Below are 143,790 nucleotides of genomic sequence, written 5' to 3'. Positions count from 1 at the left end.
TTCCTAAGATCATACACAGAACACAAGACTTTCTGGCATTTCATTCACTGTAGATAGTTGCAGGGATGTGCCAGGTGTTCAGATAATAACTTGTTTTGTTAGTGCAAAAATACTATTTTATGACTGTGAAACTGTATTATCTTTGGTATTTTTGCAGATTCAGCTGGAGAAATTATGCATGATGTACTTTTGTTTTCTGTTATGTACACATGGGGCGATCGTGGCTGAAGAGTTGGGAGTTCGCCTTGTAATCGGAAGGTTGCCGGTTCGAGCCCCGGCTTGGACAGTCTCGTCGTTGTGTCCTTGGGCAAGACACTTCACCTGTTGCCTACTGGTGGTGGTCAGAGGGCTCGGTGGCGCCAGTGTCCGGCAGCCTCGCCTCTGTCAGTGCGCCCCAGGGTGGCTGTGGCTACAATGTAGCTGCAATCACCAGTGTGTGAATGGGTGGATGACTGGATATGTAAAGCGCTTTGGGGTCCTTAGGGACTAGTAAGGCGCTATATAAATAAATGCAGGCCACACACAACACTGGTTCATCACTTGAGTTTGGTGCCTTTTTAATGCCTATATGATTTGTCTGTCAATGCAAGCTGACAAAACTACGTCTCAAAGCTATTCGAGTCTGTTTTGTAGCAGTGTTGTTGTACAAAAACCTTTTGTAATTTAAAAAAATTGGTGTAAAACTGGTATTAGTTACGGAGTAATCCAGCATCCACCCAAAATTTTAAATTGTCAAGTCAATTAAATTTGTATAAATTTGGATCAAGGTAAATAGCAAACAACAAAAACAATCCCTCATATTTGATGGAGTAGAAATGCAAAGAAACCTCTGGAAAAGCAACACGGGGAGGGTCCTGTCCTAGCACACGCAATGCAACAGATGGTTTCAAATTTATAATAAAAAAAATACTTCTGACTATATCCATGCGATATGCTCATACCTTTGACTGTAAAACCAAATGATAACACCTAATTTTTTCCAACATTTCCTACTTCTGGATCTCTCGTATCCTGAAATAACTCCCAGCCTACGTTGCATAATCTCTAATGCCTTCCTGTTCTCTGTGTCCTCGCTGGCTGTTTTCTGCCCCACGAAACTCCAACACCGTGATCTTTCTTTCAGCCTCTTTGCTTCCTCCATAATTATTCTTTTCCTTCTCCATGTCCCAGTTCCTTCTCCATTGCTCTGCTTTCCTTTCCCTCCATCGCTCTCCCTCCCTCTCTCTCTACCCCCCTCTCTGTCGCCTCAGGAAGAATTCAGCACCAACTGACAGTCTGATTTAGTTCCAATACCAACCTCCCATCTCTCTTTCTCTCTCTGTCTCCCCCTCTCTATTTCTCTCTAGAGAGAGGGTGCTGCACATAAATCTCTGCTGTATCCATCTATTACCTTCTACAGTCGAGCCCTGACCTAATTCCTCCCCATCTCCAATGTGTCAGTAGGTCCACAATATAGTGGCCGTACGATAGTCTCTCGCTCTCCCTGCCTAATCCAGGCTAGGTCTCTTTCTGTGTTTTATGGTTAATAATTCTACTAACACTATCTCATATTACCTCATACCACTAATGTAATAAGACAAATTGCCCATATATATTTCACTTTACTCCCTAATCACCATTTCTTTCTCTGGTGGTATGTGTGTGTGTGTGTCTAAGATGATGGCTCTTTCAAGAATCTATCTCTGTCATCCTTACCGAAAATTATTGCATCAGTGCTATAGTCTAGCAGCATGATAAAAGGGACAACTTCAGCCATTTTTAAAAGGCTATTATCATTCCTAGCAAGATCGAGATTTATTAAACTTGCCTGCCGTCCTTCGGGTCTAAAGCCAAATTTACCTCCAGCGTTAGCCACTGGTACAAATCTATTTCCACCACAGAATCACCAGCACAGTCATATATTATTATATCGAGACAGGGGGCATTGTTGGAACCTTGAGTCCCCCCAAAACAGCTCACTCTCTGCCCCAGCATAGTAAATATTGTCTGCCCTGGAGGTCCAGTGCTGGAGTCAGGCCTTTTACTTGCCCATTTTACCCTTCTGTATAAAGGTGCTGATGAAGTGCAACTGATGATAGCTGTGCTCTCTTGTGAGGACTTTTATTGTACTTTTGAGACCTGCAGATTCATGTCTAGTTAATTGGACTACTTAGTTAATTAACAAATAGCCAACAATTAATGAAAGGAGCCTGGTGGCTTGGATGTTAGCAATGTTTCAATAACAGGATAAACACAGGTGAAGATTGCTCAGTTGTCTGCAGGATATCACTGACAAAAGGGCTGAAAGGGCAACACTTACAAGGCCATGCAACCTTAAAATCACAGCTTCCTATTTTTATGCACAGACGATCTAACATGTTCATTATTGCTGCTGTTATTTGTGTACAGAGTTGTTTCGTGTCTCGTGTTACAATTCATGCTAAGCTAACTGGCTACTGCATCTAATGGACAGATATGACACTGGATACAATATGCTCAGCTCGCACAGCAAGACTATGAAGAAATTTGTTTCTCTGAATTTTGACTGTTTTTTCATTTTGATTCCTAGAAAACTGTCTGCATGCTGCATGTCATCAAAAAAAGGAAACGAAAAAGCTACTCCACACTGAGATACAATTTGACAGCTAAAATGTCAGACTTACATTTACACACTTTTGTCTTCAGGCTTTTGTGTGTGCTTCTAGGTGGAGAAAATGGAAGCGGAGGCAAGCTCAGCCTCATGCTTTAATTCAATTCAATTCAATTCAATTTTATTTATATAGCGCCAAATCACAACAAAAGTCGCCTCAAGGCGCTTCATAGATACAGAGAAAAACCCAACAATCATATGACCCCCTATGAGCAGCACTTTGGCGACAGTGGGAAGGAAAAACTCCCTTTTAACAGGAAGAAACCTCTGGCAGAACCAGGCTCAGGGAGGGGCGGGGCCATCTGCTGTGATTGGTTGGGGTGAGAGAAGGAAGACAGGATAAATGCTGTGGAAGAGAGGCAGAGGTTAATAACAGATATGATTCAATGCAGAGAGGTCTGTTAATACATAGTGAGTGAGAAAGGTGACTGGAAAGGAAAAACTCAATGCATCATGGGAATCCCCCGGCAGCCTACGTCTATTGCAGCATAACTAAGGGAGGATTCAGGGTCACCTGGTCCAGCCCTAACTATATGCTTTAGCAAAAAGGAAAGTTTGAAGCCTAATCTTAAAAGTAGAGATAGTGTCTGTCTCCTGAATCCAAACTGGAAGCTGGTTCCACAGAAGAGGGGCCTGAAAACTGAAGGCTCTGCCTCCCATTCTACTTTTAAATACTCTAGGAACAACAAGTAGGCCTGCAGAGCGAGAGCGAAGTGCTCTAATAGGGTGATATGGTACTACAAGGTCATTAAGATAAAATGGGGCCTGATTATTTAAGACCTTGTATGTGAGGAGCAGGATTTTGAATTCTGGATTTAACAGGAAGCCAAAACAGGAGAAATATGCTCTCTCTTTCTAGTCCCTGTCAGGACTCTTGCTGCAGCATTTTGGATTAACTGAAGGCTTTTCAGTGAGTTTTTAGCATATGACAGCAATCTCTTATATTTTATAATGCTAATATATAGTCATGGTTATAGATGTTGACAAAGCAAAGACAAATGGAGGAAGAAGATCTAAAGTATCTAACTGTCTTGGTTTGCAGATACAGTCTGTAACATTCAGTCCAGTGTGTCCATCGTCTGTATATAAAGTTTGGTTAAACCCACGTTTATCCAGCCAGTCTGATCTTCAGAGGTGGGCAGGACTCCATTTATCGTCTCCTTTCAGATGGGTTCATACTTCCAAAGTGCCCCTTAAAAAATACTCAATCAGAAGCAAAAGCCAGAAGGGAATAGAAAGAAATGAAACGATCTGTCTCGAGCTGGAGTCACACTATGGATGTGGCAAATGGCAGATTGGGCTTTCAGTGCGGTCAGCAATAAAAGGTTGCCCACCAGGTGATTTGAAACATGTAGGCCAATAAAGTTGAGTGAAGAGATCGCGCCACTGCCGTGAAAGGTTTTTCTTGAATTCCAACGACGCCTGAGAATGAAAGTTTAGAAACGCCCGTCTTGAAATTTAAACACAAACCTTTTCTGGTGCTACTCTAAGGTAGGAAGGGGAGTCTCAGCGGTGAGAGGTGATATTTCAGGGTATTTTTGGACTTTGGAGGAAGGTGTAGAGGTGGCTTCAAGGTTGGCTGGATTAGAGGAGAAGGAAAAAGGTTGATGGGGACAGAAAGACAGCTGGATGGGAAAAGAGGAAGGGCAGAAAAATGTAGTTTAGGGTGAGAAACGCAGATGGAACCGTGAGTAGTGGAGGATTTGAGATGAAATGGAGAATCAGCTCAGCATGGAACGTAATGAAGAGAAGGGCAAAAAGCTGATATGTACCTTTTGTCTCCTTATTTTTAAATTCCTGTGTGAGTGCATGTGACCACTCAGCCCTCAGGAAGGATGGTGATGATGACTTTATAACTTCTTTATAAAAAGCCTCTGATTGCTTTTTGTTTAAAAAAAATCATAATTTTATTAATGTGAAGCTTGTTTATCATTCAAACAAACTGTGTAACCTGTCAGTGCACCAGGAGGTGCTGCAGAAAGGCGTTATGGTAATATGGGACTATTTTCAGTTGGAGTTACCTTCAGTGGCCCTTTCTCCACTCCTCTCTTTCCTCTTTGCTTCCCCTCTCCCATTAGTCCTTCCTCCCCCGTTCCCCTTTCTTCTCGCTTTCCTATTTCCACTTGATATTTCCCCGTTTCCTCTCTCCTCTCCTCTCAGCAGGATTATTGATGACCTCGTATTCTCGGTGGCCAGGCGGACACGAAACAGAGACCCCTGCAAAGAGTGAAACAGCATCACAACCCCTCGGGCAGGTGACCAGGTGAGTGACTCGTTGTGTGTGTGTGTGTGTGTGTGTGCATGTTTGTGTGTGAGAGATGGGATTTGTGTTCAGGTTGAAGTTATGGTAGTTGCGCTGACAGAGGCAAAAAGGTAAAGGGGGGGAAAGAGGAAAAAGAGGAAGAGAATTCATTTTCTCCAGAGGGATGAGAGGTTTTTTGTGTGTGTGTGCGTGTGTGTGTGCGCGCGTTGTGCAGTAACAGTGGACTCCTGCTACCTCCAGCCCTGCAGGCCTCTCAGAATAAATGGATTTTCTTTTTCTATTCTAGGACACACTGGACCTTATTTCCTTCTCATTCCCTTCTCTCTTTCAATCTCTGTCTCCATCTCTGTTCTCCCCGAGCAACAAGAACACGCTCACAGATGTTTCAGCCCACACTCCCAGCTCTATTATCTCATAGAGTGCCATTAATAGATTATAATTTAATTTAATAGTACTTTATTACAGTAGACTCCAATAAGGCGCTGAACCAGTAAAAAAAATAAATCTAAGCAAATATCACCACTCGTGTGATCTAAAATAAGAAGAATATGAAGGATAGTCAAAATGATTGTAATGACAGTGATGCACTGTTGCTATGGTTACCGGGCGTTTGATATCATGTGCACTGATTCTGAAGAGTAGTGAAGAGTAAGTGTTAACTGCATATCCTGTAACTTAAGAGGTGTTAGGACATACATAGGAACTAATGAGAAACAAGTTCGCGCTGTGACCTCACAGCAAGGTGGTCTCGGGTTCAAATCCACCAGCTGGTTTAGGTCTTTCTCTTCAGAGAGACTAATGTTCTCCTGGTGCTTGTGTAGGTTCTTTTCCAGGTACTCCAGCTTCCCCACACGTTAGCTTAACTCAGGGGTCCCCAATCCCAGTCCACGAGGGCCGGTGTCCCTTTTAGACCTCACCCTGGGTCAACACACCTGAATCACATGATTAGTTCATTACCAGGCCTCTGGAAATGGTAAATGGACTGGTTCTTATATAGCGCTTTTCTACTCATCTGAGCACTCAAAGCACTTTACACAACTTGTGCATTCACCCATTCACACCCATTCGCACAAGCGCATCTTTCTAATTGCGTCATAGCTAACATTCACACACATTCATACATGGATGCATCGGAGAGTAATTTGGGGTTAGTATCTTGCCCATATTTGGCATGTAGACTAGGGGAAGCCAGGAATCGAACCACCAACCTTCCGATCAGTGGATGACCTGCTCTACCACTTGAGCTATAGCCACCTGGAGAACTTCAAGGCATGTTGAGGAGGTCATTTATCCATTTAAATCAGCTGTGATGGATCAAGGACACATCTAAAACCTGCAGGGACACCAGCCCTCGTGGACTGGGATTGGGGACCCCTGGCTTAACTGGTGTTTCTAAATTGCCCAGAGACGTGAGTGTGAGCATGGATGCTTGTCTCTCTCTCTCTGTAGCCCTGTGGGGCAACCTTTCTAGGGTGCACTCAGCTGGGATAGGCAATAGTCAATAAATATTCTGATCTATAAGCAGAACCAAAACTGGCACTGTTATTAATTAAATTTCATCCATCCATTACCAAATATATAATATTGTGCTGTCGGTGCAGTAAATGCATTCCGATGCTAAGCTTTAGAGCCCAGTCCACAGACTGCACTGTCTACTTTTCTTTCTACTGTACAACAGTAAACAAACATTTTACATTGGTAACACCACCAGACATGGAAATTATACCAGTTTCCTGTTTGAATTAAGGTATTCATATCCATAAAGACCCCAAGTGCCCTTCTGCATGATGATGTGTATTTTTGACTATTATCTTTTAACTGCTTTGAATTTACTGTCATTATCACTTAATGATAATAATATGGAAAAATGTATATAATCTGAACGCACCTAAAAATTAATTAAACTCGTTGTTTTATAGGTTAAATCCCCAGATGTCATGTTTTAAAGACTAACAAAAGGATGCATATCGATGACCAGCCAGGTACCATGTCCATCCTGTCAGCCATTATTACTCATGTGATCCACGACTAGGGATGGGTACCGGTATCGTTCTGACATAAACGGTAGTAACCAGACTGAAAAGCAGCGCACATTTCGGTGCTTTTTTTTCCTGAGCTGTGATACACTTTGGATTCTAGCCAATCATTTTAGTTTCCGAGGATAGTAGGCGGGTCCAGGTACGTACGTTCTTTTAGAGCAGAGATACAGATTAAAAATGCCCAAGGCGAAGCGGTCAAAGTCTGGCTGTACTTCACAGCAAAAGATGCAAACTCAGCAGCTGCAACAAGTGCTTTAAGCTGATACTGTGATACTGTCAAAGGAGGTAACACCTCAAATCTGATGAAACACCTGGCGACGCATAGCGTTTTTTTTAAAAGCCGAGAAATGCGCCGTATTTGATAGCTTGCTGCGAGACCTCACACCGTGCACATCTACTGCGGGTGTGGTGCCTGTTATCGGACCCGGAGTTAGCAACATCCCCCAAAAACCCGAAGAGGAAAGTCCTGACCCCTAGCCCTGCCAGTGTAGCAGAAATGATGAGGATGATGATGCAGCAGCAGCCGTTCTTCTCTGCGTGAGTAGCTTCATGTTGTTCGTGTGTAATTTACGTTGAGTAGGCTAACCACGTTATTACATTAATGCATGTAATGTGAACTAGCAAACATCATCATAGCTACATGCGGCTGTCTTCTTGTTTGATGGCAGATACTCCCTTCACCCTGGCCAAAAAGGCTAAAATGACCAAAGAAAAAGTGGAAAACAGCTAAACATGAGAGGTTTTTGGACAAAGTTTGTGTTTTTTCCATTGATTAAGCTGCTTCCAGCCAAGAGTGATACCATATATGCCCCATAGCTGCAGAAAAGGCTAACATTGTTATCTTTTTACAAAAAAACAGCTGAACATGAGAGGTTTTTGGACCAATTTTGTGTTCTCCATTCTTTAAGCACCGGTTTGAGCACCGTTTAAGCACCGGCACCATTTCAAAAGTACTGGTTTGGCACCGGTATCGGATAAAACCTAAACGATACCCATCCCTATCCACGACAGGCTAGCATAGAGACCACATGGTAAAGAGGGGTTAAGAGTGTTAAGTACAAACTACACTGGTCTCTGTAACGGGGACTCAAATGGCCCTGAAAACTAGGACTGACACAACTGTCTCATGAATTTGTCTTGATACACTGTAGGTTAGAACAACTGAAACAGGATGATGGTAGCTAGCTACATGTCTGACACTTTTTTCAGATATCAACTTGATTTTAATGGTAATTGTTTGTTATTTAATGTTGAAAAAAAGTCTTAAATAGTCTGAATTAACCCACTAAATGGCAGGCCCAGTTTGTCCAAAGACATCGCAAAGGGACTGAAAAGATAAATATGCTGTATCTTGGAAATATCTCTGAAGCACACGGTTTCATCATGTATGCGTTTGTGGCAGTCAAAGTTCAGGGGAACTCGTCACAAAATGTGGGGAACAGTGTAAATTCAACACATTTGATGCCCTGAGAGGCCAAACGGACTGCAACTTCAGAAAACACTTGCAAAAAGAAAAATGCTGCAAAAAGAAAAACACTTAGCTTGTTAGCATGTTTTGGTTCGTGCAACTGGTTCGTCCGGTTATTGTCTCCCCAGAAACATTTCCGTTGTCTTTTTTCCTATTTCCGTTGTGTTGTGTGTGCTTTTGCAGCGTTTTTCTTTTTGCAGCTTTTTTCTTTTTGCAGCGTTTTTCTTTTTGCAGCATTTTTCTTTTTGCAGCATTTTTCTTTTTGCAGCATTTTTCTTTTTGCAAGTGTTTTTCTTTTTGCAGCATTTTTCTTTTTGCAGCATTTTTCTTTTTGCAAGTGTTTTCTGAAGTTGCAGTCCATTTGGCCTCTCAGGGCCACTGTACTTTTGAAATGAAATAAAACACTCGTGTAGTCGCAACACCGGTGTAATATTATAAGGCTAGTGACATTTTTAATCTGTGCAACACAAAGTACCAAACAAAAAACCCTGTTTCAGCTGTGTCAACTGTTGCCATGGGTTTGATAATGCTAGCTGTCCTGCAGGTGCATATTTTATCCTTCTAGAAGCAAGGCTTGCAACTCAGCAGCAATTTTGGCAACACAACACAATGCATCTAACTCCACTGCCTATATTTCATTGAATTTTGAGACAGAGCAGCAGGGACCTCTTCAGCCAGCCCCAGATCTCAGCTTAGCTCAACAATTTGTCATCTCATAAAAGTGCCACTGCTGAATATGACAGCTTAGTATCAAGCAATGCTCCTTTTTATTTAAGTCACCAAAGCAGAATAAAAAGCCGCCCTTGATATTTTGATTTTCTGTTTTAAATTCTAGTGTAGGTGTTTAAGACATGTCCTTGTTTTTTATTCTAAGCACCCCTCAAGCTTCGATTGCACTCCACAGTGAGAGCATCTCAGATTCTTGACATTGTCCAGAGAGGGTCAATCTCTAAGCAGTCTCCATGGTGATAACTGCATTACTTTAAATTTTACAACAGCAAATGGAGGAGGCAGGGCGTAGGAAGGCAGAGGGAGAGATTCAAGTTTCATCACAGTCTGCGCATTAAGAGATGCAACTACTCCCACTGGTGAAAAGCTCTAATAAAACCATTATAGCCACAGTGACAAGTCCATTCTGCAACCTTTAGAGCTGTTTGTGTTTGGCTAGCAGCTGCTGTTAAAGTATCATGCATCTTAAACCGGTTCAGTTCATTTGAAGTGCTGAATAAGTCAGAGATATTCCTCAACAATACCCGATATACATCCATAAAACAGAAGCGCTGCCTACAGTGATACATTATTAATAGATTTGCCAACACTGACTTCTTATTCCCAAAAAAGAAATTTACTTTAACAAAGTAAAGGCAAAAATACCTTTACTTTTTCTCGGGTGATTCTTATCCCCCCACGCCATCAATTATGGTAAAAGTCTATAAGTGCAAAATACCTAAAGTCATTACATCAGCTCTCTGATGGCCTTTAACACAGTGCAATAGGTCATTGACCAAGATCTGAAAAACCAAGCATTACCTTTAATAATCAGCTCATAGTCCATAGTCCATAGCTCTCATGGGGGAGGTTCATGATATTATGTTTGTGTATGTTTGTGCGCAGTCATTCCCCAAAAAGTGTGGCTCATTATGGATGGTGCTATGTGTAGGTCAAATGCTGTGTTGGAAAATTGGGTCTAAACAGCAACAAAAAGTGGCAGGGAAGTTCAGCACCTAGATGGAAAAATGCAAAAAGACATCAAAGACAATATTTTTAAAAAGTATCAGGAAAAAATGGTCTGGTTTTGTTTTTTATATACTTTGTTTCACTTCACCTGTTTGGTTGTTGTAACTTGAGTCTTCTCCACAGCTCCAGCAGAAGCAAGGGGAGCCCACAGGCCTGTTGTTCCACATATTTTTGACAGTATCCCCTACTGACAGTGAACAGCTACAACATGTAGACAAAGGTCTGCAAAGCAGCTCTGCATTGCACCAATGCACCGCTATGTTGGTCCCTAGATGGGCTAAATTTAGCCTGAGGGTACAGCGCTGGTGTTTTTGTGACTTTGTTTGCATTAGACTCATTTATGACTGCTCTATTCCTGCAGATGACTCTACTGACTCCTGAAGTTGACTTAATTTTTTCAGCCCTCAAAATTGCCACTTGGATTTTTATTTAACTAAGATTTTTAAAAATGTAGGGATGTCAGTATATTAGACATTTAAGCACCTAGCCTTGTATCACATTTAGAAATGATGCAAAAAAGTGTTTAGTGGAATGAATATTTTTTCATTTGTTCCCTGTACTCGGGAAAAAAATTGCTGTAAACCAAAATTAAAAATCAGATTAAATATCTAATTGTGCAGGGTTGGTTTTAGGGTTGCTGTCATGACCAATGATGACTCAAATCGTGTTAAACGTGCCATTTGACCTGTTAAATGTAGCATACCATAAGTCAGCGGTCCCCAACCCTTCGGCCGGTCCGTGAGTCGTATGGTGCCGGGCCGCGAGAGTTGAGGATCAGGTGTGAAATTTATGGTTTTCAGGGTTTTTTTATCATTAACTCGGTTTCCCTGGGTCTTTTCACGTGTTGTAGTTATTATTTATTTATGCGTTACCATAGCGACCAGAGAGCATTAAGGGGCAGAGGGGAGGATGTTACTCTCAATGCTGTTGGCGCATTTCAGGAGGACGCTGCTAATAAAGTTGCATAATTACAGAGTGAATTCAGGTTTTTGTTATTATTTTAAAGCCTAATACATATTTTATTATTATATTTACAAAATAACACGGTTTTTGTCTTCGTCGTATCATTTTACTTTGTTGTATTTATCTGCGACACTTTAAAGGCCGGTCCATGAAAATATTGTCTGACATTAAAGCGGTCTGGGGGGCAAAAAAGGTTGGGGACCGTTGCTATAAGTATCATGCTCGTTATATAGAATCCATTGACGTGAGACTGACTGACACTCGTGACAATTTAGGAGCACAAAAACATCAACGTGATATCTTACAATTTTCTAAATATCAAAAATCACTTCAAAAGCATTTTTGTTGACATGTCATCAAAACAACTTTTGCCATTTTAAGGCTTTACAAATGGTCAGCGTTGTAGTTCAGATGCTCATAACAAGAAAAGCAGAAAAGGGCAGCATGTAGCTCTCCATGGCTCAGGATTTCCAAGGATTCACAAACAATCAGTAGATGTTTATTTTAAGCCAGACAGGTGTACCAGAGGAGCGGGGTTTGTTCATAAAGTGATTGAACTTTCATGTAGTCTCGGAAATTATAAGAAAAGCAGTCTAGAAAATGAGCAACTGAATGAAACACTCCAATGCATGACATCATCCTTTTCTAAGAAACAGACACTTGCAGACAATGTCAGAAATGAGACAGACGGAAGCCACATATGCTGGAAGAAAGATCCTGCAGAACACTGACGTTACACTTGCTTTAGGTGATTGATCAGATGTTTTAGTCATGCTTTAGTCAGGGTTAGTGAAAAAGAGCTCGAGTAAGGGCCCATATGTGCACATAGAAACAAGTAGAAACAGTTGAGGTGGTTAAATTTCAAGACAGAAAATCAGCATCGGCCGTAAATACACGGGGGACACGTGAGGCAGGTGAGGTCGACCTTCTGATCAAGTGACTCAGACCAGAGGGAAAGCTGAGTGTATCTGCTGTGTGGATTGGGTGGGGCAGAAGTGAAACAATCGACGCAAAACAGGGCAGGGATAGGTAATGCAACAGTCTCACAATCACGCTGTTTCTGAAATAATGTCATCATTCAGCCACTTACTAACCATGAACCAACTGCAGAGTCGCATTACACTGTGGCACTGAGATCATGAACACTACTTTTCTGTTAGTAGTGTAAGGTCTGTGTGTAGCAGATAATTCCAGGCAGTCAGAATTGAGATACTCAAATACAACGATGAGTGCTAAACACAGTGCACTGTGTATATGTATATATTTGTAGCTCAACCACTTAAAGACTTAAAGAATATATACATTAGCTAAACTACTTGTGATCAGATATACAGGCTTATTTGACTCCTCAAACATGCATGCAGCTGTAACGATACATTAAACCAAAATGGTAACTTATTGTCAGCCTTTCTCTCACAGGAGAACTTACTGAATAAAGTAAAGAGGACAAAGGACATCAACAGTACTAACAGGCTGGGGAGCTCTTTGTTTTTCTGCTTAATTACGCATCTTTCCACAAATCAGTCAAGTGGAAAGTTTTCTAATTGCTGGCAAAAGGAAAGTCAGGTCATCTCTCAGTGTGAACACTAAACCGTTTTTGTATCTGTGAGTGCAGTTATGTATTTGTTGTGTTTAGGCATCCTAGCATTAGCAGAAGCCCAGCCAGCCTTCTGCATAAATATGCTGCAGGTTCCTTCTGTGTCAGCTTTGTCAATATTTCCTGGGCAAATTACAAAGAAAGAAAACATTTTCTTCCCCGGGGAGTGGAAGGGTGATCATCGCCTGCTGCCATGTTTTAGCAACCAACAAACAAGATGGAGCTTATGGTCTTAAAAACTTTAATTCTTATTGAGTTCACTGTATTTCTCTAAGAAAAAATATCTTCTTACTTTTTCAGCACTTGTTGGCATAAACACCTTCTGTATGCTTGTGTGTAGAAAGTCATCATAATGTATTTGTCTGCATTCTGGATGAGTTGTGCGATAAATGCTAATTAAATTAATGCGCAGCAGTTAACTGTATACTGCTAAGTTGTGCCCATCTGAGAGCAGTGTTGCCAACTTAGCGACTTTGTCGCTATATTTAGCGAGTTTTCAGACTCCTTAGCGACTTTTTTTCTAAAAAGCGACTAGCGACAAATCTGGCGACTTCTACTGGTGTTATTGGAGACTTATTTATGACGTCTTTTTGACGTGAAGCGCGTATCGCTCTTACTCTCAACAAGCAGCGGGTGCTGCCGTGGGCACCTCGCCCGTGCCAAAGCGCTCACGGGTGGAGGATAGTCCTCCCCCAGCTGCTATCAGGGCAGGAGACGTTCACACCTGTGCATCCGAACTGCAAATGAATCGCGCATGAGCGAAGCCGCTGCTCCCGCACTGACTGTAACGCAGTCAGTTCTTCTTTTACTCTTATGCTGTTTTGTGGATCAGGTTTAAAACTACTTATAAACACACACACACAAAGTAACTCCACCAGAGTGCCTATTTCGGGTCACTTTTGCCGGTCCAAGCCCGGATAAAGGAGCAGGGTTGGAATTGTGACATTACAAAAAACAATAATTGCTAAAATAAATTTAATTTGTAGTTCTAAATAAATTCTAAATGCATTTAGGACGTTTTATACTCACTTTATGTCTCTTCCACAATGTTATTTCTTTTTCCAGCAATGTAGGTTACAATTATATTAGCATGACCAATTATGCAAATTAGGCGATGACGTCATTTAGCGACTTCTAGCGACTTTTAGGACAACCAATAGCGATTTTCCTTACTGAAGAGTTGGCAACACTCTGTCTGAGAGTGCTTTGTGTTCACTAGCGTGCACACACACAGACACACACACACAGAAATGTCATGTTAACAGAAACATAAGGAACCAAAATATTAACTATAAAAAGTATCATTAAATTGATTTTGAATGTACAATTGAGTATAAATGATTATAAATATGCACATAAGGACAGTATTATTTAAAATCTAAGAGTGGAGAACTAAGTTCATCAGCTAATGCTAGCTGTCTTAGCTGTCCAGCTAGCCAACCTGCTAATTAGCGCTAAGTAGCATACAAGTAAAATAATTTCACATAATTAAAATTTCTCTAAAATGACATTTTCCTCAAGGAACTTACCTTTGGTCAGAGGCGACTATTTCCCATCTTGCTCACCCTGTCAAAATGAGACTTTCTCATACAACTATGAGTCAGCCTTCCTTGCAGAAAATGTAGCGCTATTTGCCACATAATCAGCTAACGCTAGCAAGGTTTGCTGGTGAGTATTTGCTAACATAGAAACAAATGCCCATGCATGCACTTCTTGTATGGTCTGTCAGTGCAATTAACAACTCAACGGCTCATATTATTTCTCAGACAGTACCGTTGACAAAAATTTACAAAAGCAGTTAAAAGATCAACCGCGTAAGCCACAATCGCTAATATGAAGCCTAGCATACTGTAGCTACCTGCGTCAGCATGCCTGCAATTTAAGCTGCCAAACTCATAATAATATCGCTGTGCAAATGTCCTCACTGCTTCTCAGTTACCCGCTGTGGTGACCCCTAGTGAATAAGTGAGCAGCCAAAAAGAGCTACATGAGGGGAAACCAAAATGGTTTCTTCTTTTTTTCTTTGGCTCTAAAGTTAAGCATTTGAAATTGGAGTCTATTGGGACAGGCTTTATTTTGGAGCCCACTTAGACTTACATGAGCTTATGTGACTAATTTGTGTCTATGACAGCTTCTTCTCCCAGAGAAGCAGGAAACATTTGACTATTTTCCCTCCAGACATACATTTAAAATAAAAGTAACAACAACAGGTTTTCTACTTTCTACTAAGGCTTCACCTTACTACAGTAAAGAGTGGACGGCTATAAGAAATGCATATATTACAGTAAGATTAAAGGCAAATGACCTCAGATCATTTCCTTCACTGATTTACAAACCTAATTCATTGGAACCAAGTCGATTCATCCTCTGGCAATTAAGCAAATAGATGACGTGGCGCTGTCTCGATAAAAGCAAAAAATGTTCTTCATTAATACGGGACCTTAACCTTCCTAAGGGTCAGTGACCACAAGATGCGAGTGTGTCTGAATATCTGATTGAGTTGTTAGTTACTCATTAAAATACCATTTAGGTAAGACTTAATTTTGAATGCGCTGAACTGTATCAGTGTGAGGAGGAGCTCAGCCGTATGGTTTTAATTAAATACCATCACCACCACACATACATACACACCTGGACACACGCATAGCTGTAAGCTGAAGGGTCAAGGGTAATGCTGCCACTGCTGTCTGCTGTGTGAGTGTCAGTGGAACCTGCTGTCACCTCATTACAGGACGCCGCCAGCCACAACTCACGCTGACATCCAGGGGCTGAATTCACCAAGTATTTTATTTGACCACCAGGAGTTTTTCTAAATGGCACCAAAAAGTTCTGAGCCAAGACTTTTTACTCTTTAAAAGCCTTTCACAAAGCTGCTGGGAGCAACTTTTACTGAGGAATGGAGAGAACTGTGAGGACAGCGTAATAAAAGAATACCTTTCCTTCTGTAAGTCCTCATCCTGTCAACTCTTGTGCTACCGTACTCTTTCGCACTTTCAAGGTGAACTATATGTTTCTCTCTCTCATGGGGTGGCTGTGGCTCAGGGGGTAGAGCACATCATCTGCCAATCAGAAGCTTGGTGGTTTGATCCCTGGCTGCTAAAGTTCGCAGCCACAACAATGGGTTGCTCCTGGTGGGTTACATCAGAGTGTGAATGTGGGAATATTAGATAGAGAGTTGTTAGATGTGGAAAAGCGTGCTTGGGTGAATGTGCAAGGGCTGAAGCAGAGTAGATAAGCGCTACATAAGAACCAGTCCTTACCATCTGACAGCTTTAGTTGCATTACAGTTACTACAAAGGATGTGTAGCGATTACAAAGTAAAGTAAAGGTATAATCCCAATGCACGATTTCTACTTCCTGAATGTTTAACTTCTGCAATAGTATTTGGACTTAAACAGTTTGAGTTAAAAAAAAATTGGAAAAGACGTCAACTCAAATCCAGAATTGTGGAGAACTTTGTGTTTGTGCCATTGTTTGTCTTTTTGGAAATAAGGTATCTGAATTTCTCATCTATATATGTTCCCCCAGTTCTACAAGCTGTTCGTTCTCTTTACTTTAATTCTTTAACTTCTTCACTTCTGTTTAGTACATGGGGATCTGCCAGGCCCAGGAGCCGCCGCCAGTCCCCTTCGAAGCTTTCCCCAAAACCCTGCTCAATTCATGTCCAAGCCGTTCACCTTCATCTACTAAAACGCTGTCAAACCTCACATGAGGACCCCAACAAGTGAACAAACATACAAAATGGAATGAAACTAAGGCTACGTTCACTCTGCAGGTCTTAATGCTCAATTCCGATTTTTTGATCAAATCTGATTTTTTTGTCTGCTCGTTGACACTACAGATAAAATGTGACAGCAAACGCGCTCTAGTGTGAACGCTCAAAGCGGCCGCATGCGCAAAAGAAGACATCACACACAACGCGCTCTGTTTAGACCCAGAGCAAACAGTATTGTTTGACTGATGGCCGTTAATATAAAGACTTCGGACTTCACGTTTCCCAATTTTTGCTTTAAGTTATTTTGTTATTCACATAATAATGTAGATAACCTAATAATGATCCTTATTGCTGTTTTAGAGGAGCGGTGCTTCAAAGGATAGTTGCAGATTTCTGTCAGAATCTGCAGATACAAATAAAATGTTCACGTTTCTCCAACGTTGTCTTCCCAACAGTTTCACTGACATCTACGCTGGATGGCCAGGAAGCGTTCACGATGTCTTCTCCGGCGCTGATAATTGGCGTCTGTCTTGTGTCAGTGACGTAAAAGACGGATTTAATGCGACATGACCGTTCAAACAGCAGTCGCTTTCTAAAACATCAGATATGTATCGGATTCAGAACCACATACGAAAGTGACCCAGATCGGATTTGAAAATATCGGATTTGTGCCGTTCACACTGTCACACCATGATCGGATATGGGTCGCATAGGGTCCAAAAAAATCGGATTTGATGCGCTTTCGCCTGCAGTGTGAACGTAGCCTATGTTTCTTCCCTTCATACTAAACTCTATTGTAGTCGTTAACCCTTTTCTTTGTTAGACCAAACCTTTTAAGTAATTTCACCAGTGCAGAGCTTGTTGTTTCCCAGAAGTAACAAACTGTTGACTCATAAAGCAACAACATTTCTGCAGATTCCGTTTGGAGTGAATTAACCCTGATCTGTGGTCCTGCATAGACGGACAGCAGTCCATACCAACATCTATGCCACACCATCTATGAACTTTATACGACAGTCACACTAAAGTGGTTGGAGACCGTGGCACAACTGAAATCGTTGTGGTTCTCTGCAATAACTTGTTGCTTTCAAATGGTTACATCAAAGGTAGACACCGTGTCTGCGACCACTGAGTACATCAAGACAGCTAAGGAATGGCAATATAAGGAGTCTGTCTGCTGTCAGGTAGGAATTGAACAGGATCTAACTGACAATGCAATCTGTTTGTGATACTACGTCAATTAACTGAGATAAATCAGCAAAAACTGCAAATCTGTGGGAGTCTACATATGCAGAAATTCAAAATAAGTCCAGTCAGAATCTCAGAGATTTGAAAGATAAATTCAGAAACTCCTAAACAAATAGTGACGTAGTTGCTGCAAGACCATCATTTTTGAGGGATTCCTCCCTCGGGGTGACCTGTGGCCTTGAATCAACGGGCAACAAATGATTTTTTCCTGGTTGCAAGTAGGTTTTCATCTTATTTCACTCTGCTGTGACTGAACCAGTCATGAGATCCACGTCATATTATGCAGTCCTCATCATGTGCATATGTACACCCCACCTTTAGTATGTATATAAGCTGATGCAAGTCTAAAGTTGGGAGAAAGCCATTATCCTATGAACCTGGATGTGGACACTGACTGGTCCAGTAGCTGATGAAAATATCTGTGGCTGCTGAGATGTAACTAGACAAGGACCATGGCATGAAGTCAAAACTATGAAAAAGGCTAAAAAAATATCTCTGCCCTCATCATTGTTAATGACTCCCTTAAATTACAGTCATTTGATGAATTAGTTTTGATTTAAAAAAAAGAAAAAGCTTAATTAGCATAACTTTAAACATTATAATTTATCTCCCAGTCCCCTGGGTTTGTTCGCAGCACAGTGGCTTTGGGTGGCTGATCTGCTCCCTAACATCAGGTTGATTGCTCTTATGACTGCACGTGCACGTTACAACATGCAGACGTGTAGGTTAGCATGTTAATGATGCAGAGGCCTGTGTTACTAGGCAGGATACACCGTCATTCCATTATCACTGATTAGGTGAAAGAGCGTGTGTGCCAAATGTATGTTAGTATGACACACGCTGTAAAAGGATTAAAAATATGGGAGCCAAGAGTCGTGTGTGTGTGTGTGGCTGCAGAACGTTACTCAGTGTGCTTGTCGCATCAGACTGCACTCACCGTGGGGGTCAATGGAACGATGAGTCTGTCTGTGGTCGAGACAGAATAAGTGCCTCGCTGTCATCTTTGCAATTCACAGAGGCATTTACTCACATTAAAGAGCGAGCACTAATATGTCTCACTCGAGTAAGATCTACTGACAGCTGGAACGAGTTAAAACAACACTGACATTTCTCTCTTTTCCACATTTCTCTTTTTTGATAGCGCTCATTACTTAAAGTCATTATTTTAAAAAACATGAGTGTATCATGATGATTTGAGCTGTTGCCAACAGCAAATCAGCCCAAAAAGAAAAATGGATATATTCGCTGAGAGCATGCCAGAGTGTATCAGAGTATTTATGAGCCTTTTTCCTCATGTAGTCAGATTCACTCAACAGTGTTTCGCCTAATGCAGAGTAACGTGTGTAATATCAATAGACATAAAAGATGAGTGTAGCCCCTGGGTCTGAGAAGTGCTTATATCTGCACTGTTTCTAAAGAACAACAGGGGGCGACGTGGATGGTACATAAACCTTAAAGTAGCTATCACCCGGGTAACCGCTGTTCCAATGAGTTAATCTCTCAGTCGTTAGTTTTGTGTCTTCTTCAACGTGGTGTGATATTCATTTTGTAAACTATGGCCCCAGTTTTACGTAAAATAGACGGCAGTGGCGCGATGCTTTCATGTAGTTTATTGAGCTTAGAGTATGGCAGATAAGCACATATACTGGCCGTACAATGGAAAATAGAGCAAGGAAGTGAAAAGCGGGCTGGAAAACCGAAGGCCGGGATGCTTGGCTGAACAGCCAATGACAATCTGGCAAAATGTGGCCTTTGTTGGCCTATTTTTGTTCTCTCTTTCTCCCACATCGTTTCTCTCCTCCTCCCCTTTATCGTTGTACAATGACTTCACTAATGTGTCACTTTGATATTTTCTATTATTCAACAAAAACTTGCATTGCATGATTTCATCAGTTATTACAATAAATAAATGATTGAATGTGTTTTTATTGTTTTATTTACCCACTCCACAAAAATTATGAAATCCTAAAATGTCTGTGCGCACACACACCTACCTACAGATATCCAGTGCTCACTGAGATTCACTGCTATGGTCGGCTCAGCACCTACCCACTGCTAACCAGCTACCTCATGCTGAGAGCAGAGAGAGAGAGCTTGCAGCTCCGGATCTTCAGCTGAAGCCACATTGCCCCCTGCAGGTCGGTCGAGGTTTCATATAAAAGAGAAGGGAAATATTTTTCTTTTGAGATACAGCAATCACTGGAGTGATAAGGCTCAGCATGCTATTGTCAAAATGTATCCAGTAGCATTAAATGGTTATAGGATACAGATGGACGGAAGAGTCGGGAGGGCTGAGTCATATTAGCTCCACAGGCTCCATCTTGACTGGCATTGATTCATTTCTCAGGGACTGTGCATGTGTGGAAGACTGAAACCAAAGAAGGAAGAAAGGAGCCAGAAAGTCTCTTCATAGAGTTTTCTCCCGGCCTAGATGCAGTAACATATTACATGATGACATTAAGCAATGAAAGAGACATTTAATAAAATGTGGTGTTTGTAGCATTTTGTGTCATTTGGTATGAACAGTGAAATTGAACAGATGGCTGCGCTTCCTTGAGCCTGGTTCTGCTGGAGATTTCTTCCTATTAAAAGAGAGTTTTTCCTTCCCACTGTCGCCAAGTACTGCTCATAAGGGGTTGTGTAATTTGGGGGTTTTCTATGTATTATTTTACCTTACCTTACAATCTAGACCACTTTGAGGTGACTGCTGTAATTAGTTAGTGGTTCATAAATATAATTGAATTGAACTGAAAATTGAAAAAAGCTAAAATGCTCATTTCTGTTGGTTTTGAAGGCCTAGTTAACCAATTCCTTGATCAACCAGGTCTTAATTTTGGTAGCTAGGTAAAACTGATTAATAGAGTTAAAGAATGTGCTGAAGTAAGGAATTCTGCAGAGTTGCTGTTGGGTTTGGTCCCTAAACGATCTGATAGACCAAAATCAAACAATCTGGATGGAGACATTTCCAAAACAACCCCCAAAAACAGGCGTTGATAGGTTGGAGATGTGCAACAGATGTCAAAGTATCCCTCAGTTTTGCATTAGCCTTCTTTACATGCAAACATGTGACCAGTAGAGCCTGTAGTTCAGGTGTCCCTTGAGCTTATATTAGCATGCTAACATATTTGGCAGGAACAGCGCTTCACCATTTGCCATTAGCGGAATTAGCAAATGTTAGCATGCTATTGGATAGCAATCCAATAGCATGCTAACATTTGCTAATTCCGCTAATGGGCGTGCGGATGATTTTACTGGTGTTTGGTTACTGACAGCAAAACCATCTAAAGAAGCTAGACGTGAAAAAATATCACATCTATAGTTACCATAATTTATCCTGAAGGGAATGTGAGAGACTTCATGGCAATCGTTTCAACACTTGTTGAGATATTCGGCTCAAAACCAAAAAAGATCAACTTCATGATGGCACGAGAGGAAAAGCTGGCGGGGGCTTCATAAAAATCACTAAACATGTGATCAGTTAGTCATACCTATCTGTGACAGATCTGATAGCATACAGTTTAACTTTGTCTCTCATTTTCCAACAGTGCTTTCCCACCAAGCTCCAGCAAGAGAATCGCAGATGCAAAGCTTAATAAAGATAATTCTGCTCTGTGGCTCATTTATCACTGAGGGGAGATTTATGGGAAAGGGGAGAGCGCGTGCTTCAGTTTTCGACACAGGAAGCAAAACACTTCTGTGAGTCTGACTGTAGAGTGTGTATTGCTGGTCCCAGAGGGTGAAGTAGAAATGGCTTTGTCTTTGACAGAAAAGAGCTGTCGAAGCGCCCGAGGCTCCTTCCTTTTCCTGTCTCCCTCTGCTGCTCTGCTCTCGCTTTCATTCATCTTCTGTCTGTTCAGTGATGTTTCAAGGAAGGAAACAATACTGCTGCAATATGATTATGGAAATTATCAAAACAATAAATGTTTTTTTCCCCCACTCCTCCTTCTTTAAAAGTTTTAATCACAATGAAAAGCCTATTGTGTGTCTTTAACTGCACAAATGGTCGAGTGAAAACTAAGAACAAAGTGCGTTTGTTGTTTAGGGATGTAGTTTTAGTTTTAAGGAGTTTTTCTGTTGAGATATTGCAAACTAAACAATTCAAAGCAATATCAGAAAAATACAACAGTTTCGGTGTGTGTTTATTCTACTTGTTTGACTTCAGGTCTCTGAAGACGTGGGTTTAAGTGGCTTCTTCTTCTTCCTCTGCTCACAATAACTCTTTCCTTTCATCAAACTCCATTTCCTGTCCTTTCTTGGGCTGTGGGCTTTCTCTACGCCAATGGTAGATTAAAGTGAACAGACTGTGTTACACTGAAACTGGTTTACTGATGCAAAGTAGTTCGGAAAAGGGAATAAAAACAACAGGTTGTGATTTGGGACACACAGCCAGCCAAGGGACAGAGTTCAGGTGGGTTTAATGTGGAGGGATGGTACAGATCTGATCAAGAGAATAATTTGACTGTGAATGGTTTGACATACTTGGCAAACAGCAATGGATTTTACTGGGAAGTGTCACTGGTTACGAGGGCTATTTTCCAGCAGGAAGGACCAACTCAACTGGAACAGGTGAGCAAATGTTGAAATGTTGCCTTTCAACTCTGGGAGACAACAGATCCTAAACTTAAGCACAAGGGAGAACACAATAAGCACCCAGCTGGCACACTGAGTATGTTGACTATATGGCAGAGGCCTTAAGAGGATGTTGGGAAGTGGTTGTAGTGGCTGAAGAGCAAGGAAACCAAAGACTCTTGTCTAAAGTGGAGACACGGCCTGCCCAACCCAAGCTGGGCCTAGTCACTGAGTTCAGTAACTATAGGTTAGACACAGTATGCTCTATATAAAGTAGCAACTGTTAGCTCGTCATGAAATTCCAGGCACAGCATAGTCACAAAGTCAATGCACCTGCACAGATTTTGCAAAAAGATTGCAAAAGAACTTAAATGTTAAAGATATTTCATACACTCAAGCAGATAACCCTGACCAACAGTACAGGGACATACTACTCAGTCATGAGGACTGAAGCTGAATAACGTTTTATATGCTATGTTAGTAAATTTGAAGGCAGCAGATAATTTCTGCTGCAATCTCATCTTCAGATGTTCACAGGGGTGCATTGTGGGGGCACTGCATACACCTTGTGATTGAAAAACTCACATAAAGCAACTGCTGAGTGTAATATTTGCAGATGTTTGAGAACAGGTGTGGGCTCCAACATGTTGGAGACGTTGCCATTAAGAAGGTTTATAGTTTCCTTTCCACGCTAGCAAGAAGATGAGGTGGCGTTCTTCTTCTATTACCCTGGAATGCTTATGCGGCATTTTTGGCAATGCTTTTTCATTCACTTGCGTTAGCTTTCAGCTACACGAGCAGTGATTAATGGTATGCAACCTAGACCGACATGGTTGCATGCAGTTTTCTGTAGCCTGTGTGTAAGCCAAGTGCTATCTGGTTGGCCTGAACAGGAAACAGTAACAAAAGGGCTCGCCACAGTGCACAAAAACTGTACCGAAGAAAAAAACATTGCAGATAAAACAGGAAAAAGCTGAAGAAGTGGCTGCTGTGGATGCTTTAATGCATAGTTTAGGATGGCATGGGGATTCAGTGGTTTTCACCATCACCTCATAGCAAGAAAGTCCAGAGTTTGCATGGGCTCTCTCTGAGTACTGCGACCTCCTCCAACAGTCCAAGACGTCCATGTTAGATTAACTCACAACTCTAAATTGACATGAATGTGAGAGAGATTTGTCTTCTGTTTCTCCTATGACGGACATCCAAAGTTCTGATGGAGGTAATGTTCACCCACATAAACACCTCCCTCTCGTTTTTAGATTTGTACTTGAGTCATACAGTGAGTACTTACACATAATCAGGTGAATTTTATTGTATTTTTTCCTGTTGGTTTGGAGGGTTTCTCATTTGGTAACATGAAAACTAAATATTTTCTCCTTACAACAGAACTGCATTAGTCACGTATGTGTAGCCTCTTTTATATCATCTTTTAATGTATTGTTGTTGGTATAATATTCTAGTGCTTTCATTGATTCGTTACACGGGAACACTGGAAGAGGGGGAAAAGTCTTCAAGCCTTTTAAAGATTTGAAGAAAACCTGCTGTATAAAAGAAACATCACCAAAACCCAGCGAGAGCGTCAGAAGAACATTCTGGAAGACAGAATCTGCTCGCCAGGCTTCTTCTTCACACCACAAACTCTCCGTATCTCTCACTAATTACTCCAACCCGTCAGCCTCTCCTGGCTGTCGTCATGGCAACCCCAGCGGTTTGGCTCGCTGGTTGAGGGAAGGGGGCGGGGGGGGAGTGGTGCTGTTATCAGGCAAGAAGGTGAGATAAGAGAGTTTATTTCCATTGAAGCAGATAAAGGAGTGGATGATCTTTGCAAACATTTAAACCACAGGGAAGCTCGGAAGATGTTTAAGGCCTGAGCTGCTCTTTGAACATCTGTGTAGTTGTTGTTCATCATTTATATTTGTGTCAAAGATTTAGCACTAAGATCTTGATTTCTGTCATTTTAAATCAAATTAAAAGCAAAATAGTTCTTAAAATCTGCTTTTAGTTAAACAAAACTTGAGATTTTGAAGTTACAATCAGCAAACTTCTTGGACTCAGAAAATGCTGTAGGATTGATGTTGCCCAGTATTGCAGGCGATGTGTAACAGACCACTTAAGCCATTGTTAAAACTGAAAAACACTAATTTCCTAATTTTATTTCATTAGACTTCAACCAAAAGACAAACAAAAGCTTTCAATAAGAGCAAATAGGTTAAATTCTTTAAAAATTACTGTCTGCAAACATATTTGATTACATATTGAAAAACAATCGTTTTAACAAATTGCAGTAACAACAATTCTAGACTCGCATCGCTGGACAAAGCAGCTGAATGAATCAGAGGATAACATCTGGTGACCGGAGGCCAATCAGGAGCGTCCAGCATCTTCAGCGACACCCGCATTCATCCACCACCATGTCCTGGTAATGCTGAAGCACCACATTGTCGTTTTTGTCGTAGTAGAGCATGGAGATCGAGGAGAGACGGATGGGGACGCAGCAGGGCTGTGGCGTGTTCTCCGGATCCAAGGAATGCACCAGGGTCTGCAGGATGGCATGGTTGGTGCCGTTCAGGCTCTCGCTGAGCGGGAACGGACACTCCCCGTGGCAGTAGTTGGCCATGAAGCCCTGCGGGGCGATGACCCAGTCCTGCCAGCCGACATCTTTAAAACTGATGTAGAGGCGGCGAGCTTTACACACATTGCTGGGTGTCACGGGGATGTGGATGGCGCTTCTCCTCCGTCTGGACCGACACCGATTTGGGTTGAGGGACACAGCCACTAGTGAGGCCTGAACCAACGGGAAGGTGAAGGCTTGTTCCAGCGGGAGGGAGTTACCGGGGTAAAACGGAAAGAACTGTTCCGGGTCTGGTCCGAGAGGGAGCAACTCGAAAATTAAGCCGTAGTTAGACCCCGGTTTGCGCCAGCTCTCTGCCACCGCTGTGAGATCCATGGTGATGGAGGTGGACTCGGGCTGCAGCTGGACCGACTGGGACAGCAGGAGTCTGCGGTTCGCCTTGGGATTAGTTCCCTTCAAAGTCGATCGGATCACTTTATAAAGAGAGGCACTAATGGCCTGGGACCCTTGCAGCAGCTGCACGGTTCTGAGGGGCTTCCAGTGGAGCTTGATTTCCAGCTGAGCCAGAGATAGCATCTCCACAGGCTGCAGGATGGACATGTTGAAGAAAAGATGCTTCTCCAGGCAAGCCTGACAGCTGCTGCTCCAGCCAGACACCATCCTGCCTGCAAAACATCCACCAAGACAGCAAGATTAACAAGGAACTTAGTTTTTCCAGGAGTATAAGTCAGAGCAAAGAATGTGCATTTTGTTTATGCAACAAAGTTCAGTCTTCGCATCAATAAATTACAGCTTCTGTCTCTTACCAGCATGAAATGCTTGTAATTATTTCACCTTTTGTATCTGAATCAGCTTTAATGAATAAATATGTGGCTAGCTTTGCAGAGACATGGAATATAGCTTAGCTATTGGCTATTAAAAGGCCAGATATGCTTTTTTAAGGCTTAAATGGCAAAACTGGAAGGAATGTTAGTAAATTATATCAGAGCTAATCAATATTTCCATCATTTTTCTTTCAAAATGTAAATCTAAATAACGAGTTCGTGCCACCGCTGAGTCTTTGGGGTAAACATCACTATCCCTGACACTCACACAAACACTCACTGCTGTGATCTCAGCCATCAGCAGCACTGCATCCTCCTCTGGCTGCATACTGCACACTGACAGCCATGGACCATGTTCAATATTAAATCTCTTAATAGGCTTTAAATCAATTACACGTGACAGTCAACACAAAGGTTTCAGACATTTTGGCTACATAATAAACTTAAAGGATAGAAACAAAGTATCGATCGACCAATACGAGCGTTCGTATCGATACTATCATCAGCTTCTCCAAGTAGCTACCTTGGTCTTGGACGTATCTGACGATGTTGCCGCGGACTCCATACTCGGACACCGTGCAGGGCTGGCTCTCCAGCGCCTGGAGCTTCTCGGCCCTCCGGAACATCCTCCAGAGAGCGGAGGGGACACGGCGCCGGGGCTGGAGGCTCCCTGCAGGCCTCGGCCTCTCGGAGAGCCCCAGGGACCTCAGGAGGAGCTGCTCCCGCCTGTTTGTGTCCTCCACGGGTGACAGGGCACACGCGCCGAGAAAACACACCGCGAGCAGCAACACAGGAGTCATGCCCGGACTTTCGGTTGATTTTGGACTCGGCAGCTCCGGAGCTTCTTCACCTGTAACTTTTAGTTGAACCTCACAGAGATCCCGGCGCGCAGCTGCGTAATCATGTTAATGAGAAGCGGGCGAAGATAAGCGGGGGAGGAGGGCTGAGCTCGGGACAGGTCCCCTGAAATAACAATGACATTCCTGAATGAAGTCACCAAGCAGTCGCGCTGTTTACACTGTAAAATCAGCTTTTATTATATCCTCCATCCTGTTATAGGCTCAGACTCACTTTCTCTCTGAGTCAAATTCACCAGGTAATTTGACTTACAGGTGATTGGTTTTTTAAACACATGTTGAATGCAGAAGCTTCCAGAAACATGATCATCTCAATCCTCAAGTCCCCTCTTCTGTCATTGTTGGTCTCTTTTAAAAACCTGATGTGTGTGTCTTGTTTTATACGACCTGTGAGTCGAACCTCACTGTAAACGGAGCTCAATATAAGCTCAACAATGGATTCTGGGCCCCCAGGGGACTCTCGGAGGACGACCCGGCCACTCTGTGAGAGGTCTTTACTGCGCTAGTGCGGTGATGTCAAACAGAGGCTTTATCTCAGTGAAAACACTGGTAACACCGGGATGTGTCTGCCAGATAAGACGGCGCAGCAGTAACAGGCCAGTTTATTCAACAGCGTTTAAGGTATAGGTCTATAGCGCCATCTAGCGCCCGTTGAGGGTATGAACCTCTCATGATCTCTCATGATAATGCGACTTTGACTTCTTACAGAACTGAAGTGATAAAATTGTTCATGAGAAGAAAACATTCCCACATATTCTCATTTTAAATCTATTATGTTCCCTCTGTGAACCCTCAGAGTGGTTCTTCTTTTAATCTGCTATGAAAATAGGAAACAGATGCAGTGATTTTATTGAAACGTACACATACATGAATGGAAATACAGAAATGGAGTTTGAACGTCAATATCTGGTGTGATCACCTTTATTCTTAGACTTCCTGAGGTCTCATACGCCAGTGTTTTTTTAAGCATCTTCAGGAATAGCTCTCCAGGCTTCTTGATGTTGGCTGCCTTTTGTCCTGCTCTCTGTCAGGATGATTTCACGCTGCTTCGGTAATGTTGCAGCTCAGGGATCAGTGACATGCTGAAAACTGAAGCCAGTCCCAGTCAGATGGTATTGCATGGTGGATCCAAACCTAATGGTTTGTATTTCTGCATTTGTAATTTCATAAATTTTGACAAGATTTCAACACCACCGGTGGAAATGCAGCCCCAACCACGACTGAGCCGCCACCGTGTTTTACACAGTTGCACCTCTCTCCTGAATTCCTCTGTACCTATTGTCACAGATTTTCACCCCAGTTCTTGTGTAATTTGGGATACCCCAGCTTTTTCTCCCGTTTCCTTTGCTGGATTGTTTCCTAATTCCTAAGGATGTGGCTTTCAGGTCCTATTAATCTGCTGTGGATATTTTTTTTTAGGTCTGCCACTCTTTTTGTCCATGTCCTCATTGACATCAGCTTGTAATAAAAGCAGAAAATCACTTTGGTATTCAAGTGATCAGTGTATTCTCTGTAAACCTTTGGCTCACAATCAGTACTTTTAATATATTTATATTATTAATTGAAACTTTGGTCATGTTTAAAGTATCCGGCTCAGTGTTGCCCTTAAACAAACGGTTCTCAATCTGCAGAGCAGGACTCAGAGGCACGGCTGGTGGGGCCTGGATCATCATCGTACAGCAACTGCTTTTAGAGGTTACACAGCTGATCACCTGTCACTTTAACCCCAGCAACCTCTTCTGTCAAAGAAACCATCTGCATGTCCTCGTTTACCCTCTTCATCAGTGGTCCCCAACCTTTTTTGCGCCTCGGACTGGTTTATTTCCAGCAATATTTTCACAGACCGGCCTTTAAGGTGTTGCGGATAAATTCAGCAAAATAAAACCAGTACCAAAAAAAAAAGAAAATTTATTCATAACATGTGGGAAAAGACTCAGGGAAACAGAGTTAACAGTAAAATGATTTAATAAAAATAAGCCTCAACTCTTGCGGCGCGGTACCAAACCGGTCCGTGGCCCGGGGGTTGGGGACCGCTGGCCTACACCCCCCTGGTAAATCTACTAACCACCTTGTCTTTAAATTTGACTTCAATCACAGTCATCCCCTCTCATATACTCATTCTCAGTCTTTGCCCATTTTGGTCACAAATGACGAAAATCTGAACATCAACTCAGCGACCTCCATCTTCAATCGCTCCACCGTCCCCCTCCACCCGGCCAGGAGTCTCTTCATTGTCCATTGCTTCCGATAGTTGACCTGGGGTCTTTAAACTCATCCACTTTCACTGCCTCTGCTCCTTACAGCTTCACCGTTACACCTCCCTCCATTCTTACTTTACTAAAACTTATTTTGCATCTTTTTGTACTTTCAATAAATTCTTAGTGTCACGGTCCTGGGTCAGTGACCCAGTGTTTTGAGTTTCTTGTGCCTCTGAGTTTTTTGTATTATGTTCTTAGTTCTCTTTGTTGTCCCAGCTTATTCTTTAGTGTAGTATCTTAGTTTGGTTTTCTTGTATTCTGTTTAGTTCTCTGAGTATTTAGTAGCTGCCCTCTGTGTCTCTTTGTTGTTGGTGTTGTCTGTGTTGCTCTGTCTCCCCTAGTCTAGTTTGCGTTTGTGCTACTTCCTATTTTACTTTGAAGGTCTGTGTCTCGTGTGAGTGTATCCTACTTTGCTCCCTTGTCTCGTCATTTCTCCCAGCTGTGCCCTCCTTCTGTGTCTCATTCCCCTCGTTACTTCCCAGTGTATTTAAACCCTGTTTCTCTCATGCTGTGTGGATCTCCCTGTGAGTTTTAGTTCATTGTTTCCCAGTTTAGCTTAGTTTACTTTGTATGCTCGTTTTTCTGTGACCAGCAAATAAAGCTGTGATTTTGAGTTCATCCCCTGAGTCTGTGAGTCCTGCACTTTGAGTCCTCATCTCCTGCCTGCCACACAGCGTTTCATGACACTTAGTAAGAAACCAAAAACTTTTGTCCCTTCCACAAACATCACTTGATTAATAACAACAGTCAACATGGAACATTTGGGAAAAGCATATTTTTGACTTGTAAACTGATACATTGTGAATCATTTCTTACACCGAGGTCAGCAAGTGAGGATTCCCTGTTGTGTTTTTCATGCTGCACAAATATCAACACAAGTCAATCTTTCAACCCATTTTCTTGCTAACATGATATTATAGAAAACAGACATCCACGGAGATCCCAATGCTTTTTTTTTTTAATATAGTTGGCAATCAAAGATGATTTTCCTTTGAATCATTATTTACACAGAAGTATGTACAGTGGTCAAAGAGGAGCAGGAGGCTGTAGCCGCGCTGTGTGCGCATGCACCACAGAGGAGGACAAGGGTGGAGGAGGGCGGGGGTAGAAGTAGCTAGAGTTCATCCTTTCAAACAAATGCATGAATAAATCTAACAGCGGCTTATTTCACTCATCCATTCGACATCACCGGTATGTGTGCATAGCTCGGACATGGATTTGGCACGCACACACACACAATAAATATACACACCCAGTAGATAAACAATGCACTGACAGACAATGTGCACCGGCTGATCCTCGTGTAAAAGTCTCGTCTGATCACGTCCATGGACACAGCGCTACAGCGGAACAGAAATGCAACACACATACACACAAACAAACCACTACAATCGGAGCCTTTCGTGTCATTGCCGGGTTTATATTTGAGAGTTTCATTCTCATGTTTTCGTTTGAGTCAGAAAACATACGGCTTTGTCTTTGCTAAAAATAAATAGAAGTTCTTTAGCACATCTATGTGCGTTTTTGGAGACGTGAACATTTTAAAGATCTTTATACCCAAGAGTAGAAATACTAAAGCCTGTGCAGCACATTTAATCTATACTATGGAAAGAAGAGCAACACGTTCAGACATTTGAACAGGTAACCTGGGTTATTTTTTTACAGATGCACAGATGGTGCATTGGTCATTTTCAATAATAGCTCTACAGTTTCATTTTTGGTGCCTCATGTGTGCTGGACTGACTTTTATCATGCTGAAATCATGTAGTAAACTTGGGAGATTATCATGATTATTTACCTCAGTACTAGGACGAAGGAGTCTGTTGGGATTATAAGATACGTCTCCAAAGACACATCAGAGTTCAATGACTCAAAAACAAGCAGAAATCTCAAATATAAAAAAAAAAAGATGACTACAGAAGAGGCACACAACAGCTGGACACACTCAGTTGTTACAGTACTTGAGTAGATGGTCAAGGCGTACACACATCTAGGGCTTTGGTGCATCACGGGACAATCAGGAGTGTTTTTTTTCCTTCTTCAGTTCGAAATAGTACGACAGGCACCGATCTCACCGATCAGTCCGTATATATATATATTTATTTATTTATATATATTTATACCTATAAATCCATTCAATGAGCTATGTACAAAGTATGGCAAAGAAAAATCTTTATTTAAACTTAATCAGCAGATGTCATTGGCTCTTCACTGGCTAGTCCGTGACGTCTGCAGTGGGTTTCATGCTTAGGAGTGAGTCCATACGACAACCTGCAGCCGTGTCAGAAATGGACTCGTGGACCCGAGTCGTCCCAGATTTAAAACAATCTCAGTAGAGTCCATCCAGGCCACAGGTTCAGTCCTACGTGAAGGTTGTTGGTGACGCCGTCACCAGGGTCATGTGGCATTGACCTCCATGATGTGGTCGTCAGTAGCTGGCAGCACCAGGACCTGGCATGCATGGCTGTGGTTGAACACCTGTCCGGGGCTGAAAGGCTCGAGTCGTGGCATGGCCACGCCTTTCTGCTGCTGGTCGCCGCTGCCCACCGAGTGGACGCTACCCCGGCTGCGGATGCTTGCTGTGTCTCCCTGATCATCCAGCGTCTTGTCCAGCAGGGATAGGCTGTCGTTCTCCACGCAACTGTCTGAAAGCGCCAAGGAATAAACAAATTACTGATTGTCCAAATGACGAAGAAGAAAGAAGGAATAGGAAGAGGAAGAAGGAATAGGAAGAAGGAGAAGAAGAAGGAAGGAAGGAAGGAAGGAAGGAAGGAAGGAAGAAGGAAGAAGAAGAAAGAAGGAAGGAAGAAGGAAGAAAGGACGAAGAAGGAAGAAGGAAGGAAGAAGAAGAAGAAGGAAGAAAGGAAGGAAGAAGAAGAAAGAAGGAAGAAGAAGGAAGAAGAAGAAGAAGAAGGAAGAAAGAAGGAAGGAAGAAGGAAAAAAGAAGGAAGAAGGAAGAAGGAAGGAAGAAAGAAGGAAGAAGAAGAAGGAAGAAGGAAGGAAGAAGAAGAAGGAAGAAAGAAGGAAAAAGAAGAAGGAAGAAGGAAGGAAGAAGGAAGAAGAAGAAGGAAGAAAGGAAGGAAGAAGAAGGAGGAAGGAAGAAGAAAGAAGAAGAAGGAAGAAGGAAGAAGGAAGGAAGAAGGAAGAAGAAGAAGGAAGAAAGGAAGGAAGAAGAAGAAAGAAGGAAGAAGAAAGAAGAAGAAGAAAGAAGGAAGAAGAGCAGCATTTTGTACTGGAACGTTATTTCTAAGATCTGGGGATGAACTGCCAACAGGCCAGCAGATCAAATAGAGTGAAAAAAACAAATCTATTCAAAAAATACAAAATAAAAATGAAAACATAAATAATCTCCTTTTCAGTGTGAATGAAAACACGGTTCACTGCAATCATTTGCTACATTTTAATGTGATGCTGCTTTTATGTTAAAATGATGAAACTATGCTAATGATACCGGTGCGAGTGGTGACACCTAACGGTGGTCAAATACAAAGCGGCATGGACGGTCATATTCAAACTTAGGAGCACCTTCTTCTAAAAAAAACCACAGGAATCACCAGAGGGCGTCACCAATCCACACAATGTGCTGCATTGTGGTGTCACACAACACAAAGGTAATTCTAAGGTAAATAAAGCACAACCTGAGCAACTGCATGGAACAAAGAAAGCAACTCATAACTAGTGAGGCTGAGTAACTAATAAGCTTTGAACTTCCCCTGGTGTTACAACAAAAACTCTGAGTGAACCAAATGACTCATTAAGTCACTTCTGGTTTATATTTTAGGAAACACAATGTGTTATGTATGTTGAGACATTTTTGAACAGCTGATTGCTTCAGCAATCTCTCCATCGTTTCCCTTATGAATAAACATCTTGAAGGCTTGAAGGTTTAGCAGGTCTCACCGGGGTCTGGCTGAATGGCCACCGCTGCAGTGTGAGGCAGGTACTTCAGCACTTTGATCTTGGGGAAGGGAAGGTGTCCAGCAAACAGAGGCATCACCTCGATCTGGACTTTGTGGGTGGCGTTGGCCGTCATTGGCATGAGCACCATCCCTGAACTCTTCCCACACACCGCCCAGTTACTGCTGCTGTCAGCCACTGTGGACGTGCATGCAAACACAACCATTAAAATTGTTTCACATTATCGAAATCAAACAGACTATTTGTTGCCTTAAATAATTTTGCCTTGTTTGTGTCTGGCCATATGCAAAAAGGAGTCTGAAGAATAGTTTGAAGAGATGCCTGGCTCTTATACATATGCACATCTGAACAAAAACAAGTCGATCTTTAAAGTGATAAATCCACCGCTTCAGCTAATATTCTTGGTATTTGTGAAAAGTGATATTAACCCTTTAAGACCTACCATAGAACCAAGTCCGCCAGAGCTTATATTATATTTTTACATGCTGTGGAGCCATTTTTGGGAGCATTTCAAGTTGATATACATCAATACAACCATTATAGCCCAGATTTTAATAATATGTCTGCATTAAGTGCATAGTAATTACATAAATTGCAAAAAAGTGCAATAAACTACAAAAAAATTGAAAATCATTTTTGTTTTTTTAACATATATTTCTAGTTAGAGAAATTTAAGAGGCTTATCCCTCAAAACTGTAAATACAAAAAAGTTGCACAAAATAGTTTCCCACCACAGGAAATTTATTTTGAGTGTCTTCATAGTTTTATTTTTGAAATACACCAATTTTTATACACTGCAGGAAAAACGAAAATAAATATTATAATGCAAATTTGCAAAAAAGCAGCATGTGCATCAAAATAAACTATTTCCAGCAGTGCAATATGAGTCCTAAGCATCCCAGAAACGACACAGAAAGTCATAAAGTCAAAGATAACTTTTAAAAACACCAGTATAGGCTCATGAGGCTATATGGTAAAAAAACCCCAAAAAAACATTTCTGCGAAAATGACATCACTTCCTGTTTCGGGCAGGTCATGGCGGACATGCAAAAGTTCGCGCTAACTCTATTCCAATGTAGGAAGTGTTATGAACAGCTGATCGGATCGGCAAAGCCTGTTTCTGGAATATTATGTTTTTGTTGCTGCAAGTGCTTTTTATGCAGTTTTTGCAAAGCTATATGTGGAAGGAAACTGTGACTGAGGACAAGCTGATGGCATAAGATGTAAGTACAACTCCTCCGGTTTCATATGCAAAAAAAATTATTGCGCTAGCTCACGTGGTTGCAGAGCTACCGGGATTTAAAAATAGTTACGCAAAACAGAGCGTGCCCGCTCCGACCGGTTTTAAAGGGTTAACTCTTACAGAACTACAGTTTTTGGCAAGCAGCTGATTTTAGGCACCAGCATTTCTACGTTGAGCGTTGTATGACATTAATGCCATTTCTCTATCGGTTCTTCAGCCAAATATTCCTCTCAAATAACTGACCGGTCTACTAAAAATCTGATTTCATTAAAAGAAGAAAAAAAAAAGACAGAAAGGGGAGCTGATAGCATACCTTCATACATGAGCTTGGTGGTTTTGGGGCCATCGGTCTCAGTCTTGCTGTCCTCTGCAATCTCGCCCTCTGCTGGTTCAGTCAGTCGTGTTATAGACACCTCAAGTCCACAGAGGACGCCAGAGCGGCAGCGCTGCTCGCCAGCAGGAGGGAAGATTTCTGCTTTCACGCTGTACAATGTCTGATGACATGAATTAGAGGTTATCAGTGGGGTGGGAGAGTTAATGATAATGCTAACTTAACTGCAACTCAACTCCTACAATGAGAGATGAAAAGGACCTAAATCTGGAGTTTAAGTGGACTTACAGTGACTCTCTCAAGCTGGAACTGGTAGTGGAAAGGTTTGTAGGCAGAAATGTCTTGGCTGAGCGGAGAAAAGTTGGCAGAGAAAACACACTGGAGACAGGAGGGCAGGTCGTCCTTCCACCTCACCTCCCACAAGCAGAACACACTGTGCTTACAGCACAGAAGCTAGACACACAAAATACACACCAGACGTCAGTGCGAGTCCATGGATGATGTCGCTCTGATGTTTCAAATCGACATCTAAGATGGAAAATGTATTATGACATTCGTGTCCAAATTCATGGGCTGCATCCTCCTGAGGACGCATTTGTAGACCGATTACGTCACAGCGACGCGCCGAAGGCTGTCCAAATTCGTAGACTCCTCTGAATGCAGCCGACAAATGCGTCCTCCTTTTCCCCGAATTTGATGGGTCGGGTGTGTCCTTCGTGGCCCACCATATCCCAGAATCCATAGCGCGGCCCAGCCAAACTCCAGTTTCCAACAATGGCGGCCGCTACTAAGTTTTAAAATTACTCTTACTAATCTTTCTGGGTCACAAAATAAACTTTTAACATATTTTCAGGCGAGAAAGTAGCTGTGTAAACCTCAAATATCTGCTCGGTTTATCAAGATATCGCATATTTGCAAAAGTGCTTCGACGTTTTCGGAGACGTCTGCTACCCACCAGCTCGATAGCTCGCCGGGAGCTCGAGGGTTACTGATGCCGCCGAGAACGGCACAACTCCCGGCACATCATTTTCAGATCACCGCGGACTTTCGCTGCTCGGGTTAAACGTAATATATAAGTCACTTAGACAACCTAAAAAGGTTATTGTTTGGCTTTTTCAGTGTTTTGTTTGTTAGTGAGTAAATCGGTTTGGCTGAGATTAAAGTTATTAGATTAGATTAGATAAAACTTTATTAATCCCCCGGGTGGGTTCCTCCTTGGTTTTTACACAGCTGATTAAACATTAAACAGAAGTATGAGACAGTCGAGAATTTACGCCAGTGTCCTGTTATATTTTAGGTAGTACGGAGCCCCGCAGGGGACATGGGAGAAAAAAAAATTAAGACGGACTTTTGCGAGATCTCGCAAAACAAACTCGGGAAACTTTTGCGAGATCTCGCAAAAGTTTTTAGCCGCATTTTTCGGACGCTGGCTCGAAGCCGACCGGGAGGTCGAGGCACGATGTGCCGGGAAAGCGGTGTTCCTCCCGGCTGTAGTAGGTCTCGACCTCCCGTTAGCTCGAAGCTAACGGGAGGTCGAGACCTACTACAGCCGACCTCCCGTTAGCTTCGAGCTAACGGGAAGAATGCGGCTAAAACTTTTGCCGAGTTAGTTTTGCGAGATCTCGCAAAAGTCCGTCTTAATTTTTTTTTCTCCCATGTCCCCTGCGGGGCTCCGTAAGATAGCAAGGAGCAGACGGCTGAGTTTATTAAACTCCTCCGAGACAGCGGTGACGCTAATAAGAAGGCGAGACCGTCCAATTTCCACAGCCGTTTACTTCCGGCCTACCCGACCTTCTGAGGACCCGGCCCACGTAGACCGCGAAGGCCGGGTCCTCAGGAGGATGCAGCCCATGAATTTGGACACGACATTGTCTATCCTGATGTAAAGGAATCTGAAAACACTCTGGGACTCCGTCCACAATGACAAGAGGTTTCCAGACAAATTAACACCAAAATGCAAAATCAAGAATAAAATAAGCAAAACAGCCTATAAAGCCATCTTTAACCCAAAATATTACAGAAGGCATTCACCATATTTTAAAACTGGTGTCATTATTTAAAACAAAGGCTTTTTACCCCTTTCTGCTCACCTGTTGTGTTTTAGTGTTAAGATCCTGGAGCTCCAGCGATGCGTGCTGCTTCTCTGTCAGCTTCACTTCTGCCAGCGTGAAATTAACATCTGACACATTCTGCACACACACCTGGATGTACTTCCTGTGGGATCACGTCCAACAGGTCACAGGTCAGACAGGTTTGGAAAGGTAGTGGTAAAGACTGTTAATAAGTTAAATCTAAACAATAAAAACTAATTAAAAAGAGGAAGAGACTTGCCTGTTACCAGCAGAAAGCAAAGAGTGTTTGGTCTTGAAGGGGATGTAGAAGGTGAGGGCAAGCAGCGTGGAGTAGATCGACCACGGACAGTCGATAGACATCTGTGCACACACACAAGTTTACGTTTCTCAGACTTTCAGCTATCTGGCAAATATGTATTTGGTTGATGACTAACAATCATATTCTTTACAATTTATGTCAGCTATTTGAAATAGTCAATTGTTTATCTTAAAAAAGAAAGAAAAAACAAAACTACAATATCTTTGGGCCCAAAGTGTCATCAAATATAAAACCTTCACCACACAAAAACATCAATTCTTCTATAATGTGAAAGCATTAAAGTAGCAAACCCTCACGATAACTTAAAACATTTATTAGAACATTAGTGATTAATCATCTTATGAACCACTGATCGATTGATCACTAGAAAATGTAATCCACACTATACACAGGTACCACCCACAGCTAGACTACCAGTGATCTGTAGCATGCATGTCTTGTGTCTCACCCTCTGGTCGATGGCGGTCATCGGTGTGTCGGGATGACTGTAGCTCCGTGGTCGATGGCGGACCTCCCCATTAGTCAGCCTCTCATTGGCGGGCCGGTCAGCCCCGGACGGGATTATGCACAAAACCTCCAGCTGAAACTCCAGAGTGTGGTAGGGAGGGGCCGGAGGAAGGCTGATGCTCGTCACCTTTTCAGACGACTGAATGGACAAAGTGCTTTCACCCACCAACTCTGAACACGAGAGGGGGACAGAAAAGATGGCCGCGTGAAGTTTAGAGCGAAGGATCTATGAGTTTGTTTATGGGCACAACTCATGAACACCAAGATTCTGTGCAAACCCCACCCACCCACACAGTGGAGATCCATATAGTTCAGACAACATTACTCAAATAACAGGTGAGATAATCTAAGCAGTTTGGCATGGAAAGAATGACAGCAGTAAAGTGGACTGTCAGGAAACATCACTACTCCAAATCTTAAAAGAATCATTTCTTATATTCAGTGTAGTCACTGACCAGAAGTAGGGCTACTGATTCGGGCGGTGCAGCTGGTGGAGGGCAGGATGGGCATTGTTTCTGTGTTGCTGAGCTGCAGGGCATCTCCTTTCTTCACAGTGTAGTGACCCGTCAGCAGAGTAAACTTCACCTTCTGAGGCAGACCGGCTAACAGTGGCTCTGCAAACACAGACACAACTACAGTGACGCACACATGCTGCACTGGCTTATGGGTAAGTGGAATATTTATAGTCTGATCAGCTCAAACGAGCTGGTAAAACTTATTTAACTTTTTTTTAAGCTATTGACCTGTTAAAATTAAAAGTTAAAGTATTTTTATGAACTAATCATTTATTAGAATTTATCAACCTCAAACTCTTTATGCTTATATTGTCATAATTACAGAAAACTATTAGAGAATTTAAGCTAATAAAGCTGCAAATAAACTCCAAGTGTAACAAACACAACAGCCCCAGATATGAAGAATCTGATTTTAATCAAATGAAAATATTCAGACCTGAGAGAGGCTCCACGGTGAGCTGGGGCTCCTGAGAATATACTTCATATTGGGCCGACGGGTAGATATGAGGCAGGATAAACTGCACCTCGCCGACTGTGGCACACAGCTGACGAAGTGTGTAAGTACCTGGCTGTCCACTCTACAATGCAAACCAGAGGCACAAATGAGAGCGTGAGGGGGGGGGAAAGTTAAAGGGACATTTTATGACCGAAGGAAGGTCGCATCTTACTGGTGCCGTGAACGTGATGCTGTTGTCGCCAGGCTCTAATGTTACATCCTGCACCTTCAGCATTTGGGCTCCTTCCTTAATTCCAACAGTAGGGGGGCTGATACAGTTAGGCGTGTCTGGGGGTGAGTTGCTGTCATGACGACGCATGAGCAGGTGAGTGTTTTTACATATCACTCCTGTAGAGTTGAGAGAATTGTCCGAAGGACTCCTGTCCTGAATCTCATCCAGCTCTAACGAAGGCCCGGCACCTGCGGAGGATGGAGGACCCGCTGATGAGTTACTCTGTCTAAACACTACTGTCCCCGGGTGCGTTTGTCTCTGAGCTCCCTTTGACCTCCCATGAGTCCCTCCGTGATCCACCTCAAAGTGAATGCTGGCGACTAGTTGCTGGATGCGCACCGACACGGGCATCAAACACCGCAGAGTGAGCTCCACCTGCAGGACAGCTCCAGAGTGCACCGAGGCTGCTGCTGGGTGGAACTTTAACTGCGTGAGCTGTGCAAACACGCCCATGCTGAGGGTAACTTTGTGAGCTGAGAGCAAGAAGCAGAAAAAAAACACGTTAATGATGTGCACATTTTTGTAAATTATAAATACAAAGCGGATTCCAACTGATTGGGAGTTAAACTGGCTTACACTGGTCTCCAGACTTGCCAGTAAAGCTCAGAATTTCCTGACAAAAGTGTTTCCTCTCGTCCGTCGTCAGATTTACATCACCAGCCAACAAGGCACTGGTTTGTAAGTAGCTGTGGAGGGTTGTAAAGGAAACCAAATAATTCATTTCACTACTTTTGGAAGAACAAAACGGGAACCCCTACTTTACCTTCAAGGCCAAACCGAACCAGACAAGGTTTCACATCATCAGCGGCTCAGCCTATTTTTACCCTGACTGATAATAATACTAGACCAACATATAGAAGGTCGTGTAAATATTTTGATGCCATAACAACCGACTTTATATTACAAAGAAACTAAAGGACATATTTTTAAAATACTAACTTTGACCATTTTTATTAATAGTAAAGTAGGAAAGTAATAAATGTGCTTCAGTGTTTAGTACTGTGAAGTAATCACTGTGATGTTTTAATATTTGCCCATTAATTAGTCTCATGGCTCTGAAGGATACTCTTCAGTTTTGCTCAGCAGCTTCTGACACTCGGCGACCTGTCGCCTGGTGTGAGTCACAGGGAGGCTCCACCCCTCTGACACGTATGACTTCAGAGCTTCCTGTAAGAAGGTTTCCGCCCGCTCAGGATCTCCCTTCCTCCTGTGTTACATTAAAAAGACATATATAAACAAATCATCTTGTTCCTCTTCATTATAGAAAATGATAGAGATCATCATTATTATCATTATTATTAATATTATCATCATCATTATCATCATCATTATTATCCTCATTATCATCATCATCATTATTATTATCCTCATTATTATCATCATTATTATTATCATTATCATTATTATTATTATCATTATCATTACTGCAAATACTGCCCACTCGCTTATTCTCTATTGGCTGGCATGACATCAAATATGAGCCAGTAGCAGATGGACAGCCTATTTCTTGCATCATAAGTATTTGGTTTTTGACTATTAAGTTAGACCTCATATAGTTATGCTCAATATAATTCATGTCACTTAATTCCTCTCAATTATCTTCAGTCCTGTGTGGGTATTTATAGGCTCTAACTGGGAAACAGTTCTACAGTAGAAGCCTAATCAACCTGAAAAACTCAAATAGACCTGCCTATACCGTAATTAAACCAACAGCTTAACTCTTCCTTACATGTAGAACTCAGCCAGACTTTTTCCCACCAGTCTGGCAGACCGAAGCCGGCCGATGGCCTGGTACATTTCCATAGCAGCATGAGAAAGTTCCTGATGCAAGAAGGAGCCAACAAGGTGGTAGAAGAGAAAGATCATCAAATGTGCTGCTGAAGCTTTCAGGACATTACATCATTAAAAAAAAAATGATTAAAAAAAATTGGATTACAGTTGAAAGAATGTGTCTTAACTTCCTTCTTAGTAAACCAATGAAATAAAATATCAAACTGTGGCAATATGTGTGGCTTACAAGATAGTGCCTTTCAAAAGCTTCGACAGACGACAAAGCTTCTTTCAGCTTTTTGTACGGGCTCTGCAAACTGTTGACTGTGGAGGAAGACAAAGGAGATTTTAAAAACACATGCGGTTATTTATTCCCTTTCAAATAAGAGAGGCAGTGAAGAGCAAAGTGTAACCCTGAGGGTTCAGGCACACCATGGTGACTTAAGAGAGCTGCCATAGATCAAAGAGGCACTCTGCCTGTGTGTGTGCACTGCAGAGACTACAACTAATAGCCATGTTTTTGGGAACAGCCTGTACTTTTAATCTAAAAAAAGTGACAAACTGAAAAAATAAATAAATTAGGTGGTCATTACTGCCCAGCAAAGGTAGAATATCAAAGCTTACCAGTCTCAGGCCTCTCGTCCCCGAGCCCAGCCAGCAGATCTACAGTCCTGTTCAGGTCCTCAGAATTGGGTCCATTTTTTGACACTAAGCCACAGAGTTCCCCCAGAGACTTCAGCTGCAGAACGCAGAGACAACACTCATTGAAAAAAGGCCATTTTATGTTCATAACACCTACTTCTTGGTGTTTAAATTATTACATAAAAGGTTAAGGACATTTCTTCATTCGACAGAAATGGACTGCAAAGCTTTGGCAAAGATGTTTTGGAAAAATACAGACAAGTAACCTTTTTAGTGCTCTTGTATGTAGAAACTTATTAAAATATTGGCAGGGGGCGATGGCCTCCTACTAGGGCTGCCACGATTACGTCGACTAGTCACGATTACGTTGACGACTAATTTAATATTTGACGCGTCGTTTGAAGCTTTGTTAGATCCCAAAAGACGCAGGAATAAATAGTAAGATTTAAGAGTGTAATAACGGACTGAAACAGAAGATGGCAGCACTGCATGTACAAGGATGCAAGCTGCCGTTAAACCCCGAAGAAGAAGCTGTGTCCCAGAATTTATAGCGCAGCCCAGCTCAGTTTCCAACAATGGCGGCAGCTAGTTAGTTTTAATATTACTCTTATTATTCTTTCTGGTCACAAAATAAACGTTTAACATATTTTCAGGCGAGAATGTAGCTGTGTAAACCTCAAATATCTGCTCCGTTTATCAAGACACCACATATTTTCAAAAGCGCTCCGACGTTTTCGGAGACGTCTGTTACCCACTAGCTCGATAGCTAGCCGGGGGCTAGGCTAACTAGAGCCGTGAGAACACCGGACTCCCGGGAAATCGTTTTCAAACCCACCACCGTCTTTCGCTACTCAGGTTAAACATGATATATAAGTCACTTAGATAACTTCAAAATGTTATTGTTTGGCTTTTTGTAGTGTTTTATTTGTTCCTGAGTAAATCGGTTTGGCTGAGATTAAAGTTATAGTTTTTACACAGCTGAATAAACATCAAGCAGACAGCTGATTATCAGAAGTGTGAGATGCTCGAGAATATACTCCGGTGTCCTGTTATATTTTAGATAGCAAGGAGTTTATTAAACTTCACCGAAACAATCTGCAAATTTCATTAAAATTTAATAAACTATCATCTTGTCTTTATTTTTAGTTAGCACATACCTTAAACACTTAAAGCTGTAAGCTAATGATAGTTAAGAGCAGATGCTGCTGGTGCAATAAGCTGTACTTTTACATCCAATGGATGATGATCTGGTTAGTCGACTAATCGCAAAAATAATCGGTGACTAGTCGACTATCAAAATAATAGTTTGTGGCAGCCCTACCTCCTACCCCTCAGCAGCAGATACACCAATGGTATCCATTTGAAGCATTTGTGAGCTACTGCATTTAAAAACCTGCTGCCCCATAGGCTGGCGACCCCTTCAGCCTTTTTTAGGGCTGACGGGTAAAAACTGGGAAAGACACGTGTCTTTAGGTTGGTGCTGAACAGTGGAAAATTGCATGTGCATGATACAATATTAATACTTCTCACAAGTTTGATAACATACAAGTGTTAGTATCAGTGTCAATGTTTATGGAGCTTTTCAACTTAAGAGCCTAAACAGATCTGTTGGAAGCTTAAATGTGCTGCTAATGGGTTTATTAAGTTATTAAAGCCCAAAAGCAAGACTTTTGTTTTTTTTATTTTGTGTGTGGTACCTTGTCTGTAGCATACGCCCAGAGACCAACAGTATGGGAGCAGTTTGCAGCTAACTGGGCTGGATCACAGCAGCCCTCGATCCTGTGCAGAACCTCCAAGCAGCTGAGAAACACCCAACAGTCCAGAGCTCCCTCAAGAACCTGCACCTGAGTAACACAAGAAAGCATTTTAAGATAAGTAATGAAGCACATTTTGTAGAAAGAGAGGATGAAAGTCCACTCATACCATTAGAAATGGTACGATCTGCGTTTATTACCTCCAGCAGGCGGAGCTCCTGTACACAGTTGTGGAGCAGCTCCAGCGCTCTCTGCGTGACCTCCCAGGGTCTCTGGAGGAAGATTAGTAAAGTGCACTGGCGAGAGAACAGGTAGCTTCTCAGGTCTAAGAGACTGGCCTCTCCACGCTGGATACTGTCCCTCTTCTCCATGTCAATGGGTCGCCGAAGCAACAAGCCGCTCCAGTTACGCACCGGGGCGCAGAAGGAGCCGAGCCAGTTAGCAGTATCTGTGAAAGAAGCGGATTAGCATGACCAAAAACAAAACTAGCGCGTACCTGCAAAAATGGAAACAAAACTGCAAACAGTGTTTCTTTTAATTACAGAAACAAAGCATAATAATGAGGTGATTACGTACCTCCCGCTCCAAAGTTAAGGACATACTGGGTAAAAAGAGCATCCAGCTCATCATACTGGACCAAGGCGTCCTCAAACTGCTGCAGCATTTCAAAAACAAAGGCCAGCTCCTCCTGCACGACACACACATAAGACAAAACTGGAAATCAACACTTGACACTACTAGGACAGAGTTCAAGGACAGGATGACACACAGGCCGACATTCTGGCGCTTCTTTCCACGTACCTGGACCATGAAGTATTCACAGAAGCTCCAGCCCGGCTGGGTGCGCTTCTCTCGTAGTGTGCGCATTTCATCTTCGAAGCGGCCCAGGTTCTTGGTGAAGGACATGAGGAGGAGAGTTCGCAGCTTTAGCAGCAAGGAATTCCAGGATTCCTGAGATCGAGATGAGTCCTTCAGAGGATCCGACAGAACTACACACCTGGATGAAAACACAAAAGTCTTTCATGAGGAAGATTCAATCCACAAGGCAGCTTAGATTTAGCTGATTACAGAAACTGCTTTGAGACGATGTGAAAGAAAGCAATGAATTACTATTATTTCATTTTTAAATAAAAGTGAAAATGTTTTTAAATTAAGTGAATAAAATAATTAAAACATAAAGGAATCTCTGGGTTTCTAATTGTAAAATTCATCCAGAATTGAATTCAAAATCCTGCTCCTCACATACAAGGTCTTAAATAATCAGGCCCCATCTTATCTTAATGACCTTGTAGTACCATATCACCCTATTAGAGCACTTCGCTCTCACTCTGCAGGCCTACTTGTTGTTCCTAGAGTATTTAAAAGTAGAATGGGAGGCAGAGCCTTCAGTTTTCAGGCCCCTCTTCTGTGGAACCAGCTTCCAGTTTGGATTCAGGAGACAGACACTATCTCTACTTTCAAGATTAGGCTTCAAACTTTCCTTTTTGCTAAAGCATATAGTTAGGGCTGGACCAGGTGACCCTGAATCCTCCCTTAGTTATGCTGCAATAGATGTAGGCTGCCGGGGATTCCCATGATGCATTGAGTTTTTCCTTTCCAGTCACCTTTCTCACTCACTATGTATTAACAGACCTCTCTGCATTGAATCATATCTGTTATTAATCTCTGTCTCTCTTCCACAGCATGTCTTTATCCTGTCTTCCTTCTCTCACCCCAACCAATCACAGCAGATGGCCCCGCCCCTCCCTGAGCCTGGTTCTGCTGGAGGTTTCTTCCTGTTAAAAGGGAGTTTTTCCTTCCCACTGTCGCCAAAGTGCTGCTCATAGGGGGTCATATGATTGTTGGGTTTTTCTCTGTATCTATGAAGCACCTTGAGGCGACTTTTGTTGTGATTTGGCGCTATATAAATAAAATTGAAATTGAATTGAATCCTAACAGTTCAGCTAAAATTGGCATTTGTAAATGTCAAATTTCAACTCAGACTCTTCATGTCATCCGTTTGGAAATCAGTAAACTGCAGCATCCAGAGAACCTCTACGATAGACTTTCAGAGAATGTCTCTAAATTCTAACATCGAGCACATTTACATCTGTTTTGTACAAGTGTAGAAATAACTTATAGTACACTTTCTCTCCCTAGACTGCATCACGCTCTGCATTCATCACTACCCGCCGCTAGAGATTCACAAACTCTGTGTGTTTGTGTGTTTTGGGATAAAAAGAAAGGCTCTCATGACGTTTTTCAGAAACATAACATCAAACAATCGTTACAAAAACCAAATAATCATTTCAGACTTACACATCACATTTCAAATTACTCTGTAGAACAATTACCTTTGACAGTCACTCCAGAAAAAGAAGAAACTTGGGACTAACAAAGCATTGTAAAGGGAGTCAGTGTGTTACGCATCGTCACGTCTTTCTAATTTCATCCAAATGAGTTTGTTTAAACAGGAGGAGCCTGCTGACCTGTCACTCTGCTTGTTGCAGAAGTCACTGCGGATCTTGTCCACAATGGATGAGCGAGGCAGGATGTTTGTCTTGTTCTTCTTCTTGGTATCATTGGTCTCCACCACAATGATGACCCAGTCTGATGAGCCGTGGGTCCTCAGGCTGTTCTGCCAGCGCATCATGTCCTCCTTCACGGAGCTCTTATACATTTCTGTATCCTACAATAAAGCACATCATTTTGCTTAGTCAGGCATTTTATGACGACTTAGTCCTGGCTGCCAAAATATCAAAGAAAACTGGTGCTGGTTTAAAAACAATTAGTCATCAACCCAGACATTGATGTGATTTAGTTCAAGTTATTTCATTTTTATAATGCAATTAATTACCTTTTTGCATAGTGGTATATATGGACATACGCCTGTTCAACTGCTCATTAATGGAAATAACTACTCAGCCAATCACATGGCAGCAACTCAATAAGGCTACGTCCACACGTACCCGGGTATTTTTGAAAACGCAGATTTTTCTATGCGTTTGCACCTTTCGTCCACACGTAAACGGCGTTTTTGGTCACTGAAAATGGAGATTTTTAAAAACTCCGTTTTTGCATTTACATGTGGACGAGAAAAACGGAGAAAACGCAGCGTCAAAGGTGTGCGCCTTTTTTGACGTCACAGTGTGCGCCACGTTATTGTTTCGGTGAAATGAATTACTACAATACTGTTACTGTTACTTGTCTCTGCAGTATTTAAATGCTTACATATACACACACAGTTACTGTCCCTCCACACATACGACTCGGTTCTGCTTCTATGCCCCAGCTTTGTTTACTTTTTCCCACCGAGGCTTCTAGACTTCTGATTGGCCAACATTTCTGCACGGTTAGGAATATAGCGCCACCTGCTGCTTTGGTATGTTCCTAGCAGCGTTTTCCTTCATTTCTGCCTTTACGTGTGGACGGGATTATTTTTTAAAACGAAAACGGAAAATCTCAGTTTTCAAAAATGTGGAAACGTGTGGACGTAGCCTTAGACACGGTCAAGACAACCTGCTGAAGCATCACAATAGGGAAGAAAGGTGACTTCAGTGATGTTGAATGAGGCATGGTAGTGAACCTAGTGAAAGTGGGCTCTCTCGTTGATGCTAGAGGGCAGAATAGCCACAGAGTAACTCAAATAACCACTTATTAAAATCATGGTATGGAAAGCAGTTTGCTTAGAGAGACTAGAAAATAGAAGACTGGAAAAATTGTTGTCTCGATTGTTGCTAAGATTCAGATACTAGTCGGTGGCAACAACACAAAAACACAGATCCGTCCTGCTTTGTATCAACAGTTTAGGCTGGTAATGGTATAACGGTGTGGGGGGTGTCTTCTGAAACACTTTGGGCCCCTAATCATTGTTTAAGCACCACAGGCTGCCTGAGTATTGTTGCCAACCATCTCTATCCCTGTGTAAGCACACTGTACAGTCTTCTGATGCTTCCAACCAGGTCACAAAACTTAAACTGGCCTCCACAGTCACCAGATCTCAATCCAATAGAGCACCTTTGGGATGTGGATGGGACGGGAGATTCACATCACAACAGCAACTGTGTGACGCTATCATGCCAATAATCCAGAGTATTAGCAAGGTGTACCTGGGAAATATACAACATCCACACAACTGCAAATAGCTCATTTCTTTGCACATGTTTTGGCTTGAGTATCATCACAGTGCACTATATACCTGTTTATTCCATCCTAGATGTTGGCCAATTGTTTGCCAACACCACACCACAGCAGTACAAACATATTAATTTTATTACAGCTGTACTTTACATAATCAGAATCAATAAAATTTTAACTGATCAGATTGTAACTAAAGAGCAAATGAAGAAAAACATGCTTCCTCTTTAAGAGCATTTTGTACCCAGTGAGAATATTTCAACATCAAAGCACATCAGGAAACTGAAACTACAGAAAGAAAGCTGGCCAGCGAGTTTATATTGACAATAACTAAACCTCCGTATCTGTGGGGTACTGATGTGGATGTTGTGACTGGGATTTGCCGAGTGGCTTGCTCTAAATGAATCCTGCTCGAGGGTGGTGTTTGTTTTAAATTGGCTGGAAACGAGAAGAGGTGGGCTATAATACGATTAGTCAGTTATTATATAACAGTCACCCGCCAGAAAGAAAAACTGAAGTCCTGCTATTACACAATGTTTGGGAAGTTAACTTTTAGTCAGTCAGGATGTATTTGCCCTAAAGTGACACAAGTTGACAGAAAATAACTCCATCTAGCCTTTATGATGTTTTATTCATTTATAAATAAAAAAAAATGTAGCTATGGGATTCCCATATATTCCCTTTTCAATTATAGTGGCAGATTACTTCTGCCTGACAGTCCTGTGACTGAAGAGGCTGACCTCACTAGACAAGAATGGCACGGCCTCCAACAGTCGGCTAATTGCTTGGCAGTTTTGTCATCCCACAAGCTGAGTGTGAACAATTTTATTTAAGCCGCAAAGCAAAGCCTGCATTTTACATTACTCGTTTACAAAATGTCTAATGTGCAGGAGGACACGCAGTACTTAACCAGCATCCTCATTACCTCCATATTCAGCTTTGTTTCACTTGTTAGAAAAACAAACAAACAAACAAACAAGCAAACAAAATAAGCTTTTGAAAGTGTACTGCTTCTGTGTTTGGTTTCTGTACTAATAGTGACAAAGTGACTCGAGGAAACTGCAAAAGAAGCACCTTAGGGTTTAAAATGCTTTTGTTTCTTTACTTAAACAAATTAAGCAATTCCATTTACGTGGCGCGTGTGTGTGTGTGTGTGTGTGTGTGTGTGTGTGCTTGGACAGCAGCAAGTTGAATATCACATCCCTGTTTTATATTTCGTTCAATTTCTTATTTATGTACTTTATCTTTTAGCTATATCTGTTCTTAGTAACTTTGTTCTTATATTCCCTTTTATTGTTGTGTAATTAGTGCCCTTAACCTGATGACATATGTGGTACTTTGTTAATAGTCTTTTATTTATTGTCTTAATTTTCCTGTTTTTATTGTAAAGCACTTTGGTGTCTTTTAAACGTGCTATACAAATAAAGTTGTATTGTATTGTATCACATACATTATTCAACTTTTCATTAAGAGCTGAGCACCTTTGCAAGCATGGCGCTTTGAGGAAAACCACTACAAATCAAAAACCTCGCTCTTGAATAAAGATGGGACTAAACTCACACTTTGCAAAGCTGTTTGTCAAGGAGACATTGGTTTGTTTGCTTTTACAAACAAGAAAGCATTCAGGTTTTACAAAGGCAGTCTTTAACGCAGGTATACTACACCCACAGTCCTTAGGAAATGTCATGAGTCATGAGCTGATGACTGCACTTCCTTAAACTAACCAACTGCTCAGTCAGCACCAGCAGCAGCTTCCTGCTCCTCTTGTTTTTCTCCCATCTGCTTTTGCTTCGCCGTTTATGTCAAGTTCAGTTTAGCCTGGCTGCGGATGAGCGAAAACCATCCGTGTAATAACAGATAATTGCTGAGAAAGGCTCTGCAAACGAGATACACTTGATGATGGGTTGTTCAAAGCTTCGTGTTTATATGGAAAACAACATACATGTGCCTGTCAGCCTTGATGGACGTCACGTTTCCATATCTTTCACCTCTTTTAAAAAGACCCACCTTTGAAAGTGTACCAACGGCATTGGTTTCTTCACAAACTGCTGGTAACGTGATCACATAGCCACTTCTATTTTAACTCGCAGTTAAGACCCAGAGCTGCAATATTCACCTGAACGACAGGTGTGCAACGCCGCCACATCAGCACTGACGTACGAAGACAATAAGTGAAAACCAGAAGCAAAGACATAAGACCAAGTGTCATGTCGGTATAACTTCTGTACTGATGCACAATTGTATGCTCACGTCTTCAACACAACTCAAGTGCAGTAGCACAGTACGCTACGTTATAAAAATAGTGATGTGCGTGACCAGCAGAAGCAACACGAAAGCGGCAGCTTAAGCCAGCGGATGCAACATCCGTTTCGTTGCACAGCATCATGCGAAAGGGGATGAATAGTAGGGCTGCACGATTAATCGTTAGAAAATCGCGATCTCGATTCATACTTATGTGCGATCTCATTTCCAAATGACAACGATTAAAAAAAAAAAAGAAAAAAAGACAACGACGATTGTACCGCATTTTGATCCGGGACGTAATCTGCACGAAAACAAGCGCTCACTCTTCCTGCTCAACAAATGACAAGGGCGGAGCCTTATACCATGTGATACAGAAGCTGGCTGCTAAAATTAGCAGGAAAAAACAACGGAGAGCACGTCAGGGATTACGAGAAAGTGACAGGAGAAAATCCGTCCCGGTCAACCACCCAAACATCAATAACGGGAACCTTATACAGCGCTTCCCTATACACGTTTAACTCCCGCAGGCACAAAGAAATTACGGAGGCCATCACTTATCACCTGACCAAAGATATGGCTCCATCAACACTGTGCAAAACGAGGGATTTAGAAAAATGATCAACACCCTAGACAAACGCTACGCAGTGCCGTCCCGCAACTATTTTAAAAATGTTGCACTACCTGCTCTATACACGCAGTGTCGAGCAACGGTGGAGACGGAATTTCAAGCAGTGCAACATTTTGCAGCAACGACAAAACGTGAGACATTTGTTGTTTTTATGTTTATTTATTGTTTTTATGTTCAGTCTCAACTGTTACGAAGTTGATGTGCAGTTAATAAGTGCAAGAAATATTTATACTGGAAAAGAAAATCGTGAGAGAATCGTGATCTCAATTCTAAGCAAAGAAATCCTCTCATTCTCATTTTATGCAAAATCGTGCAGCCCTAATGAACAGTGAGCATAAAAGTGCCATCACCCAAAAGTATAAACACAACACTCATCCAGGCAGTCACATCCATCTTTAAACAAACTCTGCTTTATTACGACTCGACTACTCTCACTTCCTGTACAAAATGTGCCAACACCTTTCCAAATTTCGCTTGAACAGCAGCAACCCACAACATAAGTCTTTATCTCTCTGTCAGCTACTTGATAAAGGCGAGTTTACAGAGCTTTGAATCAACCTAAGGACCCCCAAAGACAGGCTAGAGAATACATGCTCAACCTGATCTGACAAGCAGAGTGTAATGAGATTGTGTATCTGTGTGTGCTTTGTACTCACACAGCAGTCAGTCCAGTAGATGTGGAGGAAGGGGAAGGTGAGAAGAGCCTTGTTGCCCTCCTTTGGGAGCAACTCCTCTTTAAACTGGACAAAATTAGCTTCAAGGAGGATCATTTTTGGTGCACGGCCATAAGTCCTGCACAGAAATGAAAGCAGAGCATCAGTATACAAACACAAGTTTACAATGACTACAGTTTATAGCACAAAATGTCATCTTTCTATCCAATGGATTTGCCATAAACTCAACCTAATAAACTCTAAAATATCCATGAAGACAGAGCATCATATCTTTAACTGTATCACCAGTAGAATCTGTCTTACTGATGCACAGTCTTTTCAAATATATCAGGAGGAAACAGAAGCAATATCTTAGAAATGGTATTACTACACGCAAGTTTCAGTTTTGTCCTCAGAATTGTCGATGTGTCTGTATGTTTTCTGTTGGATGAAGATAAATGCTGCTTTGTTAACTTCCTGTTATAACAAAATGGGAAAATTAGATCAAGGATGTAAAAAGCCGCCCGTCTTCACTCAATGTGGTTACCGTCACCACAAACAGATGGATGAACTGATTCTGGCCGAAGTCATGACGATAACAAAACCCTGAAGTGTTATATCCACGCAGTGCAGATAACGGCTCAGAAAAGACCATCAGAAGCTCTGCTTGCTGTGCCAGCTCAGAATATTTTTAATACACAACAATATTCACACGTTGCTTTCAAATGAAACATCATGTCTCAGAGAGAATTACATTATCACAGTTTGGTATTCCAGTCATTAAGGCAACTCTGGCGATTAATAATAAACCATCCAATATTACTAAGTACACCTCTGAGATCAGGTTAACGTCTAACCCATGGGTCGGCAACCTGCGGCTCTTTAGTCCTTTTAGTGCGGCTCCGTGTGGTTTGGGAAAATAAATTATTTTTTTAAGTAATTAGCTGAAGTGTATTTTATTTATGTTAGCTCTTTTTTTTAACTTGTAGTTCTAAATTGGAAGATTATTGTGATATTGAAATATAAAAATGAAATTATATTCTATTTTTTTTTTTTTAAATCGTTCAAAATAAGCGTCACACTTGCGGAAGCCGGTGTACCCGCCGAAACGCCGTGCATTTATCGAGACTTTCAACCCCAGGTAAGCCAATTATGGATCTTCGGATCCACATTATGTCAGCAACTGTTCTCCACCGTGAACTATGTTAAAAACAAACACCGCTAACGCCTCACAGACGACAGCTTACAGTCCTGCGTGAAGATGAAAGTGACTTCGTACAGCCCCGATTAGCAGACGCTGTGCGCAGAGGTTCAGGAGCAGAAGTCCCGTTGTAAACATACCACGGCAGACCCGACGATGTTTGCATGATGCTCAGGTGCGTCCGCCTCCCCTGCAGCGGCGCTGCAGACCACGCCCCGCCGCACACATTAACCAGGTAAAATACATATTTAGGCTGAATTTTGCAAATATCTATTTTTCATTTTTTTTTAGCAGCATAGTGCTTTTTTTCCAATTATTTTTTTTTAAAAGTCAAGTCAAGGCTCCAAAAGCCCAAAGGCGATATAAGGGTGGCGGCTCACAACAGTTTTTGTTTGCTGGATCATTTTAGTTCAGCTGGGTGTCTTTCCTTTTGTTATGTTTCTTTAAGAGTTCAAAATGTGTTCATTACATAAATAAAATGTAATTTTCTCTGTAGCACTTCATGGATTTAAGCAACACACCTTAGTTGTTTACACAAAGCATAAAGGTAAAAAAATATATATATATACAGTGTTATCTTCATTTTAGATGTCAAAAAGTATTTGCGGCTCCCAGTGTTTTCTTTTGCGTGGAAATCACGTCCAAATGGCTCTTTGGGTGTTAAAGGTTGCTGACCCCTGCTCTAACCTTATCGTGTTTTTCTGTTGCTACACTTCATGCTCAGCCAAATCAACCCGTTTGTGTCTCTACTGCAGTTTAGCTGCACCTGTAAATGTCATTTATGGTTTATGATGAATGGACCTCCTACTTCCTCTTTAAATTCTTTACACCTTTGCTTCCTCTAGAACGTCTCTCATTGTGCTCTGCTCCTGAGGTTTTTCTGTGTGATCAATAAATGTAATACAAATGTATTGTGTTGACTGTAATGTGCTGCTGGTGAAAAACTAACCTGTGAAATTTGAAAGGAAAGAAGAAAAACAAACTCACCTCCTCCACTCCATTGGCTCTCTGGGAAGCTGTTGAGCCAATGAGGTATAAAGAGAAGTAAACAACGCCTGATCTCCAGCACCTGAGACAAAAACAGGAAGACAAGGTGGGTTAAAAATGAGGTCATCACAAAAAAAATGCAATAGTTCAAGGAGTGGTAATGGAATATTGTTGTTAAAAAAAATTCTCATGTCTTCTTGACAATAACAGTTTCCCTGACCAGCATAAAAGGAAGTCACACCTGAGTTAAAACAGAGCGAGCAGAGGCCTTATCCAGGTAACTTCAGGGTTAACCTTTCATTTTCTATTCTACGAAGATGATTCACTTCTTATAAGGGTAAATGGCCAAGGTAACCTATGATGTGACCTAACCTGCTCTGGAGCAGATTAGAGATCAACAAGTATGAAATCAACCAACCTTCTCTGCAGAAAATAGCGTCACTTCCTGGATGCTCCCTGGGTGGGAACAGTACGAGGGCGTAATATCTTTATGTTTCCCTGATTAGAATCAATAATCAATAATATAGACGTTTAGATGCTTTATTCTTTGATTCTTGTTTTCTGTTGGCAGCAAACAATTTTACAATAATCAGTGTACAACAAGCATTAATATCTGATCCTAAAACAGGACACCTACACTGTGCTTGCCGCTCGTATCAAATGTGCTTGTATAAAGTCTGAATTCTGTCTCTGTGTTTAACCTTTACTCTCAAACCCTTAAACAGCACCGAGTCTGCATCTGAGAATAAAAACTAAATGCAGTTACTAGAACACCTGCTCAATAAATCAACTTAATTTCGCTTTGATCTCCGACAAACTGAAGTGATTTCCACGTCTCCTTTATCAGCCTGTAATCTTTAATGTTTAAACTGGTCCAGTTTAAAGTTTCAGCGCTCTAATATGCAGCCACCAACAGCAGCGCTGAGAGCGCTTAAGGATAAACTTATTAACTGGAACTAAAATCTGTATTTCATCTTTTCTGCCTTTTTTACAACAGTCTTGCATTTTACTGTTATATTTCTGTTCTGAACAACTTGATAACATTTCTGTTGTACCTGTCATAGGGATCATTCTGGGTGGAAGAAAAGTCACATGATTCATCAAACACCTTGTCAGATGCTGCCAACACTAGGGGTGCAACGATACTCGTATAGATATTGAACCGTTCGATACAGTGTTTTCGGTTCGGTACGCATATGTATGAACAATACAAAATTTTAAATTTATTTTATCAACTTTCCTTCTGACGATGCTGTCTGTGTTGAGCGCTCAGTGGATCTGCGCTCGACAGTGTAGCCTAGGCGGAGTAGTCGAACACAGATTCACTGAGCGCAGGGCAAGCTAGCAAGACAGAAGCTAAGCTCGTTGCAACATGGCAAATTGAACCTCCCCCACCCTCATTCAGATCTGGCCTTTGGAACTATTTTGGTTTTCATGTGACGTATGACCCTGAAGGTAAGCGCGTCATGGACAAAAGTAAATCAGTATGTCGGATGTGCCACGCAATGCTCAATTACATTGGTGGGAACTAGTGCGTTAGCGCAGTTAGCTCGTTAACGTGTTGACACCGTCCAGCCCCACAAACGGGGCGATCCGCGGTAGCTCGTTAACGGAGATTTGCCGTTAATGTGGCGTTAATGTCATTTCAGATTAACGCTGACAGCACTAGCGGGAACACAACGAATATGACTGCACATTTACTCCGACATCATCCTCGTGCAAAGACAAGTGGAAGCAGACAAAAACAACAAGCACGCATGCTACAAACTTTACCCGAGTCATTTAGACAGCCGTTAGCACATGATTCTCCTTATGGGGACCTGATATGTTTAATATGCTGCTGAGAATATAGCCCAGAAGAAGCGTATAGTATAGCTTTTATTTTGGAAAGAGCCATTTCTCTGTAATAAACTCTCTTTTCCAAAGATGAGTGATTTCTCCATCAGATAGATTTATTATTTTATTACTTTGTTGTTTCAGCAACATTAAATTTAAAAACTGTACTTTTGAGTTAAAATGTATGTTTATAATTTTAATAAATGACAAATTAAAAATGCATGAACATTTTTTGTATCGAAAAAATATCAAACTGTGACAAGTATCGAACCGAACCGTGAATTTTGTGTATAGTTGCACCCCTAGCCAACACCATTTTGATGTGAACACACAGCACTGGGTTAACTTAGCCAATTGATAACCAACTTCATATGACCATTTATCCTGCTTGCCAGTGTCAGACAAATGAAGCCAGATAAGGAGAAGACACTCAGGGTATTTTAACTGACTTTATAGCATAGAGAACAGCAGTAACACCAATAATAAAAATAATGACTGACCGAAAAAAAATAAGCATTGGGAACAAAATGCAAAGTGAATTCTTTTTTGTATGAAAATATCAGAAATGGAGCAAACAATCACTGCACAAAGTGACAAATGGTTTTTAACTTTAAACACCTTCAGAATCTGCAATAAAACCTCACCAGATGCCAAGACAGTCGAGCTGTGATGACACTTTAATTTAGGGAAAATGTTGTCAAAGTTTTCGTCGGGCTAGTCTGGCAGCATCAACCTCCTGCACTGCACTCTTCTTCTATATCTGCTGTTTAACAGCCCTCTGGGTCTAAATGATGTCAAGGTTTCCAGAATAAAGCCTTCTCTGCTTCCACAACATCATTCTTGGGATTTCTACTTCTTTTTTTATGTTTAAAACTGTCCAGGAGGCAACTGTACACAGCTCCAGACTAGACTATTAAACTACACAATATTAGCAGCGCAAATAGATTTTTTTAAACCCCTACTTCTCTCTTTTCTGCACAGCAAGCGCCTGTTTGCAATAGAAATACCCTTGTATTGTAACTGATTGCTATGTCCTAGCACAAGTGCTACTGTTGTGACAGAGATTTCTAGCCATCTACAGCTTATCATTAAACAAAAAGTAAAAGAAAAAAAGAATTCATTACAAAGCACATTCACTTTTATTCTAAAGACAGAGCTACTCAAGCTAAGATATTTACACAACCAAAGTTTAACACAGTCAATCCATGCTTTCTGTTATCTGTTATTAACCTCTGTCTCTCTTCCACAGCATGTCTTTATCCTGTCTTCCTTCTCTCACCCCAACCGGTCGCAGCAGATGGCCCCGCCCCTCCCTGAGCCTGGTTCTGCCGGAGGTTTCTTCCTGTTAAAAGGGAGTTTTTCCTTCCCACTGTCACCAAAGTGCTTGCTCATAGGGGGTCATATGACTGTTGGGTTTTTCTCTGTATCTATGAAGCGCCTTGAGGCAACTTTTGTTGTGATTTGGCGCTATATAAATAAAATTGAATTGAATTGAATTGCTTTCATCACGGTGTCATCTGTAAATACAGTCTGGACTAGCCTTCACAGTCACAGTCATTTTAACCCACACATGGCTCAACATTCGTAAAAGATTCAACTGACAGAAAGCAGAAAACACTACAGATCAATCACTGGTCGTAAAGAAAGCGAATACCTAAATCCAGGGATTTGAGTTAAACCGTCTATTTTTCTATGCAGTGCCAGTTGCTATAACAGAGCACATGATCAGCAATGCAAAAATAAAAGTGCAAAAACACACATGCATCAGCACCTGTTATCACAGTGCACTGCCCTACACAGAGACAGAATCAGCCATTGCTATTGGAAAAACAAACATCTGATCTTTTTTGCTACATGACTTGTTGTTCACACCCCACCTGCGATTACAAAAAAAAAAAAAAAAACAACTCCTGCTGATACTGCTTTGATACAGACCAGGGTAGAAAACTACAAAAGGAGTTGTGACTGTGACATAATGGTTCAGACATGCTCCTCTTTTTTAGTCTTCTCTTCCATATGCCTCCTACACTCCGTGAATTCACTTTTACCAGCGCTGACTGGTAGAGTCACCACTCCTGCAGAACAATGGTGTCCAATTTTAGAAATTATCAAGCTGTCATTCAAGGTAGATGTGTGGGTTTTGATGAACAGTGACTAAAGCACTTGTTTAAAGCTACACTGCAAACAGGCCACAGCCAGTGAACCAGTGTGAAACCATGTTTTCTTTGAATACACTTGAAAAGTAAAAGGAAACCACGTGGTTTATGAAACAAAATGTAACCAAATATCCCACACGGTCAGCACTTCAACCTCGACGTCAGGTCAATTTGACTCTTTTGTGGCAGTCCTCGATGTCGCCAGCAGTTGTCCATCAGACTAGAGATGGGGATAATAGTTACTGCTTTTTCTGCGGGGTGTGAACAGGAGGACCAGTCTAACCACCACTGGCAGCAGGTGGAGAACTGGTTCATGTACCACCATACCCTCCACATTCTGACCACACCAGAACGTATGCATGTGGATCTTGTTCACCCCAACGGTGCCACAAATATCGTCCAATTCTGCCGTTTCCTTTGCATCAGTGCCTAATACACTGAGTGAGGTACATTTGCAAAAGCACTCCTTAAATTGCTTTTAAACACACTATTTAAACTTCACTTTTCCAGCGTTAATATTTTTTTCTTTTAGATCTTTTGCTAAGCTTTATCAAACAGTTTCAGTCATTAAAACTAACTAAAAAGGTTTTGTTGCCTCTGCCCAAATAAAACCAAAATAAATAGCAAGTGGAAAACAAAATTCAAAGCACTGAGGACACAAAGAGCTTAACCTAACTATTGTATCAAATACTAAAATCTGTACGACTTCAATAATGTGCCTGTACCGTCATCAGTGACAAAATGTGAATTGGTCATTCTAACAGTTCATGTCTTCCTGTATACTCTGTAATTTGGTCAATTTAGCACAAACAAGTCAGATTTGTTGTTCTAATCGGAAACCGCCATATTTAACTGTTGAAGTTCAGCATTTTATCACCCACACTGGGATACTGCAGTTGTTTGTGTTAGCTCAACAGTTCTTGATATACCCAGTGCAATGCAAACAATAATGAACTTTGGATGTTCACAAAAGCTGCTATTGAAGCTGCAAAGCAAACACCGGTCTCATGATCCTTGCATTGAGTTAGCTGCTCTCACACACTTGGCACATTGCTGCTCATCTACTACATAGACATACTCTGATGTATCCCTCCTCATCCCTAAATGTTGCTGAGCGAATCAGTGTTTCATCATATGGTAATTCTGCTATCATCAAGAACACAACCACACACTATTTGAGTGGCATAAGCTCTGTGTAAATCAATGATCACATGGCCAGAGTACACCAGAGTGTAACCCGAGGTCTCCACTTATGCACAATTACAATCAAACACACATGACACACAAACTGCGTTTTCAGTATCCAACTTAAGTCAGTAAGTAATTTACACAGAAAGCCTGACAATAAATCCAGCAACAGTAAGGTGTCATTTTCATTTCATATTACATTTACTGTTAAGAGCATTACAATCTCTAAGGCCTTAACTTCATATTTTATATCTGTAAAAGGACCTATTACTACAGAATCCAACCGTCTAGTGTAGGACACACGATAACCCCTATGGAACGACAAGGGATCCCTATATCCACACACTGAGATCTACCTGCGATTTCGTTTTTAAACCCCAATGTCTGAACGTCAAAGTGTGCCACCAATGATTTTCATTCATAGTCCCATTTCCTAGAGCCTCTATGTACTCTTATACTGGGCCACGACACTAAAAATGGAGTGGCCTGCGAAATCAGATGAAGCTGGCACCCACCACAATTGTCGCTCCCTAAAATAATAACCCCACCAATGAAGCTTCTGCCACACTCCACGGGATTTATGAATGGCAAACTGAGCCCAGCTCTCACACTTCACTGTGGCAGCTACTTTTCGAGCTCCCGACAGGGAAAACTGTGGCTGTATAGCAAGGAACAATATGATACCCCACTAAAACTGCAGCACCTGTCCGTGACGTTCTATCGTTAGCTGGGCCTGTTAATCAGTGCAGCTAGCTAAGAGACATACCGTCTTTCCTGAGAACATTTAACACGAACACGGCGCCGTATGCACGTCTAAAAATATTACAGCCTAACACTTTGAAAATAACCCATCCCCAATTGCTATACACATAAGCAGCGACTACAAATTGGTTATTGTAAGGGTGACAGCTAGCTTAGCCAAAATAAGCTAATGAATACAGCTAGCAGGGCTAGCTGTCAAGACCATAAAAAATAAAAGAGTGAACGTCTCCGTTTAACAAACACTCACATGTTACAATCGGCTTGTTTTCCATGGTATAGATGATTGGCTTTTCCTCTTGACCCGCCATATGTGTTAGCGATAGCACTCCATGAAAATGACATACAAACAGTGCTTTATTATTAGTAAGTGCTTATGTATGCAGTTGTGTTGAATCGATGGGGCCTGTGTCCCCACCGCGCTTCCGGGAAGTACGTAAGCCGTGCGTAATTAAAGGGCCAGCAGGCGCTTTTCGCATGGAGGGATATAAATAACAGGTTTGTCAGAAAGCCAGCATTTTTCTGTGGTGTGCTGTGCACCAATTTAAAGATGTGCGTGTGTTATAAAATTATGAGGATGAGGATTGGAAAACTCCGTTGCGGTTTCTGGTCCTCTTCTTTGTTTTTCATTCGGGCGTAGTTTAGAGCAAGGATCTCATCACGCTACACTACAGCTGCACTTTGATAGATGGTGTTAACAGACGCAATTTAGTCATAGGGACAATACATTAAAGGGATGCAAGAAAACGTCTGTAATTGCTGGTTAAATGTTTTATTTAAAATATTGGATTCTGCTGTCAGTAACCAATACATATTAAAAGAATCAAAGTGAACACACCTTTGACAACATGTCATGTCTATTGCAAATTAATGAATTAAAAAGAAACAAACAAAGAAACTAAACTAATAAGACTGTTTTATTAATTTTTTTTTTATAAATATACTAAAGGGAGAGGGGAGGGGTTAATACATTGATTTTCTTGACGATGACTTAGAAGGGAGGAATGCAATGCTGCCATCTAGGGGAACAAATATCCAGTGCAGCGTTTCCTGATAATTTATGCTTTTAAAAAATATTTGTTTTATTAAAAAAAAGTCAAACGCATATGGGAAAAACACAGTTCACATTTCTTTTCATTTTTTCTTAGTTTTTCGTTCATTTCTTCTACCTTTCAGCTTTCTTCCCCTTGTCCTTTTCCTCCTTTTCCCTTCCTCAGATTCTCTCTTTCCACTTTTCGCTTCTTTCCCATTTTCAGGTTCAATCTCAGCTCCATCTTCTTTCCCAGGTCTGTCATCTCCTTGGATCGTCTCGCCATCATCTTCACTTTTATCTCCTTGATTATCTGGGTTTTTTGGCCTACATTTATCTCCCTCTACCACCCTTTCAGCATCTTCCTTTGTACTTTTAGTGCTCTCACCATCTCCCTCTTTGGTGACATCATTACTATCATCTCCATGTCCCTGTTTTTCCCCCTTCATATATGAGCCTTCTTCTTCCTCCTCCTCCTCTCCCTCTGCCTCCTCTCGCTCCCATTCAGCCTCCCTACCCACACCTTGCCCTCTTCCCGATGTTCTGTCTCTCTCTCCATCATCTTCGGACACCTGAGTCTCCAATTCTGAAACTTCCAGCTCCAGCTGCGCCACCCTGGCCTGCATTTTGTGGTTGCTCGATTCCAATTCCATCATTAGTCGAGCTAATTTAGTTTGCAGAACCTCCAAGTTGTTCTCTAGTCTTTTTATCTTGGTTTCCACTTTCTCTCCCTCCCCTTCCTCTTTCTCCCCACTCTCCTCCAACATGCCCATTTTAGTGAGGATCTGCCGGCCTTTCTCCTCCAGGTGACGTTTGGCTGCAGGGAACTCCGATAATACATCTGTCAGGTCTTCTTTGGACAAGCTGAAGAGATCAGAGTACCCATTGCTTCGGATGTTGGCAGTCCTGCGGTTGCCTGACTTGTTACCTGTAATAAAAGAGAATAGTATTTCTGTAAAAACCTGACAAACCTAAAAATTTTAAGGATGTTACCAATATTTGTTGGTTTATTCAAGACTTTTAAAACCAGCCAATCATTCTTGTTTTGGTCTTAGGAAATAAAGTTAATTGAATATACCCTATACACTATATTGCAATCCATGCAAATCATTGAATTCAGATGTATAATATCAAACACCTGGGCATGCAGAATGCTTCTACAAACATTTGTGAAAGAATTTGTTGCTCTCAGCAGCTCAGTGAATTCCAGCATGGGCCCGTGATAGGATACCACCGGTGCAACAAGTCCAGTTGTGAAATTTCCTCAATGCAATGTAGATGTAGATGCAATGTGGAATGGGGTTCTATGGCCGAGCTGCTGCATCCAAACCATACATCACCGAGCACAGTATAAAGTCTTGGATGCAGTGGTGTAAAACATGCACCACTAGATCCCAGAGCAGTGAAGATGTGTTCTATAAAGTGGCGTATTATGCTTTTCCATCTGTTTTCGGGAATGTTGCCAGGGGAACAGTACTTGTCTGAGTGCACTGTTCCAAGTGTAAAGTTTAGTGGAGTGGGGATTGTGGTGTTGAGTTGTTTTTCAGGAGTTGGACTCAGCCCCTTAGCTCGTGTGAAAGAAAATCTTAATGCTTCAGCATACAAAAGTATTTTGCAGCAATTTCATGCTCCCAACTCTGTGGGAATATTTTGGGGATGGGTCCTTCCTGTTCATACGTGACTGGACACCAGCCCTCAAAGCAAAATCCAATTGATTGCAGTTAAAAAAACAGCCACCTGATATACAGGTGGCTGTTTTTTAACAGCCAATAGTGTGAAGTAGTATATCAAGGAAACAAATAAAGTAGTAATAATCATCCATAATATTTTGAATGTGAAAAAAAGAAAAATCCAACTGACAGCTTCAACTAAACCAATCATAGAGTAGGAATTATAGAGGCTCCCAAAAATATCTTTGCACTTACCAAAAAAGTTTAAACTGTAAATAAAAAAACAGAATATAATAATTTGTAAATCTTATAAACCAATATTCTATTATCAATAGCATTTCAAAATAATGTTAGCATAAAATTGTGGACCCTTTGAAAATCTTATCATCTATATCTGGTCTCCTCAGTTCCGAGATGTTTGTAGACTGTTGTTAACAGAAGAGGGATGTTACAGAGTGTCAAACACGGCCCTGTCCCAACTTTATAGATGTATTGCTGCTATCAAATTCAAAATGAGCTAAAGTCTTTCTTAAAATGTTGCATTTTCTCAGGTTAAACAGGATACATTCTCTGTATTCTATTCAATGTGCAATATGGGGTTGTGAGATTTACATTAAATTTTACACCATGTCCCAACTTTTGGACCTGTGGTTGTATGTATGTTATGGTGTTGTGGACATTTCTAGAGATTTTTTGCAAATTGTAAAAACTGTAATTCAGCTTTCTTCATACACCAACATTCCCGATTCCAATTATACACTTTTAGATGCCTTCAGAAGCAATTTTCTTTCATCTGAGTCATCTTCTTGTGAAAACTCTGAACAGAATTCCACCTTGAATTTCAGCTATACTACAATTAAAAAATTCTTAGTATAATTGGCATTTTAGTCGTAATTCTTCACTTTAAATGTGCAGAAATCACGTTCCCTCCTTTTATAGAGAATACTTGTCTATTTCAAGCATCTCTAACAGTCTGAAAGAATACTCTTACCATTGTTGAGACTAAGTCTCGGTTTTATTTTCTAGACAACTGAAGAAAAAGAGCCGGCCTGCTTCTTGTCCGTGTGTCTCTTCACCAGCTAAACAAATTCACTTGTAAGAGCATGCCCAAATCACTTAACATACCTTTGATGTTAAGGATACTAATTTCCCCAAAGAAATTCCCATCACTCAGCACAGCGAATTCTGTAACCCCATCATCTGCCACAACAGCCAATTTTCCTTCTTTGATGATGTACATTTCATGGCCCACATCTCCTTTCCTGCAGACGTACTCTCCTGGACTGAACACCTACAAGATAAAAAGATAAAGAGCAGGTGAGACTTCATCAGCCTCAAAGGATTGTTTTATTCCAAAAGCATTGTCAAAGTAAAACAACAACAGTGCTAAATTCGGATCTGCAAGATAACAGTAAGCTACTGAACCACATTCCACAGAGAACAGGTGCCATTCAGTCTAGTTGTGCGCTCTATAAACAAATTAGTGACTGTAAGTTACAAACACAGCTTTGCCAGCTTTCTGACCTGAGGTGTTAGTTTGAGAACCAGCTCCTCCAGCAGACTTCTGTCGCAGTTCTGGAAGATGGTGACTTTGGAGAGTGTGCGAAGATGAACGCTGACCGCGATCTCTGTCCTCATATGCAGAGGCAGCTGCTGCAGGATTTCATTTTCTCGCATGATCTTCTTGTTGATGTAAAGATGTTGGTACCAGTTGTTGATACGCTCTCGAAGCTCCTTGCTAACGTGATGACTGCGCAGGTATGCCTTTACCTGAAAGAAGGAAAGAAAAACTTGATTTTCTATAAATGTTAGCTAAAGAAAGCTATCACCAGTGTTGGGAAGGTTACTTTTAAAATGTATTCCATTACAGATTACAGAATACATGCCCCAAAATGTATTCTGTAACGTATTCCGTTACGTTACTCAATGAGAGTAACGTATTCTGAATACTTTGGATTACTTAATATATTATCATGCTGTTTACAACTACATGAATGTACTATTGCTGTGATTTATTACTGTTACTGAAGGTCCGCGGCTCTGAACCGTAGTAAAGGGACCTCTGGCTAATACGGTGGGTTCTGTGTCGGCTCGTAGCTGAAAACTAGCTTTACTTTGTTGTCTGGGTCAACTTTGCTAGCAGAGACAGAGAGAGGCGTTGAAAGGCTGCTCCAACGGAACTTATTGTTTTTGGAGGAAAACACGAACACGGTGTACAGTCGAGTCTTAATAGCTTACTTACAACTGGGCTCGTCAGGCTCTCTTCTTGGCTGCAGTGGTTATTATTATATTTACATGCTTCCAGCTCCCGTTTTTGCTCGATGACAGCTCGTACTTTTCCTTTTTCTCCCTCCCTCGCTCACAGACACATAACGGGTATGGCAGTCCATTCTCCCTGCAGCACGGACTACACTGCCTATGATGCTACATTCTTTAGAGCTATACCTGTAGCATTCTGCCTATTAGCTTAGCACAACAACAACAGGCGCTCTCTCACCCAGGAAACACGCAGAGAGAGCGTCACCCTGTAACCATGGCAACCGTAAGGCTGCCGCCTGGAACAACAGAACGTAGCTGTCAAACAAAACCCAAACAGTCCTGACCCGCCACAATATGAAACAGGGAAGTACCGCCGTGTAATCCATTTATTTCAACAAAGTAACTGTATTCTAAATACCACCTTTTTAAACGGTAACTGTAACGGAATACAGTTACTCATATTTTGTATTTTAAATACGTAACGGCGGTACATGTATTCCGTTACTCCCCAACACTGGCTATCACACAATCTTCATTATTAAAATTATTTTCAATAAGCTTGGCTCTTCCATCAGCTTACCAGCTCATGGTTAGGGAAGAAGACATTATCGCGATCTCTTAGGCTTGTGACGACATTGCCGACATTGCCAACAATTGACGCAAACACCAACACAGCAATGAGCAAGTCTACGATCATAAACATGAACTCCTCTTCCCTTTCTGGATGGGGGATGTCTCCCACTGTGGTTAAAATCTGTGCGGAAAACCAGAAGCAGTAAAAGTACTGACGTCGCATGGAGCCAAACTCTGTGTCGGTGATATTAGGGTAAACCCAGGGATCACTTCCAAAGCCGAGGCTGCTGGACAGCGCAAAGTACAGACAGGTATTCCAGTGGATAAGCACAAAGATGTAGATCATGAGCTTGGCAATGCGGAAGGTGTTGGGGTAGGAGGTTCTTGTCTCCATGCGGTCCAAGGCCTCGTTGAGTCGTGGGATACGCAAAAGGCGGTTGATTCTGACCAGAGGAGTTTTGAAGCCGAATGCAAAATACAGGAAGTCGAAAGGAAGAATGGAAGCCAGGTCCCAGAGGAAATGTTTAGAGCGCAGGTAGCGCTTCCTCAACTGAATCAGGTCTTTGACCAGGATGCCCTGATCCAAGTAACCTGAAGAGGCAAAAACAGTGTTTAATGAAGCCCAGAATACTCATCATACAGTGATATAATTTATCAATACACAGGTTGGCTCTAACTGTTAGAAAGCATCCAAATGACTTTCCCTCATTATGGCTGTAGCCATAGCTACAGCTGCCACATGAATAGAAAGCAGCGAGGGAAAAAAGACTGTCATATTTAATATGATAAAGGGTTATGTAAAACTTGCACGTGACAAAAGTAAGTTGGAATTTGAACTCCCACTGTAAACCGACGGACTTACCAGTGTGAAGAGTGATGATCATATCAATCATATACATGAGGTCTGACACATAGTCCAGAGTAAGCCACACAGGGAGGTAGCTCAGTGCTATCATAGTGAAACAAGTCCTGAAAAACACAAGCATTGCTTCAGAAAATGTCCTATCATGCACTGTTGTTATATGCTCAGGAATGATTACCATTTGCAAACATACCACACTGCACTACTTTACCTCAAAATGATGATTACCCAGTTGTAAACGATGGGTAGTGTCATGACCTGAATCCAGACATAATAAAACTGCTCAGCTGGATCAACAATGAACTCGTTCCAGCTGAGAGATGTTGAAGAAGTGAAAGAAGAGAAGAACAGAGTCACATAAATATTAGGATTCGAGACTTGTCATGGTCATATTATTAACCGAAGCATTGCTTGTGACAGAAAAATTTATTAGGATTTTTTCACTGTGAAATATTTGCCAAAACAGGAGCCCAAACAAAACGATGACAGACTCTTGTCATGAATCAATGATATTATATCTGATCTAATTTGTGTTAATTATCTCAAACAGGTCAAATGTTTTAAATCTTAATAATTAGAAACATGTTGTCATTCTACAAGCTGCCTAATTGAATAACAGCCTTGTTGTTGTTGTATCACAGCTGCTCTTTTCTTTTTCCAAAAAGATTCAGCTTAATCAATAATACTTACTTAAATTTCAAAATGATGCCCAGGAAAGTGTTATGTTTTCCCTTATCCTTGACACCATCTTGTCCTTCCCCACTGGCTTTCTGCCCCTGTTGCCGCCTAAACAGCCTCTGCCATCGGTTCCCTCTGATACTAACATCACCTGTTATATCCATTTTCCAAACATCGGCCTTAAATGAACATATTTTTTAGGCAAGTACTGCTCATGATGAAGAGGAACACACAGGCACCACTGCAGAGTCCACCTAACAACAACCCAGGTCTACCTGATCACTGCCTGGTGATGCTGGTCTCTATGGAGGGGAACCATAACAGATGTCATGCGTCTTCTGGGAATTCTTAACTCTCTCGGAAAACCAGAGCAGGCTATCTCTTTAAAATTCAGACACAGCAAACACTGACAAGATCATAGAGCCCAAACTACAGAGAGGATGTCACTGTCTGTCTATAAATGAATAGGGTATGGATTATTTTTAATATACCTTAAATTTGACTTGATTATTGAGATTGTTTAATTTTTGGCATCTTCTTGTAATATTGTAAAGTCTTTAGCCTACAATATAATTGTGTGAAATAGGGATGCAACGATACCAATTTTTTCAAACCGATACGATACCGATACTTGGATCTGAGTACTTGCCGATACAGAGTACAAAAAACGATACTTCTACCACACACACACACACACAAATACAATGAATTGGAAGACATGTTTTATTATAGTCTCTGCCGATAAAAAATCACCACAAAAAAATTTCAAGTGAAATATAAGCACTTCTGTTAAATTATTGCAGAGTCTCCACATTGTAATTTAACAAAATATCACTGAACTATTGGCACTGTCTCAAAAGTCAAACATGGTGCCAAGCGATTTTTCACAAGTTTCAGCTTTGTGCCTTGTGTTTAGCACGCAGTGTATCTGGGCACTTTAAAGCCCTCATACAGCTGTGCGAAGCAGCGTCGCTGTGAGTCAGAGAAGACGTGTGGGCGGAGTTAAAGTAAGATGGCTGCGGGAAAGCGAAGAGTGTTTGAGAAACCATCAAATGGGATGTTTATCTGTTGCTAACAGGATGCACAGCAGCCTCAGTGAAGGAGTGGTTAATTTCTTAGCGTCCCTGACTCACTGTGGTCTGTCTTGCGGGTTGTCTTTTGGTCGCCTCCTATCTTGAAACCGCTAACTGCTCTGACATTGTGGAATTCATCAGCAGCTAGTCGCTAGCAGCATACCAGCGCTAACTTGCTAGCAACCAGCTAGCAGGTAGCTGCCCAAGGAAAACACCACCTCGCAACAACTGTTGAGACTCACACAAGGTAGGCAGATTCTCGATGACCTCATAGTGAAGTTCAACAGCACGACAACTAGATAAATTAACTATATGCGTTGCTGGCATTTCTAAGGTAGCTGATTATATTTGCAGTGTCAATTAGCTTGGTCCTCCGTCTTGCATTTGAAATACACTGTTGTTTTCTGTCGAACCACAGCGTAAGGAGCCTCGCTTGGCTGAAGTGAGATGTAGTGCAGAAAAGCTCAAGTGCTGCTAAGTCATGACAAACCAACCGGTTTAGGGGAAAGGGCGTAGTATTTGGTGTGTGCACTGTATGTGCTCTAGCAGTGTGTCAGATTGAACGGGACACATGACCCCCAAATACTGCAGTGATTGATGATTTATGTTGTGATCTTACCTGTGAACTTTGAATTAGATCTGTGGACTGTGTTAGACTTTGGAATTATAACTACACAACTCTAATAATCTGTCACTTCTGTGCCCAGAATAACTAGTAGATCACCGATCTCGAATAAGCCACATATATGCATATCACATCAACAGATTAAATCATGGTTGAATAGAAAAGCCTTTGTCTGTTTGAGAACGTACACTCTTGCTTATCTTTATTCACTGGGTTTAGATAATAATTTCACCATCTTAACAGAAAGTTAACGTGTAACTATTTTCAGACACATCTTTCAGCCTTCCAAGAGTAAGAATACAATTGCGGTTTTCAGATAAAGAGAAGAGCATCTGTAACGACTTCAGTTTTTAGCGTTTTGGGTCATTTTCAAGCAAAATGTACCAGATTCTGCTCGATTCAGCTTCCCAGATGTGAACATTTACCGGTGCTATAGCTTCAGTGTTGGATGATTATTTCAATTTGATCTAGAGAGGAGTCAATATGAGTGTGCCACATTGGGGCAGGAAATATGTGATTAAAAAAACAGATGAATCGGTATTAGAAAATAAGCATACGCTCCTCCGGGTGTCTTATTAGTTCACGTCTGCACTGTTAGAAAAGCTTTGGATTATGCAAAGGAAAATCACATTCATATATTATTTTCTTATACAGAAAAAATGCTGGTGGTTGCAGACTGAAAGTATTCTTTTGTTTCTACAGCCTGATTCATGTATTGATTTAATAATATCTGCCTGTCACAGTTAAAGATATAGGATACATGTTTTTCTGATATGCATTGATGCTTTTTGCAGAAAAAGCAGTGGCAGAGGCACGAGTGTGCATCATAGCTGAGCTGCTGATGAGGAAGAGTCAAGCAGTGGTTTAATTGTAAGTTGTTAACTAGTTAGTACACTGCAGGGAAAGTTTATAAACAATGACTAATCATTTTCTTTTTTTGTTCAATAAAACCCTGTTCCAGCTGTCATGTCACTCAAGTTTATTACAACCTTATGCAAGTCGATCATCGCAGCTACTACAACATAACCTCAGTGTTTGTTTTAAAGATTCAAGATGAGTGTTTCTGCCATTGTCACCTTGGTTGCAAAAAGACAAAAAAACCCCCAAAAAACCCAGATGATGAGGAAGGGCTGGTCTGACTGTGAAATTGTGTGGCTAACAACTTGTCAGTCACAAGTCATTAGCTAGTGAGTGTGCAGTTTTGTGTCATGGACAGGCCTCCATCTTTGAAATACGATATGACCAAGACTTTATTTTACCTTAAATGTGTAACTGACCCCATAAACTCATCAGCAAAGTGTTTACAGAGGTTGAGACAGAAAGCCGTTTTCGTGTAGTCTTTTACGGGACTGGAAGTCTTTTGTTCAACCACAGCTATCGCCATCTGGTGGCCTTCAGATAGAATGCATTTTTAAGGCCTCCCATATTGGCTTAATTTTGGCCACATTTTATATTGTTTATGACTCTTTGACATCCTTCCTCTTCTTCTTCAACATGTAAGGATGGAGAAAAACACTTGTAGGTGTATGCCGCCCTTTTCAGTTCCAGATGAATTGCTGTCTTGGCACATACACCACCTACAGAACCACTGGTACTTAAACCAACAAAAAGCACTGTTGTGTTGCCGCTGACATCCTTAAGTCATCATGTCTTGTCTATGATTGCTCACTGCTTGTGTCACAGATGTTACCAGTAACTATCATCAGTCCTCGTGGATATGAGTGGACGTGGAGAATTTCTGGTTAAGGCAGGGGTGGCTCTAAGTTTTTCACATAAATACTTTTAGTTAGTATAAAATAGGTCTTGACCTTTAGACTTTGCATTATGAGACTGTAGCAGTCAAGACTGCTTTGGTGTTCTTCATGACTAAGCTTTGACAAATACTTCTCTTTATCAAGGCAGCCTCCCTCCAGTGGAATGTCTAGTTGAACTTTGAAACATTTTATGATTGTGTGTGACCTGAAATAAAACTAAAGCTGAATGGCCATATACTGTATTTTCTACTTCCTGCACATCGGGGTCAGAAAGTTTTGAAATGCTGGTGCACAGCAGCTGCATCAGCAGTTACCTTAAACGTCATTCAGGGTAAGATAATCATCTTATTTTTATCCTCGTTATGAATTTATGCATTTGAAGCAGTTTTCAAGCAGTGTCATTAAGTTTGAATCAGATGTTAAGGAACAGCGAGTCATTAAAAAGTGTGGACTATAGTAACCCATCTTTTCCATTGTTGTTTGTGTGTAAATACTCTGTATCAGGGGAGCGAAGGAAAAAAAAGAGAAGCATTTGAGCCTTATTGATTTAGGGAAGTTGAGCATGACGTTGGTAGACCTCTTACTTGCGTGTGATCCAAGTCCAGTTCATGTGATGTTGGTTCACATCATGTGGCCACAATAACAAAGGTTTGAAATCTACTTTAACATTTATGTATCTCAGTTAAAGTGAACTTACCAACTTATCAAGCCTAAGGGATGTTATCCATACGAAATACATACAATACTGTGCAAACGTCTTGAGCCAGGATTCATTTCTTTACATTTTGCTTCCAAGGAGTCAGAGTTTCTTAAGATCTTTTGAAGTCTTTCTTTGGACTTTGGCTGCTTTTTCACCTTTTTTCAGTCCAGACCATTCAAGGATTAAACAAAGCACTTAACTCAAAGGATAAACTAGTGTTACACATCAAAAACAATGGGGGGGGGGGTGGGTGGGATAAAATTGTGTCTTTAGTAGAGATGGACAGATCCGATATTATGTATCGGTCCGATACTGACTTAAATTATTGGATCGGATATCGGAGAGAAATAAAAAAATGTAATTTGAGTCGAAGTATTACACAATCACCTTACAAAACGCGCTACTTGGCGTAACCCAGCTCGGCGCATCGGAGCAGTATGTGTCACGTGATAGAGCGGCTGTTGTCTGCAAGACCTGTCGGCGGTCTGTTGGAGCATTTGGAGCCTCGCTACATGCTTCCTAACCGCAGCATTTCATCTTGGCAAAAACTATCCCAGAGAAGTAAAGCAAGTGTGTAAGTTCATCCCTGAATGTTTGCATAGTATTTCCACGTTAAGCTTAACAACTGATATATTGAGCCACAGCTGGACTGGCCATCAGAGTTCCATATTGAGGTGAAAAGGAAGCGATTTGTCCCGTAATTCAGCTAGAATTAAAAAATAGACACAAAGCTGGAGTTATTCTCTTTGCTGCGCAGTTGCATCTACTTCTCTCATTCACTCCCCCTTCCTCTCCTGTTATTACTTCAAACATGAAACTGATCAATGATCAGCTGATCGGCTTTTCTGCCACAAGTCCCGTCTTTCTTGTTTGTTTATCGCCTTTGCGCTAGAAAGAGGAGACCAGCGGATAAACAACAGCAGCACGTTTAAGCTTGATCAGCTGTTGTTAGAATGTATTTAATATTAATTTCTAGTATCAGCTGATGTTTGCTGGAGCCACAGCTGTAAAGCTGCTGGTCATGATGTCGGTTTGGTTATGTGGTGAGAGGGAAACATGCAGATGAAACCAGGCGATGTCCTTACTGAGTCATCAGAGCTGAACAGGTGATGGAGAAACAGGTTTACCTTTTAGGTGACATGAATGAGTTGAAGGGAAGTTATGAACTGTTTCTGAGAGACAAATAACACCAGGATCCTTTTCTAAGCAGCTGACAGCTGGTAACTGTGCAGGGGCGGGTCTTCACATTAACAGGGAGAGGGGGGCACAAAGAAATATTTTTCTTTGTTATGTCATTTAAAAACTTTGAATAAATAATTATCTGAATCTTACAACAAAAGTGGTCATCCGATTAAATGTATAGAAATCCGTTATTGTATATAGTAACTAATAAGTCTAATATGCACCCTAATAAGCTATAGTACTTTTTCCTTTGGGAAGGTACCATCTGTGCAGTCTGCAATTCTGTTGAAGAAAGATGTTGAATCTATTTAATTATTGTAGAAAAATAATTGATTTCTGTGCATTTGTTTTACACTTGCATTAAATTAAAGTTGATTACATCGACTAATATTTTTGCTGGGAGTTGGCAACCCTATTAGTTAGGTTGCTTAATATTTCTACTAAGTACTCTTTAAAATACCAGAATAGGGAGGATGGTGTAGGTTTAAATTTATTAGACCGATCAGTGTTGCTGAACTATAAAATGTTTTGGGTGGAGTGTATCTTTTGCATACAGGTATAACAGAATAGCTTCGGTCGCTTGTTTTTTAAAACTTAAATATGAACTTATACAAAATGCAGCAAGATATTTATTAAAAAAAACCCCAGTTTTATTGATTACAAAATACGCTTTATCGGATTCATATCGGTATCGGCAGATATCCAAATTTCTGATATCGGAATCGGTATCGGACATTAAAAAGTGGTATCGTGCCATCTCTAGTCTTTAGGCACTTTATTACTAGCAGCTTGTAACATAAACACATAATCTGTTCCCATTTCTTTATTTCTTTGAATCTATGAAAAGTGCCAATGATAACACAGTTCAACAGGTTTAGCATGTTTTGCACCAACAAGGAGATTTCAGAAGAGCTATTAGTTGAAAACTTAGCGTATGTCGGCTTGGTAAATGTGTGAAATGCACTGGACATCTGGAGGAACAGCTTAACTATCTGCAGAAAATGAACAGTGAGTCATTAAAAATGGTGGTGGAGGGGGTGGGGGCATCCAAAGATCTAAAACAGGACCTGAGCGATGCATCTGGCACTTCAGTTGATGCGTCTACTGTTTGCTGAAGCCTCATCAGAAATGGTCTCAGTGGAAGGGTGGCTGTCAAGAAGTTATTCCTAAGGAAGGGAAAGGGGGAGAGAACACTAAGGTATATCAATTACACAAGAACTGGACTGAAAATGCATGGCAACAGATCTGATGGAGCGATGAATCCAAATTTGGAGGTTTTGGTCAAATTGTTGTTAGGGGTGCTCAATGTAGTCTCAATATTATATAACAATGTTTCAAGGAAATTTACAACAGTGATATTTTTGCTCACATATAAAAACAAAACCCAGAACATTTTTTTAATGGTGATTGCAGTTGATAGTATGCTGACATTTGGGAGTCCTTATATTGATACTATCATAAGCATAAATATTAGTATGAATCCGTAGTAATGGTCTACAGACATCTGTAAAACACAGTGGAGGCTCTGGCATGGTTTGGGACTGTGTGTGATTGGCAATGACTTGTTTTTCAGCACAACAGTGATCCCGAACACAATGCTAATGCAGTAAAAGCATACCTGGGTAGAAAAACGCACAATGGAAAACTATCAGTCATGGACTGACCCCTCCAGAGTCTACCTCAACATCTCTCAAGCAATGCGGGATCATCTTGACAGAGATCTAATTAAAAGGCACTCAAAGAAAAGCTTGAATGCACTTCTAGAAGCCTGGAAGACTATTGCTGAAGATAACTTGAAGAAATCATGCAAGAGTTGCCCAGGAGGGTTCAGGCTATCTTGACGAATAAAGGTTGTAATGCCAAACACGGTCTTTCATTTTCTAAGCAAAATGGAAAAAAATGAGGGGTGGGTCAAGTCATTTGCACAGCGCTGTATATGCAAGAGTCAATAGTGTTGATATTTACACTTTAAGTCTGAGAGCCAAAAGTTCTGCACTGTAGGTTTGCACAACAGTAAAAGAACAAACATCCCCCTCCCCCCTCCCTTCCAGCAGCAAAATCCATCATTAACCATCTGTTCAGTTATTTCTCACTAATCCTTACAATAACTCACTAAGTGCACTACTTCCTGGCAGATATTTTTGGAGCTATTAAATTCTGATGGCGCTGAAGGAAAATATCAAATATCCCACTTACTGGCGGAGTGCATTTTATACCATTCAACCTCTTGTTCTTAACCAGTTGAGGAAACCGAATACAGCACAACCTGATTACTTGCATGCACGTAAAAGCACAGAAAGGGTTTCTGTCTATTGGATGACTTAAGAGAGCAGAATGACATTTAGATTAAGGATATTGATAAGGGATTTAACAAATTAAGCAGAATTGCTACCACAGAGGGAAGAAAATAGCGTGACGAATCATGCTTCTCCATCTGGCAGTCTAGTGGATGAGTGAGTTTGGTGGTTGCCAGGAAAACGGTACCGTATTTTTCAGACCATAAGGCGCACCGTCGATGAACGGGTCTGTTTTCATACATAAGGTGCACCGGATTGTAAGGCGCATTAAGCGAAACAAAACAGTCAGATAAGTCAAACTTTACTCAACTCATTCGTCTTCCTTCCTCCACTTCCGTACTATTGATTCATTAGTGTTGAATTCTCTTGCAGCTGCTCTATTCCCATGTTGTTGCAGTATATTAATAACTAACCTTGTATTGTGAATTATCTCAGTTGTTCTCCTGACTGAGGTTTGGTCCGTTTACAGCATCCTGCCATGCGATTGCATTTGTCCCTGACCATCGGGAACCCTCACCTTAACTTTTATCGAGCGGAAAAAAGTTAGCGTTCATCCTCCAGCTTCACTGTGCTAATGTTATGCTAACATAGCTGTGTCGCTAGCGATCACGTAACACATCATTATATACCAGGTAGTCCAACTTCAGTAGCTCTACAAATGTCACTGCTGTTTAGTTTTCTGTCTTCATTTATGTTGGAAGTGATAGCAGAGCTGTACGTTTGAATTAGTTTCAGAAATCTCTCAGTCAGAACATGCTATATCATGCTTAGGTAACTAGCGAAACTAGCGAGCTAACTTCCGCTAGCTTCCTGCTAACTTCTAACTCCGTTAAATGTAATAAATTCTGTTTTCATGGATGCCCAGATGTTAAACTTAATTTGAGCACATAAAATCGGTTCAAGGCTAGTAAGCACAACCAGAATTAATACATAAGGCGCATCGGATTATAAGGCGCACTGTGGGTTTTTGAGAAAATTAAAGAATGTTAAGTGCGCCTTATAGCCCGAATAATACGGTACTTGTCTGACTGCTTTGTGTCAAATGTATAGTTTGGCGGACGGGGGCATTATGGCGTGGGAATGTTTTTCACCCCCTTTACTTCCAGTAAAAGGAACTCTTGATGTTTTGCATACCAAGAAATTAGGCAGCATATCAGTTTTTTAGACCCTTCATTTCAGTCGAGTCTCAGAAACTTAGGTGTTATATTTGACAGTTCAATGTCTCTTGAGAAACACTCTAAACAACTTGTCCGGAACTGTTTTTATCATCTAAGAAACATTTCTAAACTCAGACTACTGGTGTCAAAGGCAGAAGTTGAGATGATTCGTGCTTTTATCTCTTCTCGTTTGGATTATTGTAACAGTCTTTTTACGTGTCTCAACAAATCTGCTCTGGATCGCCTTCAGTCTGTACAGAAGGCAGCGGCAAGACTTTTAACTGGTACAAACAAGAGGTCACACATTACTCCAGTTTTGGCTTCTCTTCATTGGTTGCCTGTAAATTTTAGGGTTCATTTTAAAATTTTAGTTGTAACTTTTAGAGCTCTGCACGGTGAAGCTCCCCAGTATATCTCTGACCTGTTGAAACCTCATGCTTCATCCCGAGCACTTAGGTCTTCAGGTCAGAGGCTACTGGTGGTCCCACGTACTGGGTTTAAAACACGTGGGGATCGAGCTTTTCAGGCACTGAGGCTGTGGAACTCTCTGCTGTTGTCTTTACGCTGTCTAGACTCTACTGACTCCTTTAAAAAGCAGCTGAAGACATTTTTATACAAACAGGCTTTTAATTAATTTTAACTTGTATGTCTGATCTTATTGTAAAGCACTTTGTGATTTTTATCTGTGAAATGTGCTATATAAATAAATTTTACTTATTTAAAACATTTTGGACAATTTCATGCTCCCAACTTTGGAACATTTGGGGATGGGTCCTTCCTGTTCCTACATGACTGCATCGCAGTGCACAAAGCAAGGTCGATAAAGAATTAAATGAGCGGTGTGGAAGAACTTGACTGATCTGCACAAAAACCTGAACTCGACCCAAAAGAACACCTTTGGGATGAATTAGAGCAGAGACTGAGCCAGGCCCTATTGTCCAACATCAGTGTCTGACCTCACAACTTTTATTCTGTAAGAATGGTCAAATAAGCACACTGTAGCATATGTATAGCAGACCCGACCACATATTCGCATTTTTCAGCGCACTTTATTACAGTTGTCGTTTTCACACTCGCTTCTAATAGAGACAGCCTCCGGCTCCGGGTGAGCACGCTGTCTCCCGCATGCTGTCCATCGGCTCAGGCCGAGAAGATGCATGAGCAGGTGGTGTAAGTGGAGGTTGCTCATCCGCCCTCCTCCGTGGAACAGGAACAGGTGCAGGCGCTCCCACCCAAGAAGTGGGTACGGGTGCAGAGGTAGGCACGAACTCGGCCACCATTTGGGTCAGCACCTCCCCTGGCTGGCCCAATGCCCCAATCCTGGGTTTTTCACCACTGTAACATATCAACAGCTTCAACAAGAGTTGAAGCTGTCACAGCTATAAATGGTGGGCAGATGACATATTAACACCTGTCGATTAAGAATGGGTTCAAGTTCATATGGGTGTGAAGACCGATGACAAAATACTTTTGGGAATATAGTATATGTATATAATCGCATTAGATGTTCTTGAGTGAAGTGGACACAGCAGCTACTGATACTGCACAGTCCTTTCATAACATGGACATTTTTTAAAGCATTTTGATGTAATAGAAAATGAAGGAAAGCAAAAACATTTCTTTTCCCTTCCTCTATGAGCTCAGTCCATGCAGGTGTTATGAGGATTAAACTTGTGTGATAAAACATCAACGTTTTCAGTATGATACTGCAGAAATGTTACTGATAGAAATGGTGTGTAGTTAAAACTTGTTTTCTGAAACTGTTAATTCTTTTACCGTTTTCTTCCATTGCGATAATTTTCTAAACTTCTCCACAAAATGTTACACGCTTCACATGCAACAGCTTGGCACCAACCATGAGCTACTCACCTTTTCAACCTCAGTGTAACTGGGCAAAACCATTAATGACATTTCAGATTATTGCTGTGCTTTTATTTATTCTTATTTAAGAGTAATATGTGTGGTCTGACCACTCAATGACATCATGGCTGATATGATCCCATTGAAAGGTGATTTGTAGTTTTCGCCATATGCATAATGTCGTTTATAAATCTGTATTTTATCAACAATGTCCACCTGAAGTCATTCCTCTGAATGTATATTGGCTTTCTTGAAAGATCTGTGGGGTCCTGGGGTAGCTCACTGCCATGGACGCTGCCTCCCGAGCCACAGCGAGTGAGGCATGGAAATCCATGTTGCCTTACATACATACTTCCCACTCTAATCTAGAGGTTATTCTGTCATGTTTCAAGTCCACATTAAGAGAAATGCAATGAGATCTTTTAGTAATAGCAAGTTTGTGATTGAAGCTGTTATTATTCCAGGTTTATATGATGTTAATGTTTTGTTTTTGGGTTTGTTTGTTTTTTTGTTCACACAGAGAGACTGCCAGTCCTGACCGGCTATGGAGTGGTGTTGGCTTCAGACTGGATGACAGGGTCTACGAGGAGGACAGGGTCACAAAGTTTCTGCAGCAGCAGCAGGCTTTTCCTAGATGTACACTGAGCGGGATTGACAGCCTGCACAGCCGACCTCCTTCTCCTCTTCTCTGTTGTGATACACTTTCCCTTCCCTTTCTTCCCTTCTTTTTGCACTTCCTCTCTCCCACTTCTTGTTTTCCTTTTGTTTTTCCATATAATTTCCTTTGCCTTCTGTTAGACTCAACGTCATTGAGTTTTAGTGACCTTTGGTCTGCTTTAAGCTGGTTTCACTATGAGCTGGCTGAGCAGGTTAAACCCACGGGCTTCTGGGAGTCGGTCGAGCCGGAGCGCCGCCCCTTCCAGCCCCTGCACTGCAGACCCAGAGACCTGTCTCATGGTGTTTGAAAACCACTGGAGACAGGTGAGCTTAAAACACACACACAGTTTTTTTTTCTGTTTCTTTTCTTTCCAAAGCTCTTGTTTCTTGTCTTTCCTTTATACTGGTATGTTTTTACCCCTCCCTAAAAGCTTGGACCCATCTCTTGATCAATCCATCTTAAAAAAGTAAAAGGCACGTGTAACCCATGGAAGAATTACTAAAAGTTGGCAAACGCTGTCTTTAGCTCTCCGCTGCTTGAGCCGTGGCTGCATTGCAGGTCCCCAAATGACTCTGGGGCTGTTTTTGCCCGTCTGCCTCTGGAGAGATACCAAAGTGGAGGCAATGCACCAGTTGCTCTTGCAAGATGGGCTTTGCAGTCAAAAATACTTTCTGCTTAACGCTTTACCAGATGACCCTGTGTTTATTATCAATTGTATTTAAATTCCAAATAAATAACCTTTAAAAAGACATTTTTTAAGTTAGTTAATAACCATGTTAAGTAATTGAGACGAAACTATATTGGGGATTGAGATGATGATTTTTGCTATATTTGAGCAGCCTTACTGCTTACTGATCGACTTTTTGTGGCTTCAAAATAATAAATAATAAAAATTGCTCGATGTTCCTGCCCTGCCCACAGTGGTCTATATAGGTACTGATTTTTTTTTTTTAAATTAAAAATGTTATCTTCATGTTACAGCATCAGTGTTTGAACCAACACATAAAAGTTAATTTTGCACAAAGATTGTCCCATTTTCACAATTTGAGGCAAATTATTTTTCCTACCCAGAGTGAAAACTCAAGAAAAGCTGAAATCAAAATTAAACAATAATTTTGTCAGCCACAAAACAGAATCAAAGTTAAAAACTGCTTTTTAAAATTTTCTTCAGCGCCTAAGTAACGTTCTCTCTCTCACAGGTGAGTTAATTATAATCAGTGTTGGGGAGTAACGGAATACATGTACCGCCGTTACGTATTTAAAATACAAAATATGAGTAACTGTATTCCGTTACAGTTACCATTTAAAAAGGTGGTATTTAGAATACAGTTACTTTGTTGAAATAAATGGATTACACGGCGGTACTTCCCTGTTTCATATTGTGGCGGGTCAGGACTGTTTGGGTTTTGTTTGACAGCTACGTTCTGTTGTTCCAGGCGGCAGCGTTACGGTTGCCATGATTACAGGGTGACTCTCTCTGCGTGTTTCCTGGGTGAGAGAGGCCTTTTTGTTGTTGTTGTGCTAAGCTAACAGGCAGAATGCTACAGGTATAGCTCTAAAGAATGTAGCATCATGGGCAGTGTAGTCCGTGCTGCAGGGAGAATGGACTGCCATACCCGTTATGTGTCTGTGAGCGAGGGAGGGAGAAAAAGGAAAAGTACGAGCTGTCATCGAGCAAAAACGGGAGCTGGAAGCATGTAAATATAATAATAACCACTGCAGCCAAGAAGAGAGCCTGACGAGCCCAGCTGTAAGTAAGCTATTAAGACTCGACTGTACACCGTGTTCGTGTTTTCCTCCAAAAACAATAAGTTCTGTTGGAGCAGCCTTTCAACGCCTCTCTCTGTCTCTCGCTAGCAAAGTTGACCCAGACAACAAAGTAAAGCTAGTTTTCAGCTACGAGCCGACACAGAACCCACCGTATTAGTCAGAGGTCCCTTTACTACGGTTTGGAGCCGCGGACCTTCAGTAACAGTAATAAATCACAGCAATAGTACATTCATGTAGTTGTAAACAGCATGATAATATATTAAGTAATCCAAAGTATTCAGAATACGTTACTCTCATTGAGTAACGTAACGGAATACGTTACAGAATACATTTTGGGGCATGTATTCTGTAATCTGTAATGGAATACATTTTAAAAGTAACCTTCCCAACACTGATTATAATAAATCCAATTTATTGTGATAGTTCAAATTTTCTACTTTTAATCTTTTTTCTTTTTGGTGTGATTTGAAGGCTTTGTCTTTGTTCTAGTGAATGATTATGTGTTCACACAATGTGTGAAAGTTCACATCTTCACTGTGTCAGTGAGAGAAGTAAACTAGCTGGCTGATGTCCAGTTACCTACTGAACGTTTATAGGTTACACAGGTCTGTCACTGCCCGACGGTTGAAACTAATCTGAGGCAACAAAAGATGTCTGAGAAATTATCTACTTTCTGTTTTTCCCAGGGATTGCAGGGCGTGTGCACTTTGCAAACCCGCTCCTTCTTTGGCGAGACTCACTAAAGCTATATACAGGTCGGATCCTGTCAGTGAGTTTTTCTTTGAAAGGATCGGTTGTCATAATGGAGAAATGCATTTATAATCCACTGTAGAAGAAGCAGACACCAGCCATAAGTGGATATGTTGCAAATGCATTGCAACAGAGCCACAGAAGTGCACCTAAATGTAGTTTGTGACTTGTTATCTAGTATCTGCAGCTCTTATCTGTTCAACATGGGCCCAGATCTGCACATTCATTCTTGCTGTAGTGATGCTGACCAATTAAACTTCTGCTTATCATTTTGCTCTCACACACTTTTGACCACATATTCTCACCGTGAAGCGCTGTACAAATACAGGCCGTTTTATATCTTACAAAATAAGTTGTGTTGCACTGTTGTATTTTAACTGTTTTATCTGCCTGTATGCCTCGTTGTCAGTAATAGCCATGGCTGGAGATATTAAGTTTAAGGGTTGCCTGTCTGTTTGTGCTAATGGACTCGATATCTTGGGAGAGCCTTAAGGGAATTTCTTCCTCTCGGACTAAAGGATGAACCAGTTACATGGAAGCAGAATTGCATGACTTGAGGAAACATTGTAATGTGGAATAACATTCAGTTCTATGTGTTGTGTTACATAAACAAATACCCACACGTGCCATTACAGTTCTAGTGTTTGTGCTGGTCCTGTTAGCATGGACCTCAAACACTTCTTTAAGCCCACTGGATAAAGCGATGAAACTACAACACACTCCTTACTTTCTTTTCTCAGATATCTTGGGTGTTGGAGCAGCACGAGACTTCATCCTCCAGCGATGACCTCACGGCAGTGAGAAACAACACCGACCAGATGTTATGTTTGTTGGCAGAGGAGCGTCCTGCTGAGAGCTCAGAGAGCGGCACCAGCGTGCCACCTATGGGGCCCATACTGGAGCTTGTGGTCACAGAGAATATCCTGGAGAGGCTGGTTCAGTGGCACCTTCGCCGTGGCTTGGACCCAGACAGCCAGGGTGCACTGCTCAAACTGTTTGAGATGCTTATCGGTCAGTCCCAGCAGCCCCTGCTCCAGCACACAGCCATTCTCCACCCCCTTCTTAGGCTCCTGGGAGCTTGTGCTGACCCAGAACTTGGCTGTCCTTCAGCTCTGGAGAACAGCCTGGTATTGTTGCTTAACCAGGTACTTACAAACCTACAGTCTTTTCCAGTGTGTGTATGCAGTCACTATAAACAAAATATATTTCACAGATAGTAGACATCCCACAAATGACACACAAGTTTTGGTTTATTTTTTGTGTTAAAATTGAATGGATGTGAGATGACTGAGAATTGAAGGCTGGAAAAATTGGCTGTTGTATTAAAAACCTTAGCTGAGCTGTGGCTCTTCATAAAATCTGACAATTTGAATTATAGTAATTTTTCATTTGCTGTTGGCTTCCTGGAGGTGACTCAGTCAGCATCGTCTGTGACCTCTGCCTCTCCTCAGGTGTTGGCGACAGGCCTGAGCGCTCTTTATTCCTCTCTGCCGAGAAAGATAGAAGTTATAGTAATTTTTCATTTGCTGTTGCTTCTGCTGCATTTACTGTTTGCATGCTGTTTGCTAGATTTTATTATCTTAAAATGTAATTTGATTGATATCTTTTTCATGCAGCAATTGATTGAGAAACCAACAAATGAGAGCATCACATGCTGTGGCGTTTTTCTCCCCCAAACAATAAAGTTAGCTGAATATAGTCCAGCTCAGGTTACTGATTGATCAGGAGACGTACCATTTAATTGCAGGGGTTCCACTTCAAAAGCCAGGTGAATGTGGTGCATAAATAAATAGTAATATAATTGATGGTGTTCCCTGAAATGTTTTTAACTCCCCAGAAAGAGGCACTGACCTGCTGTTTTCATATAAAAGGAAACCTTTTGTAGTGATTAGTGATTCATTTCTGTGCTAAAGTTGGAATAATAACTAACTTCCAAAGTAGATTTTTCAACAGCGTTTCATGACTCTTGTGTCTTTTTTCCTCCATCAGATCTGTGTGTCAATGGCCCGACAGCCGGTGGTCCTAGAGATGTTGTTCCGGGCTGCACCAGCCCAGCAGGGCTCGACCAACCTGCTGATCTTTTCCCTGCTGGTGCCATTCATCCACCGAGATGGAGCCATTGGACAGCAGGCGCGAGATGCACTACTGCTGGTTATGGCGGCGTCAGCCAGTCACGAGGCTGTTGCACGATACATCGCTGAGAACTCCTACTTTTGTCCGGTGAGTGAGGAGCTTTTGAGTCGCTCTTCATTCTCTCTTTTTTCAGTTTTACCATAATAATGCTAATTTGGCTTGTGATTGATAGAAGTATGGTCAAAGCCAGACTCAAATTAAAACCTCTGAGTCTAAAGACCATATAGTATATGGTGAATATGACCCATTCTTTATTGATGTGATGGTTAAGGACAGATTATAAGAGTTGGATCTTGACTTAATTTCCCTCACTGCTTCTAAAAAAGAGAGAAGTGTGTGTTTGCGTGCAGGCTGTCTGATTCTGATGCATTAGTGATGGTGTGCGATAATGGAAGGAGAAGGAGATGACTATGCACTCTGACAGACCATTCATCCTTATCTACATCCTATCAACTGTGTCTCAACTCGAGGCTTCCTATTTAAAAAAAAAAAACCCAGAAACTCACCCAACATCACATGTTTGCAGTTTTTAGGAGAAACTTTATTGTTTAGTGATAAAGAAGTTCAGGGGCTTGGGAAGCGTATCTGTAACCGGAAGGTCGCTGGTTCGATCCCCGGGCTCTCTGTCCTGGTTGTTGTGTCCTTGGGCAAGACACTTTACCCTACCGCCTACTGGTGTTATTATCCATTATTATTATTATTATTATAAGACAGCTTAACCCTTTAAAACCGGTTGGAGCGGGCATGCTCTGTTTTGCGTAACTATTTTTAAATCCCGGTAGCTCTGCAACCACGTAAGCTAGCGCAATAATTTTTTTGCATATGAAACCGGAGGAGTTGTACTTACATCTTATGCCATCAGCTTGTCCTCGGTCACAGTTTCCTTCCACATATAGCTTTGCAAAAACTGCATAAAATGTGCTTGCAGCAACACAAACATAATATTCCAGAAACACGCTTTGCTGATCTGATCAGCTGTTCATAACACTTCCTATGTTGGAATAGACATCAGCGCGAACTATCGCATGTCCGCCATGACCTGCCCGAAACCGGAAGTGACGTCATTTTCGCGGAAATGTAGTTTTTTACCATCAAGGCCTAATGAGCCTATACTGGTGTTTTTAAAAGTTATATTTGACTTTATGACTTTCTGTGTCGTTTCTGGGATGCTTAGGACTCATATTGCACTGCTGGAAATAGTTTATTTTGATGCACATGCTGCTTTTTTTGCAAATTTGCATTATAATATTTATTTTCGTTTTTCCTGCAGTATATAAAAATTGGTGTATTTCAAAAATAAAACTATGAAGACACTCAAAATAAATTTCCTGTGGTGGGAAACTATTTTGTGCAACTTTTTTGTATTTACAGTTTTGAGGGATAAGCCTCTTAAATTTCTCTAACTAGAAATATATGTTAAAAAAACAAAAGCAATTTTCAATTTTTTTGTAGTTTATTGCACTTTTTTGCAACTTATGTAATTACTGTGCACTTAATGCAGACATATTATTAAAATTTGGGCTATAATGGTTGTATTGATGTATAGCAACTTGAAATGCTCCCAAAAATGGCTCCACAACATGTAAAAATATAATATAAGCTCTGGCGGACTTGGTTCTATGGTAGGTCTTAAAGGGTTAAGAAACCTTGTGTGAAATGCGGTTTCCTTACTGATGCAGTTCTCCCCCAGTGAGTTTAGAAGCGCCCTTTAGTAATAACTGTTTGTTCTTTAAGCAGGAGACCTAAAAGAAAGATGAAAACAAAGGAAAGATATTTTATCATTTTTGAACTGTGATTTCTTTTTTCCTTTTCTTCCGTTTGGAAACACAATCATAACTTGAAGGTGGAAAGTTTATTCCGCTTTGAAGTAAAGCCTGTCTGCCTTGTTTTTGTCATTTCTTTTAGCTGCCACTAGATGTAATTAAAGAGCCGTGTTATACTTAATGCAGTCTGAGGTGCATATTTAAAGATATTAGTTTAATTTGCTTAACAGTTCTGTGATGGGAACATGTGTCTGCATATATTTGAATGTATGAACAAGAGTTGGTCAGGATCCAGCTTTAACTGAATCTGGTCCCAGAGCAATGTTTAAGCTTTCACACTGCCTTATAAGAGCGAGTGTTGCCTGATGTCTGTATACAGCACTGTGGTCAGTAGTCCCCCGCCCCCCTCCCTCTCAGGTCTCTATACTCTGGTGCTAACTCAGCTATTTTCTGCTCATCTTCCTTCCAGCAGCTTCAGTCTGACCTAGTTACAGCTGAAAGATCCAGTGGAGGTGGCGTTAATGACCAATCGCTCCTCTCTGCCCGAGTCTGGCTATTTCCTGTCTGTGCATACTCACACGCATCATAATCAGCTTTGCTTTGACAGTTTTGGATCTAGTTCAACAATCTTAGACAACAGGAACAATTGTAGTCTTTCTCACTTTGTAAGCAGAGTACAGAGAACATCCCGTCTTTGCTCCGTCTCCCTTGGTGTCCGTGCACAGCTCTTTTTGAGGAAGTTTGCTTCATCTGTTTTGTCAGCCTAACGGGTTCAGGTTTCTCTCTATCCTATATGTGCACGGCAGCAGCAATAAATATTGGATTTTTATAAAAGTCATCAGCTGTTATTAAAAGGCTAAGATACATGAGGGGCTTTTAGCTAGCCTGTGAATCCACTGTGTCTGCATGTGCTGGGGAGGCACTCGTTTAAACCTTTTTTTGGTAACAGTAGGACTCGGAGTACGGATCATCATGCTGAAATTATTTGAATTATGATGAAAATATTTAAAAACTGCTCATTTAAGCAGTTGAGATTTGCAGCAGACAGTAATAATAGTCAGCACAGTCTTGATGGGAGGGGTTGGACGGGCTGTGACTTGGTGATATTTGTATGAAAATGCTGCTTATTTCCTCGATCATTAATTTGGTGTAGTTTGTAGCTCTTGTTTGTTACTTCCAAAAGTCAGACCTTTAAAAATAGACTATTTGAGAGGTGCCACCTGCTGACTCCTAGAGGTGACTCAGTCAGCAACGTCCGTGACCTCTCTGCCTCTCCTCAGGTGTTGGCGACAGGCCTCAGCGCTCTTTATTCCTCTCTGCCGAGGAAGATAGAAGTCCGAGGAGATGACTGGCACGCCCTTCGGCGGGAGGACTGGATGGGCGTGTCGTCGCTCGTGCTCTTCATGAACTCGCTCGAGTTCTGCAACGCCGTGGTGCAGGTCGCCCATCCGCTGGTCCGCTCACAGCTTTTGGATTACCTTCACAACGGCTTCCTCGTACCTGTCATCGGCCCCGCCCTGCATAAGGTAGCAAAGGGGACTGTTTTTGTTAGAAAGGCTGCAGTTTCTTTAACAGCCGAGTCGGGGAGGGGGGGTGAACAAGTTCCCTTAATGTTGCTTTTAACCGTGCACACATAACTATTATCATATTGCATATCTTTAGCAGTTTTGAGACACCTTTAATTGTGTGTGTTTGCAGTCATCGGTGGATGAGATGATCGCCAGCACAGCCTACCTTGATCTTTTTCTGCGCAGTATAACGGAAACTTCCCTCCTCAAAACTTTCCTGCGCTTCATCCTGCTGCATCGCCATGACAATGACACCATCCTGGACACGCTGCTCACGCGCATTAGCAGCAATTCAAGGGTCCGTATACAAGTGTGTGTGCGTGCATATTTGTGAAGGAGCCCTGAGGCCCTCATTTGAACTCGACTGAGTGGGTGGTGAGTGGGTTGAAAGCAGAAACTGAGTAGGATACAGAATAAACATGGAAACTGAATCTCTTCATGTCTGCTGCAACAATTGAGGATTGTGTTACCAGTTATTTATAAGTGGTTAAATAAGCCTCAGCAAAATGTTTCAACGTTATCTTAAATTCCCTCCAAATGCATAAATATCAGTGTTTTTGGAACAGCAGTGGTGTTGGGAAAATATCTATTAATTCACCTGAAGTATGACGGAAACCATTCGGTTGAAAAAAGGGAAACGATGGTTACCCCCAAATAGGAGTTAAAAAGGAATAGTGTTAAAACATCAGCATCACTTCACTGCTGGCACGGCGTCGAATTTTGCTGTCCTGGAAAGCTCCTCACCCTCCAGCCCGATCACGTTGGCTGGAGGGTGTTATGTTCTTTTTTAAAATGGAGAAAATAAAATTTAGACTCAGAGGAAATGTTAATAAGTTCTCACAGATGTGGCAGCCTTTTATCATTTACTTTAACTCATTGAAAACACTTACTACACACTAAACTTTTGTACCACAGGGTTCCCTTTTGTTATGGTTTTGGGAGGGAGTTGATTTTTTTTTTAATTATTATTTTTTTGTTTGTTTGTTTGTTTTTTTGTTGTTTTCTGTGTGTGGGTTGTTGTTGGTTTTTTTTTCTTTCTTTTTTATGTTTTATTGTTATCATCCGAATCTTAATGGCCTAATTTGTTTTGATATATGTCTTTATATCGGTTGGTACTTGCTGTATTGGCCCTGATATGTCAAATTACATGTGCAAAACTTTATAAATAAAGAGGGGGGAAAACATCAGCACCGCTGACTAAAACGACTGGTGTTCACTGCTAAGAAAATAGTCAATTTTGCTGTTATAGAATTTTATTGGAGTCTAACCAATATTAGCTGCCAACATAAGGTATCAAAGGCTACGTTCACACTGCAGGCGAAAGCGCATCAAATCCGATTTTTTTGACCCTATGCGACCCATATCCGATCATGGTGTGACAGTGTGAACGGCACAAATCCGATATTTTCAAATCCGATCTGGGTCACTTTCGTATGTGGTACTGAATCCGATACATATCCGATGTTTTAGAAAGCGACTGCTGTGTGAACGGTCATGTCGCATTAAATCCGTCTTTTACGTCACTGACACAAGACAGACGCCAATTATCAGCACCGAAGAAGACATCGCGAACGCTTCCTGGCCATCCGATGAAACTGTTGGGAAGACAACGTTGGAGAAACGTGAACATTTTATTTGTACTGTATAATCTGCAGATTCTGACAGAAATCTGTAACTATCCTTTGAAGCAGCGCTCCTCTAAAACAGCAATAAGGATCATTATTAGGTTATTTACATTATTATGTAAATAACAAAATAACTTAAAGCAAAAATTGGGAAACGTGAAGTCAGAAGTCTTTATATTAAGGGCCATCAGTCAAACAATACTGTTGGTCTGGGTCTAAACAGAGCGCGTTGTGTGTGACGTCTTCTTCTGCGCTTTGAGCGTTCACACTAGAGCGCGTTTGCTGTCGCATTTTATTTGTAGTGTGAACAAGCAGACAAAAAAATCGGATTTGATCAAAAAATCTGAATTGAGCATCAAGACCTGCAGAGTGAACGTAGCCTAAATGTACATTTCAACCACGTTATGAGTGCTGATGTTGCGTAGTTTGTTTACCAAAGGGACACAAATACCAACTTTTCCAAGTGGAGCAAAAAAAGCGTAGAAAGGAAATCCAAAAAAACTAAAAAGAAACAATATCAACCGATATATCACATTTTTAAATTGCTAAAAATTGGCATTGAGCTTAAAAATCCTATATCGTTTGGGTTCTGAAATTTATTCTGAGGCTTTTTTTGGAGGGGGGGAATTTCAAAAAATATTTTTTATGAATCATCAGTGTCCTACGTTTGTGTATGTCCTCCTCAGAAAATGGTTGTTTTCTAACTAGTTTCTTTCTGCTTGTTTTGCAGCTCTGCATGGTGTCGTTAAGCCTCTTCAGGACTCTCCTGTCCTTGAATTGTGAAGACGTCATGCTACAGCTTGTACTCAGGTTTGTGTGCGCTTCGGATCATTTTGCCAAATGTTATACTTCCAAAGGGCTTCTTCACACATCCAGTCATTTAGATTAAGTAAAGGTCATGACGCAAAGACACCATCTGTCAGCAGTTACCACGAGATGATACAGACAAGGTTATTTTTGACCATTTTTACAAAGATTTTATGAACTACCAATGGCTGTTTCTCCCATTTCCCATACTACTGTCAGAAGTTGCCAGTGACCACCCCCCCCCCCCCCACCCATTAACACATTACCTGCAGGCTGTGATTAGGGCATACTGTCTGTGTTTTAAGGTGGTTTGTCACAGCAAGATAAATATGGCAAATATGGAAATGTAGAATTAACCCTTTAAAACCGGTGGGAGCGGGCACGCTCTGTTTTGCGTAACTATTTTTAAATCCCGGTAGCTCTGCAACCACGTGAGCTAGCGCAATAATTTTTTTGCATATGAAACCAGAGGAGTTGTACTTACATCTTATGCCATCAGCTTGTCCTCGGTCACAGTTTCCTTCCACATATAACTTTGCAAAAACTGCATAAAAAGCACTTGCAGCAACAAAAACATAATATTCCAGAAACACGCTTTGCCGATCTGATCAGCTGTTCATAACACTTCCTATGTTGGAATAGACGTCAGCGCAAACTTTTGCATGTCCGCCATGACCTGCTCGAAACCGGAAGTGACGTCATTTTCGCGGAAATGTAGTTTTTTTTACCATCAGGGCCTCATGAGCCTATACTGGTGTTTTTAAAAGTTATCTTTGACTTTATGACTTTCTGTGTCGTTTCTGGGATGCTTAGGACTCATATTGCACTGCTGGAAATAGTTTATTTTGATGCATATGCTGCTTTTTTGCAAATTTGCATTATAATATTTATTTTCATTTTTCCTGCAGTATATAAAAATTGGTGTATTTCAAAAATAAAACTATGAAGACACTCAAAATAAATTTCCTGTGGTGGGAAACTATTTTGTGCAACTTTTTTGTATTTACAGTTTTGAGGGATAAGCCTCTTAAATTTCTCTAACTAGAAATATATGTTAAAAAAACAAAAACGATTTTCAATTTTTTTGTAGTTTATTGCACTTTTTTGCAATTTATGTAATTACTATGCACTTAATGCAGACATATTATTAAAATCTGGGCTATAATGGTTGTATTGATGTATAGCAACTTGAAATGCTCCCAAAAATGGCTCCACAGCGTGTAAACATATAATATAAGCTCTGGCGGACTTGGTTCTATGGTAGGTCTTAAAGGGTTACAAATGACAACACAGTTTGTTAAGCTTCCTGAATGGTAACCTATATCCTGTGCATGTGGATTAACTTATCTAAAAGTTGCTTCTGTGTGTTCTCTCGCTCTCAGGTATCTCCTGCCATGTACTCACGTAATGCTGAGTCAGCGTCGTGCTATCAGGGAGACTGACTTATACGGAAAGTCAGCGGACAAGTTCCTGTCATTAATCCCAGAGTGCTGCCGGTTCAACGCAGCTGCCTCCTCTGAGAGAGATGAGGAAAATCCATTTTGGGGCAAAGGTGAGCCACACACTTGTGGAAAGTGAGCAGTTGACACTAATAGTTGTGGTTGTAAATGATATGAACTGAAATATAATCTTTTACTGAGTGGAATATACTGCACACAATAGTTGTGCAGCTCCTCTAGTCACTTACTTTACTTAAGACCTTTAGTTGTAGAGCCAGAGGAAATTTGCATGGAAAACTCTTGGTGTAAGGAATGTTATTGTATTTGGGATATCAGATCCTGGCTCTACTCATGGTTTTCCTGTTTGCCCGTATATTGTCATCCTGCAGTACTGAATAGTCCCAGCACAGAGTCTCCCGCCCCACCCAGACCCAGCACTCCATCCCGCCTGTCCTTCTTCATGAGACAGCAGAGCAGTGGAGGTGGATCAGGAGGTGCTCCTACCTCCTCTAGCATGGATCCACTGCAGTCCAGTTCTTCGAGCTCCCACCAGATGTCTCCTGACAGCCCGATGCACCATCAGCAGACCCACACAGATTGTCTGGACTGGGATTCAGGTTATCTGGAGTATCTTAAGGACGCTCGGAGGAGCATCGAGTTTTGCTCTTGGGCTTGTCGTGACTGGTCGGCACCATACGATGGCGAAAACCCATCCCCAAACACAGCCCCGCCACCCCCACTTCCCCCTACCTCCAATGTCCCGATGACTATGTTCCCCGAGCACTTCTCTTTCCAGCAGGGAGGAAGTCATAACTCTTCTCCCGGTCAGCAAAGGGCGGCCATTGTGGCAGCAGCGCGGTCTGAATGGAGTAGCTCTGAGCGGGACAGCGGAGAGTGGGATGTTACGATCGGCAAAAACAGCTGCATCAGCCTAACGCCTCGCTCCAAGAAACGCAGCCTTCAGCGAGAGGAGCTGCCTCCCAAGCCTGTCCCTCCTCTCGTACCTTCTTCGTCTTCAGCAACCGCTTTATCCACTTCTCATCCCATCTCCTCCCCAGCTCCTCACATCCCCTCATCTGCCATCACTGTTAGCTACCAGGCTATGTACAATGGAACGATGGCGCAGGGAGACGGGTGCTCAGACAGTCGTGATAGAGGACTGGAGGTGAAGAAAGTGAAACGGGACTTGGGTGATCAGCAGTATTTGGATGAAAACGCCAACCAAAATGGTTCCCTTGTTAACTGCCCCTCGCAAAGCTGCACTGCTCTCCCAAAGTCTATTTTTAGCAACAGTGACATCAGTGATGCACAATCTCTTTGTCCTAGCAAGATTTTTACTCAGACCTCCATTAACCAGTCAGCATCTGATACCAAACTGCTGTCAAGTGAAACCTTAAACCCACTCGATGCATCCTCAGATCTTCCAGAAGCCAGTCAGCAGTCTGTAGAGAGTCTTATTGAGGAGCTGCTGGAGCAGGCGCCGGGAGACCCACAGCTGCCTGGCGATGCCAACGGTCAGGGCATTAGCATCGAGGCGTTCACACAGGAGCTGAGAGAACTGGAGGACCGGGTGAAAGAGCGCTGCAAAGCAGCCTGTCAGCTGGAGGAAATCGCCAGAGAGAGTTTGTCCACTGAGCGGCAGGAAGAAGAACAGCAGCTGTCATCAGCACTGGAGGGGAAGCTGACGGGTGACGTGAAGGCAGACGGGTCTGCGGTGGGCATCTGTAGTCCTGCCAGACCACTGAACCAACCTGTCTCCCAGCCATACACAGGTGACTCACGGATTTCTTTCATTGTTGCATCTGTTTGTGGATACGTCTACTGCTGTCATCATGTTTTCATGCTCACACTGCTGTATCGAATAAGTGGTTGGATGTGTAACAGGAATTGTATCACTGAGCTCTTGCTGTTGATAACTGCTAACAGCACAGCTGTTGAAGTTATGTGGTTGATGGTGTAATTACCACCTTTTTAATCAGCAACATTTCTATCTGCTGTATCAATTCCTCAAACTTGGGAACTCTTCTTGACTATATTTAACCCTTTAAAGCCGGTCAGAGCAGCACGCTCTGTTTTGCATAACTATTTTTAAATCCCGGTAGCTCTGCAACCACGTGAGCTAGCGCAATAATTTTTTTTGCATATGAAACCGGAGGAGTTGTACTTAAATCTTATGCCATCAGCTTGTCCTCGGTCACAGTTTCCTTCCACATATAGCTTTGCAAAAACTGCATAAAAAGCACTTGCAGCAACAAAAACATAATATTCCAGAAACACGCTTTGCCGATCCGATCAGCTGTTCATAACACTTCCTAGTTGGAATAGACGTCAGCGCGAACTTTTGCATGTCCGCCATGACCTGCCCGAAACCGGAAGTGACGTCATTTTCGCGGAAATGTAGTTTTTTACCATCAGGCCCTCATGAGCCTATACTGGTGTTTTTAAAAGTTATGTTTGACTTTATGACTTTCTGTGTGGTTTCTGGGATGCTTAGGACTCATATTGCACTGCTGGAAATAGTTTATTTTGATGCATATGCTGCTTTTTTGCAAATTTGCATTATAATATTTATTTTCATTTTTCCTGCAGTTTATAAAAATTGGTGTATTTCAAAAATAAAACTATGAAGACACTCAAAATAAATTTCCTGTGGTGGGAAACTATTTTGTGCAACTTTTTTGTATTTACAGTTTTGAGGGATAAGCCTCTTAAATTTCTCTAACTAGAAATATATGTTAAAAAACAAAAACGATTTTCAATTTTTTTGTAGTTTATTGCACTTTTTTGCAATTTATGTAATTACTATGCACTTAATGCAGACACATTATTAAAATCTGGGCTATAATGGTTGTATTGATGTATAGCAACTTGAAATGCTCCCATAAATGGCTCCACAGCATGTAAAAATATAATATAAGCTCTGGGGGACTTGGTTCTATGGTAGGTCTTAAAGGGTTAAAGGATGGTGGAAGGATTTGTAACCGTATAATCACAAGCAGTTAAAACCCACTTCTGAGAAACTGTTACAGTTTCCCTGCTGACAAGAGTTGAGCATCTTTCTGTTCAATGATCCACCGCTCTTCCTCCGTGCAGGTCCATTCATGACAGTTCTGTTTGCCAAGCTGGAGAACATGCTCCAAAACTCGTTATACGTCAACATCCTGCTCACTGGCATTGTGGCCCAGCTGGCCTGCTATCCTCAGCCCCTCCTACGCTCCTTCCTGCTCAACACCAACATGGTCTTCCAGCCCAGTGTCAAGTCACTAATCCAGGTACGCTGCACTATGCAGAAGTTGTTTATAATAGTTTTCGGTGCCCTCTTTCCCCTTGTTCTGAAAATAGTAGAGAAAGGGAATAGTTTCTTTGTTTGTCTTTGAAAGGGTTACAGTTTTTGGGTGTCTGCCTTTAGGCATAGTTGTCCACTTCCAGCCCACCTTACTTCTGTGCACGCTCTGGTTCCAAAAGCATCAGGCCCACAGTGATATTTGCATCCAGTTTCTTTCCACATTCATTTTCTTTATTTTCAGATACTTGAATTCACTGCTGCAGTGGACATGAAAAAATCCAATAAATGAATGAATATAACTGCAGTTTCAGTCGAGTGATCCATCCACACCCAGCGAGCACATTCACAGAAAGTTCAACAGTTTCAGTTTTAGTGACTTTGTGGATTTTTCTCAAACTTCACACTCAGAGTGTCGCTTTTATTGAAGGCAATAGACTCTGTTCCTTTTATAAAACTTAAATTGTTAAGTTCACGTGAGAGAGGGGTTAACAACATCAAGCAAAGGTGATCAAAAAGTTAAAAAGTTTGTTTCCACAACTCTCCTCAGGTTTTAGGTTCTGTGAAGAACCGCATCGAGGCATTTGCCGCATCTCACGAGGACTTTCCTGCCATGCTGAGGAAAGCTCAGCAGTACTTGGTGGCCCGAAGCAAAGTGGACTGGAGCGACTCGCCGGCAGCAGTTCCTACTTTGCGCCGCTCTGATTCCCTTGGTGAGTATAGAAATAGGAAGAGCTACATTTACACATACAGGCGTGGCTTTGATGACTTTGGTCATAAATTTAGTGAGAAGTGTTAATCACAGATAATTTACCAAAAACCAATTAACAAAGATGTTTAAAAATATTTTAAACACACTACGAAATTCCAATAAAAGTACATTTGAATTGGAAAAATTTAGGATAAATTGAAAAAAGAAAAAAAGACAAAACTGTTAGAAAGCAGAAGAAGCGATTTATTGGTGCCGTAACATCTTACCATTAGTACTTTTTGAGGTTTTTGAGGGTTTTTTGCTTTTTGCTGTGCAGTGATTTGTTACCAAACTCCACATTAAAGGAGATAATCAGAACTATAGAGATTTGAAAATGTGACGTCACTCAGGGGTAAAACCGCAAAGAATTCTGGGAACTCGTGGCAAGAGGCACTAGCGCACGCAGGCTTTTAATTCAAATCAGTTATACAGCGATAAAAAGAAACACAAAAAATGGCAAGAAGCTGTTGTTTTATTAACTGCAATAGCCGGTCGCATGACAGCCACGGGAAGCCGACGGGTAAAGAGATCGTTTGTTATCGGATTACGTCGCTGAAGAGAAATTGCTCGAGCCGTGTTTCCGAAGGAACAAAGAGGCGTTAACATTAACGAATGTGTATTTATGAAGACGATTTGTGAGGTAAACTTATGATACGTACGATGGTGTTTCGTTCTACACGGTGCATTTCAAAGTCCTGTACCCATCCGTCGGTAAACTGTACCGGGGCTTGTTGCAGTGACCTGAAGTTGGGCAGCACGCTAACGTCTTTTGTCCACTCTGTGTGCTCGTACGGGTCTAAACCTTTCACTCCTTTGATTTTTTCCTCGTCTGTCTTTGTACGGACCGGCATTGTTCTCCTTCGTTTTGTACATAACTTTTTTGGGGGGCAAAGAAAAATCAAGAATTTATTGGAACCGGAGAATGAACGTTTTGCGGTGCTTCAAATGCTCGCGTTTGATGCGGTACTTGGATTGTTTTGCCACGAGTTCCCAGCATGCAATGCGCGAAAATCACGTGGTCTGTCAATCTCTACAGGCCCACTTGGTGACTTCTTTTCTATCTTTGAAAACGCCGGGAAACCGCAGAGATGTCAGAGTAGTCTCGCATCACGGTTTTATTTCCCTGTTGTGAAACCGTGCCCTTCTCTTCCAGTGAAGAGTCGAAAGCCATCTCTCGGAGACCTGATTCTTCGTCACACGAACAGTCCAACGCGGGCTCGGCACGCCGCTCAGCTCGCCCTCGCACACGTACGGGATGGCGGCCAATCGCTGCACAGCGCTCTGTTCCGGGGAAGCGGAGGGGCATCTGGCCTTGAGAAGCAAGCCGAAGCGCTGCGAGTAAAGAACGCCGTCTACTGCGCCGTTATCTTCTGCGAGTTCCTCAAGGAGCTGGCTGCCCTCACGCAGGAGCACGCCGTCTCTTTGCCCTTCCCTCACAGCCAGGAAGCAGAGGAGTAGAAGGTAAACTCAGACTCCTCAAACTTCACGTCTGTTGATTTAGGCTGTACACAAAGAAGAAAATAATATCGGATTCTCCCATCAGGACACACGTGAGACTCTTCTGCAACGAAGCAGACAAAAGAGGAAAACTGGGATTTTTTTATTACTAAAATTATTATAGGATACCTATAGGACTGGAATCATTTTCCTCATCTGTACACTTATGATATTGTGCATATCGTGTATTATATTCACATCCTGTACACAGCAAATCTCGGTAAATACTTGAGATTCGGGAGCTTGTATATACACATACCATTTCATGGTATAATACGACAGTAAAGCCACAGATTAAAGAAGTAGGTGCACATATTGGTGCTAGTCAATACTTGTTATCTTTTGTTTTGAAAGGGTGCTTTCAGGCTGGCACAAAGAAGGTTTCCTCTTCAACAACAACAGAAAAAAAACACCAAAAATAGTTTGGCAGGAAAAGATTGAAAGCGTGTGCGAGTCAGCCACTTACAAAGTAATCCCATCAGTTTGGTCATCTCCGTGCAGCTGGCTCATGTTTGCTTTCATCGCAGCTTTTGTCAAGGACGGACTAAGAGGAAAAAGTTCACTTTAAAAAACAGAAGCGTTCCCAAAAACCATGGGAGCTTTTTTAGGTTTATTTTAAAAGGCTGCACTAAATGCTAGTCATCACTGAATGAGATGAAAACTGGAAAAACCTCCGTGTGGGAGAGCGCCACTTTGTCTCCTGTGAATCAGCACGACTACCATAATTGTACTGAGAAACTTGGGTAATTATTGTCTTTTTCTTTTAACGTTTTAAACATTTGTTTTCTGAATTTGCACCATTTTATAGACATATCAGCAACATGTGGGAGCAGATGTGTCTGCCATTGTGTATGAGAGTTTATTTGAATGAATCACTCCTTTCCAAAAAGGTGACGCCAACTGTTCAGGCCATTAGCTAACCATTCACTGTTCGCCATTTTTAAAAAATAAAAATAAAAAAATTAAGCGGAAGAATCACGAATACGGCACTCTTGTAATACGGAAGAGGATCAGGGCCACTGGGGAAAAAAGTGGGCACATCTTTTTTTTTTCCTCCTTCTTCTTATTTTCCAGAATTCAGACTTTTTCATCAGAATTACTTTTTTCTCAGAATTCTGACTTTAATCTCAGAATTCTGAGAAAAAAGTCAGAATCCTGAGATTAAAGTCAAATAAATTTTTTCTCAGAATTCTGGAAAAGAAGAAAAAAAAGACGTGCCCACTTTTCTTTTCTTTTTTTTACCCCAGTGACTAGGGATGCAACGATACCAATTTTTTCAAACCGATACGATACCGATACTTGGATTTGAGTACTTGCCGATACCGAGTACAAAAACCGATACTTCTACCCCACACACACAAATGCAATGAATTGGAAGACAGGTTTTATTTTATTCTCCGCCGATAAAAAATAAAATCTTACTAGAAATGACCACAAAAAAATTTCAAGTAAGCACTTAAAAAAAACTTCAATAAGCACTTCTGTTAAATTATTGCGGAGTCTCCACATTGTAATTTTACAAAATATTACTGAACTATTGGCACTGTCTCGAGCTTTCAGAATAATAAATAAACACTTCTGTTTATTTATTATTTCATATCGCAGCTCGAGTATGCTGAAAAGAATCCTATGTTTTCCACGACCGGCATTGGCTGGTCATCCAGAGCGATAAAATGAGTCGAGCCTCTGTTATTTTAACTGCCCGTGGATTTTCTCTTGACATTTTTCATCGCTTTTCCAAAACCTGAGTTAAAGTTGGCTGTTCCACACTGCTGACATTTTGTTTAGCCTAGCTACAGCAGCCTCCAGTTTCTCTTTTTTATCTCACTCGTCTAACCCTGTGCCTGTTTAGCGCGGGATGTCCCCCTAGTGGCCAATCTAAAAAACTACAACAGAAATGACAATCCACCATCTGATTAATGAAATAAGTTAGTATCGGTTCATGGTATCGGTTAACTTTTACGAGTATGAGTACACACACATTTTACAGTATCGGCCCCGATACCAGTATCGGTATCGGTGCATCCCTACCAGTGACCCTAATCCTCTTCCATATTTGTACGTGTCGCATCCTTTGTGTGTCATTTAGTGCTTTTGAAAGACCCGAAATTCTGCAACATTTTTTATTTTTTTAATTCCACCTGTGCGTTGGCATTATTTCCCTTATTTTGAATTTGATGAACCAGAATCTCGTGAGGCGTTCGTGACTTTTCTTGAAAAAGATTTTGTTTTCTTGGTGAGACAGGCCAAACCGAACACACAGGACATCTGGGAAAATAATATGCTGCTACTTTTTTTTTTAAACACTAACACCCATTTTAATGGTGAAATAGCTACTCTATCTTTTTATTTCATTGGGTACCAAGTATAAATGTGCACGTGGAGGTGCTGATGCAAGTTGTGATCAGCCTTTCTTTAATTTATTGCGTTTGGAGGTTGAATGAAGTTGCAGCCACACAGTGTTAAAAGCTTTTGCCAAGACTTGATATTCACTGTTTTCCTTTGTAATGTGTTGCTAATTTGTTTTTGGGTTGTTTTGGTTTTTTATAAAATGGTAAGTAGTCATTTCACAGCTCTGTAATATCTGTAGCAGTTTTCTGTAATGTTGCCAGAAACTGTAAAAACTGTAAAAATGTGCATTATTCTTAGGAGTGCTTTGTTAAATCATCTACCTGTGACCCAGCTTTCCAAGTAACATATTTGCACATACTAGCCATTCTCTCTCAACTCTTAGCAGTAGAGAAACTGCCTGCCACCCTGCAAAAAGTCTAACATTTCTTTCCAATTGCACCACTTTCACCTTCTGCAACGAGCTGAGACGTCCTCAGCTCGTCGAAGCCATAGCCGTGTTCGTCGTGCTCGTACGTGTGGGATTTCGTCCCGGCTGTGAGTCACTTTTCTACAGAATTTCTTAGATGCATTTCGTAACGACCCATAGTTTGTTTCTGGTTTTTTATTAATAGGTAAATAGTTTCTGCATGTCAGATAAGGCGAGGTTTTATGATAAACTAACAGTTAAGTAGTGTTTGGTTTGTGCAATAGTACTGAGCTTAAACTAGCTTCCATGCAGTAGGTTTAGTGGTTAGTGAGTCGTGCACCTGCAGAGCTCGGCGATGACAGCGAGGTTTCACGCCGAATGTTTGCTCTGGGTAGAGGAGTCTCTCTTGTACTTTACACACTGCCATCCGTCCATCCGCGTATCACCCAGTCTGCTGTACACATGCGATCTGAAGAGCGAGGGAGAGGAAACGAAAAAGCGAGAACAGAGGGCCTCATTCCTCATCAGGTTCTTTTACACTCAAGATTGTGTTTTCTAACAAAACTATTTTTTACAAACAGCTCTGATAAAGATCGATGCTACTTGCTCTGTTTCTTAATGTCACTTCCAGTCACAGTTACAGTCATTTGTGTTCATGGTACACCAAAGACAATCGCTGATACCTGAAACTCACAACGTCTGTTTAAGCAATCGTAGACAGTTTGATGGCGCACGGTCTGAACACTGTAATGAACCTTATCCACGAATCGCGCTTCTTTAGTCAACGTTTCGAGCCCACAAAACGGTGCCAGTTAGAGTTTGTTTTTTAATGATTTAAAAATTTTAAGGCTCAGCCTAATTAACGAAAAGGGAGCTTCTCAGTAAGAACGTGGCATTAATAAATTTGTCTAATTAGGGATCGCAGTCTGTACTCGCGCTTAATCTTTTCATTTTATTTGATCTTTTTTTAGTTCATTTGTAAGTATCCAAAAACCAATGTGATGAAGTTTGTAATGTGGCGTTTTTATAAGGGGATTGTTTCCTACCAGGGCCTTTGACGTCTTCCTTGAAAGACTGTAGTGATTATATGGAAACACACGTTGCACACAGATAAATGAAAGGGAGTCTGGCAAATATAATCAAGGCTTCATGGTGACTGTGATGGATTTACTTAGCTTTATGGAAGTTGCTTTTCATACTCTGCTGGTTTTTAAAGAAAAATATATATACATGAGCACTCCAATCGTTCACATAACGGGGTCATGGACGGGGGCACGGGCCTTTTTTGATTTTGGGAAATTGATTTTGACGCTTTCTGCTTTCAGCAGCTACCACGGCTGGATGCACAGCATGTTTTTGTTCCTCTAGTGGCCACGGAGTAATCATGCTGTAACAAATCTGGAAAAATTTGTTTAGCACAATGAACGATGGCCTTCCAAAACGTGTGAGCTCTTTACAAACGAGCATCTCAGCTCTGCTCAGACTCCAAACCTGCTTCCTTGGCCTGCTATTGTTGTTTTCAGACTCTGTTAACTGACAAATAAAAAAAGGAGTTGTTGTAAACCCAAAGCTAAGCTCCGTAAGATTATGTTTGGCAGTTTTTGTTTGGTTTTTTTTTGCTTTTTTCTGCTGTGTTTTAAACATTTTCTTGAACACTAAAATTGATCTGACAATTAAGTAAAAAATAACTTTTAAAATAAATTTCACTAAAATTGTTATTTGAAAATTTTTCTGCGTTTTTGCTTAATTTTGAGCGTGTAATGTCTTTTGGGGGTTTTTTTTGTTTGTTTGTTTGTTTTTTTGTGAGCAAACAGCGATCCAAAATGTTGAACTGCCACTCCTGTTTTTCCATTGCGAGCTGCTGCAGCGCCACCTGGAGAAAGTGGAGGGGTGGGACAGTAAACATCTCAAGGACTCATTCGCCGCTTCAAAATGTCCAATCTGTGCCATGTTTGATATTGATATCTTTTGTTATGATCTTGTTTCTTTCAAAGGCTTTGACCTTTCACCTCTGACATTTTCCCCTCTGTGATCTATGCAAAACGTGCTCTGGTGTCTCTGGGTTGAAGCGGAGAGATGGTATGGATTGATTTTGATGTGTAAATACTGTTAAAAAGCAAGTGGGAGACGTGTGTGAAATGATTAACGCGACAGAATGAAAATCATCTGAAAATCATGTCATGATGAATGTTGTCAGAAATATTTTTCTATATTTTGAAATCATTAGAGGAAAAGAGGACACAACTTGCAAAGTGGGAAAAGCTGTCAGAAGAACACTACAAAGGGAATGTTTTTATTAATTTATAAATTTTTTTTGCCTAGCAACACAACACTTGTCCTGGTGTCTTTTCTTTGGGTTTCTTTGAACGTCTTGGAAAAGGGACTCCACCACAGGAGATTTTCAGTTTAAAAATATCCTCGTTTTCTCATACTCGTGTTGGCTCGTGCTCCAGAAGAAGCAGCACCCAGTACTTGTGAGCACCAGCTCATCTTTCTGCTTGAGTAATGAGTTCAAAAACTATAAACATACAAAGTAACATCACTTCCTGTCTTTTTAAAATCCATCCGTACTTGTGGAAACATGCAGATGAATTCATGGGCATACTGCGCCTGAGACAGACAACCCCTTAAAATAAAAATTGTGTGAGATGAGACATTCATGTAATAAAAGTAGAATAAAATATCAGAAGTGTTAAATCTGATGCCTTGGTGGCACTCTACTCTGCAAAAGTCTCAAGCCACCCCTCTTTTCTTTATCTTTTGTAAGGGAAATGGGGGCAACGATTTATTGAAACGTACATATAGTCGATGAGGAAAAACCCATTTGTACAATTCTTTCTTTCTTTTTTCTTAGGTATGTTTTTACTGCACTGGCAGTGTGTTTGCGATCATGCTGAAAATGATGCTATTTGGAAAGCTGTTAACATTGGATCAAAATCAGTTCTGTGTTTATGATTCATCTATTCTGACAAGATCTCCAACACCACTGGCTCAGATGGAGCCCCAAACCAATGACAGAGCCTCCAGTGTGTTTTACACAGCTGTAGAAACTCACTGTCTGCCGACCTCTTGACCTCCTCTGTACATTCAATTCAATTCATTTTTATTTATATAGCGCCAAATCACAACAAAAGTCGCCTCAAGGCGCTTCATAGATACAGAGAAAAACCCAACAATCATATGACCCCCTATGAGCAGCACTTTGGTGACAGTGGGAAGGAAAAACTCCCTTTTAACAGGAAGAAACCTCCAGCAGAACCAGGCTCAGGGAGGGGCGGGGCCATCTGCTGCGACCGGTTGGGGTGAGAGAAGGAAGACAGGATAAAAGACATGCTGTGGAAGAGAGACAGAGATTAATAACAGATATGATTCAATACAGAGAGGTCTGTTAACACATAGTGAGTGAGAAAGGTGACTGGAAAGGAAAAACTCAATGCATCATGGGAATCCCCCGGCAGCCTACATCTATTGCAGCATAACTAAGGGAGGATTCAGGGTCACCTGGTCCGGCCCTAACTATATGCTTTAGCAAAAAGGAAAGTTTGAAGCCTAATCTTAAAAGTAGAGATAGTGTCTGTCTCCTGAATCCAAACTGGAAGCTGGTTCCACAGAAGAGGGGCCTGAAAACTGAAGGCTCTGCCTCCCATTCTACTTTTAAATACTCTAGGAACAACAAGTAGGCCTGCAGAGCGAGAGCTCATATTGATGACGATTTAAACGAAAGGTTTGACATTGAGATTCATCGCTCCACCAAACCCGATGAATCCTTAGTAAGTGGATCAACTGAAGGGCCAGATGTAGCTCTTAGGTCCTATGTTAGGTTTTTACCATTTATTTTTTTATGTGCCCCCCCAATTTACTGTTCATCTGCAGATAGTTTCCAGGCTTGACACTTCTTCTTTTGACCCCCACATGCTCTGTTTTTTTTACTTTTTTTTAAGGACACACTGCACACTATGGCAAGGTTTCTCAATTGTTTTTATCTAGTAGCTCTTTGGAAAGGACCATGTTGATTCAAAATACTAATTAATGGCTGTCAAACTGTGTTTCTGGCATTTTTATTTTTTGTAAAAATGGGAAGAAATGATGTTTTGTGACAAGCTGCCAGAAAAAAATTGCCTAAAGATACAATTTTAAAATTGGTTCATTGTCTGTTATGAGAAGACACAACAGTGGTTCATCCCTTGAGTTAAGCGTGAGTGAATCATAGGTCGGTGACTTTATAATAAAAAAAAAACAAACACAAAGAAAAAAATGCGCTCCTCTGAAAGTTGTCAGGTACGAGGCTGGTGTGAACATAACAACTACAACAAACGCTGACTTCTTTGGAAGCACAATATAAAGAACTGAAGGGTGACTCAAGACTTTTGCACAGTATTGTAATTTGGTGAAAGGAGGAGGCAGCTGCCAGAAGCCCCCTGCAGCGTAACAAAAAATGTGATGGAAACTTTTGTTTTTCAGGCTGACTCAGACAGTAATTATTTGCCTAAAATGGCCATTTTACTCACTGCATTTCCTGTTCATCTGTGTGAATGTTTGTAGAACATTGGTCCTTTTTTTGCTCATCCAATGTTCCTGTGGTGTTTCAACCAGTAACACCAACACTCATTTTTTCACTACATAAGTTAAAAATTAGCTAAAGTAAGTAACTATTTGGCATTTCCTTAAAATTCTGTTGGGATACATTGAGACCGAGCCACCTAATGACTAGCAGGCATTTTCACACTGCACAAATACTGTTTATTCTTTAACTATATGTTTTAATATTAGATATCTCTGTGTCAAAGTCATACCTGCTCTGTTAGTTGAGTTATTATAAATGATTTGCAATAGACTTCTAACAAGTTCTAACAATGTTTTTATTACACAATTATAAAATATGGGATAGAAATGAAGAAAAGCTTTAATCTAAGGATTTTTTGCTTTTCTCTCTTTGTAAAATTTAGCGATATTGGATTTGCCCTTCTGGTCAGACAAAATGAGCATTCTGCAGTCGTCACTATATATATGTACCACGTAGCCCTAACTTTGAAGAATTTATATCTGAATTTCTTGAATAACTAAAGTAAAAATGTGAATTTCAGGAATGTGAGATGAATTTGAATGAACTTGAATAACTGTATGTAACACTGTTACCTCACAGTAAGGTGGTTTCTGGTTTGAACCTGCTGGTCATGTTCTTCCTGTGCCCATGTGGACAACTCTGGGTAATCGGGCTTCCTCCCACAGTCCAAAGACATGACTGTGGGGTTAACTGGTGTGTATGTAGAGATGTGTTTCACTGTGTTGTCCCTGTGCTAGGTTAGCCTTCTTCCACTGGTCAGAAAAGACATTTGGAGACATTACAGCACAGTGTTTGAACTTGATTGATCAACTAATAATAATATTTGTCCCCAATCACCACAGAGAATATAAATGGCTCGTGTTTCGAGGGGTGGGGACTCACTGACCCTAGAAATCAGTGTTTCATGTAGATAGTTAAGTAAATCCCTAGCATTAACGATAGCTTGAAAACCTCCATGGGTTTTCATCATAAAGCTACATGACGTAAATGTGTGGTGGTCCCTGAAGCAACGACTGTATGGTTTGAGTTAATAGATTTACTCTGACTCGCTGCGTTTTCTAAAACACGCATCTTCGGTTCAAGTAAAGTATAAAGTACACAGTTTGAACACCAAGACAAATGTCAAATGTGGATCCACACAATTTGAAGTCTGCACAAAGAGGGAACTGCAGTTGGCTTGGCTGTGTCCTAGCAACAGCAAACAAGGGAAAATGGCACAGAGGGAGGGCTGGAGGCTGATTGTATGAGGAGTACAAGGATGTAGTAGAGAAGAGCGGAGCAGAGCCGGTACCTGACTACAGGTAAGACATGATTGCAGGGTTTGATGTTTTGTTTTTTCTTCCCCTACAAATATATTTCATATACTTATTTTCTAGAACAATTTCTTTTTTTCTTTTTTTTTTTAAACTCGATTTTTATTATAATTTACAACATTGCAACTTGTACTTGTCAATGTTCACAAGTAGGACAGTTACAGGAACCGCAATGCAGAAATGTAGATTAAAATAAGAACTGCAATTAGGAAGCGCAAAACAAAATCCAAGCAAGCAAACAAACAAACAGACAACAATAGAAACAAAAACTTTATGTAATATTAAATAACGTGACAAATCTAGCCATAAATGAACAAAACGAAACAGACCTATGCTAAATTATTGAAACAGTAAAGCATGTATGGGTCGCCAACGCTCAGTAAACAATTCTCTCTGAATCTGCAGAACAGATGTTATTTCCTCCATCTGGTAAATTTCTCTTGCTTTATCAATCCACATATTATATGAAGGTGGGTCAAGATTCAGCCATTTAATGGTGATACACTTTAGTGCTGCTGTAAGCAAGATTCTTAAGAGATACTTTTTATTGTTTCCCACAAAACCATTTGGTAAGACTCCTAAAATGGCTAACTGTTGGTCTTTTGTTAATGGTTGCTGGGAAACTGTATTGAGAACTTTAAATATGTCGTTCCAAAATGACCAGAATTCTAGTACAATTTCAATGTTTTGTTAGTTTATTTTATTTGAAAGTGTGGGTGTTAATTTTCATTATTCGTTTACTTTTTTGACATATCATGAATCCTTTGATTACATGTAAAGTTCAGTTTTTAATTTTGTTTTTATGTTTTTGTTATTTTAATAGTACTACAAGGTTTCCTATTGACTTTTCCTTACATGGCCTGACATTCAAAACATGAGCAACTGGACTCCCTCATCTATAATTTACTTCGGTAATGTGAGCACAACCTTTGGCGACTTGTGCCAGTCCTAGCAGAGATGGGACTACCACAGTCACTTATCCCCAACATAGATAAAGTTACTGGCAATGATGGTGGAAACATTCATTGCTTGTTTTTGAAGGACTATGTCCAGGTAAAAGTTTGGGTTCAGTGATTCGTTTTGCTGCTAACAATGTTTTGAAGTATTAAAGTAACAAACTGTAAGTGCTGTGGATTTCATTATTTTTAATTGTCAATATTAAAAAATGTAAACTGCAGACAGCAGACTTGTTACTTAAATACTTAACACAATTCGTACAGCTGATACAAATGCCACTGGCTAATACAAAAAGTAAAATAAATGCAGTCAGCAATATATATATTTCTCTCGACTGTTTTTTTATGGATCTGTGTTGGTTGAATACCCCAAATCCTTTTCTCTACAACTTTTGGGAGCTCTGCTTCAGTTTAGCTAAAAGGAAGTTATAGGACATTAGATTGCCCATAACTAGTAAAGACGAGCTTCATTCACTTCTATGACCTTTGCTATGGTAATAAATTTTTCCCACCAATGTTAAACTACCACCTGTCCCCAAATGAAGCATTTGGTTACTAGAGTAACTCTAGTTCTCTGGAAATATTACCCGGTACTCAATCGCTCTCACCAAGAGGCACTTCCCATAGTGAGATATGGAGTGAGGTTTGAAATAAAACTGCACGTAACTCACATTAAGTAGGGTATTACGGTGCTCGTATCAAGCTAAAGCTAGTTTCCTAGTTGTAGCTAAAAACACTTTGTATTTATTTTGTACTGAATAGAATTTAGGTGACTTCTGAAGTATTATCATAATTGAACATTTGACATATTGTGGGTAATGCAATAAACTACTTTAAATTCTTTTCCTTATTTTCAATAATATACATGATCTCGCTGAACAGAACATGCAGTATAGCACAGTAATGAACTTTTACTGTAACATCAAATAGGCCTAAAAACAACAGTCACTGTCTATTTTATGCTTCATAAGCTTAAAGTCAAAAGTACACTTCAAAAAATTTTGAGGAGAAAGTTTGAAGTAGAATATCTTGTTCAATTCAATTTTATTTATATAGCGCCAAATCACAACAAAAGTCGCCTCAAGGCGCTTCATAGATACAGAGAAAAACCCAACAATCATATGACCCCCTATGAGCAAGCACTTTGGCGACAGTGGGAAGGAAAAACTCCCTTTTAACAGGAAGAAACCTCCGGCAGAACCAGGCTCAGGGAGGGGCGGGGCCATCTGCTGCGACCGGTTGGGGTGAGAGAAGGAAGACAGGATAAAGACATGCTGTGGAAGAGAGACAGAGGTTAATAACAGATATGATTCAATGCAGAGAGGTCTGTTAACACATAGTGAGTGAGAAAGGTGACTGGAAAGGAAAAACTCAATGCATCATGGGAATCCCCGGCAGCCTACGTCTATTGCAGCATAACTAAGGGAGGATTCAGGGTCACCTGGTCCAGCCCTAACTATATGCTTTAGCAAAAAGGAAAGTTTGAAGCCTAATCTTAAAAGTGGAGATAGTGTCTGTCTCCTGAATCCAAACTGGAAGCTGTTGAAGCTACTTGTTGGATTGTGACTGTTGTTAAGTATCTCAAGTTGTTTCCACATCTGACAGAAAGGTGGGATATAAATTTCTTTATGTTTACCCTGCATAAGTGCTTCTGTTGATTTTGTGATGGCTCCCCGTGGTTATCACAACACAGCACACAGAGGATCGACATCTTTCACTGCTGCTTCTCTACATCGCTTTGTACAGCTCATGAATAAAATATCAAAGCAGGATCAATTCGCAGGGACTGGGGAGTTGAGAAGTACTGTTGTGTTGACACACTGGCTGTCTCCTTACCTCCCACTCTCGCCCTCACTCTGGATGCTCCTGGCTGTCTGCTGCTATTTGAAATGCTAATAGATTTCTCGACACTGAACTCAAAACTTCTCTTCCTCGCCTTAGCTAGTTCTTTCTACCCACAGCCTCAGCTCTCTTATGGCCTCTCTTCATATCTGTATCACCTTTCCATAAGCAGCTGTTTACTCAGAAGCACTTCACAAGCAAGCATGCATGGAGCGAAAGTCACCTCTGCCAGACTAAATTGGCGTGTGACTGATTCATGATTTCTGTCTGTCATACACTTACGCATTACGGAAATCATGCCTAATGACAGATAATTTCATGGGAGTGAGGTGTTTTGTAACTGGATGCCATTATCCCAATTTTAGTGCAGATGGATGACTGAATATGCTGCATGTTGCTGCTCCAATACAACAAAACTCGTTAAAACACAAGAGTTTCAAATCTCATTTGAAATCATACTTAGCTATTCTTAGCATGGCAGTTTATTAGATTGCAGTCATACTTGTTACAGGTATTATTTAAGTCACAGGATGCAGTAGATGACCAGCGCTTAATTTTAGACTACATAGGTTCAAAATAAAATCCCAACATTGAAAAGAAAACTTTGAAGTTTGTACAAAAACTTATGACTCACTCCTAAAGTCATGCTGAAGTAAATCAGTTGGTTTTGATAAATGCTCCGGAAATGTATGCACCAGAACTTTACAGTGGTGTTGTGCCCCGAGTGAAGTTTAGATTTAGATACATTCATAATCTTCAGGATCCTGAATCAATAAGCTTGAATTCAAAAATTGTCTAAGAAGGAATAAATGGTTCTGCTCTTTCTTGTGAAGTAACAATTAAATTTCAGTTGCAGAATTATTTTAGTGACAGGATCTAAGATTAATTTTGATTTAGTATTTCCAAAACATTGTTACTTTAATAATCCTAAACAGCAGGAAAAAAAATCTGTAAATACCCCTACTGGTCACCAGTGTTGGTCAAGTTACTTGAAAAAAGTAATCAGTAACTAATTACTGATTACTTCACTGATTACTTATTTTCAAAAGTAATTAATTACTTAGTTACTTAGTTACTTTTTAAAAACACGATTTACAACCTGAATAGGTGATAAAGTGATAGATCTTTCAGCCCAATTCTACTTTTTCTGCATAATCCATCATACAAAATGTAATCAAATGGAAAAGTCTCTTTTTTAAACTTGTTTTATTAGTTTTAATCTTTTAACTTTATGCATCAAGCAAAAATTTAATTATCTGCAACATTCTCTGACTGGAAGAAATTTGTTTAATATTTAAACCTATTTTCTGCACATTCCAGCACATAAAATAAAATATTTTTTGTGTTTACACTCAGTCTTTCAAATAGATGCAAGTAAAACACAGCAGAAAATAAATAAAGTCAAAGACTAGCGGTCCTTTTGCTCTATTTTCACCTGTAAAGCAGGAGTGGGGCAGGCGGAGGTTTGCCCTGGTGCAGGTGTGCAGCGGTCAGTGGAAGAATCCACGAGTTTCTCTGTGAGTTTCCCATTACGTCGTAGCTACTCGGTGCTTGTTTGGAAGTTTAGGGGTTTTTTTCGCTGTAAAAAGAAGTTTTCTTCCCACGCACAACGGACACTAATGTTTTTGTCACTTTTTATGGAATCAAACTCAAAGTAAGGTCAGTACTTCCACGCTTTAAACGCTGCACGCTCATACTCTCTCCCGCACTCGATATATTATCCACTGTTGATCTGCACACAGCTGTTGTCACGAACGTCGCAGTTGCTTACGTCATTGTCATGAGACATTCTCGCCAAAAAATCAGTTTTAGTAACGCAGTAACGCAGCGTTCCTACAGGAAAGTAACGGTAATCTAATTACTGTTTTTGCAATAGTAATCCCTTACTTTACTCGTTACTTGAAAAAAGTAATCGGATTACAGTAACGCGTTACTGCCCATCTCTGCTGGTCACAGCAGATGGTTTCCCCTCCCTGAGCCTGGTTCTGCTGGATGTTTCCTGGTAAAAGGGAGTTTTTTCTTTCCACTGTTGCCAATTGGTTGTCTGACTGCTGGTGTTTTCTCTTATTATTGTTGGGTCCTTACCTTACAATATCAAGTTCCTTGAGGTGATTGTTGTTGCTGATCTTTTTTTTTCTGTATTTATCTCTCCGTCATTCTGAAGGAACTAAATACTGGAGAAGTACAAATCCATCAATCCATAATGTTGGGAACATCTTTGGGCAGCACTCCCACCTCTCCTATCCCAGGCCACTGTCCAAGCCCTGATTGCCAGTCAGATGGTCCTTCTTCTGTTGTTCTCCTGCATCAGTACCCTCCATGCTGGGTAACCCAGGCACAGTGTGACCTTGCCCAGGCAGAGGCAGAGCTGCGCAGGCTGCAGGAGCATCACGAAACTGAGACTGAATCTGTAAAGCGTGGTGTAGAGCGAGCTATCCTGGGAGCACGCAGAGAAGAGCAGCGCCTGCTGGAGAGGGTGGAGCAGGACCATCGGGACACTCAGCAGCGTCTAGACCAGATCCAGCGGGAGAACGTGGCAGCAGCCCGGGTCAGCCAGTCCCTGTTGGACCAGCGGCTTTGCAAACTGGCAGAACTGAAAAAGCAGATTCAGGAATTGGGTCAATCAGTTGTAAAGGACAGTGGGCCAAGCCAGAACCCACTGCTGAAGGAGATTTCAGAGTTCCTACAACCTTGGGAAATCTCAGTTTCTCTAAAGAAAGTGAACTTCAAACCAAGCTCACAACCGAATGCTGTCAACTTTGGAGATATTCATGTTCAAGAACAAAGCCTTTGCCTGCATGCTGGAGGTTGTGGGCCACAAGGACAGCCATGTGCTCTTCATTCACAAGAGATGCTCTGTGAAGACACAAACTACCAAGGTTCTGGAAAAGAGAAGAGCACCCAAGGACAGGGATTTATTTCACCAACCGGCAGGGTTGTTAGAAAGATCAGCCTTTCTAACCGGGGTGACCTAGAATCAGAGGAGGAAAAAAAGCACTCTTCTGCAAAGATATGTCACTGCGAACAGGCTGACTGGGAATCATCTCAGGAAGATGAGGTAGAATCAGTTTCCTTCCAGCCACAAGGTGAGGACGTATTTTTGGCTGTACCTACAGTTCTTAAAAAATGGGACATGGAAGACGAGGACAAGATAAACAAGAATGGGAAACCTTACTCACCAAGGAATAAGAGGAAATGGCTAACTGTGGCCTCCAGCAGGAAGTCAAACCTTTTACCTGAACAAAAACAGCAGCATATAAAGCTTAGTCAATGCTTAAGTTTAGACGGTCAAAATGGAGATAAGGGAAGAGTTGGTCAAGATTCCAATTATAGACTTTTAAGATACTGCAACAGTTCCCTAACATCTCAAAGGGAACCTTCAGCCAGCCAAAGCTGCCTAGACCTCACATCCAGGGGTCGACCCCCCTCTTGCCTCAGCCAGTCTTCTGATGAACACTCTCTAGGGACGCTCGGTGACTCTGGCCGAGCACCATCCCCAACAGACAGCCTTGATTCTAGCTATACTTTCATTGTTAGCCCATCTCATGACTACAGTATGAACAGAGGCTCTTTGAATTACAGTTGCCGCTTATCAAAGTCTGCAGTGGACTTGACTCACAAGACGCGCCCATTGATTACTAGTGGGCCAATTGAGCAAGGATTGTGGGGGACTAGGGGCAGCAACTTCAAGACGAGCTTCACCTCAACCTCGCCGACTCTCAGAAGGAAATTGCAAGCCTCTGACATGGGGCATACTTTCTCGTCGCCTTCCTATAGAGGTCAAAATATTTTATACCAGCCACAGAAACAGGCCACAGCTGCTGGATCAAAACAACCTCCTGCGGCTAGGTCTTTATCCCTGTCTGTTATAGATGGTTCCTGTACAACAGAACTCGAGGCAAAAAAGTGGGGCAGAGGACAAAGAAGGCAGCAAGCACTGGTGGAGTTGGAGGAGGAGTGTGACTTGTCTTCCACAGAATTTAAACCCAAAGGTGTCCATCTCATTGGACAATTTGGAAAGCAAGGTTCAGGTCGAGCTGATCTTACCCTGCCAAGTGGTATCCATGCCACACCACAGGGTCAGCTCTTTATAGTGGACTGTGGAAATGCACGAATTCAGGTAGGTGTTATACAACTCAAACATGTACAGAAATTTGTTTTCAGTGTAGGAAATGAAATTGTCAATGAGGTTATAATTGAATTTCAACTTTGAAACAGGTGACTGACGCTCGCGGAAATGTCCTCCAACAAGTGGCCTCTCCAACTGCTGGTGGCTCCGACAGACGGTGTAGGAACTACTTTGACATTGCGGTCAATGCTAAGGGTCTGATTGCAGTAAGCTGTGCAGCAGAAAGAGCTCTTCTTGTGTTCAGCAGGCACGGCCGACTGCTCCAGACCTTTGGAGGGTCTGGGTTCGGCTCTGCAAAAGATGAACTGGAAGCTCCCAGGGGCGTGACCGTAACCAGGCTCGATGAATTCCTGGTGGCTGATATCCGAAAAGGTACCCTCATTGCCCTAAAGCTTGACCCCAAGACAGGCTCCCGTCTTGAACGCACAGTGGTAACTGGATTCCACCGACCCTACTTAGTGGCAGCTTGCTTGAGCTCAGGCATGGTGGCTGTATCCGAGAGGGGCAATGAAACTGGTCGTGTACCTTGCGTCAAAGTTCTGGAGCCAGGCTGGAACACAGTTAGAGTTTTGGGTGTATGTGCAGGTATGGGACCTGTCCTGACCTGTCCCTGGGGTATCTGTATAGATACAGATGGTAATGTTTTGGTAGCAGATTGGGGGGAGCAGCACAGAATCCTTTTATACCCAGCACAGGGAGTAGGTTGGCCCATAATAACCCAGGGTTTGAGTAGTCCACGTGGCCTATCCTTGCTACCTGATGGCCAACTTGCAGTGTCAGATAGCATGCATCATTGCATCAAGATATACCAGTACAAAGCATCCCAGGACTAGGAAAAGTGTGCTGATATTAAGAAAAAAACCCCTAAAGTACAGCACTGTAAGCTTCTGATAAATGATGCATTAGTATTCGGCCCAGCTGCACCTATAAGAGTCACATGTCTGCCTGGATTTGTAGGCCAAAGGCTACATTTATGATAAAAGCAAGGACTATGAAGCTAAGCTACAAAGAGAAAGGAAAGAAGAGCTGGTGTTGCACTAGGCAGTGAGTGTTCCTCGTGTCATTTTTAGCTTGTTGTTGTGTAGCTGCTTTGAAGTGTTCAGGGTCAAGTAGAATTGCTGTTTCTTTGCTGTCTGTTGTTTGTAGATTAGAGTTTAGTCACAGTCTGCACAATGTCTGTGTTGATCTGTGTGCTGCTCAGTTTTCTACCAAAGCTGCTAACCCGCAGGCATGAGCACAGGCTAGTATTTACTCATGCATAAATTTAATAAAGCTATCCAATCCTGCACAAATATGAATGGACTCGCATTCATTAACATAATATTATTGCAATTTTTTAAAAAGTAGAGAATTTGTACTTTCTCCAATGTGGCATTTTTATTTTCAAGTGATACAAAGAGCAGGGTGTCTGTGTTTCAAATACATCTCGTCACAATTGGATTCGGTGATTCCTGCAAATTCTACGATTTTTCATGCTGTCACTGATTTTTACTGACAACGAGTTAATCTCTGTGGCTCTTTTTCAGTCCACCCACTCCCTTCTTGCACAGCAGCATCTGTCAGCAGTGCAACCCGACTGTCAGCCAAGTTTTCTTTTGTGAGATGTGGCTGTTTGTAGCAGATGTTTCATTCGGCAGACGATTGTCCGTTTGGGATAGGCTGAAAGCGTGAAATTATTAAGAACATTTGCATTTGCTTTTTAGAGCTGACAGATTTTCTTTTGCAGCACCCTGTGGACATATGTATGACATATAACGGTTAGGCATAACATTATGACTTTGGACTTGTTTGTCCAGCACATCACACAGATGTGTTTGGATTGAGATCTGGGGGATTTAGAGGCCAAGTCAACACCTTAAACCAGCGGTCCCCAACCTTTTTTGCGCCACGGACCGGTTTATGCTCGACAATATTTTCATGGACCGGCCTTTAAGGTGTCGCGGATAAATACAACAAATTAAAACTAGTACCGGTACGGAAAAAAAAAAAAATTATTCATAACAAACGTAAAAAGACCAAGGAAAACCAAGTAAACGATAAAAACGATAACAAAATAATGCTGAAAACCGATAAAAACCCTGAAAACCACACATTTCACACCTGAACCTCCACTTTCGCGGCCCGGTACCAAACGACTCACGGACTAGTACCGGTCCAAGGCCCGGGGGTTGGGGACCGCTGCCTTAAACCAACTGTTGTGCTTCTTAAACAGTTCCTGAAACATTTTGGGGGGTTACATAGTCTACAACATTCAATTCAGTTCAATTCAATTTTATTTATATAGCGCTAAATCACAACAAAAGTCGCCTCAAGGCGCTTCATAGATACAGAGAAAAACCCAACAATCATATGACCCCCTATGAGCAAGCACTTTGGCGACAGTGGGAAGGAAAAACTCCCTTTTAACAGGAAGAAACCTCCAGCAGAACCGGGTGGCCATCTGCTGCGACCGGTTGGGGTGAGAGAAGGAAGACAGGATAAAACATTGACACATACCACCCACCTAAGCAAAGTAACATCCACATGGTCGCAGCAGATGGCCGCCCCTCCCTGAGCCTGGTTCTGCCGGAGGTTTCTTCCTGTTAAAAGGGAGTTTTTCCTTCCCACTGTCGCCAAAGTGCTTGCTCATAGGGGGTCATATGATTGTTGGGCTTTTCTCTGTATCTATGAAGTGCCTTGAGGCGACATTTGTTGTGATTTGGCGCTATATAAATAAAATTGAATTGAATTGAATGGATGGGAGCACCCAAGGTTTCCCAGCAGAACATTGCCCAAAGCATCACACTGCTTCTGTCAGCTCACCTTCTTCCCATAGCACCTGCTGGTGCCAGGTGTTCCCCTGATAAGTGACACACAGGCATCCGGTCATCCACGTGATGTAAAAGAAAACACGATTCATCAGATCAGGCCACCATCTTCCATTGCTCTGTGTTCAAGTTCTGCTCACATGCCCACTGTGTTATTTTCAGTAGTGGACATGGATCAGCGTGGCCATCCTGACTGGTCTGCGGCTATGCACTGCCACACACAACAAACTGCAATGCTCTGTGAATTCTGACACCTTTCTATCAGAACCAGAATTCACGTTTTCGGCAATTTGAGCTACAGTAACTTGTCTTTGGCTTCAGACCACATGGGCCAGCCTTCCCTCCTCACACGTGACCCTTTCACTGATTCACCATTTCCTTTCCTGGACCATTTTTGACATATACTTACCACTGCAGACCAGGAACACCCCAAAGAGCTGCAGTTTTGGAGATGCTCTGACTCAGTTGTCTAGCCATCACAGTTTGGCCCTGGTCAATCGAAGACCCGTATCGATTGGAACTGATAGCTTTAACCTAAATATTGTCCAAATGGTGAGCTTGCTGGATAGATGTATCTGCAAAGGAGGCAATCTTCTGTGATTTAGAACCTTACAAGTTAAAGGAAAGAGAAATGGGCGGAGAAATAGTGTGAATCATTGCACCAAAACTTAAAAATTCTAAACTAAGTTCTGTAAAAATTGTGTCTCAAACAGCATTTATTTAAAAATGTCAAACAAAAGCTGCTTAGCTTTAAGATATTAAGTTATTTAAGACATTCTGCTGGTTTTAACACTACTGGGATGTATATACATCCTTAATTCAACACTAAGGCTAATACCGTTTTCACCATCGCTGTTCTTATTTCAGTGTTTACATCATTTTTACATTTGTTCTTAATAATTGTTAATAAATCAACACTCGTTTTATTGTTGAGTTGCTGCTTTTACTGAAGTTACCTGGATTTTTTTTTCTTCCTCTTGAACATGTCTAAAATGTTCCAAGCCTTTCTGTCATGATACAGTCACTAGAGAACAGAGCAGTTGGAGAACATGACCAAATTACTGCAACTCTGTGCACTAGACCTGCAATCTGCCTTTGAAGTGGTTTCTTTGAAGACGAGGACCAGAGTTGCCATCTTCACAATGACTTTGTTGTGCTGATAAGCCTGAATCAGCCTGCTCAGTCCTATTGCCTCAGAGTTTGTGATTGAATGGGCCTATGAACTAAATAAGTAAAAGTGCATAACTAGTTCGATTCAGACTCCAGCGAGAGGCTCCACAAATACTGATGTACTTGCTGCCTTATGGCAAAATAACATCGATGCTCAGGAACCTTGAGAGCATCTTGAGACACGTGCAGACGAGTTGCATGGACGGCCTGAGATTGATGGTAATATGTTGTCTGCTTTAATCAACTAGACTGCTATATTTGGAAAACTTGGTCAACTTGTATGCTCTTTGCAAGTCCGACCGGTGCAGTCACCATGTGATTGAAAGCAGTTGCCCAGAGGTTGAGAGTTGTGAACACTAAACCTCTGAGCAACCAGAACTTGGAGGAAGCAATGGACAGAAAATAATTTCACTGCAATCACTGATTTTCTTTCTTTTTTATTCTCCTTTCCTAATCACAAGGTTTTAAATCCTGTTTTTCTCTCTAGTGTGTCTGAGCATTTAGATTAAGCCATGAAATGTCAAGACAGATTTAATACATTAAAAGGTACAAAAAGGTTTCGTCTTTGGATCTCTCTAGTTTTGATGATTTTCCATGTTAATGATAATAAAATGTAAGAAGGAAAAGTTGTGTGATCTTCATTGGGCTTCAGTCGTCTATTGAGTCCTGCTAATATCTTGTATTGCCTTAAGGTTGTCTACAATATTAAAAGTTGACATAAACACAGTGTTTGGTTCACAATAGCGTAAACTAGATCTTCCACACCATGAATAAATATGGGGTTTGTGTCTTTTTGTGAATTTAAAAACCAATATAGACAGTAAAATTCAGCTGTAAACCCGCTACAATTATGATTTTATTTGTGGTGGAAATTAATAGAATGAACTTGCACACAGAAAGGAGTGAAGGAGGACCCTCTCGCGTCTAACGCCCACTTATTTGCATCCGTTGCCAAGTGAAGAATAACACGAGGGCTCCGTTTGCATTTTAAGTCAATTTCCTGCACATCTGAGATGCTCATGCCAACCTCTCCACAGGCCAAACTCCCCCTCACTCCTCCCCAGCTGTTTATCAGTACTCGTCTCTCAACGCGGGCTTCACATCTCAGAAATGTCGTGATTGCATCGCAGAGAATGACACATGCTCTCTGCACACATTCTGGACATTTCGTACGGAGTGAAAATCACTTTCAGGGTCTGTTAGACAGCCAGCGGTGCAGTGTGGTCATCGTGTCGTACAAGGGGAAAAAATGGCACAATGATGTCAAGCATTTGTTGAAAGGTTGATTCCACAGTGATTGTTCATACACAGTAAATGTAGGATGTGTAGTTCTTTCAGAAGCTCAGTGTCAAATGAAGTTTGTATTTGTGTGACACCATCCTCCAGCACCGGTTTTCATGTCCTGTTAGACTGCTTCTTTCTTATAGCCACTAAGTAACCTCCTTTTTTCTTCGGTAGTGTTTCCTGAATTTTGGTCCTTTACCCACCTCATCAAAGAAAAGAGCATTTCGGTTTCTAAATGGTAAATACAACACTTTTGTAAAGCTCCACAAATTAAAGCTGACACTTCAACTCCACTGTGATAGCGTAGAGACGCAAAATGACTCTACATCTCTCAAAGATAGCAGCCAAATCCACATTTGCATGGAAGTCAGTGGCTTTTACCTGCCACTAGATGTTACTAAAGGGACTTGGTTGATTAATGGGGTAACTTTAAAGACATGCCATGGATTTTATCTGCAGACATACCATTTCCTCTCCTCTCTGTTAACTGCAACTCGAGCTCTTCAGAACGAATCTTCCTGTTTCCGTCTCTGCAGCTCCACCTGTTTCCCACGAGCTGTTTCCTAGCCAATCAACTATCCTGTTCATCCATTGTTCTTCACTCAGCGAGCTTCCTTGTTTCCTAGCCAGCTGGCTATCCTGTCATCCAGCTTTCCTGTTCCTCATTTGATGCACCCCATTTCCCAGTTCACTTGCCCCAGAATTTTGTCAGTTACATTTTTTTTTTTACAATGCGTTAATGAAACTCCACGACCTGCAACACTCTTAGTGAGCGTGTTAAATTATAAAATCAAGTAAATAAACTTTAAACCTGTAAGTTCGAACAGCGTTTTAAATGCACATCGATTCATTTATATGAGAGTGTGGTAACCTTGTGCTCGCTGTATAGTCTGCAAGGATGTTGCTATGCAGCTGTGGAGGAATTATGGAAATGAGCCACTTCCTACACACAAAATAGCATAAAACAATAGAAGATTAACAGATTAGTGAGAGCATTTGTAAAATATAAAAAACTCACAGTGTCTTTCTTATAGTCTTGGAGAAATTCTCAGTATTAGTGAGTTATTCAAGCTTCTGTTCATAATTTACAGTTTGCCCTCAAGTAGCTTTAAGGTTCTGGAAATCATTATTCTGTGTGCCTCACAGTTTCATTAAAATACTTCACATGCGGAGTTTTTAGTGACCCACAATGCTTTTAATCCTGTATATGCATTTGATCCTTTTCCTAAATGTTACACCCTGGGGAAGAAATCACATTAAGTTTGCTTTTGTGCTGACTTTATATGAAAGTGTGTGCAACGATTTTTATTTGCCTTTGTTGGAAAAGCAGCGTGCTAACTGTTCCAGCTTCTCTGTAAAGCAGCAGGAGTAGTACGGCTTCTCTATGGAAACGCGCAGTGTTTTCAAGCTGTTCCATTTTGTTCGTCAGCCAGCTTGTAGATAGTGTCGACTCTTGCATTAAAATAAACGTTTTGCTCGTAGCGCTTTTTAAGGCTGACACTTCACACCGAGAAATAACTTTTCAAAATCCTCTTAAGAGCGGAAACAAATGCAGACGAGGGGAAAATAATTAGCCCTGCAAAGACTGCTCTCACAGTGTATCGATTGTTTTGGACATAGTTAAGAATTCAGACAGTGTCACATTTTGTTCTTGGCTTTAGAAAGACAGGAATAAGTTTTGTTCCAAACAACACGTAGCTCTTCCCTCCAATCTTCATAAAAGATGGGAACATTAAATAGTCTAATAAAAGTGGTGAACACAAGCTTCTTATCATAAAGGAGCTAACATGATCTGTATTGAATCTATGTAGAGCCTCCACTGTAGTACACAGCTAGCAGCATTTATACTTCTAAAGAGGTGCATGTCAGGTTACAGAGGGGTTAATACACAGAAATACAAATCAACTGATGATGAATGTTAATTAGAGCCTGCTGGGAAAACTTGGCTCCCGGCATTTAAGTGGATCTTACATTTTCATGTACCACCTACCTAAACACTGCAGCTAACCAAGCACACTGATACATAGCAGCAGCTCGACGCACCGTACCACACATCAATAAGTGCTCAGGGAACCAACCAAAGAGCCCAAGGCATCGACTTGGGCTCCAAACTCCAAAACATTTGATATTGCAGTTGCTACAGATTTCAGATGCTACGCCTCAAAAAACAGTCGAGAATCGCCATGAGCTGCGTCTGGTCCCTTCTACAGTTTCAAGTGTGTCCAAAATCATTTGGTTTCATAACCCCAGGTGGCCAGCACCAGCCCGCAGCCGGACTTTCATCTCTGCACGATGCAACCACATCAGAAGCCATCCGTGACATTTAGCTGCAAAAGTGCTTGAAATGCACACGAAGAACCACACAGAACATTTTATAGCACCACTTGCCATTTTAATTTATGTAATTAAATATTGATGAAAAAAATGAATAAAAACAAAACATTTTAGGCCACATACACGTTTGGAATTAACAGCCCTCCCACATCCACCCTCAGTTTTTATTGTCCAGTTTTCATTTTCCTTCCTGCCTGCTCACAGACACACTGTCAGTGAGCCAAGTCGCATTCTGCAAACTTGGCGGCGTTTTAGGGTTAGCACTGTATCATAAACCAGCAGTAGGTCAGGCTCTGGTAGGCTTGTTTCTCTGAAAATTATTTTTGGTTGACAGCTATGGAATAATTATGGGGGATGTAGGCCAGTTTATAGCAAAAACCAAAGGCTTCCCTAAAAGGTCAAGGCCACAAGCTTAAAGCTCTTGAACATGACTGTTTAAAAAAAACAAAAAAAACTCAACCATTACTCTATAATGGCTCTACGGGGTAAAATAAATAAAAAAAAGGTATTTTTGTCAGACCGGTGCCGATCAAAAGTATGCTATCATAGAAAAATAACATCCAAGTCATGCTTTACATGATTTTGTCTGTAAGGATGTGCTCTGCTCCTCCCACACAACAGGTAAAACAAAAAAGAAACAAAGGCTTTAATGTCATTCAGTCTCTTCTTCCTCTGGTTTTCTGAAAGGATGCTGAAAAAATGAATGATTTCCTCTCATTTGAACCCAGTGAATCACTGCCAAAAAAACTGCCATCTCCACCTAAAAGAAAGATAAAACCATTAGCATTTTAATAAAAAAAGAAAGGGGAAATAAGTGCTGTGCAGTGTAAGTGTGTGGTTCTCTCCACTTAATTACTTTAGATCAATTAGTAATTTTAAACTTTTGAATCTGGGTATGAATGGCTGTCTGTTAGCTCAGTGATCAACTGTTAAACTGTCCAGGGTGTGCTCGACCTCCCGCCCAGTAACAGCTGGGATAGGCTCCAGGACCCCTACAGTACTGAATTAAATAAGAAAACAGATTGATAAAAGGACTTCAAAATAACAGTCTCACCATCTAATTTATCTAATTAACCAAGCCACCTTCCTCCCATCGTCCAAAGACATGCAGCTTGTGGGGATAGGTCAATTGGATAATCCAAATTGTCACTAGGTGTGAATGTGCGAGTGAAAGTGAGTGCGAATGGTTGTCTGTCTCTGTGTGTTGGCCCTGCGACAGACTGGCGACCTGTCCAGGGTGTACCCCGCCTCTCGCCCTATGACAGCTGGGATAGGCTCCAGCGCCCCCCGCGACCCTGAAAAGGATAAATGGAAGCGAATGGATGGATGGACCTATCAAAGACTTGATCCTGTCAATTTTATTCTCACTGGAAACCCTTGAACTAAAATGAATTTGGGGATTTGGTTTGACAAAGTTACTGTGTTTGCATTTTTGCTGCTGACAGTTGAATTATTTACATCACTGAGCCACAGTACAGTAAAAAAGTTGTGAAGAAAATCTAGTCAGTGCTAACTTAGGCAACTTACTTGAGTACCAGTCACAGAGGCGTCTCTCTCTTGTGTAAGGCTACACTGGTGGGACCCTCAAACTGCAGTTTGATGGCCCGTTTGAGATTAAGCTGTGGGTCTGTGGTTGTCATAGTGACCATTACATCATCTGGCAAGGCACTACAGGGTGGGACGGGGGGAAAGCTGTAGCAAACCGGCGACAAAATGTTCTTCTGGGGTTTAGAATCCCAAGTTTCCTCCTGAAGTGGGTTCTGGAGCCTGTACGGGTATCCGAGAGGAGCGTTCTCTCGGTTTTTAGCACCTAGCGGTTGGTCCTGTCCTGGCATTATCCCAAGTGAAGCCATTACAGAGTTCCATTTACCACCTGTGTAATTAGTCCTCTCTGTTTTTATTAAGTTTGAGCTTTGTTTGTTTATTTTGTCATGATATTCAAGTCCAGATGATAGGCCTTTCTGAGGCAATTCGTAATTATGCACCATGGCAGTGACTGTGCACACAGTAGGGGGAGGGCTGCCTTTGGGTTGCCTCTTACTGCTTCCGTGGAGACTGCCTATGCCCGAGCCCCCTGGTGGAGGGAGGGTGGAATTACGGCTACGACTGCGGGGCAGTGAGTGCTGTTGGATCTGCTGTATAAAGCTGAGGCTGTCAGCTGGCACCGTCTGCACCGTGGCCAGTGAGTGGCAGGTCGATGAGGTTTGGGAGCTCTGCGTGGAGTGGAATCGTTCTGCAGTGGATCCTGGAGAAGAAACCGAGGACGATGAGGTTGCAGCAGTTACTTCACCCCCACTACTTTCTGAGATTCCTAAAGATGAGATCATGTTGGATTTTGAAGGGGATACAGTACTAGAGTTAGGCAACACACCTAGATATGGCTTGGCTCCATAGCTCTCCAACATCCTGACAATGTTATAGTGTCCATGTTTCCCAGCCACTTTGACCGGACTGCGGCCATATTTATCCACGTGATTGGGATTTGAGCCTCTTTCTAGAAGCATTGCAACGATGTTAGCATGTCCCTCCTGGGCAGCGATGCTCAGAGCTGTTGCCCCCTGATGGCAAGCAAGGTTTATATTGATGCCACTGGCTTCTAGGAGGCGATGTCCTACTTTAGCGTGTCCTGTCCAAGCCACTGAATGTATTGGTGGTCTCCCCTCTGCATCTTGTGCATTGGGATTCGCCCCGTGTCTTAAAAGTAGGTCTACAATCTCTACAAATCCTTGCCAGGAAGCCACATGAAGCGCTGTACGGCCCTCAGAGTCTCTGGACTCCAGAGGAACACCCCCTTTCTCAATTAGGAGAGTAGCCATATCAAGGCGACCCTCCAATACTAGGAGGTAGAGCAAAGGACGCCCTTCGGCATCCCGGACATCAGTATCAGCCCCTCGTTTCATAAGCAGCTCTGCAACATCAGCATTGCCCTCCAGGAGGCCAGCACTCAAGGCAGAATGCCCATCATAGGCCCTGTGGTCAATGGGACACCGTCTGTCTAATAGAAGTTTGGCAGTGCTCCAATGGCCTTCTTGGGCAGCTAGTATAAGGGGAGTGCGTCCCTCGATGTCCATCTCTCCAACTCGTGCCATGCTGCCTTCTTCTGTCAAAATGGCACAAATTGCACGATGTCCTTCACACGCAGCAGCGTGCAATGGAGTCCAGCCAAGATCATCTTTATGGTTTTCATCCAGGCCTCGGTCCAGCAATGTACGGACAACCTCTATGCTCCCCCTGGCTGCTGCTAGACACAGTGCCGTCCTGCCTTCACAATCAATGGCATCCACAGCCGCTCCCCAGAAAAGCAGCCGTGACACGGTCTTCATGTGTCCCATTGCTGCTGCTGCCAGGAGGGGAGTAACAGCAGCAGCAGCAGGCACACTGCCGTCAGGTCCAGCAGTTTCATCTACGTCAGCACCAGCTTCTAACAAAAGCTCGACTACATCTTCATGGCCCTCATAGGATGCAAGAAGAAGCGGTGTCATTCCATCATGGTCTCTGTGCCCTGGATCTGCTCCACGCTCCAGTAACAGACTTGCTACCTCTCCAAAACCTTTGACGCCTGCTGCTGTAGGGACACAGACAGCTGCAACTGACAGAGCAGTGCGTCCATCTCCATCAGCCAAATCAACTCGTGCATTGTGGTCCAACAACATTGCCACTGCTTCATGATGTCCCATATAGGCAGCTGCGATAAGTGGCGTGCGGTCCTTGCTATCAGCTTTGTCAACTTGAGCCCCATAGTCCAGTAGTGTGAGAACAATTTCATCATGACCGCCCCATGCAGCAGCTCTGAGAGCAGTTCGGCCCTCGCTGTCACATCCATCTACATCTGCTCCTGCATCCAGCAGTAGATGGACAGCCTCAGCGTGTCCACCCCAAGCTGCAGAGCGCAACGCTGTCCATCCTTCATTGTCAACATGCTCCATCATCTGTACTGCAGTTTTTTGGTCCTGGCTCTTGGCCCATTCCAGGAGTTCAGACAACACTTTGACGTGACCCTGCCTGGAGGCTAAAGTCAGTGGCGTTTGACCCTGATGATCACTGATCAGTGGATCAGAGCCATGTGAGAGGAGAAGCTTAGCTAAATTTGCAGAACCCTCGTGGGCTGCACTAGCAAGCAGAGTCTGTCCATCTGTAGAACCAGGCTGGTTTACAGACATGCCACTGGCAAGCAGGTCCTTTATAGACGTCTCCCTTTCAAGTGTCTGTTGCACACTAATTCCTTCTTTACCTACACTATGCATTGCATCACTTGAGTCTGCTCCAGAAAAAAAGGTTTGACAGACTAGTCCACTTCTCATCAGCAATTGAGCAACATCCTGACTCACTGAAACAGGAAGCTGAGCTAAGGATGTGGCAAGTGCTTTACTGCAGGTGGGGTTAAGAGCACGTACACCTGCCCACAGCATCCACAGTGCCAAAAATGCAGGTTTATCTTTATGGTGCCCTGAGCAAATTAAGTGTGTGGCCAGCTGGCAAGTTTCCTCAACGTCAAGGTTAGGTCCCTGCAGAGTCAGAGATGATGCAAGCATGCTATGACCTTCTGTTCTGCTACACAGATATTTCTGTGTGCAGTACTTAACATCTGTCAGCCACTCTGTAAAGCTTGCATGAAAAATTAGTTTGGTGCCTCCGGTTCCATCGATTAGGAGCGCAGAGAGGGTTTGGAGTTTGTTCTCAAAGTCCTGAAGACTTAATAAGTTGTCCTGAGTCCAGACTGCCATGAATAGCTGCTGGGGTGTTAGGGGCCTCGGGGCAGCCAAGAGGGCATTGAGGAGAGGCCTTACGTAGATGAAGCGCCCGCGGGGGAACAATCTCTGGCACAGCCAAAGGTAGAGTCCGTTGAGAGTCCCGGGGATGTCCCGGATCTCTCGCAGACCCACCAGCGAAGCTGCCACACCGTCCAGAACACGCTGAAGAAAAAGAAAGCAGCCGCCACTTTTGATGTGCAGAAGATTCAGCATATCAGCGGTATCAGGGGTGAGCTGTCGACGAAGCACCGCTTCTTCATCCAGACGACAGAGGATGTACTGCTGTACGTCACGGACTGCTGGAGGCTTCCGCAGATCATCCAAACAGAGTTTACGAAAACCTAGAAACAGATAGGACAGTTGTTTGTTTTTTTAAAATCTTCAATAAAGTTTTTTATATTCCTCATGGATTCTATCTACAGTTTTTTTTAGGTTTTGCATTTTTTCAGTCTTATGTGATGCTTTGTTTTTTTGCTTCTTATTTTGAAAACTCTATGCCAGGTTGTTCTAGTGTGATGGTAGACCTCCAGCTAACAATTTATCTAAGTCCTGGATGATTTGGTATAAAGTTCCACTTTTAATGTGGCAAAATGGAGAATGTGCTTAGCAGGTGTAGAAATAAAACCACGTTAGGGTGTTGCCTGAGGTGCTAAGGTAAGTAGCACCTGGTCTAAGAGCTTGGAAAGAAAAGTGTCTGGACTTCTTTAAGTTGCTGAAGACGTTTCACCTGATTGTGACCTACACCTGTCTTCACACCTTGGCTCGTGTGATTAGGTAGAGGAGCATTAGGGGGACACTCCCACAGGACCTAAATCTGGGACTCTCCACCGTTTGACCCTAGAACTGAAGTAGCTTCTCGGATGAGAGGTGAAACATCTTCAAGCAACTTAAAAAAGAGTCCAGAGGCTTTTCTTTCCGAGCTTCTATGATGAGCTGGATGACTGAGAACCTTCACAGACCTAAGTAGCACCTCAATAGGAATTTTGAAAATTCTTGTTTGTTTACTGTGTTGCAGTGAACAGCCAATTAAACTACTTGATCAGTGTTCGTCAGTGCATTTTTAGATGACAAAAACAGTGATTTCACTGCACAATCATGGCCACACCCTGAACACCCAACTGATCGCATTTACAATCTTGTAATATATTGCATAATCTTATAAAAGAAGTATGTACATACTTGAGAACATCTTGCACAGGGCCTTGTTTTGGCGGCGGACCGAACAGACGAGCAGCAACCAGCTGGGCAGCAGGTGTTGACTGCAGGCTAAAAGCTCTGCAATGGAGCCACTCTTCCTAACTCCTTCCCTTGGTCCATATTCTACGTCCAGAGAGTCTATAACCATCATCAGAGTCTGGGCAGGAGGAGGAAGGTCCGACAGGGGTTCCAACACTGCTCTAAGGACATGCGAGGAAGAGGCAGACACAGTGCAAGACATTACACTTAAGACAATGTAATACCAGCAGGATTCGTGGGTTGATAATAGAGTTGAAAAAGAAAAGTAACATTGCGAACACTCGTTTGTGCCAACAAAGCAGATTAGATCTTTCACACATTGTCAGTGTGAGTCACTGGGAGTGACAGTCAGACTTTGCTGCGACTTCAGGCATCTTTATTTAAAGTGTGGAGTTTAGTTTAGTTTTTTACTGCATTTTATGGAAGTTTTTTCATTGTTTTGCATATGTTGAATCTTCAGTAGTACTGGAGTCATAATCAGTTTCATTCAGCCTTTGAAAAAGAACTCGATAAAAAAAAGTAAGCAAATGTCAGGCAAACTAAGCAATTACATTTACACTTTCACAGTAATTTAGGTCAAATCCAAACTACAAGACAAGAGTCAACTGCTATCAGATGCTTCTGCAGTAAAATTAAAGCCGACTCTCATGTTAACCTGTTAACACAGATATCAAACTGTAATCAAGAGAACTAAACAGCAATTCAGCCCCACACCCCACACTTTCATTAAACACCGGAACAAGCTGCGAAACCATAAAACAATTACAAACTTGGCTAAAGCTAAAATAGCGGCGTCACTGCCTTTTAATCACTGCGGTCAGCACCCACACCCTGCTGCGATCTGATGGTGACTCAGGTTAATGGAACATGTGAATTTCCAGCTCCACCCTGATCTCTTTCATACACTCTCTATCAAACTGGCAATTCTTTTATTATTATGGATGCACGGCAAAGACACCACTGAACTTCTTGACCCTGATGTCCAATCACAGTGGTGCAGGAGAAAAAAGAAAAAGCATTTGGAGAAGCTGCACTTCTGTGTCATGGGTGCAGGTCAGCAGCAGTATTATAGCAAAGCTTCTCACCTGAGAAAAAAGTGACACCCCTAGAGGGATCATTCAAATTTCCAGATATCGATAGTACAATACCAATATCGAATCAATGCCAGTACTGGTATTGGTATCAGATTGACACTAGCACAAGAGGATCAATACTTTGTTTCCATCCAAGTTCAGCATGTAGTCCGGTGATTTAGTCGTTATAAAATGTGTTATTATTATTTAATTCAGTTTTCTTTGTATAGCACCAAATCACAACAACAGTCGCCTAAAGGTGCTTAAATTCACCTCAGAGGTCATGACACACTGCTCTTCCCTACATAAGCTCATAAGCTGGCTTTATACATTTAAAGCATCAGCGCTATTATCGGCAACACTACTTGGAATTACTTTGTATCCGATCGATGCCACGATTTGCATTGCACAGCGCTAGTTTTCAGAAGAGCTTTACAGCTGGCAAAAATGCCTTATCCTGCAACAAACACAGGGTGTGGGTTTGCATGTGAGCTGTCATTAGTGTTAATGTCTGTGTTTAAAAATGACCACAAGGTCCAGGTACCATTAGAGGCCAAACAGGTTTTCATCTAATGGATTTAACAGTTGTTGTCTTTTTTGTTTGTTTGTTTGTTTTAGAAGAAAAAAGTCAAGAGGAGAAAAACTTTAATCTCAAAATAATGTCACATATTCAACATGATATTTTTAAAAAAAACTACCTCAAAAGAGTTTCACTCAGACTTAAACAATCTAAAGTAAGCTGAGTCTCTAACTGCTTACACTCAGGGGTCAAGAATTAATCAGCTCTGGATTCATATGTACATAATAAGGAGTGGGAGGAGAAGTTTCACCACTTTAAATATATATAAAAAAATTAGTCATCTCTATAAGGATTAGACTTTGGCGAGCGATAAGCCTAATAGTTATCTCATGCATGGATGAGACACTAAAACAGGATTATATGCATGTTCTGAAACAAATGGCACCACCCTAAACAGTTCCCAAGTTTATATGATCAGTTAATCTGTTATTTTGAAATTAATTAGCTTTTCGTGAGTAGGGTTTTAATTGATAAAAGGAAGCAAATCCTCAGATTTGATAGGCTGGGAGCGGCCACTGGTACTTTTGTGAGATTGTGGCTTTATTTGATGAATCATCAAAGCTGCTTACAAAAGGTCTTTTGCAATGTCTTGAGGTCACTAATATTTCAAGACTTAGCTAACCAGATAATAGACTCGACCTTTATTATCAAGTATATTACGCAGTAAAAAGAAGAGCGACATCCTGCTCTGAGTGTCGATTTCAGCTAGGTTATGACAAGCTTATCATAGCACTGCGCGCTTTTAGTTATCTGATTAAAACAACACTCCCTCAGCGGGCCAACACTCTGACGTGAGGAGGAGGAGGGGTAATTCTTTCATTCAGGTGACACAGTCATTTAACATGGGTGATCTAGTCGAATAAATCCTGTAGAGACAACTGTATTTGTATTGTACTTTTAATATATTTTCTTACACACACAGGACATTGCAGCCAATGCTATGTGCACTTTAAAGTATGGCGGCTTTACTCGAACTGATATGAAAGATGTTCAACACAATTCACTACCTATTACTGAGCTTACTTAGAAAGAGCTTCACTACAAGCCGCCCATTTGTCCTGCTGTGACCCATCATTACTGCTGTCATGGGAAGTCCAGCGGCAGTTTGTAGCACTTTGTCATCAGATTATGTGTCTCCCAAGAAGCTAGCATAGCCACAAGTGTCCAGTGACCAGTGTTGGGAAGGTTACTTTTAAAATGTATTCCATTACAGAATACAGAATACATGCCCCAAAATGTATTCTGTAACATATTCCGTTACGTTACTCAATGAGAGTAACGTATTCTGAATACTTTGGATTATTTAATATATTATCATGCTGTTTACAACTACATGAATGTACTATTGCTGTGATTTATTACTGTTACTGAAGGTCCGCGGCTCCGAACCGTAGTAAAGGGACCTCTGGCTAATACGGTGGGTTCTGTGTCGGCTCGTAGCTGAAAACTAGCTTTACTTTGTTGTCTGGGTCAACTTTGCTAGCAGAGACAGAGAGAGGCGTTGAAAGGCTGCTCCAACGGAACTTATTGTTTTTGGAGGAAAACACGAACACGGTGTACAGTCGAGTCTTAATAGCTTACTTACAACTGGGCTCGTCAGGCTCTCTTCTTGGCTGCAGTGGTTATTATTATATTTACATGCTTCCAGCTCCCGTTTCTGCTCGATGACAGCTCGTACTTTTCCTTTTTCTCCCTCCCTCGCTCACAGACACATAACGGGTATGGCAGTCCATTCTCCCTGCAGCACGGACTACACTGCCCATGATGCTACATTCTTTAGAGCTATACCTGTAGCATTCTGCCTATTAGCTTAGCACAACAACAACAGGTGCTCTCTCACCCAGGAAACACGCAGAGAGAGAGCGTCACCCTGTAACCATGGTAACCCTAACGCTGCCGCCTGGAACAACAGAACGTAGCTGTCAAACAAAACCCAAACAGTCCTGACCCGCCACAATATGAAACAGGGAAGTACCGCCGTGTAATCCATTTATTTCAACAAAGTAACTGTATTCTAAATACCACCTTTTTAAACGGTAACTGTAACGGAATACAGTTACTCATATTTTGTATTTTAAATACGTAACGGCGGTACATGTATTCCGTTACTCCCCAACACTGGCAGTGACTGAGTGAACCGTCGGCTCGTGTGTCTGAAATGATACATTTTCCCATCTTGGCACTTAGGTTAGCGCGAACACCAAAAGGGGCACGACCCAGTATTGAACAGTTGTTTCTATGGCTCGGATTAAAATCAATCTAAGAGACCAGTTTAGCAAACAGACCCAGAGAGAGGGAGCACTGCACTTCACACAGGCTTATTTTCCTTCTCTTTCACTGCCAATTCAAATCCACGTTTCTTCAATTTGTCCATGGGTGTCCCGACACAGCGGAGCTTCACTCGCAGCCACCTTCTCTCAAAAGAGCCCCCCAACACAAACAGCTGCCGGCTGCGAGCCCGCCTGAGGGGAATGTGGAATTCAGCTCAGCACTTCACACCAGAGGAGAGCAAACAGAGGAGGAGTGCAGAAGCGCTCCGACTCACCGCGAAGCAAACACACCGGCAAAGTGTCAAAGTCTCAGAGAGGAGAGTGACCTCGCTGACCGGTGCCGAGACGGTCACCGGGCAGCTGGAGGCATTTTTTCACCTCTTTGTCCCCTTCAATTCCCTCCCTCCCCCCTCCGTCTCTGAAAGGATGTTATGTTGTAAATAACACTGCAGCGTTCATTCACTGGAGGCCCCATTGTGTGTTGTGAATGGGCGGCATTATGAGGGGGAGACATAAATATAAGACGAGGAAGAATGGCTGCTGCACACTTTTCCTGCGACGGTCCCGGCTTCTGTTCGCCGCTCACTGCAGCTTTTACATGTACAGACTCCGAGGCAGTTAACTGCCTGCTGAGAGTCTAAACACCTGCAGAAAGCCACCTTTATTTAGACAAAAATAAAGATAACCTTTAAGCTCTGCTGGAGCATTTTCCCACAACATGAACAGCTGCTCGTCCTTTACTCTGTTTTTGTTTTGAGAGTGAGGCAGCTTCACTCTTTACATGCACATTATGACAGCAGCCTTTATTCAGCTCACTTTTTATCTACTGGATCATGATTTTTAGGGTGGTCCTCTCTCAGAAGACAGAGCAGACAGGCACTTCTGTTTTTGAGCTCAGTGATCTTAAGTGGAGATGTGGGAAAAACTTCAGCTTCACCGAACTGCAAACAGTGAAAAGGGAGCTTTGCAAAATGTGTTAACATTGGAAACCCGTGAATTCAAACCCAAGCCGAGTCCATCTTCCAGTTTGGATTCAGGAGACAGACACTATCTCTACTTTTAAGATTAGGCTTCAAACTTTCCTTTTTGCTAAAGCATATAGTTAGGGCTGGACCAGGTGACCCTGAATCCTCCCTTAGTTATGCTGCAACAGACGTAGGCTGCCGGGGGATTCCCATGATGCATTGAGTTTTTCCTTTCCAGTCACCTTTCTCACTCACTATGTGTTAATAGACCTCTCTGCATTGAATCATATCTGTTATTAACCTCTGTCTCTCTTCCACAGCATGTCTTTATCCTGTCTTCCTTCTCTCACCCCAACCAATCACAGCAGATGGCCCCGCCCCTCCCTGAGCCTGGTTCTGCTGGAGGTTTCTTCCTGTTAAAAGGGAGTTTTTCCTTCCCACTGTCGCCAAAGTGCTGCTCATAGGGGGTCATATGATTGTTGGGTTTTTCTCTGTATCTATGAAGCGCCTTGAGGCGACTTTTGTTGTGATTTGGCGCTATATAAATAAAATTGAATTGAATTGAATTAAAAGGTCGAAGGTAAGGTGGCTTTGTGAGATGTCCACAACTAACTCTGCTAGTCCTTCCCCCAATTACAGGAGCTCATACCAACTCTGGCAACTCAACAAGTGTTGGAAATGATGTTTAGCTTACTACTTTAATCTTTCATGCAATAAAATGAATAAAATTTCAGACTTTCTGCCACAAAACAAACAAAAAAAGTTAGATAGATTTCAATGCATGGAACTGGATTCAAACAATAACAGCCCTAATCCTAGATGCTGTCAGATAACCGGATGGTCACGGATTGAATTTCATGTTAACAAAACACAAAATGGGTCATCAGCAGGTTGACAGTAAACATCATTGTAAATACACGATCTGTTAACAGCTACATTTAAAACCAAATACTCAAACAGGCCACTTATACAACAGCACCGAGCTGCAGTGCCAGGACTCCGTCGGCCTGTTTTCATTGATTTTGGAATCTGATAAACCGCTTTTCCCCACGCACAAAGTCGGAACTTTGCTCCGGCTTTCATCATCAGCGTCATGATTTACAGACCCCCACATAAATTCTGCTGTGATGAGCTGGGCATGAGCCATACCCTTGAACGTGCACATACACGCTGAGCACCTGGATTTGTTTCAGGCAACTTTCTTTTCCCTTTCATTTAGAAGAAATGGGAAATTTCCCACTGATGTGTTTCAACAAAACTGATCTCAAAAGATGGAAGCGCTGACTTTTTGTAGGACACCAAAACAAAGAAAAAAAGAAACATGGTACAAACCTCTTGAAGGTCTCATTAGGGTCTCTTTGACACGTGAGAGGCTCCAGGGCAGAGGATACAGACGGGCTGTTAAGGAGTTCTTCGTACCCTGGAGAGAGGAGAGGAGAGGCCCTCAGCTGTTCCACCAAGCCCAGGACGAACCTCCACAGCACTGTACTCGTCTGGTCCTCCCTCTGGCAGAAGTGGGCCGCAAGGCAACGCTGTGCCAACCCAACTGCCAGCCCTGCCTTTGAGGTGGGGGACACCACCTCGGTGCACAGAGCTGTCTTCCCGGCACCAGGTCCCCCCGTTACCAGGATCCCCGGAGCTTGCCCGGGCCCCGAGCGGGCGTCCAGGCAGCGACGCAGCTTGTCCAGGGCCCATTCCCGGCAATAAAAACGCCGGCCCCGAAGCAAGCTGGAGCTGCTGCCAAATCCACTGCTGCTCATTTGTTCCTGGGGTCCTGACATCCAGGGGACAACTTAGCACTGTGAATGTCACATCCCATACTCGGTGACTAACTCCACTCCTTTTTGTGGTACAGCTGCAGCCGGTGTGTGTGTGACAGCTCTAGGAGATAACTGGATATCTTAGCTTGTCAGTTTCTGAAAAGTGTTGCATCAGGCGATTATTATCGCCTATTATTATCTCCCGTAGGTCCCGAGGTGTAAGGCTGGCAAAAAAAAAAAGAGAAAAAGGTTAAGTGAGGAAAGGTGCACCTCTTGTGTCGCAGAGTCTGAAATGCTACAGTTCACCGTGCTTCTCGTGGGGGATCATGGAGCTGCTCTGTCAGATATCAAGAAAGAGGGAGAAGGAAATGAGGAATGAGTCAATGACAGCATGTTTCTCACCCCCTCCCCTGTCTGAGTCGCCCTCCGTGTGCTCCAATTACAGCCAGTTTCCCCTCTTCTCTCACTTTCTTTCCTGCTTCTTTTTTGAGAATCGACCCAAAACTGCAGCTTTAGCATGACTTTATTTTTCCTTTTCCCACACCCACGGATCTTTGCCTTCCCTCAACCCCCCACATCTCTCTCTCGCTTCTCTCATGCCTTCCGGTTTTTCTTGTTTTGTTTTTTTTGTCTCCACCCTCTCTCAGTGTTTCACAGCATGTCCGGGCATGCACGGGTGAGCACCAAGGTAGAGGAGTGGTGAGGGGGAGGACTCGTGTGATCATAAGCCACTCTACAGCTGACAGGTGGGAGGAGTTACCTGGGGTCAAGGTTCAATCGCAGGACACTCCGTCAGCTGTAGGAAAGGTATCAGCCAGACTACAGCACTAAAGTTGTGTCAAGAAGGTAAGTTGTGCTGCTGGCATCAAAACACGAGCCTCGAATGTCACTTTCTTTTGTTCTGACTCACTTTGAGTTAATTAATTAGTCATAAATCATTTACTAGGCGAGAGTGCCACACGTTTTATCCTCCTTATATCGTTATAAAGCGAATGCGTTTGATATTTTGACTGCTGATCTAGAGCAAAACAGCTCACTCACTGAGAAAATATAATGACATATCCTTTGTTTTCTGTTATTTATGGGAAGCGTTTCAGCAGTAACACCAATCACAACACCGCTAATTTTGCTAATTTTGCCACTTTGCTGATTAAAATCTGGTTTTTAATTAAAGTGTGATGAGGGCACCTGCAAACTGGAAAACATAAACAAATCAAACAGAGTCTTCTGAACCTTTCTGAACTATTACACGTTTAGGAACTCGCTTCTCCTACCTGTACTTTCATTAAAGAGGGGCGGCATCTTCTTCGGTTAAACACACTCTGGCATTTCCTGGACCGGCGTTACACCCTACATTTAAAACAAACAAAAAAAGAGGATCAGCAAATCAAGTTTTTAGTTTCTATTTTGTGGTAGCCAATCATGATGGAGAAAAAAAATATGCTGGAGGAACACTAACCTCTTTATTTTCTGTGCAATTAAATCAATTAAAAGCACCTTTTGAGAGCTCCTGTATGTATGATTATGTTATCTGCTGTTTTTAAAAGCCGTCACACAACATTCCACATTTTTTCCTGCTGTGAGGCAAACACTGAAAAGCTGAATGGTTGGATTTTTGAGCCTATATGACACCAAGCACATGTCACACATATCCATTTTTCTCATATGAGAGAATGAAGAGAAGAAAAAAAAGCTTCTTCATGCAAACTGCCAATACATACTTTAAGTTCTTCTGATTGGACAAAAAAGTGTAAAGTATCACGAAAAGGCAGTAAAAATGTGAGTCTGGTTCTCATGAAGATCTTTGAAGAATTCGGACAAAGAATGCAACGGGCCTCTGAGATAAACTCGGCGTGGTGATGATGATGATGATGAGCGTGCACGCTGTTCTTCATTTCAAGTCAGTGACTAATCAAGCATCAGCTACAGGAAGCTGAATCTGACAGATGAGACTGTGATTTAACACTTGAAAGACCCTGCTGCTGTGCATATCATCGACAGCACGCCAGCCTGCTGACAGCGTAATTCAAAGAGCAGAGGAAGCTAGGAGCCACCAGCCGACGTTCCTAACCTGTGCAGCTTTTAGTCTGCATGCTTTCTCAGGCAAGGAAAACCCTCCTATAGGTGGATGACACATATGCTGCACCGTCGGCTGACAAATGCCAAATACTGAGAATCAACTAGAGAATGAGAGATGTGCTGTTTTAGCAGCACACTGATGACAGTAATGAGCAAACTTGGCACCAAGCAGAGAAGTTGTCTACATTCTTGTCATTACTTGTGGTTACTAACAAAGCCCTTTGGACCTGCTATGCAGCCTGAGCAGATACTGGTGCAGAACCCAAAGCTGAGGCCTTCAACAGCAGGCTGTCTAAGTAGAAGTCAAATAAAGCCAGATTCCCTACCATGCCTAATTTATTCATTTATGTATTCAGTTAGAAAAAGTTATTCAGACTGTAAGAGTTGGAATTATTTAGGAATACGATCATCTGTCACTACTGAAGATGACTTTTCAGGCACCAGAAGCAGACACCCAGAAAATAAGGTACCTCTAACTCCATGCTCCAATTACAGTAACCCGGTTTCTCATGCATCGTGAACCTAAAGTGCATGTGAATGCACCGAATGAAGTTGCTAAGCAACCAGCAAATAGGTTGCACACCATTTCATTAAGATTTTTTTCCTTCTCTTACACCCTCTGACTCCCACAAGAAAACTGAAAAAAAACGTGTGCATACAACTTACAGCATTTGTTTGGAAGTCTGAGCAATGTGGTTACTTGCTCTTAAGCTGAAGGTTTGATGAAAACACCAAAAACATCGACACGTTCAGTACAGAATTGAAGCGAGCTGCTGTGCTTTGTGTTATGACTAAAACAGGGCAAAGAAAAGACAGCCCAACTCCAGCTGCTGTACCAGAAATTAAAAAGTGGAGCCAGACCGATCGATACTGGATTTTTGGGGTTGAGACAAACACTCATTTTATAACATTTTAACTGTACATTAAAGGAAAACCCTTAAACCAACAGTGAGGCAAACCAGTAGCTCTGTTGTGCCATTATGAGCACTTTTGAGTGTTCTCTTCCATGATGACAGGACCTCCATGCACAGGACAAATGGCTGATTGAGTAAGATGTGATTCTAATGTTGCTGTTTACTGTTAAGCGGTGCACATACAGGATGAGACTGAGCATGAAAGTGACTTAAAGAGATCACAGGTGAAATAACTGCGGTGGTGACCAAGTTAAGAGCAGAAGACTGAGTGGGGAATATGCAAGACGATCATCTGTGCAGAAGTGCCTACAACGTCCACCACAGCAACCAGTGTCCCCTTCAAAAGAAAGCCACACACAGCAAGCAATTCCCTTGATATGTGGACAAAGCTTCAGACGCAGCATCATCAAAACATCAGCTGAGGGAATCATTTTTCTCCAGAATGACGTTTCGCCTCTCCAGTAGTTCCAGTGAAACATTAGACTATACTGGTGCATATCGGTGCTACTATAGGGTTCACAAAAAGAGAGATGGATAAATGACAAGGCTGTTTCCTGATTCGCTCCTTCCACATTTCTTAACAAAAGACGCAAGAAGCAGAGTTTGCTGCAACTGTAATGCACATGCGCCTTTTTTCTGGTCGTACAAGCCACATTTTCATAAAAACTAGAAATTCATGCAGTGTTTTATTCTATACACTTCAAGCACTTCGCGTGTGCATAGCCAATTTACAGTCACCAATTAATCGAACAAAAAATGTATTTTTTCCTTGAAAATGATTATTAGATCGTGTTAATCAACGTCACAAGGTCATTATCTGCAAATACCTTCAGACGATTCTTTATCATCGGATCACAAATTCCCACAATTACCCAGCGTGCACGGCACACAGCAGATCAGCTGCGAGCACTCTGGGCGCGTTTGTGTCGCTGCTGGAATCCACAGGTTGTCAGCGTGCCTGCTCCCACACCAAATGCAGGACGATTCTCGCGCAGGTGTGACCAAAAATCTCCCGTGATAATGTGTCAAACTGCTTCATCAGTCGGAATAGTCGTCGCCATTCAAAATATGAGCACAAATCTGTTCGCGGAAAGGCTGTTTTTAGTCAAAGCTCACAGAGGAAAAAATCTCCCTCCTGTGCAGCAGGACACCGCATCTGACTTGTAAACGCACACAGCGTGATCTTACCTGCCACGAACGCTGCTCTTCTCCGTCTGCCGCTCAGAGGCTCACACTCCCACAGCCCCACAGCACTTCACCGGATTTTAATCACGTGTCTCCAACAATTCTTCATACCATCACCTTAAAGGTGAACTTAATCCTACTGGGCGTTACATTTAAAGGACGGTCGTTCCTTCCTTACTCCTTAAACAGTGTTTTGAGGGCACCAATTTAGACTGGACAACAGATTTTACTACTTATGCTCAATATAGTTAAGAGAAATAAAAAAATAATAATCTAAAGATAAAGCAAAGAAAGCGTAAACCGTCGAATTTGATTGTTTATTTTATTTTATTTTATTTTATTGAAACTGCACATTCACTGACAATAATAGAAACTGGGCATTTCATTTAAAAAAACATCATTCTTGCAATAAGATGAGCTGGTTTTTAAAGTGACCTGTGAGTGACGTGTTTGCACACAGACTCTGCTTTAAGCCACGAGATCCGGTAAACGGTCCCATAATCACAGCTGAACTCACAGTGAGATGAGAAGTGACCTTTTCACCTTGTTAGCCGATTGTTCACATTCTAACACATACGTATAATAATAAAATTAAATACCAAAAATCATTTTTCAAAAAAAGATTTAGCAAGTTTGCAAAATGAAATATAATGCACATAATTATGTTTAAACATAGAGTCTACACACATACAGATACGTATAAAATATGTGAAAGAGCTATGAAAAAGACACCAAAGACTTATTCAGTAAAAATGCATCATCATCATCGTTGTTGTTGTTGTTGTATGTGACCTCCTAATTTGAATTCACTTCAGGACTGTAAAGAAGAAATATTTTTATCCCTTTTATTCCTGTTGCGCAGAAGTCAGTCACTGAGTTCTACAGACCCCTGGTGGCTATTTGTTGTAATTACACGATGACAACACAGCGTCACCATGACACCGTTTATCTCTTCTCTATCTTATTTCACGATATTGATCAGCAGATTTTAGAGTTTGCTCAGCTTTTAGAAATTCAGAATTCCTTTATTGCCATCGACTAATAAAATGAAATTAAATTGTGTCCACTACCTCGAAATGAACTCACTTACTCACAGAAACAGGTTCAAATTCAAATTCAAATTCAAATTTTATTTGTCACACACACAAAACCATACACAGTATGACATGGGGGTGAAATGCTTGTAGCTGCGCAATGCCCGACCATTAAATGACAGAAAAAACGTTTTACAGTATTTACAATTTACTACAAAATTTACAAATTAACTTAGGAATTTACAGTAAAAATAAAAATAAATAAAAATAAAAATGTGCAAACAGCAGAGAGAGATTATAAAGATTATAAATTATAGGAAATTATAGGAAATGTGTGGTGGTGCGTATGGTGATGTGATGTGTGTGAGAGTCCAGTCTTATAGTGATGTGTGTGGGAGAGTACAGTCCTACACCTGGTTCAGGGCCCGAATAGCCTGGGGGAAGAAGCTCCTCCTCATTCTCTCTGTTTTGGCCTTAAGGGAGCGGAAGCGCTTCCCAGACCTCAACAGTGAGAAGAGTCCATTGTTGGGATGGGAGAGGTTCGCACACACAGCTCCAATCAGGTAAGCTTAAATGACGTTAAAATGGGATGGAACGACACTATGTATGAGTGTTAGTACTCTTACAAAATATTACATTTGTCTGAGAAAGTTTTACAGTAGAATAATAAATGAAAAATGTGTGTAGATTGTGTGCAGACCAAACAGTCTTGTGGGACACCTGTGCTGACTGAGGAGCCCATCTTGCCTGACTTGAAGTCTTGTATCCATAGACATAGATATGATTTCTTGTAGGAAATCCTGCTTTAGATGACTGTTGAATGCTGAGCTGTAATCCACACAAAAAACAGACACGCGTTTGTTCCTTGCTGTCCGAGTGGTGCTAAAGAGCATGGAGGGTGATGCAAATGATATCATCAGTTTTGTATAACTACTGATGTGAGTCCACAGTAGGTTGGAGAGAATCCATAAAGTCTCTGAGGACCAGTCCCTCCAGACATTTCATGATTTTTGCTGTTTGAGCAACTGGCAAACATGTTATCACAGACTGTTTGGGAACAACACCAGTGGATGTCTTACAGGAGGTGTGGACGGTGCATTCATTCATTATGAATTCCTCAGTTAATTCCTCATCCTGGAACAGCACCTGGACCACCTGCTTTCCCTGCATTCATATTACAGAGTGTGCTGACATCCGCAATCTGTATGAGGCAGCTGGCCAACGTGCGGTAAATAAGCCAAGCCATGGTTAGTAACAACACTTGGGTTTGCTTTCTTAAAAGTATCATCACATCAGTGAGTCACATGATCAAAAATAAGGGCTGCTGAATGAGTGAATGACTTGGCAAAATTAAAAGTGCTTATTTGGTTAACTGGCAATTCTAAAGTGTGTGAATGTTGTCTGTTTCTCCGTGTTAGCCCTGTGATGGTGTGGTAATGTCTTTACTGTGTACTGATAGTTTCCCTGTTAGAGCTGGGATAGACTAGGTAGCCTCTGTGACGCCAAGTTGGATAAACAGTTAATAAAATGGACGGGTAGAATTCAAAAAAAGTTTAAAAAAATAACATGCGCACACACACGTCAGGTCCTTTGCCCGCAGCCAGAAATCCACTTGGCAAAGCAGCAGCTCGGTCCTCTGTAAATAAAAGGCAGGAGATGACTTGCGCTGGACAGTAAAACACAGGAATATTCCTCAACTGTATTGTTTTCGTTACCTGTCCACAAGTTCGCGTCACACCCTAATAAATGTGGGTCAGTGGCGGTGAAGTCCACTACACTGTTCTCACAGGAACGCAATGTTTCCCACCTACAAGGGTGCAAATAACTGTAAATCTCTGCCAACGGCCAGAGCTCAAGTGGTACATTTTTGTGTAACCTACTGTTCTAACCGAAGTTTAGGGGGACCCGCATCAAGCTTTCATGGAAAGAAATTAAAAACACCAACTTGCCCAACTTGGACCAAACACTGGCTGCTTCAGGTTTGCTGAGGAATACCTAATTGCCCACACCTGAGCTTATGAAAGGAGCAAAGACCAGCTCCGCCCACCAGGGGCGGAGCCCAGACTCAGGTCTCACTGTATCCCAATTCAGGGTCTGCAGCCTTAAAGGCCGCATTTTAAGGCCGATTACGTCACAGCGACGCGACGAAGGCTGTCCCAATTCGAAGGGTGCTCAAAATGCGGCCCTCAAATGCGTCCTTCATTTCCCTGAATTTTAAGGATGTGGCGGTGTAGACTTCGTGGCCCAACATATCCCAGAATGCATAGCGCGGCGGTGGGTGTGGATAATTTTGCCGAAAAAAAAAAACGGCGGATGAGGGGCGCCCGAAGAGTAAACTTTAAGTAAGTACTGAATATTATGCCACTTATTTATGTGCAAATGTTTAATAATGAAGAACATTAAAACATTCCTGTTGGCCACATGTCGGCAAAGTCATGTGACATTAGTGACGTTTGTACTAACTTGGTTTTAAAGCCTTTACTTTAAAATATACGCCGTTCAATAGCTGAGCTTAATCTGACAGAGAATGATCAAAGCTCATGTAGAAACAAACAAACAAATGAATAAATGATTTTCTCCTTCATTTCTGTCAAACAAAGCTGTATGAAACATTTCCAGCTGTTAGTATCATGGTTGCTAGGCAACCTGGGCAGCGCGACGGAGGCTAGACCGTCCCATTTCACAAGCCTCGCACTTCCGGCCTTAGCGGTCTTTGAGTACGCGGCCCTTGAGGATCGTTGTAACTTGTAAAGGTACTCACCTGTCCTGGTTGCTTCTTGCAGGATGTGGAGCAAAAGAGTGAAAGGGGCTCAATCACCTGCTTAAGAGCTCCTGGAGCAGTTTAGTGTGCCAGGGTGAAGCTTATGTTATTGGTTTGTTTATGTGTTGGAAATATGTATATGTTTGTGATGTGCTTTAATGTTATTGTATGTTTGTTTGTGTGGAGGGTTATGTTTTCATGTTGGTTAGTTAACTCCCATACTTGGGCTATTCCGGATGCTCACCTGAAAAGGTAAAGTATAAAAGGAAGTCATTTTGTTTAGTTAGTGTTTTTTTTTTGTGCTGTTAACATAAACATAAAGTACCAATCCATGGATGTATTTTCCTCCAGTCTCGCGTCATGTTATTAGACAGAACCTATGACCGCCGGCCAAAACTGACAACAACGAAAAACACTAAAACCTGAAAAACAAAACAAACCATTCCTCGGGATTCCCATATGCTTGTTTGCCATTCACATAGGGACCATTTTTGATCCGAGGACACCACAACGGTTACATAAAGCAGAACCCAAAACGTCTAAATGCATAAACAATGGCTCACAGACCCACGACCATGACACCTTGTTTAAATTCAAATGTACAAAACAGTTTACACACTACGTAATGGATTGCTCAACACTGACGCTGCAGATGGAAAACACACTCAGGGCCAGTATTTGTCAGCTTCACTACAACAACAATCTTTGTGCCAAAGATAGACTAGTGATGCAACGGGGCTGCTGTATGTGGAAAGAAGTTTCTCCAAACAGAACAACAACAATATGTCCTCATGAGCAAATACGCAGCACTGTGCCACTGCTTTGTAACAGATGAGTCAGAGGTCTTCATTTAGAAGCGAATGCAATATTTAGCTAGTGTCAGTGTCAGTGGCAACATAAAGGTTTTACCCATTTAACACACTGTAAAAGTCCAATAACTTAAATTATTACATTTAAACATGAAACCTTGGTTTATTGTTTAAGAGTATTTCCAATGGAAATCATAAGTCAGTAAACAGTAATGAACATGTTTAATGATTCACTTACTACATAAAGACCAACCTGCCTGTTCTATGCTTGGTTTTTGCTGTTGAATTGTGTCGTGCACTTTAGACTTCACTGATCCAGAGCGGCCTTTTGAGTCAGAAATACACTTTTTAAAACCAAGTGTAACATAATAATGTAGCAATTTATCCCCACACAGAAACAAAGACAAGGAGGGTACGAGTCCATCTTATTCCTCACCTAACAACATATTTAACATACAGTACACGGGGTACTAACTTGAGCCAAGAATAATTTTACTGTGACAGCAGTGTTGGTCAAGTTACTTGAAAAAAGTAATCAGTAACTAATTACTGATTATTTCCCCTAAAAAGTAATTCCGTTACTTTACTGATTACTTATTTTCAAAAGTAATTAAGTACTTAGTTACTTAGTTACTTTTTAAAAACACGATTTACAACCTGAATAGGTGATAAAGTGATAGATCTTTCAGCCCAATTCTACTTTTTCTGCATAATCCATCATACAAAATGTAATCAAATGGAAAAGTCTCTTTTTCAAACTTGTTTTATTAGTTTTAATCTTTTAACTTTATGCATCAAGTAAAAATTTAATTATCTGCAACATTCTCTAACTGGAAGAAATTTGTTTAACATTTAAACCTATTTTCTGCACATTCCAGCACATAAAATAAAATATTTGTCTGTGTTTACACTCAGTCTTTCAAATAGATGCAAGTAAAACACAGCAGAAAAGACTAGCGGTCCTGTTGCTCTATTTTCACCTGTAAAGCAGGAGTAGGGTAGGCGGAGGTTTACCCTGGTGCAGGTGTGCCGCAGAGGTCAGTGGAAGGATACGGCAGTTTCTCTGTGAGTTTCCCATTACTACGTTGGGCACTCGGTGCTTGTTTAGGGTTTTTTTTCGCTGTAAAAAGAAGTTTTCTTCCCACGCACAACGGACACTAATGTTTTTGTCACTTTTTATGGACTTGATATATGATCCATTGTTGATCTGCACACAGCTGTTGTCAGGAACATCACACTCGCTTACGTCATTGCCATGAGACACTCCCGCAGAAAAATCACGGTTTTAGTAACGCAGTAACGCAGAGTTCCTACATGAAAGTAACGGTAATCTAATTACCGTTTTTGCGATAGTAATCCCTTACTTTACTCGTTACTTTAAAAAAGTAATCCGATTACAGTAACGCGTTACGCGTTACTGCCCATCTCTGGTGACAATTAATCATAGTAATCATAATATATATATATATAGCACTCCCAAATGACCAAGCTCCTTACTCTGTCTCTAAAGGAGAAGCCAAACATGCTTCAGAGGAAGCACATTTCTCCTCGTATCACAATCTCATTTCTCCTTACACCACCCAGAGAGCATGAGGGGCAGAACGTAGATCAACCTATAAATTGACAGCTTCAGGGTCAGCGCTCTCGTCACCCCATTACCGCAGATGCCACATCGATCTCTCAGTTTCCTGCTCCACTCTCCCGTCACTCATGAACAAGACCCTGAGATATTTAAAGTCCTCCACTAGTGTTGTGCAATAGCAAATTTTGGTATCGATCTAATACCAGTTAAAAAAAGTGCCAGTATTGCTGATACCAGTGCTGATACTTGTTTCCCTGTCTCACTTAGCTGCTGGCAGTATGAACCAATCTCTCACTAATGCAATGTCTCAATCTTTACAATCTTTACATCTAATATGCTTTTTATGGTCTGTTGTGAATAAAATATCGGCTTGTTTGAGTTGGGTTTGTGGCTATTCTGCAAATATAAACAGACAAACAAACACTCTGAATGGAAACCACTTGATTTAGATTAACTTTTGTTTTGTATTGTTTCTGTGAAATGCCTTAGACTGGGAAGTTCTTTTGATATTAAAACTGTATTTTGGCCAGTCTGTGGCAGCAGTTGTGCAGAAATTTAAACTGCTCGCTTAACTTTCTCTCTATCTCTCCACACTATTCCCTCCCTAATACTAATCATTCCCCTCCTCCGCCTCTATGACAGCCACTCATCTCTTTGCTGTTAGCAAATTGAATCTTTCCACTCTCTTTACAGATTTATATGTCAGTGTTTTCCTGTTATTTCCCCTCAAAGACTTAAAACATTTAAATTGAGATCTGTTATTGTTTCCCATGTTGGCATGGTATCCATTACTGTGAGAAGAAGATGTGTTTATAATACAGAAATACACAGAAAAAAATTAGTGTAATATATATGTGTAGAAAAGAGCTGCAAAAATCTTTTACCTTCCCAGAAAATTAAAGTTGTTTTTTTTTGTTTGTTTTTTACCTCTAGCTGTTATTAATGGATATGGCTGTGATAGTGACAAAGAACCTCACAAACAGAATGAGTTCCTAATTGCGAAGTACTTTAAACAAATGATTGACAAGGCCTTAACCTTGACTGAGGCAAACAATGCTCCAAGTCTGTCACGTTGTGCACGTAGTACAAAGCAAATGTTTGCAAGTTGATTTTCAATACAAATCAGCGCTGTCTTCCTCTGTGTTGCTGACATGATGGAAGTTCACTGTAGAATACGTGATGCACGGCATGTTTGAGGTTTGTGTTCTTTCGCCCTCAGATTAAAGAGATAAACAGGGTCACTGAAAACTGAAAATGATCATTCATTTGATGTTTAGGCGCACAGCTTCAAACCAATCTGTGCTGCAAAATCAGTAGCAGTGTGCCCCCGTGCGTCAGCGCTTTCAGTTTGCAAAACAGTGGATGGATTCATTTGAGTTTTTTAATGAATCATTTGAGTATTTTACATTGTAAAAACACTTCAAAATTTAATTGACATTCAAATGATTGATTGAAGTAATTGAGAGTTTCTATTTGCGGGATAAGTGATCGACTAAAGATCATAACAAGGAAACAAACTGAACTCTGTCAGCAAATGATTAAAGGTAGTTGGTCTTAAATTCAAATTTTGAAAAGTTAAACGGGCAAAAGCTTTGTTAGAATTAGAGTTTACAAATCCTGCAAATGTGCAGAAAGTTATTTACATGGAAAATAACAAGAAAAAAAAGCAAGTTAGGAATAAACGCCAAGATGAAGGCAAACAGCTTTCAGTGATCAACAGAATATTTCAGCATATTCAAACCGCTGGTATCTCATAAATAATTTTTTAAAACGACAATAATATTAATATTTATGATATTGTTTGGGTTTTACATATGTACCGGCTGTCTCCCTAGACTGATATAAATATTGTTCTGGCTGAAAGAGGATCCGATTAAAGGAGACTCTCCAATCAGAATCTAAGAGGATGTTTTTTGTTTGTTTTCTACTCCTTAAGTGTAAGGATTGTGTATCTGGTGTATTTGTGACATTTCTGTTGATGACTGAACTCGACTGCACTCGGATCATCGGCCTTTATTCCTATTGACATCCCTGAACAAATAAAGGATGTGGGATGACCAGGCTTATCTTTGCGTGTGAGGGCCACAGATAGGCCCACAAGTTCAGTTTTTCTGAGGTAATGTGTGCATCTAGGTTACGGTACTTTTTAATTCTCATCATACTGAATCCATGCAAACCCAAGCAATATATCGCACAAGTGATTTTTTTTTCTATCATTCAAATTTTTTTAATAACAGGCAAGAGGTCTGTATTGTCTGTATGTCTATTTGAGAAGCATCTTAGACAGGCAGAGTTTCTCAGAAGCAAAGGTGGGCAGAGGTTCACAGACTTGCAAAGCACTGCATTTCAAACCTGTTGCACAATTTCACCTTAAAATTGCAAAGACTTTGAATGTGTCTTCATCTGCAATACATAATATCAAAGATTGAGAGTCTAGAGATCTCTCTGCATGAGGGACAAGGCCAAATTTTGGAGCATCATGAAATTAAAAACATGACAAAGAAGGATCTGAAAATGTTAAGCAGCTAGAGTCCTGTAAGGACAAAAAAGGGGACAATCATCTCCCAAAAGTCCAGCAGCTGGTATCCTTAGTTCCCAGATGTTCCCTGGAGTGCTGACAACAGAAGAGGTTATGCTACTTTGTGGTACATTCGAGTTCTTCAGATTCTGTCATATTCATTTTAAAGATTGAAGGTATTTTCTATAAATAAAATATGGCTTTATGAGATTTGTAAACCCTTGCATTCTGTTTTTCCATTTACATTTGACACATCCTTGCAGTTTTTGTGTTTGGCAGTTTAGCTCTTTTCTTGTGCACTACTTTCCTCCCATTTGCATACATGATAAGAGAAAGCAGCAACAAGAAACCAACGCAACCAGAGCATGGATGCATGACGACAGATGTGCCACTGAAGAACAGCAGGAAAGGAGGAGCGAAAGCATAAGTGGGTTGCAAAGTGGATGGCAGTTCTCAGAAATGTGCCAATTGGATGTACAGAAGGACATCAGCAGAGCAGTCAGTTGATGAGGGCTGCCCCTGAGATAAGCTGATCTGCCACGGCTTGACTTGTAGACAGTGTTGGGGAGTAACGGAATACATGTACCGTATTACTGTTACGTATTTAAAATACAAAATATGAGTAACTGTATTCCGTTACAGTTACCGTTTAAAAAGGTGGTATTTAGAGTACAGTTACTTTGTTGAAATAAATGGATTACACGGCGGTACTTCCCTGTTTCATATTGTGGCGGGTCAGGACTGTTTGGGTTTTGTTTGACAGCTACGTTCTGTTGTTCCAGGTGGCAGCGTTACGGTTGCCATGGTTACAGGGTGATGCTCTCTCTCTGCGTGTTTCCTGGGTGAGAGAGGCCTTTTTGTTGTTGTTGTGCTAAGCTAATAGGCAGAATGCTACAGGTATAGCTCTAAAGAATGTAGCATCATGGGCAGTGTAGTCCGTGCTGCAGGGAGAATGGACTGCCATACACGTTATGTGTCTGTGAGCGAGGGAGGGAGAAAAAGGAAAAGTATGAGCTGTCATCGAGCAGAAACGGGAGCTGGAAGCA

At 41.6% G+C, this 143,790-nt stretch overlaps 6 protein-coding genes across 10 annotated transcripts; 2 read left to right on the top strand and 4 right to left on the bottom strand.

Annotated features, from left to right (window-relative positions):
• Positions 1-24,530: 24,530 nt before the first annotated feature.
• On the bottom strand, positions 24,531-26,424 carry gdf3 (growth differentiation factor 3). Its single transcript, XM_087829976.1, has 2 exons — positions 26,148-26,424; positions 24,531-25,465 (listed from the first exon to the last, which is right to left on the bottom strand). The coding sequence occupies exons 1-2, from the start codon at positions 26,422-26,424 to the stop codon at positions 24,612-24,614; spliced, it is 1,131 nt and encodes a 376-aa protein (XP_087686102.1). The 3' UTR covers positions 24,531-24,611.
• Positions 26,425-29,589: 3,165 nt separating this feature from the next.
• trappc10 (trafficking protein particle complex subunit 10) lies at positions 29,590-58,722 on the bottom strand. Of its 2 annotated transcripts, XM_087853118.1 has the most exons (23): positions 58,557-58,722; positions 52,368-52,449; positions 50,183-50,318; positions 45,007-45,206; positions 43,340-43,535; positions 43,115-43,226; positions 42,739-42,986; positions 42,482-42,628; positions 40,767-40,881; positions 40,390-40,466; positions 40,102-40,193; positions 39,439-39,579; positions 38,949-39,058; positions 38,313-38,845; positions 38,081-38,222; positions 37,585-37,743; positions 37,071-37,300; positions 36,559-36,663; positions 36,322-36,441; positions 34,520-34,684; positions 34,214-34,394; positions 32,640-32,834; positions 29,591-31,384 (listed from the first exon to the last, which is right to left on the bottom strand). In XM_087853118.1, exons 1-23 carry the CDS (start codon positions 58,615-58,617, stop codon positions 31,137-31,139), a joined length of 3,795 nt encoding a protein of 1,264 aa, XP_087709244.1. In that variant the 5' UTR covers positions 58,618-58,722; the 3' UTR covers positions 29,591-31,136. The 2 variants fall into 2 exon arrangements, with proteins under 2 accessions (XP_087709243.1, XP_087709244.1); XM_087853117.1 differs by lacking the exon at positions 58,557-58,722 and having other exon boundaries at positions 29,590-31,384; positions 52,368-52,591.
• A 694-nt stretch (positions 58,723-59,416) lies between these two features.
• On the bottom strand, positions 59,417-65,421 carry cnga4 (cyclic nucleotide gated channel subunit alpha 4). The gene is made up of 7 exons (XM_087853115.1): positions 65,391-65,421; positions 64,912-65,013; positions 64,701-64,807; positions 63,846-64,429; positions 62,531-62,776; positions 62,132-62,297; positions 59,417-60,264 (listed from the first exon to the last, which is right to left on the bottom strand). The coding sequence occupies exons 2-7, from the start codon at positions 64,953-64,955 to the stop codon at positions 59,441-59,443; spliced, it is 1,971 nt and encodes a 656-aa protein (XP_087709241.1). The 5' UTR covers positions 64,956-65,013; positions 65,391-65,421; the 3' UTR covers positions 59,417-59,440.
• Positions 65,422-66,379: 958 nt separating this feature from the next.
• Positions 66,380-107,752, top strand: fhip1b (FHF complex subunit HOOK interacting protein 1B). 2 transcript variants are annotated; one of them, XM_087852970.1, is made up of 13 exons: positions 66,380-66,698; positions 76,547-77,007; positions 79,945-80,349; positions 81,194-81,424; positions 84,381-84,626; positions 84,799-84,966; positions 87,024-87,103; positions 88,483-88,652; positions 88,929-90,311; positions 91,633-91,811; positions 92,373-92,535; positions 93,727-94,034; positions 107,668-107,752. In XM_087852970.1, exons 2-12 carry the CDS (start codon positions 76,879-76,881, stop codon positions 94,029-94,031), a joined length of 3,459 nt encoding a protein of 1,152 aa, XP_087709096.1. In that variant the 5' UTR covers positions 66,380-66,698; positions 76,547-76,878; the 3' UTR covers positions 94,032-94,034; positions 107,668-107,752. The 2 variants fall into 2 exon arrangements, with proteins under 2 accessions (XP_087709096.1, XP_087709095.1); XM_087852969.1 differs by lacking the exon at positions 107,668-107,752 and having other exon boundaries at positions 93,727-98,519.
• Positions 107,707-111,161, top strand: LOC102779480 (uncharacterized). Its single transcript, XM_087852971.1, has 2 exons — positions 107,707-109,623; positions 109,722-111,161. Exons 1-2 carry the CDS (start codon positions 107,707-107,709, stop codon positions 110,463-110,465), a joined length of 2,661 nt encoding a protein of 886 aa, XP_087709097.1. The 3' UTR covers positions 110,466-111,161.
• A 6,183-nt stretch (positions 111,162-117,344) lies between these two features.
• Positions 117,345-134,082, bottom strand: ankrd50l (ankyrin repeat domain 50-like). Of its 3 annotated transcripts, none has more exons than XM_087829926.1 (6): positions 134,044-134,082; positions 131,137-131,212; positions 129,435-130,086; positions 123,158-123,375; positions 118,755-122,319; positions 117,345-117,987 (listed from the first exon to the last, which is right to left on the bottom strand). In XM_087829926.1, exons 3-5 carry the CDS (start codon positions 129,881-129,883, stop codon positions 118,766-118,768), a joined length of 4,221 nt encoding a protein of 1,406 aa, XP_087686052.1. In that variant the 5' UTR covers positions 129,884-130,086; positions 131,137-131,212; positions 134,044-134,082; the 3' UTR covers positions 117,345-117,987; positions 118,755-118,765. The 3 variants fall into 3 exon arrangements, with proteins under 3 accessions (XP_087686052.1, XP_087686051.1, XP_087686053.1); XM_087829925.1 differs by lacking the exon at positions 134,044-134,082 and adding an exon at positions 133,683-134,043; XM_087829927.1 differs by lacking the exons at positions 131,137-131,212; positions 134,044-134,082 and having other exon boundaries at positions 123,158-123,370; positions 129,435-129,569.
• Positions 134,083-143,790: the final 9,708 nt, after the last annotated feature.

Source organism: Neolamprologus brichardi, chromosome 16 (genome assembly GCF_056152115.1).
Source record: "Neolamprologus brichardi isolate AB-2024 chromosome 16, ASM5615211v1, whole genome shotgun sequence".
In the NCBI taxonomy this organism is placed as follows: domain Eukaryota; kingdom Metazoa; phylum Chordata; class Actinopteri; order Cichliformes; family Cichlidae; genus Neolamprologus; species Neolamprologus brichardi.
The sequence above is the reverse complement of the archived record's forward strand: the minus strand, read 5'-3'. Positions and strand labels throughout refer to the sequence as shown.

Bases quoted from the DNA above. Each gene is read 5' to 3' on its own strand.
- gdf3 (XM_087829976.1), bottom strand. From the start codon at position 26,424: ATGACTCCTGTGTTGCTGCTCGCGGTGTGTTTTCTCGGCGCGTGTGCC. The intron at 25,466-26,147 runs GTAGCTACTTGG...GATGTTTTGCAG, and splicing joins CAGATACGTCCAAGACCAAG to GCAGGATGGTGTCTGGCTGG.
- trappc10 (XM_087853117.1), bottom strand. From the start codon at position 52,558: ATGAGAATTTTTTTTAACAACAATATTCCATTACCACTCCTTGAACTA. The intron at 40,467-40,766 runs GTAAGCTTTGAT...CTTCCTCCACAG, and splicing joins GGACGAGAGGCCTGAGACTG to TCAACAGTTTGCAGAGCCCG. The intron at 39,059-39,438 runs GTATCCTTCAGA...AACCCTCCACAG, and splicing joins CTGCTGAGCAAAACTGAAGA to CTACTTACAAACCAGTGCCT.
- cnga4 (XM_087853115.1), bottom strand. From the start codon at position 64,955: ATGACACTACCCATCGTTTACAACTGGGTAATCATCATTTTGAG. The intron at 62,777-63,845 runs GTAAGCTGATGG...TCCTTCTTTCAG, and splicing joins TCTTCCCTAACCATGAGCTG to GTAAAGGCATACCTGCGCAG. The intron at 62,298-62,530 runs GTCAGAAAGCTG...TTTATCTTGTAG, and splicing joins TTCTCAAACTAACACCTCAG to GTGTTCAGTCCAGGAGAGTA.
- fhip1b (XM_087852970.1), top strand. From the start codon at position 76,879: ATGAGCTGGCTGAGCAGGTTAAACCCACGGGCTTCTGGGAGTCGGTCG. The intron at 84,627-84,798 runs GTAGCAAAGGGG...GTGTGTTTGCAG, and splicing joins TCGGCCCCGCCCTGCATAAG to TCATCGGTGGATGAGATGAT. The intron at 92,536-93,726 runs GTGAGTATAGAA...CTTCTCTTCCAG, and splicing joins GCGCCGCTCTGATTCCCTTG to TGAAGAGTCGAAAGCCATCT.
- LOC102779480 (XM_087852971.1), top strand. From the start codon at position 107,707: ATGTTGGGAACATCTTTGGGCAGCACTCCCACCTCTCCTATCCCAGGC. The intron at 109,624-109,721 runs GTAGGTGTTATA...ACTTTGAAACAG, and splicing joins GTGGAAATGCACGAATTCAG to GTGACTGACGCTCGCGGAAA.
- ankrd50l (XM_087829926.1), bottom strand. From the start codon at position 129,883: ATGTCAGGACCCCAGGAACAAATGAGCAGCAGTGGATTTGGCAGCAGC. The intron at 123,376-129,434 runs GTTTGTACCATG...GCATGTCCTTAG, and splicing joins CCTAATGAGACCTTCAAGAG to AGCAGTGTTGGAACCCCTGT. The intron at 122,320-123,157 runs GTATGTACATAC...ATCTGTTTCTAG, and splicing joins CCTGTGCAAGATGTTCTCAA to GTTTTCGTAAACTCTGTTTG.